Below are 144179 nucleotides of genomic sequence, written 5' to 3' on the forward strand. Positions count from 1 at the left end.
GCAGAAAACATTAGAAAAAATTGAGGAGTGTTAAGGTAGTATAATGTCTGCTGACTTCATTTGAAAATTTTGACAAAGTAGTAAGTTATTTATTTGTATGTAGGCACAAGGAAACATCAATTTAGTGAATCAAATGATCATAATGTATCAACTATTATTATTTTACTAGATTTAAACTAAGAATGACTGAGTAATGAATGTCTGATTGTACTGGTAAGTGTAACCTGGACTTCACAAAAAAAGAGCTTCTGCACACATGGCAGAAAAAAAGGAAGAAGAATAAATGATAAGGAGCACAAGAATGTATTTCTAAACACATAGTTTAGTTTCAAGTTTGTCTGCTTCCTAGCAGTTCCAGTTGTGAAATGGACTGGGCATATCAAGGTGACCAAATTTTTATTGTGTCTTATGGAGGGCAAGAGGCTGCTGAATTTTTATTTTTTTAAAGAAACAGGATAGACTGACACAGTTATGTAAGTATTACTACTGCAGCATGCAAGTAGAAATACACAAGACTTTGACCTTCACTCATCTGCATGAGTGATTTTAAAGAAGGTACAACACTTTTGTGCTGACAGAGCTAGCACACACAGAGACTAAAATGCCTGGAACTAAAATGAGTACAAAGAGCTTCATTTTTCATTTAGGTATTGTTTTGCATCATGTTTTTGTGTTTTATTATTTCGCTGCTAAATTAGGTGAAGGAAAGGTACCAGTAGATCTTGAATGGACTCATGGTCTTGAGAAATACTGGGGAAGATTTTTGACTATCTGGAACTTTGTAAGTTTATGAAATAGTTTCATTGTTACTTGGGTTTCTATTTTAACTTTTTCTCTTTATACTCTCAATAACAATAATTATTTGATTCTACTTAAATATTTATGATATTCTTGCATTTAAATGACTAGCAGAATTTTGTATTGCCTGTTATTTCTTCTCATTTTAATTGTTTCTGTTGGGGGGGACAAATGTCATTGCAGTCTGAGTCGAAACAACACAACACAAATTCGTTTGTGTATACTAGCCAATGATTTTTTAAAACTCATAAAGCTTATAAAATAATTATATTTATGAAAGACTACATCCTTTCTTTACACCATATGATTTTCTTAAACTTGTCATTGCACTGTAAAATGCGTCCTGTGCCTAGCAGAAATTGGACTTTTACAGACACTTTTTTTGTATTTTTTTCATTTCTGTTGTTCAGCAGACTCTGCAGTGAGTCTGAACTGGAAAATCTTCTATTAACTATACTCCTTTTTATGGAATTAATGTTTCAGTAAATTAAAATTTATGATGTGTGCATCTTAATTTGTCCTTATTTCTTTTGTTGTGAAGGTGGACACTTATTGACCTATTGTTTATTCATTCACACATTGTGCTTCATAAACACATTATCAAGGAGAATTCACAAATTCCGAACTGACTGAAAGTATAAATTAGCACATAGATGAAGCAATAGAAACAGCTTCCATAGATTATGTTAATAACAAACTATAATCTATAATAGATGTCTCATCTTATTTCTCAAATGCACTTGAGAGACTATTAATCCATTAAAAAGCTACAATTAGTGTTTATTTTTCAGAGTAGCTCCCACCATTTAAAGCTGCTTTTCTCTAATTATATTATTAACTGCTGTTCACCTACTGTTATATACTCAACAAGTGTGAGTCTAGAAATACCAAATGAGTGTGATTTATTTTAATAAACATTTGTTATATTAATGCTGATTCTGAATTGCAAACTAAAAATATCAGTGTTGATACATTTTGGCTTTAAGGTATAATTTTAATATAGTCATTAATTTATGAACATTCTCAATAACCTGTTCTATTTCTAGATTCTCCTCATTAATGTATTTTGCCTCAAATTGAAAAAAAACACCTTGTAATCTTGCATGGGAATGATTAATCTTTATACAGATTACTTCTGTTCATGCATCTAAAGTGCATATCAATTTTAAACTTTTTATTATATGCCACAAATAATATTAGTGGGTATATGTAGAGGTAAATAAGTGTAAGATTGGAAATGTCCTTGAATATTCATTCACAGATGTTCAGTTATTACATTTACATAATGTATTTAATGCATGGATGGAAATACAAAGAAGAAATAAGAATAACATTCACCAAACCAAAACTGTTTCATGAGAATTAGTAAATGTGAGGCAGAACTGCTGGTCAGTACTTGTTTTCAGGAGGACAAAATGTTTAATACTGCTGACAGACAAGCACAAAAGAAATAATGATATCGTTATCCTAGCATTTGGAACTGTCATTTGGAACTATTACTTCTTTCAGTTAGGTCTCTCTCATCTTTGAGTCTGAGTGACCTGCCTTTCCTTTTTAATGCTCTACATTCTATTTCTCTCTCTTCCCTGAGGAAGGAAGTAGCAGGTCTGAAACCTAAGATAATGTAATCACTCTAACATTCATGTGGGTGTGTTGGCAGTACTAAACATTTCACTTCCTGAATGTAGGTATTTGCCATCAATCCTGTCTCATAAGTGATGTATGCATATGATGACAGATTCCTTCACATGTAGAAGAGACATTGGGCAGTGTTGAGAGACTACAGTGACTACGTGTGTATGAGGGATGGGGGGGGGGGGGGGGGGGGGAGTGGTAGCTGTGAAGTTTAAGGAGATAAGGAGTCTACATCTTTTCTTTGTCACCGTCCAGTACACAGCATCTCTTCTATTTGGTAAACAACAACTTATCAGCATTTACATACAAAAGACTTGCTGATCATTTAGCATAATAAATGATTTATTGATCTTGCATCTTGTGCGCTGTATTGTTGTACATTCATTCCATAAGAGAAGACAAAGTATGTCCAAGAGTGGGTCCCTGAACTGCATCATGTGACTTTGCTCCATGAATAGGTATGATCTGTTGACTGTTTTCCAAAAGGGGCTTCTAAGCCATGGCAATATCAATGACATAATGTTTCAGACTGTTCAGTAAGACATTATACTGTCAAATGATTTACTCAGCTCACAGTGTTAATGCTATGGATTCCTTCTCTTTGTAGAAGTACTTATCTTTCTTATCAGATCAAACACTGTCATAGTTGTGCAGCTTTCTTACCAACAGCCAACTAACACATTGCAAATATTACTCTCAAAGTAACTTAAGAATCTCATTTTTTTCATTACAGTTTCCATAACGTTAGTTAGCACAGAAGGTTGGCTGTCTATCTTAGAGCCTCCACTGAATAAAATGCTTTGGAATAGCACATAGGATACTACAAGAAATTAGTTTCTCTGTGAACTTGTAAACTTTCACTATGTTTAAGATGCACTTCTTCTGCTCATTCAGTGTCTTCCGGCATGTGGACTGAGTTGAGGTATGCACTAACAAAAGACAGGCAGTGAGTAATTAGTTCACAAATTGTGTTCTGTAAACCCCGTTGTGAAGGAAACTCTTCAGGGATGTGGAAAAAGTCAAGCTGTATTCAGGATACAGTACTGCAGGCTACTTCTGCGAAATATTTCATCAACAAATTATGACAAATAATAATTTAATCACTATGACAGCTATGGCAATTACATCTAGATTAATTTATGTATTTGTATTGTGACCTTTACTTGAGTCCACAACTAGAATTAGCATGTTCTGTCAGGTTTGATGTGAGTTCAGATTTTTCAATTCATGTATCAGTCAAGAAAACAAGTAAGCACTTCCTACTTATCTTTCTTCTTGGGGGTCTTATAGGCATTGAAATTGTATAGTTGGTGTTTCCAGGTTCAGAACCTCAGCCTTTCACTACCTGTTATAAGAGAGTAGCTTGCCAGAAATAAAAGGCCAGCCATCAGTTTTGATGATCTTAATAGTTTATTTAAGCTTATTGTTCCTCATATAATTCAAAATTATGAACATTGCACCATAGGTGCACAATACAATGCGAAAGGAAGCTTTCTAGTGAATGATAAATTACCAAAAGTTAATGTCTATCATATGGGAATTTTAAAGACAGATTTTTTATCAGATTATGTATCAGTTTTGTTTTCTGTAATTGTTTGGATGGCTTTTTGGTTTATTACACAAGATTTGTTTGGTTATTATTGAAGTAAAGCAACTATTATCCACAGTTAAATTTCTTCTCAATATATTATTTTTAAATATATACACGTTGAAAACATGGACATAATTACAGTTCATCAGGAACTCTATTTGTCTTTAGTAACTGACCAGAATGTATAAATGGAGTGTGTGTGTGTGTGTGTGTGTGTGTGTGTGTGTGTGTGTGTGTGTGTGTGTATGTGTGGATGGAGAGGGAGTGGAGGGAAGGAGATAGACAAAGACAGGGGGAGGAGGAGATGGAAAGAGAGAAGAGGGTGTGAGGTGGAAAAGGGGGGAGGTGTGAAGAGGCAGGCGAATGAGCAAAAGGCTATGAGAAGGCAGTTGTATGAGGGACAGGGTGAGAGAAGGCAGATGGAAGAGGGATAGGTTGTGATGAAACAAGTGGAAGGCAAAGCTGTGTGTAGAAACAGTAATGGTGAAAGTATGCACAGTAGACTCATTGATGTCTAATTCAGGTACTTGTAAGTAATTTTGATTTGTTTCAAATTGCATAGTATGAGAATTAGTAACCTTAAACATTAAGCTGGTTGCTGAATTATATGTAGGTCTGTCCCCTTATTCTACTGGCTGTATCTCATATGGATATGTTGGAACCCTTTATCAGAATACTTATGCCATCAGCAAACATCACAGTTTTTGAAATGTCTTCCCAAGTCAATCAATTTGTAGGTCAAAAAACATGTGAGGGCTAAGAACTGAGCCTTGCAATACACAGTATTTAATATTTCCCCACTCTAAATTTAATGTTATTCCTCTTGTATTATTTGTTAAAGTGGCCTTCTTTTTTCTACTGTTAAGACACTGCCTATCCAAAAGGAATGCCTTTAATGCCATATCATTTTAGTTCCATTAGTAGAATACGACCGATTAATAGAAACATAATCTGTCCCTACATTACAATAAGCTATCACTGTACTGCTTAATCAATGTGTGATTATACAAGCTAAATGCACACAATTAAAGAAGGAAGGAAGCCTCTATTTTGAAACAAGCTGCTGATTCCTTAGTTGTAGTGAATAGTTACTGTTTATCGGCAGTCACATGCCTAACATGTACTTAAATGCATTAGTATTTTTCTAAGAAAATAGTCATCTGTATTTGTGACAACAGATACCTGTTTAAAATACACAAATACTTGTGACACAGCTTCACAACAATGACACTGGAGTCTATGTGTGATGTAGCTACTAAGAATTAACTTGAATGTAGATGATAAATAATTATTCGGAGTGTTTATTGAGGCACCTTTTAAATTTCTTTTGTGTTGGTCATGATTTCCAATCTGAACCCTGTGCAAGGAGGCAAAGGCTACAGGTAAATAACTTTTGTGTCTTGTATTGTACTGTGCGAATCATAGTTCACTCAAAAGTGATTTTTGCCATCAGCAACAAAGAGCTTTTGAAAACATACAAGACAGTACTTAACTAAGTAATCAGTGAGGTGAACAAAGTGGCAAACGGAAGTTATATTAGAATTGTCAATAACAAAGTAGAAATTGTACAGAAAATAGCAAAACAGCAGACAAGTAAAGCCCACAAATTTTTGTCATGCCGTTGACAATTATGGCATAACAATTATGTGTCCAAGAGAAATTGTGTGGACCAGAAATGTGGACAATAATAGAAGTGGATATAAAAAACCTAAGGGCATTTGAAGGGAAAATCCTGTATCAGATTTACAGCTTGAGAAAGAGCCAGAGGGCTGGAGAGTAAGAAACAACCAAAAATTACAACAGCTTATACATGGGAAAGATAAATCAAAACTTATTAAATCTTAGAGAATACACTGATTAGGCGATATGAAGAGGGTGACAGACAACAGGAGCAACAAAAACAAGATTCTGCTCCAAGGAAGGAAGGGTCAACCAGGTGCAAGATGGCTGGCCTTACCAAGATGGAAGACAAAAGCAGAGAACTGAGACACATGGTCACAGATTGTTGAGGAGGTGAAGGCCCATCATGGTCTCTAGTGCTGAAGAAGTGGAATAAGAAGAAGAATAAGAAGAAGAAGAGAAATTGTAATACTGCAATTTTCAAATTTAAGTGTGTGGTTGTCAGTAGACCCAAATCAAACAGTAATAATAGTCAAACAGTAGAAAGTCAAGGTTGGAATATCAACTATTATGATCTTCTTCTTCTGTAGTGGTCAATCCAAGGATTGGTTTGCAACAGCTACAATGACAGCTTGTCTCCATTCTGTGCGTCTTTCAGCTTTTCTCTTCATTTCTTTATAGGCGTTACATCCCACATCTTTCACGATTTGATCCATGTACCTCAGTGGTGGTCTTCCTCTTGGTCTTTTTCCCTCGACATATTCCTCTACGATTGTGTTCAGGAGTCCTGTATGTCTTAATAGATGGCCTGTAAATTGCACTCTTCTTTTAACAATGAAGCTCCAGAAGCTTCTCTTCTCACCTGCTCTTTCCAGAACCACTTCATTTGTGACCTTGTCGATTCATTTTATTTTTAGCATGTGTCTACAGCACCACATTTCAAAAGAATTTAGCTTCTGGTCTTCCTCTGTCCTGAGAGTCCACGTTTCACACCCATAGCATGCCACGCTCCACACATATGATTTCAAAAATCTTTTCCTGATTCCAAGGCTGATGCTCTTAGATGTTAATATGTTTTTCTTCTTGTTAAAAGCAGCCTTTGCTTGAGCTATTCTACTTCTCACGTCTGCCTTGCTCCTTCCATCCCTGGTAATATTACTGCCCAGATAAGTAAATTTATCAACTTGTCCAAGCAGTTCATAGCCTACATTATGTAATCTATCCTTTTCATAATTAGTAATAGTTACGTTTTACCTGAGTCCTCGAAAAACAAATCTACTTCTCTCTTTTCAATATCAGCAAATGAGAAACACATTTTAACAATAATTATAAATTAAAGTTTAAATATCATACAGGCGTGGAAAGCATCTCAGATTTCTATAGTAAGATCTGTGGTCACCTTATTGTTAAACAGCTCTACAATACTTGCAACCATTTGCTGTCAACTGGAGCTTTTCCATATTGTTTAAAAGCATCAAACTCAAGCCGCTATTCAGGAAAGGAAAGAAACAAGATGTAGCAAATTACCAGTCTGTTGCACTATTATTTGTTTTCTCAAAAAGGCTAGAAATTGTTTTGAAAGAGTTCTCAGGTTTCCTATGTAAACATTCAGTCCTTTCCACAGAACAATGTAGTGTCAGAAAAATCTGATCAAGATAATGCCATTTTCAATCTTTTATTTATTTATTTATTTATTCATCTGTAGGTAATGTAAATTGTATAGATGTTATCAACATGTAAAGACATACATAATTACACACATAATGCTCCACAAGTTAGACAGCGACAAATGTTCAACTGGTATGTTGTAAAAGTTCCCATTCTTCACCAACCACAAGTATTACACAGTTATTAAATTGCTCATAGTTCAACATATTTTGTCAAGACAGATTTACAACAAACCACTCACAAAGCCTTGAGACAATTAAAATGATTACAGGCATCATATGACTAACAGCATGTATTAAGGAGGTTGAAAAATGACAGTAGTTCAGTCTTGATGTAGTGGACCAATTGTAGCCAGCATTGATTACATTAAGTAATTTGATTTCATGAAGGTGTGCACTGTGCCCTCTAGCAGCAAGCTGGACCATCTGTGGACCTATAGGAACCACACCTTCTATAGGCAATGGCAATACTACCCTTCGACAGTTTTCATTTTTCAGCCTCCGGATTGTTTCTTTTTTAATGCACCTTATATTATGATGAATAGTAATTATTATCTACATTTACATAGTAAACTGTGAAATCATGCTCATACTTTATTATGCCCAATTTTATGTAATGTAAGCATATCTAAAAAAACTGAATTACTTTTTAGCAAAAGAAACTATACCCCTTAGTAATTATCTACATTATTTACAGGAAATACAGACATTTCACTTTGCTCTTTGTGTTGTCCAAGATGTACTACAGCTGCAGTCAAATAGCTACTTGAAACAGGTCAAACACTATGTAAGGATAGTGAACAATTACACTTTCAGGACGTTTGTATTTCCATTATCACTTGTAAGTACATAGAACTTCAAATACCATTTTAGCTATAATGTAGTAGGTATCACATACTTATTTAAATTACTTCCCCGTAGTGTGATAAAATATAGCTATGTTCTCTGTCCAAAACATTTTTTTGCATTGTTACTAGTAACATATCATCGAAATTTTTTTGTTTGCTACATATATGATGTCCAAGTGAACTTCTTTGTAAATGAAGAAACACTAAATTTTAAAAAATCTGCAAATCAATTGCTATTATGTGTCCCACCTCTTAGACTGATTGTTAATTTATCATGTAAAACACCAGGAATGAGGAATCTTTATTAGCCCTTGACTATTTTGCAGTGAAATAGGTTTTCTCATTCATTCATAGTAATGCAGTGGATATTAAATACAGTAGACGATAAAACAGCAAAGTTATAAAAGCTAATGCCACTGTCACACATATAGAAGAATTCCTTAATATTGTAAAGTGAGTAGTGAGGTAACCGGGCATTCAACTTTGTTTTGAAGTGGTTTTAGTAGCATGGACCAAGCACTGGACGCAATTTAATACTGATTATCTGTGACAATGACAGTTCATGGTAGCCCATTCACTGATTCTGTTAGCTTTAACTTTGTGATTTTGTTGATAAATGTCTTTCATAACAACAGGTTTGGAAATGAATCTTCTTGCTTCCATGGCATAAGGCTTGTTCTAACAAGTTTACAAAGTTCCAGGACTGCAGCTGTATCCAGTAAGTGTCCTCTGCTGATATTTTGGCTGAGAATTATCCAGTCATCTTCAGGGACATAATAATGATGCTGAAGCCCTCCCACCCACCTAATAAAGACAATGCTTGCAGAGACAGATCATCACAGCTGAAAAAATGTCACTCAACAGCGATGACCTGTACTACTGATACACTCTCTATAACGGAGATTGTGTCATGTATTCTATGGTAGTTTATAAACACTAGACATTAAGATCTCTGGTTCTGTGCTATTGTCTCTGAGAGGTGGCTATTCCAAATGATGATTTTCATATTTCAACCAAGGTAAAACAATAACTGGGATAAATAGAACCATTTGTCTATTGGATTTTGATGACTTTCCTAATCACCAATTCCCAGAAGGATGATGTAGAAGTTAGAAACTTCATATTTTCATACTCCGTGTAGTGGGCTGTCTCAGTGCCGTGTTCAGCCACTACTGACTTTTTTTGGGCTGTAGCAGATGAGTGTATTATCAATATCCCACGTAATGACTGATGTTGTTTGCCCAGCATATGAAAGTCCACACTGACATGTGTTATTTGTACACATAGCATTAAGCAGTCCTTCACAGAAATAATGAGAACCTTCAGTACATGCTTAGGTTCTAACATATTTTAGAAGAAAGACTCCTTACGTATAGTAGGGAGATCATGGATTTGAATCTTTCCTCCTCAGCCTTTTGACCTAGGATGCTCACATAGAGTGTGAAAGGCAGAGCCTTGCATATTTTGTGTGACATGTAGCCTACCTTGAGCCACATTTTTGAGACATTCTGGTTTCACACAGATAGTTGTCATCTGCAATAGTATGTGCCCTATAGAAATGTGTGTTTAGGACACCATCCATGTGCAGCAGGGATGGCTACTTGCAGATACAAATCTGTTTGTTGGCTTACAATAGACTTAATGTCCCAAGGTGCTGTCAGTTTAGAGATGAACTGAAATGTGCAGAAATGGAAGCATGTGTTCTTTTCTATTTCCATGATGATTTTTTTCTTCTTTTTCCATGGGTGGAATTAAGGTGGTCCAAGGCCTGATGATGTCTTTTATTACCATTGTAGAACCACTAACAATTTATGCAATAGTGGACTGGCATCAGGGACTGCACCTGCTTGTCTAAAAATTGCAAAATTGGAACCAATCTACAAAAAAGGAAACAAAGAAGTTCGCAATAACAGGTCAATTGCCCTATTGTCTGACTTTTCAAAAATTCTAGAGAAGGTCTTCCAGAAAAGACTTACTGCCTTTATGGAAAACTATCAAATCCTATCTACAGCACAACACAGGTTTAGGAAGAACCACTTAACCAGCAGTGGTATCTATGAATTCCTATGCAAAATTTACCAGAAAGTGGCCAGTGGTGAATATATGGCTGGTGTATGCCTTGACTAGTCAAAAGCAATTGATATTGTAGATCATGAAGCACTCCTATAGAAATTAAATCAACTAGGCATCAGAAGCACATCTAATGACTGGGTCAGGCTATACCTTCATGGACGCAAACAAACAGTGGAAATACATCACACTGACTGCAACAAAATAACAATCCATTTTTCAGATTACCAAGACATGAAATATGGTGTTCCACAAGCATCAGCACTGGAACAAGTGCTTTTCCTCTTATCTGTAAATGACCATTAAACAAACATACAGTATCAAAATGCTTAGCAATTTGTTGACAACACAAGCTTTCTCATTACTGCAAAATCAGAAAACGTACTACAAGATAACATAACAAAGACAATGGGTATCATAGCAAAATGGTTCACATACAATAAGTATAAATGAAGGAAAAACTGTAGCAATCAACTTCCATAATGTCAAGTAAAAGGTTCCACATACTATAAATATGTAGTTGTCAAACAAAGCTGTAAATGGAGTTGACCTGACAAAGTTTCTTGGGCTCTGGACCCTGTAAAATGTCAGGTGGGGAATTCATATTGAGAGTTTCACCAAAGACTGCCTAAAATGTGTAATATTCAAGTGTTCAGTCAGTCCTGAAGTATGGAGTCATTTTCTGGGGAGCTTCTCCAAACACCATCAAAGTATTTAGAATCGAAAAAAGAATCATGAGAATCATAGAAGGTGTGCCAAACACAGAAAATCTTGCAAGCCACTCTTCAGAAAACTGCAAATCCTCCCCCTACCATGCCTTCATATACTTGAAACCATAGTATTCATACAGCATTGTGCAATTGAAAATCCGCCACCCTTCCTCAAAAATGAAGATGTAATACTCACAACACAAGGCAAAAAATGGATATCTATATGCACCATACAAAAACTAAGCTCCACTAAAGTGTTCTGCACCTTGGAAAAAAATTTATTCAGGAAACTACCAAATAACATACAACCTGTAAACAACACAGCAGGGTTCAAAGCCACAGTATATCTAATTGATCACTGCTTCTACAGTCTGAAAGAGTATTTTGATAGATAATAATGTGCCAGTATGAATAACAATGTACCACTCTTATCTGCGGAAACCATAGTAACATTGCAACCACTGAACAAATACAAATAATGTACCAGTAATAAGTAGTGTAACCTTAAGAGGTTGATGATGTTAAAATGATGGGAACAGTGTTCTGTTAAATGACGTCCAACATCTCATATACAGTCTATGTAACAACAAGGTCTCATGGACAAATAAATGAATAAGTTCTACCATGGAAACAACCACAGATGTCTCACAAAATGTCTCCAAAAATCAGGATCAAAATTAGCAAAGTCCAGCTCCTTCTCTTACGTTGACCACTACTGGTGACAGAGGGCTTCTCATTGGCATCACCATCAATGTGTTCATAAAGATATTTGTCAAATAAAAAATATGTTGAGGTGAGCTGAGGAAACTAAAAACTTCCTCTAGGACTGTCCAGAATAGTTTTGGAGGTACAAATCTCCTTGCCTGGTTGAGCTCTCTGTTCTGATTTGTCATTTATTCTGGTGAAGTATGATAGAAACTGTAGCACTGACATATATTCTTGAGAGATCTAGTAAACATTTTATTGATACTTAGGCAAGCACATTTTTTCTCAAATCTATGAATCCCAGACAAAGAAGTAATTCATACACATTGCTTTATTCTATAGTTTTGTTCACGACTTGCAGGTGGTCTACTGTACTAGTACCACTTCTGAAGTAAGTTTGTTGATTAAAATCTTATGTTTTACATGATGACTGGCTCTTGTGTGGGTTGGATGCCATGGTGGTAGCAAAGCTGTCAGTTGTGATGCAGATGTATCCACAGGCTGGTGACGCAGGGTTGCTCAGGGTCTGGGAAATATGACCCCATGACAATAGGTTGTTTGTGGCATGAGATGTCACCAAGGTGTCTGGGACAGCTGAGGAAAAAACACATGCTTTTCAACATATGCAATGGAGACATTATACAGAATGTGTTACAACACCGAGAAAGGGCCAGAGTATGGTGGCTGGAGGGGCAAATCTTTTTGAGTCTATATATAGCACTGCATGCAAACAGCTGTGTAATTAAAGCTTCCTGGCAGATTAAAACTGTGTGCCCGACCGAGATTCGAACTCGGGACCTTTGCCTTTCGCGGGCAAGTGCTCTACCATCTGAGCTACCGAAGCACGACTCACACTCCATACTCACAGCTTTACTTCTGCCAGTATCTCGTCTCCTACCTTCCAAATTTTACAGAAGCTCTCCTGCGAACCTTGCAGAACTAGCACACCTGAAAGAAAGGATATTGCAGAGACATGTCTTAGCCACAGCCTGGGGGACGTTTCCAGAATGAGATTTTCACTCTGTAGCAGAGTGTGCACTGATATGAAACTTCCTGGCAGATTAAAACTGTGTGCCCGACCGAGACTCGAACTCGGGACCTTTGCCTTTGGCGGGCAAGTGCTCTACCATCTGAGCTACCGAAGCACGACTCACACTCGGTACTCACAGCTTTACTTCAGCCAGTATCTTGTCTCCTACCTTCCAAACCTTACAGAAGCTCTCCTGCGAACCTTACAGAACTAGCACTCCTGAAAGAAAGGATATTGCGGAGACATGGCTTAGCCACAGTCTGGGGGACGTTTCCAGAAAGAGATTTTCACTCTCCAGCGGAGTGTGAGCAGATATGAAACTTCCTCGCAGTAGGATAATTCTGCACCATCCTAGGAAATAAACGGCTACATAGCTGCCAGATGTATTCTACAAATGTTTCGAATTCTCCATTAGGCTCACCACAGCCAGAAAATGTTCATAAACTGAAGTATTTCTTAAGCTAGCTAGCAATGGGAATGCTCACACATCTAAAACATGGTGGCATTAATACTGGTATCTGAATTACCACATTATGTTGTTGTTGTTGTTGTGGTCTTCAGTCCTAAAACTGGTTTGATGCAGCTCTCCATGCTAATCTATCCTGTGCAAGCTCCTTCATCTCCCAGTACCTACTGTAACCTACATCCTTCTGAAACTGCTTAGTGTATTCATATCTTGGTCTCCCTCTACGATTTTTACCCTCCACGCTGCCCTCCAATCCTAAATTTGTGATCCCTTGATGCCTCAGGACATGTCCTACCAACAGATCCCTTCTTCTAGTCTAATTGTGCCACAAACTTCTCTTCTCCCCAATCCTATTCAAAACCTCCTCATTAGCTACGTGATCTACCCACCTAATCTTCAACAATCTTATGTAGCACCACATTTTGAAAACTCCTATTCTCTTCTTGTCCAAACTATTTATTGTCCATGTTTCACTTCCATACATGGCTACACTCCATACAAATACTTTCAGAAACGACTTCCTGACAGTTAAATCTATACCCGATGTTAACAAATTTCTCTTCTTCAGAAACGCTTTCCTTGCCATTGCCAGTCTACATTTTATATCCTCTCTACTTCGACCATCATCAGCTATTTTACTCCCCAAATAGCAAAACTCCCTTACTACTTTATCCTCCTATCAAGACACTGTCCATTCCATTCAACTGCTCTTCCAAGTCCTTTGCTGTCTCTGACAGAATTACAATGTCATCGGCGAACCTCAAAGTTTTTATTTCTTCTCCATCTATTTTACTACCAACATCAAATTTTTCTTTTCTTTCCTTTACTGCTTGCTCAATATACAGATTGAATAACATCGGGGAGAGGCTACAACCCTGTCTCACTCCCTTCCCAACCACTGCTTCCCTTTCATGCCCCTCGACTCTTGTAACTGCCATCTGGTTTCTGTACAAATTGTAAATAGCCTTTCGCTCCCTGTATTTTACCCCAGCCACCTTTAGAATTTGAAGGAGAGTATTCCAGTCAACATTGTCAAAAGCATTCTCTAAGTCAAATGCTAGAAACGTAGGTTTGTCTTTCCTTAATCTTTCTTCTAAGGTAAGTCGTAAGGTCAGTATTGCCTCACGTGTTCCAACATTTCTACAGAATCCAAACTAATCTTCCCCGAGGTCGGCTTTTACCAGTTTTTCCATTCGTCTGTAAATAATTCGTGTTAGTGTTTTGCAGCTGTGTCTTATTAAACTGATAGTTTGGTAATTTTCACATCTGTCAACACCTGCTTTCTTTGGGATTGGAATTATTATATTCTTCTTAAAGTCTGAGGGTACTTCGCCTGTCTCGTACATCTTGCTCACCAGATGGTAGAGTTTTGTCAGGACTGGCTCTCCCAAGGCCGTCAGTAGTTCTAATGGAATGTTGTCTACTCCCGGGGCCTTATTTCGACTCAGGTCTTTCAGTGCTCTGTCAAACTCTTCACGTAGTATCGTATCTCCCATTTCATCTTCATCTACATCCTCTTCCATTTCCATAATATTGTCCTCAAGTACATCGCCCTTGTATAGACCCTCTATATACTCCTTCCACCTTTCTGCTTTCCCCTCTTTGCTTAGAACTGGGTTTCCATCTGAGCTCTTGATATTCATACCACATTATAGGCAAATGGATTTTATTTGCATTCCTGTAAATGTGATTTGGATCAAAAGCTTAGCATACGCTGATGTATTGATTGTAACTAGAACATTTCAAATAAAGAGTAGGGGGGATTATTTATGCAGCCCTCATCTTCAGTAACTGTCATAACTATTTTCATTTTTAGGATTTTTTCACCTACATCAGTAAAAATGGAACCCTACTAGTCTCACTTTCTTGACCGCCTATCTGTCCACCCAACCCTTAAAACCTATTTACCTCGAATATGGGTAGACATAATAAGCGGAAATGTATTGCACTTCTTATGGTATATGGTTCCCTTGGTGGTGTAAAAAAGTGAGCTTCTATCTCAATACAATCTAAAGATATGGCTGTTTATGTAAAGAAAATTTACACAAAAGGTCAAAAAATGGCTCTAAGACTGTGCTACCAGACTGCTTAGGTCATCAGTCCCCTAGAAGTACTTAAACATACATAACCTAACACACATCCATGCCCAGGGAAGGATTCAAGCTGATGGCACAAGCAGCCGTGCTGTCCACAATATGACACCATTTAATGCACGGCTAACCTGTGTTGTCCAGCTGTTAATATCATCTGGTGTTGCTAAAAAGTTAGTCACTTCTGGTGAATGATTTTCTGTGCGGTTCATTTAAGATAGAATAACCAAAATGTATTTGATGTTACGGAAGAGGATGGATGCCTAATTCATTTCCCCTTGTCAATATTTATGACGTTAGATTCACAATCTGAGCATATGTACTATTCATAACCACATGTTAACACCAAGTCATAGTCACAGATATGCGAATAAAACACATTTTCTTATACTTGAGGTATGTTGTTTTCTACAAAGTGGTGGCAGACGATGCTGTGGCGTCTTTGAAGCGTGAGCTTCTCGCGTGCTCTTCAGCACATCAACTGAGCAAACGTTTTCTTCCTGCTGCTAGCCTAATGGACAATGGCAATACCATAGAATATGTTTGCAACTATGTGACCATCGATTTATGTTCATGAGTGATTCATAATTATGCTGGTAAATCCACTTGATATTTTTATGTCCTTTAAATTACATTTGCTACATGATTCAAACTGACGACATAGGAAATGTATGTTATTTGGTCCGGGAAGCACGTTCCAACAGAAATTGCTCCTTACATTGACATTTATGTTGCGAATTAGTCATCTTATCCATCACATGGACAATGAGGATGCCTTGTTTTGCTACAGTTGTTTCATAGATTACTGGTATTGTGTGTTGGTGACATTGCCAGTTTATATATTGTGTATGTAACACAAAATAAAAGTGTTGGATACCTACAGTGAACAGTCCATTTGCAAAATGTTTGTTGTCATTGTAATTTATGTAACTTGGTCTTCGACTTCCAATTTGACAATTTGTGGAAAAATGTTTTACCTTGCTAGTCCTAGATTCAAACATTGTCTGACAGAAAACGTAGGCATAAAGGGGGCAGTGAAAGCAGTTATTCATTATTATAGCAAACTTTTGAATCCACTGGACACTTGAATTCTCTATATTGAGTCTGAGTGTTATGTTATTCCTCTTGTTATTTACTGTCTCAATGTCATCTGTGAGAATGAAATTAAAGGCAGTGGGATTGTATTAATATTCTATGTAAATATTTAAGGTTATATTCTTTATGTAAAACAGAGTATTGGTTTCAATCCTAGAATCGATGATAAACTTCAGAAATACAATTACAGAATAATGGCATATCGATTATGGCTCCTCACCGTCAACAATAGTTGTTACCCATAATTTTGTATTTGGTATTTGACTGTTGTCACCCTTTAGAGACCAACTTGATCTTTCCCCAAAGCCATTTTTGACTTGCTTCTTAATATGTCCTATAACTACAGATTTGCTGAAAATATTAACTGTTTAATACGATATTCCACAAATTAAAAACTTCCATTTATTCTTTATATCTTGAAACTTACTACTGTTCACTTTCACTGAAGAAAATATACATAATAATAAAATGAAATCATAGATTATAATCTCAAAGCATACTGTGAATGGTTAAAATGAAATGAAATAAAAATCATCTTCTTATCTAAAACATATTACTGTTCAAGAGAACTTCAGCACCCCTCCACATGTGGACAAATAGTGGGTCTCATGAAACAGCACTGTTTAGCTGTTACAAAATAAAACCTCAAAAATCAGTAAATAAAACTCTTCTTCTACTGTTGCTTCAAATTGCATATACCAAGTGCCCTCTGCTGTGACAACGACTTGAAGTCTGTTGGGTATTTGATTTTTCTCTTCTTTTTTGTGCCTCCTTACCTCCCCTTCTAACCCAACCTTCGCTCTCCCGCTCTCCAATTATGCCTTCATCGGTGAACTTCTCCTCCATATTTTTCATTTTTGCTGATTTGCTTTTTACCCTTCTTGCATATACACATGTGTCATGTATTTTTTTAGAGAATGCATGAATATATAAAGTGAGTATTTCTTCTCTTAGCATGCCAGCCGGTGTGTTCGAGTGGTTCTAGGCACTTCAGTCTAGGACTGTGCGACCCCTAAGGCCGCAGGTTCGAATCCTGCCTCAGGCATAGACATGTGTGATGTCCTTAGGTTAGTTAGATTTAAGTAGTTCTAAGTTCTAGGGGACTGATGACCTCAGATGTTAAGACCCATAGTGCTCAGAGCCATTTGAACCATTTTGTCGAAGTCTGTTGGGCCACAACTCTAGCCACATAACTAGGAGATTCAAGTAACTCATTCCAAATGTCATGAATCACATCAGAAAGCTGTCAGCGAGTCAGTGGTGACTGTCCCTTTTCCCGTATTACTCTGACCATTTCTGCCCAAATATTCTCAATAGGATTAATATCAGCTCCTTTAGGTGGTGATTACATTACAGTAATATTACTATGGTCATCAAACCACCTCTTAACCCTATGTGCTGAATGAGTAGGTGAGCGATTTTGTTGGAACATGATCTGATCATCACCAAATCTAGCTGTCACTGAAGGCTACATCACGTTCTCCAGAATTGATATGTAATTGCATGCATCGAGTCTTCCTACCACTTCCTACAGGAGCCCTCACCCTTTGGCCAATATCCATGCCCATACCTTTACCAACTCCCTGCCAATCCTTTGGCAACTGTAAATATATTTTGGATTGTACCTAGCACCTTTTGGCCAGTAAACAAATACTTTTCCAGTTGATGCCGTAGAGAAAACTTTTTTGTTTGTGAAAATCACTCGCCTCCAAAACTGGGGAGGTTTGTCAACATTTTCAGCAGCAAAAGCAATGTGGGCTTCTCTGTGGGAAACTGACAATGTCTCTTTCACAGTCCACCTTACCTTAGATGACGATTGATGGTCTTATTGCTAACACTGAGACCCAAAGTGTGCTCAATTTGTCATGTGTTGACAAATAGATAGTTCTCACAGAAACGGCATATCTGCCAATCCTGAGCTGCAGCGGCCATGAGGCTTCCATTCACATTACCATCCTCTTCCTTTTGTCTAATCCACCTGGCTACCGTCAACTTGTGAAGACCCATAGTCCTTTCTATATATCTATTTGAATATCCCTCTGCATGGAGTGCTATTACAGTGCCCTTGTCTGCCTCAGCCAGATGGGCGACTTAGCATTGACTGAATGATTCATTGTGGTTAATATCTGCTGCAAAAACAGTAGGAAACAGACTGATTCCTCCAACGCTGCAGCCACAACACAATGGCCAAGTATGTGTAACACGGAAATCGATGGCATAAATGAGAGGTTGCAAGCCCGTACCCTTGTCATTACACAGTAGAGCACCTTAGAATCTGTAATTTTTCTCAGAAGGGACTGATCCACTCTTGTCATGTCTTATCCTGATAAATATTACATGAAATGAAATGTTTAAATTTTGCATATATGCTAGGCCTAATGCAAGAAACATTTCTGAAATATCTGAAGCAACCTGAAGAAGATTCCATGGATTTTAGCTGTAGAAGGTTGCCTTAAAAGAGGGAAAACTAGTTTATCCTCGCTTGCCCTGTTTCCAAGTGGCGCAGTTTACTCTGAGGCATACTTAGTTCTCGCCGGGCATAAGAAGCAACTTGACTAACGAAGGGAACTTGCCAGGTGCCTTACACTGATTGTCTGGAAACTTGGCTCAGTGAAGAAGAGGACAAAATAAGTGAACATGTGTTTCAGCTTATCTACAGACACTCAACCTTTTCTGAGAAAATGACGGTCAGAGTTATCAATGTGCTGTTGCTATAGTGTAGATACCTTTTGTGCCCAAAAATGAAATTGAAGCAGAGGCTCAATATCTACTGTCATTCTTTTTTAATTTTGATTCCCAAGTTCGAGACCATATTGGTTTTTTTATTATTATTTTTCCACCCTCTCTATCAGAATTATCTACAAATGTTTTTTACAATTTATGTTGAAATAATGTGGTCATTATTCATCAATTAACTTTCTATGTAATTAATGAATTAAAAAAATAATAAACGAATGAGAAAAAATGTGGAATATATTTTGAACCTCCTTACAATCTGTAAAGCTTCAAGGACATCCACAAATATTGCACATCATTTTTTCATTTGTTTATTTTTTAAATTCTTTCATTACACAGTAAATTAATTGATGAGTAATGATAACATTGTTTCAACATAAATTGGAACAAACATTCACAGATAATTCAGAGAGTGAGGGGGGAAAAAGGAACAACTGGGTTTCGAACTCACAGCACAAAGTTCTGAAGTTGTGATGGTAGCCGCTGAACCACCACTTCAATTGAATCCATACACGCTAGTGGGTATCTGCACTATAGCAACAGCGCGTTGAAAACTTTGACCATCATTTTCTCAGAAGTGATCAAGTGTGTGCAGATAAGCCGAGACATGTGTTTGCTTATTTTGGCCCCTCTTTCACTGAGCAAAGTTTCAGCAAGGTCAAGGTATGACACTTGGCGAGTCCCCTCGTAAGTGGTGTGCATTGCAATTCAATAGACAGAATGTGTCCACTTTCCTCAACTACTCATTGATGTGTTTGGAAACTTTTGTTCTTGTAGTGGCAGTTTGCATTATGAGGGCTGGTTTTCCTGATAACGATCTTCTAATGGACTCTGCTCCTAATTTATGTTACTGTGTAGTAGACCTACTGCAATGACTTAAACTGCAATGACTTCTTAGTTGCCATGTCACTAAAACTTGGTAACATCAGTAACAATTTAATACTTTGAAACAGTTATGTGTGGTGTACGAGAAGTGTACTCTGTTGAATGAGGAATACATTAAACATGAAAGCTGCATCCAGTAACAATAATTAACTTTTGGTTACATGACAAAACACAAGTCGAAATACTGTCAATTGATCTCAGTACCCAGTAAAACTTAAACTGGAATGATCGCCAACTTACTTTTGTGGGGAAGGCAAATGATAGACTGTGTTCTATTGGCTGCACACTAAGAATATGCAACAGGTCTACTGAAAACACTGCCTACACTACATTTGTCTGTTTACTGCTATAGTATTCCTGTGCAGTATGGGATCCTTGACAAATGTGATTGGCCGTACATGCCAAAAACGTCCAAGGAACAGTAGCAAGATCTGTAATGTCACCAAATAAGGAAGAGAGAGTCCCAGATTTGATAAGTGAGTTGGGGTGACATTCATGAAAACAAAAGCGTTTTTCATTGTCGTGAGATATTTTCATGAAATTTCGATCACCAACATCTGTTCTGAATGCCAAAACATTATTTCCTCAGGAACTTACACAGTAAGAAATGACCATAGTAATAATGTAATTCAGGGCTGGTAAGAAATTATTTAAGTGATCCTTTTTCCCACACGCTGTTAGAGAGTGGGACGGCAGAGTAGTCCAAAGGTGGTTCGATGAGCCTTCTGCCAACATGTAAGTCTGGATTGCAAAGAAATCCTGTAGATGTAGTCTTGTAGATGTAACAATGAAATTATGTTGTTATTGGGGCATGTGAGTTACATTTGATTTGAACATCAAAGTTGTTTGCTGTTTATTTATTTTTTGTTCATTATTTTCAGCCATAGACAAACACTTAGATGTGTTAAATTGATACTGAGATAAAATGTCAAGCATGGACCAATAACACTAAGTTCTTAACTACTTGTTATAGTACTGCAGTATCTGCCGCCATCTTCAGAAGTGGATATTGCATACGACGTTCCTAGGGTGTTTATAAGTGGATACTGTAGACGACTTCGAACAAAATTTGAATGCAGCTTCATAAAAGTTCCAGGATCAAACAATCTGAGTTGCTGGTGAATACAGTTTATCCTCACTAGAAAGTATATATTACCATTCCATTACACATGAGGTGAAAAGGATTTCGCCGGATGCGGTGGTCAAGCTGTTCTCGGTGCTTCAGTCACGAACCACGTGGCTGCTTCAGTTGCAGGTTGTAATCCTACCTCAGGCAGGGATGTGTGTGATGTCCTTAGGTTAGTAGGTTTAAGTAGTTCTATGTCTAGGGGACTGATGACCTAAGCAGTTTGGTCACATAGTTCTTAGATCCATCATTTTTTTACCTTTCGTGTAAATTTTCTTTACATAAAAATCCATATCTTTAGTTTGCGTTGACATAGAAACTCACTTTTTTACACCATCAAGGAAACCATATACCACAGGAAGTGCAATACATTTCTGCTTATTATGTCTATCCATATTGGAGGTAAATGGGTTTTAAGGGTTTGGTGGACAGATAGACGGTCAAGAAAGTGAGACTAGTAGGGTTCCATTTTTACTGAACTAGATGAAGAAAAAAATGAAAATAGTTATGACAGTTACTGAAGATGAGGGCTGCATAAATAATCCCCCCTACTCTTTATTTGAAATGTTCTAGTTGCAATCACTACATCAGCATATTACTCGTAGCTAAGCTTTTGATCCAAATCACATTTACAGGAATGCAAATAAAATCCATTTGCCTATAATGTGGTAATTCAGATACCAGTATTAATGCCACTGTGTTTTAGATGTGCGAATATTCCCATTGCTAGCTAGCTTAAGAAACACTTCAGCTAATGAACATTTTCTGGCTGTGGCGAGTCTAATGGAGAATTCAAAACATTTGTAGAATACGTTTGGCAGCTATGTAGCCATTTATTTCCTGGGGTGGTGCAGAATTATCCTACTACATTTACTCACTAATAATAGTCTTTTGTTATTTCAATAAACATCCCAAATGATTGTCACATAAGCGGAGACGTAAAGGTAGAAAATTCTTGGTTTTGAGTCCAGAAAGCTCTATGCAACAGAAACTGCAGATCATTTTGCCATTTTCAATGCGAAACTGCTGGCTTATTCATGTCTGGGGTAATAATAGAGGGCTGTTTGCCTGGGTTGTCTGCTAGCATAGTGAAAGGTGTTTGCTACAGCAAGGGAGGTCTGGTTTGTTTTCGGTTATAATCTTGATAGAGGCAGATAGATTATCAGTAAAGCAATTTTAAGAAATCTTCATGCCCCCAGTACATTTTATTGCTACCTTCATTCTGTACAGGTGTCCTGTGGTTGTAAATATGAAAATCTTGTAGAATTTCATACTTGTTATCGCCTACTTTTTCCACTTCTGTCAATAATTGAATTGACTTACGTGGGGCACTGAATGATTTTTAACTGAATTTTTTTATGAATCTTCACGTATTGCTAAATGTGCAAACTTCCATGGTAGGTCAGCAACGGTAATCCAGTATGGATGGACTGAACGTTGACAAGGGCCATTTTGCAGCCGAATGCACATAATATTTTGCTAATTCGTAATGATCTGGGGTACTTTGTCTTACTGAAACAGTTATGTTATCTCGATAAGCTGAAATTTGTTTTTATTAGTGCAGTTCATACTATTTGTGTTTCTTGTTTCATTTATATCTTATATTTATGTGTTGTGTTTAACACACTAATCAGCATTAATATAGTCTTATACATGATTGAAAACAGTCTGACAAAGTTTAGATAGTTTTTCAATTTCACACCTGTGCTAGTATGTTAGTAGCACTTTGTCACCTTGCGTGTTATGCTGTGTAGCAGACTTTAAAGCTGTGTGGATCAGCATAACAGAACAGTGAGGGTCTCACTCATTTTGTCCACGACTGTACACTCCACAAGCACTCTGCAACCCGAGTAGGTGTTTCCTTTGTGTGGTGTACCCCTGAACTATCAAGGGTAATTCTACAAATCCCAACATGATAATGCAGTTTTAGAAATCTGCAGCCTTTGGCCTGTCACAGAGTCAACAAAGCCTTTGCTTCAGAGCTTCCACTCTGCTCCAAAGCAAAGAAATTCAATCAACTTTGAGAACAATGATGCAAATTGTGATCTTTGCACTCCGTGTGTGAGGCCAGTAATCTTCACACCTCTGCTAGCCGCCTGAGTGAACTGAGGATGGCTCAGAACCCATGCGACAGGTGTTGTTGGCAACATGAGATGACTGCACACTGCTCAGCTCACTTGGTTTTTGATTCAGAAAGTGTAGTGATGTACAAAAATTTGCAATGGAATGCAGAGACACTGCAGCAGCGAAAATGAAGTTTTGTGTAAACTGCATGTACTGTATGCTAAATCTACATCTACATCTACATACATACTCCGCAATCCACCGTACGGTGTGTGGCGGAGGGCACCTCATACCACAACTACCATCTTCTCTCCCTGTCCCACTCCCAAACAGAAAGAGGGAGAAATGACTGCTTATGTGCCTCTGTACGAGCCCTAATCTCCCTTATCTTATCTTTGACGTCTTTCCACGAAATGCAAAATTGTACTGCAGTCAGCCTCAACTGCTGGTTCTCTAAAAATTTCCCCAGTAGTGATTCATGAAAAGAATGCCTCCTTTCCTCTAGAGACTCCCACCTGAGTTCCTGAAGCATTTCTGTAACACTTGTGTGATGATCAAACCTACCAGTAACAAATCTAGCAGCCCGCCTCTTAATTGCTTCTATGTCCTCTCTCAATCTGACCTGATAGGGATCCCAAATGCTCAAGCAGTACTCAAGAATTGGCCGTATTAGTGTTTTATAAGTGGTCTCCTTTACAGATGAACCACGTCTTCCCAAAATTCTACCAATGAACCAAAGACGACCATCCATCTTCCCCACAACTGCCATTACATGCTTGACCCACTTCATATCGCTCTGCAATATTATGCCCAAATATTTAATCGATGTTACTGTATCAAGTGCTACACTACTAATGGAGTATTCAAACTTTACAGGATTCTTTTTCCTATTCATCTGCATTAATTTACATTTATCTATATTTAGAGTTAGCTGCCATTTTTTACGCCAATCAGAAATCCTGTCCAAGTCATCTTGTATTCTCCTACAGTCACTCAATGATGACACCTTCCCATACACCACAGTATCATCAGCAAACAGCTGCACATTGCTATCCACCCTATCCAAAAAATCATTTATATAGATAGAAAACAACAGCGGCCCTACCACACTTCCCTGGGGCACTCCAGATGATACCCTCACCTCCGATGAACACTCACCATCGAGGACAACATACTTGGTTCTATTACTTAAGAAGTCTTTGAGCCACTCACATAGTTGGGAACCAATCCCATATGCTCATACCTTAGCTAGGAGTCTGCAGTGGGACGCCGAGTCAAACGCTTTCCGGAAGTCAAGGAATATGGCACCCGTCTGATAACCTTCATCCATGGTTCGCAAGATATCATGTGAAAAAAGGGCGAGTTGCATTTCACAGGAGCTATGCTTTCTAAAGCCAGGCCGATGTATGGACAGCAACTTCTCTGTCTCAAGGAAATTCATTATATTTGAACTGAGAATATGTTCGAGAATCCTGCAACAAACCGATGTTAAGGATATTGGTCTGTAATTTTGAGGATCTCTCCTTCTACCCTTCTTATATACAGGCATCACCTGCGCTTTTTTCTAGTCACTTGGGACTTTATGTTGGGCAAGAGATTTGCGACAAATGCAAACTAAGTTGGGAGCCAATGCAGTAGAGTACTCTCTGTAAAACTGAATTGGAATCCCATCAGGACCTGGCGATTTATTTATTTTCAACCCATTCGGCTGCTTCACAACTGCACTGATGTCTATCACTACGTCCTTCATAAGGGAAACTCTACGAGACTCAATCGGCGGTTTGTTTGTATGATCCTCCTCTGTGAAAGATTTCTCAAATTCTAAATTTAAAATTTCAGCTTTCATTTTGCTGTCTTCCATTGCCAGGCCAGACTGATCAATGAGTGACTGGATGGAAGCCTTCGAACTGCTTACTGATTTGACATAAGACCAGAATTTCCTTGGGTTTTCAGCAAGATCTTTTGCTAAGGTAAAATGGTGGTCATCGCCCTTTTAGCAGCAGCACAAATCTCTACTAACTTTTGCCTGTCCTCATTCTCCTGATCTTTCTTGAACCACAAGTGCAACTGCCTTTGCTTCCTGAACATTCTCTGAATTGCGCTGTTAGACCACAGTGGGTCTTTTCCATCCGTCTGCACCACCTGTAATGAATCCATAGACATCCTAGTCTATACTAGGTAGATTGAAGTCGCCTCCGACTAATATAGCATGATCCGGGTACTTCTGTGATACAGAATGTAGACTCCCTCTGAATGATTCTAGAACTGTCATGGTGAAACCTGGTGGCCAGTAATAACGCAGTTAACTTTATTTCCCCTAGCCCTGTTAAACGTATCCAGATAACTTCACAATCACACTCTACTTTGACCTCAGTAGACACAATATTTTTGTCAACTGCAATGAAGACACCACCTCCTACGGTGTCTAATCTGTCTTTCCGATACATGTTCCAACCCTCACTAAATATTTCAGAACTTCCCATCTCAGGGTTCAGCCAGGTCTCAGTCCCAAGAATAATTTGTGCACCACACGCTTCCTGGAGGGCACTAAGTTCAGGAACTTCATTCCGAACACTCTGAAAATTTACTGCTAATATCTTGATAGCTGAAGTGTCTTTACACTGAGCACATCCTCCCTGCCTGCACATTGACTGGTGAGTGTTCATCAGGACACCTCGCACTACTGCCTAGCCGAAAAAACCCCCATGTGCACGCCACAAGTAGTCTGCTACCCGAGTAGCCACTTCCTTTATGTAGTGCACTCCTGACCTATATAGGGGCATCCTACAATTCCCCACCAAATAGCACAAGTCTAGAAATCTGCAGCCAAGACCATCACAGAGTCGACGAAGCCTCTGGTTGAGACCCTCCACTCGGCTCCAAACCAAAGTACTCCAATTCACTCTGGGAACGATGCTGCAAATAGAGAGCTCTGCTTGCACACCGCATGTGAGGCCAGTGGTCTTCACCAAATCTGACAGCTGCCTGTACAAACTGAGGATCACCTCAGAACCCAAGTGACAGGCATCATTGGTACCAACGTGAGCAAACTACTTGTAGGCGACTGCACCCCGTACGCTCAACAACTGCAGGCAAGGCTGCCTCCATATCTTGGATTAGGCCCCCTGGCAGACAAACTGAGTGTACATTGGATTTCTTTCCAGCCGTGTACGCTATTTCCCTAAGGGGCACCATCACCTGCCTAACGTTGGAGAACCGAATAACTAGCAAGCCTTCGCCCCCATGTGCCTGCTCGGGCCCTGCTGAAGGAGCGGCCAACTGCCCACTGACAGGATGAACGGGCGAGGCCAGCCAGCCAGCCTCCACATTGGCCCACCACCTCAAGCGACCCAAATGTGTTGCAGTCTGCCACTCACCCTAAGGTGAGGGTGGCCCCAATGCACCGGGTGCACTAGAAGCGCTGAGTCAGTGGATGCAGCAAATGACACCTGGGGTGTCTCAAGCGACGCCCCAGACCCTCCACCGTCACTGCACCTCAAGGCAGCAGCCTGAAGGTGGCTGACCATGGCCAACAGCATGCTCAGCTGCTCGTGAACCATGGTCAGTTCCTCCTGCGCCCGCACACAGCACGCACACACCCTATCCGTCCTACTGCTAATATCTAACGACTCCGCGAATTTATACTCTATGACTATCAATAAGCAATATTACTCCTTTCAAATACGAGAATATGCAAGGATTTTATGTTACTAATTATGCAAGTGCACAAACACTCAGAAAGAAATTGAGAATCAAATTACAAAACAAATATGAAAGGTAAATATGCGACTTGCTACTGCACTGCTGCTGCACCGATACATCACTAGCAGCTGCGCAAGGCTCACTGTGGACAATAGTCTTGTAGTACACTTCAAAAAACTTGGGTTTTACAAAACCACATGCAAAAAGATAGTTTGCTCGACTTCACCTTAAATATTGGCCTCAAAGTACCTACAGTTGTTTTTGTATAGTGTATATACTGACAACATGGGTTCAGTGACAAAGGGTGTCAGTTATATTAAGGTGAGCAGTTGGAACTGAAATCCTGGCACTGGCACACAGGTACTTGCGAGCTGCTATGCGCAGAGCCTTTTTTTTTTTTTTTTTTTTTTATATGTGACACAATACAGTAATGATGTCCTAGTTATTACCAAAACTAATTTTCTAGTTTTCTTAACAATTTTCTCAAAAGGAAGTTTCAACAAGTTCCAACAGAACACCAGTTTGTCAGCAATGACATTTCTCATTACACAGTTTGAACAGTTTCACTCCTCCTACAGTATTTTATTTTTTATTCAGAACACTTTTATGTTGTCATGATAAAATATGTATCACATCCATGCATAAACTTTGAGAATGTTCATATCTTATTTTCAGCCCAAATATGTCTGTAGTCCTCTTTTTTTCCACAGGTTAAAGTAAAATAATACTTTTCTTCAGCATTTCTTGTAGTCCTTTCTTCATAGCAGCTGGCAAGAATTTTCTTTTGGGAAGTACTCTATCATATTCTAGTCTAAAAATAGACATTACTATCATTTGAAATTATCACTAACAGGCAATGTTGTAGGATGGTGAGGTGACCATGAGGTTCCTGTTTTCATAACGGCCGCTATAGTGAGGTGGTAGCTTGTTGCATGATGACATTGGAAGCCATACAAATTGGCTAACTCCTGGAACATGGTGCATTCAGACTGGCAGCCAGATTCAGCTTTAATGTGGAAAGGGTACCCGAAATCTACAATTCATGTGCAAATAATGTTTTTTTCAGTTCTTTCACCTGAGATATCAGTGAGTGGGGTTTACCTCTGCCCAGTGTGTATATCTGTCCACAGCTGGGACCAATTACCTCCATCAATCCAAGGATGGAAGTGGGCTGACAAAGTCAATTGAATGTGGCCAAATCTAGCTGATACATTCTGAAATTTATTGATGTCAGCATCAACATGATGGCTCACTTTACTCAGTTGGCATGGGATGCAGAAATGTGGCCATGTATGTGTGCCCTCCTTTATGGATGGACACACAAAGCAGCCTGTAACCAACTTATTTGTAAGGTTGGCCACCAGGATGGGATAGATTGTGAATCCTGTTGAAGACTGTCTTGCTGCAGAATTTCTATGAAACGTATGGGTATGGTTTGTTCTGGGAGATGTCGCTCCACAGTTTTAACTTTGAATCTGGTACAGAAATCTGATTGAGATATAGTCCTGTGGATGGGTTCTTCAACTGTTTTTGTAACTTTGGATCCATGGCCTGCTCTGTAGTGAGCTCTATGTAATCTATAGTCACACCATGCCACAAATTCAAGAGAAGTAGTCAGTCACTACATTCTCAGCACCTTTTACATTATGAATGTCTGTTGTGTAACTGTTGTGTACATAGTTCTGCGTAATCAGCATGTACACAACTTTCCCACTAGAACGCGCCCCGCTAAGCACAACACAGCAGATGCAGTCCTCGCCCATCTCCGCCCTACGATATGACGCTGTCGTAGAGACAGACCAAATTCTGCTTCCGCCGATGCGCGTATTAATATGTAACACAGCCAATGAGATTGCTGCTAACACAGAACCTTTACTCCTTGCGAATTACACTTGCACAGTGATACCTGAACGCTCGAGGTATTATAACGAGTGTACAGACCTCTGATTAGTTAGTCTGCATTAGTCTGTAGTCAAGTTTCAGTCTGCACCTAAGAAGATTATCATATTCCTGTACATAGCCATGAAGATAAATGAATAGACAGTTTGTCAAGTATCAGAGATATGTTAGAATATGATTAACGTACCTGGACCAAAGGAACTTCAGATTGTCAGTTGTAAACAGCATCCAGAATCAAGTTAAGTAATTTCTATGCTTTTTATTATTTTAATAAATGTGTGTGAAAATTTATCAAGCACTGTTTAAAGTTGGTCACCGTCAATCTAATACTCTAAGCATGCAAGTGGCATTTCTATTGTCTGACCTAACGGCAGAAGATAAACACGCCACGATAAGACCACGAGACATATTGCAGACGCTCGCCTACTTTGTTAGAGTGACAAGACAAATAATCTGATAGTGTGTATACCGAAGGTCTTACAGTATGCACACCACATTATCCCATCCTCATCGCCAGCAATCTCATTGGCTGTGTTACATATTAATACGCGGATCGGCGGAAGCAGAATTTGGTCCGTCTCTAAGACAGTGCCATCTCGTAGTGCGGAGACGGACAAGCGCTGCGCCTGCACTGTTGTGCTTAGTGGGGCGCGCTCATGGGGAAAAGTTGTGTACACATTGACTACGCGGAACTATGTACACAACAGTAACTATCTTATGAGCTCAATATGTTGGAATTGTCTGGGTGACCACTTGCAACTAAAGTTCTCAAAACTGAAAGTAATTGCCTTGTGGTCTGCAAAAATATCACTGGATGAGCCCCAATTTGATGTTGGAAATCTCTGACTGTCTCATACACTGTCAATAGCTCTCTATTGTATGCACTCCACTCTTTCTGGGCTGCCTACAATCTTTTCGAGAAAGAATTAAGTGGCTGTCAGTGTTTGTCTGCCTGTTGGTGGAGTGCCATGCTGATTGTTGACTAACTCATGTCCACAACTATAGCCAGGCTAGCACTAGACACAGGTTGAATGAGAAGTACTGCATGACTTAAGCATTCCTAGAGATTGCAGAGCACCTCATCCAGCTTAGGTCGCTGTCCTGTGATGTTACAGTTCGTGAGCACATCTGTGAGAGGTATCTGTGCACCTTTTGTTACAGTTTACCATACTAAAAAGGAATCTCAATTACTAGTAACCTTCTGGTTTCATCAGGGATTGTACTGTAGCAGTTTTTTCTCTCAGTGGGTAATGCCATCAGCCAAAATGGTATGGCTAAGGTAAATCACCTCAGTCTTTCCAATGAAACATTTTTCCTCATTTAAAACTATACCATTGTTAAACAAACTATGATGCACCTTGCACACATGCTGTTTGTTAGAGGAACACATCAAAATGTCTTACAAGTATGCAAAAAAGAAAAGTTGTCCTATGAATATCTCATCCACAAAACATTAGCATACCTGAGTAGCATTTTTGAGGCCAAAAGGCAAGAATGAAAATGCAAATAAACTGAATGGCATGATTACCACAGTCTGTGGGCTTCAAATGGTTCAAATGGCTCTGAGCACTATGGGACTTAACATCTATGGTCATCAGTCCCCTAGAACTTAGAACTACTTAAACCTAACTAACCTAAGGACATCACACACATCCTAGAACCGCTAGACCACCACCGCCGGCCAGTCTGTGGGATGCCACTAGTCACTATTAGTATTTGGTTATATGCTTTTTGCCACTCAAGGATGCTGAAGACCTTTGAGCTAGCTAGTGTACACGTGAAGTCCTGTATGTTGGGCACCGCGCAGCTGTCTGCAATCATTTGTGTAATTAATGCATGGTAGTCATCACATAGCCTCTATAAGACATCTTTCTTGCAGACAAGATGCAGGAGTGGAGACCATGTGCTGTTGGACTGATGAATGATCCCAGTCTGAAACATCTCCTCAAAAATTGTCTTTGCCTTCATTAGTACTTCAGGTGCAATTCTACCTTCATATAATGAGATAGGTAGTGTGAGCATGTGTGTATGAGATGTGCCTCATTGTGCTTGATGCCACTGCAGTGAGCCTGTATCTGTAATTCACTCGAAGGTTTTAATACACAGCACTCAGGCAGACACTGAGAAGAAGCATTTTCACATATCGAACATGTGATCTCAGCCTTGGCTGTCACTAATTCTCTATTCATGGTAGATAATTTTATTTTTTAGGTCCTGGGTTTTGCTGTAAATAAGTATTTTTTCCTTGCGTTACATGATCACACTTCATGATCATAAGGCCTAATTTAGCCTATAAATCATGGCATTTGATCATCTTGCATAAGGTCCACGTTGCCATGTATAAGTGTACAAAAACCCTGAAGGAACTAAGACATGTTTGTCAGAGGTGTTAATCTTCTCAATCCTCTCTAACGCACTATAAGCAGGCTGACCTCTGATCCTGAATATTTCAGTGTTGTCAACTGTGTTCAGTAAGTGTGTTCTCTGCAGGTCAAATGTTAGCAAAAAGTGTGTGGGAAAGTCAGCATTCAAAACAAATTCAGTGACATCAGCGATTATAAATGACCATGTGAAAGGGTTGGAGAAAACAATGTGGCTGTAGGTATTGAGTTCAGAGTTATTAACTGGTGTCATCTGTGCTTGAAGGCCCTGTATGTTGTCCTTTATGTAACTGCAGACTGCATCCTGATATCAGAACCATTTTGTATGAGATACACCATGCCTGTACACCTGTCTGATACATAAAATCTTTTTCATGCAATAGAACATTCATGTGGAGGTGGCTGTTGAGGATAGTGTGCAGCCACTAAACTGCTACCACCAACTACATTGCCTTTGAATGTTCATTGACATTCTGTGTACACGCTATTGTGCTGGGAGCACCGTGTATCTGATGTGTGATATGTCACGCATGACTCAGATTGTGTTTGCTGTTTGTGTAACTGCACAATGGGTACACTTAACAGTATGTTGGCAAATGCAGCTGTGGTACCAGCATATGCTGAGGGCATTGTTCCCTTATTGCTGTAGTTCTTGATGTTGTGATACTGTTGTTGAACTGGGCCCCATCATTGCTGCTGTGCATGCCACATGTGTAGCCAGCGTCTCCACTCTGGTACATAAGCTTCAGATGCTCAGCAGGCATTGTGGTGTGATGGCTGCACAACGCAACTCTGTAGCCACTGTTCAGGTTTGGCCAGATGGTCTACTGATACTGCCATGGCAACTGTTGCATGTAATTGAGTGTAATGTAGATCCTACTGGTGACCTCTGAACTGCAGCTGCGGTGTAGATGAGATTACCATTGCCATTAAATTTCCTGTGCCTGATATAAGCACACCTTCACTTTTAGCAGGAAAATTCACTGCATTGTAGTGTAGAACTGGTCATCTTGCCTGCATTTGCAGCTCTGTTATAGAGGTTCTCAGTACATGTTCTCACAATACAGAAGAATTTCAAATTACCAACAGGGGTTTTAAGTCTGGCTTAACATCACATTCCACTTCATCAGGAATATTCATGATACTGTGGACTCATTGCAAAATTATCACTGTTTTCAATGCACTGCACAGGGTTTACGTTCATAATTGACAGGAGAGCAAGTTCCAAAACCCAGATGTCATTGTCAAGTTTTTTGGTTTTGTTGATGGTGGTATAAAATAAACTGTTGTAGTCATCCATTGTCGCAGTACACATTTAACTATTTGTTGCAGATACTGTTTTGCAGGAAGGTACAAAGGTTCGTAATCTTGATCACCAGTTATGTGTTAGATAGGTAAGCTGCATAAATGATGATATGTCTTACTCACAAATTAAAGCATACAAGAATGTTCCATCAAGAAGGTATTGAAAATCAATGAACTTAAAAAGTTATAACAAAGAGAAAAAGAAAGGTCATATATATGTAGGGTGACCAACTATCCTGTATGTTCTGGGATCTCCTGTATTTGTACATATATTTTCATAATCTCCCGGCTCCCATATTTTCAAGCTCATTGGGCATTTTTCTCCAGTTTTTAATTTTTTTAAACGTATGTACAAATATTTTTAAGCATTTAAATTTTGCACACATGGTCATAATTCATTGAAACGTTGGACAGCAGAGACAACTGGTTCTGTATCAACATTATATCTATTGATATCTTAAAAATGGTCAACCAGCACTTGGTGGTTGGACATGACTTCATTTCAGTGCCAGTGCTGACTGTGAATCATTGTTCAAGATTTTGTGATGGGCAGTGATGATGAAGCTAAAACACCACCAAAAAAAAAAAAAAAAAAAAAAAAAAAGGTATATGTGTACATACCTTACAAAGTGGGAAACTTTATATTCCTAGATTGGACAAGCATGGTCAAATGCTTGTAAAGCAAACTGATCTATCAGAAAATGTGAGTGTAGCATTGCTCAAGGTGACAAGGTTGTGTACAACACATGAATACTTCAGGTAATAAATAATTACTGTGTATTCTACATAAAATATTTGCTACTGTTTAGCACATAGTAATTAGAAATTGACAATTTTCTGAGTTAACATCTTGTATATGCTTGTGGGTCACAACAGCAAAGCAAATGATATCTCTACTTCATCCAAAATAATTACTTTCTTCAACTCTCCTCACATGAGCAAATGTCTAACTAACGACAATGTGAAAACCATTGCTGGTGAATCTTAATTAGTCTACCACACAACACAATACAACCTAAGCCATAGGACATTGGACTGTGCGGTCAAACTTTCCAAAAATATGTGCAGCAAATGTAATGTGTCCAAAAGGAATAAATAAATTTTGGGCGAACTAAGGCTGAAATGATCACAATGAACGTATTGGTCCCAAGAAGTGTGAACAAATTTTTGGAAGTTTTAAATGACCCCAAAAAGTGTAGCACATTTTTTTTTCCTTAGCAGCAGATGCCACCTATCACAAACAGGAAAATGTTGCCAGTTGTAATATGATACTTTGGCCTCTTTAGTGTAATTCAAAACAAATTGTTGGATTTTATAGAATAGGCAGATGAAACTGCAATGGATGCCCACACGTTGTTATAAAACTCACAGAGATCAAATAATTTGAAGGTCAGTAATATATCATCATACTGTGCTGATGATGCCAATATAAGTTATGGTAATGATCATTCAGTTGTGAAACTATTAAGTAATGAGAATGAAAAATCCTCAAGACTCTTGTTTTAACCATGTACTTCATAATGCCATGAAACGTGCAAGCAGTTGTTCACAATATGTAGATGTTGATGTGTTAGTATAGAAAATATTTTTCCTGTTCAGTCAAATGAATCGAAATGTTAAAATCATTTTTTGAATTTGTTGATTTAAATGCACTGAAATCCTCCAACATGGTTATCTCTCACACCTGCTGTAGAAAGCCTTTTAAGAAATTGGAAGCCTATAAAAAGCTATTTTAAAAACAAAGAAGATTAAGACTGTCCTAAAGTTTTGAAAAAATATTTTTGCAATGAAAATACAGAAACAGACACAATGGTTCAGGTTCCTATAAAATCATTTGTGAATACAGGAAATGTTTTCATTCAAAAAGCAAAGTATTTGGAGAATTCTGATCATAATATTATGGAATCTTATGAAGCTGTACAGTTACTAACTAGTCAACTTAGACAGAGAAAGGAAGATAGATTTTTTGATAGTGGTACCCATAAATTGTTAGCTACTGTTTTTGATTCAAGTTTGACATCTACTAGTGAGAACAACTTCACTGAATTCTGTGAGTCTTTAAATTCACACTTAGTTAACAAATTTCATGTCAGTTTAAACTGTTTAAGAGTGCTATGTCTAAAAAGTGAATTCAATGACACACATAAAATTGTGGAATGTGTAAGACTGGAGTGTGTGAATGATGATGAATTATGTGAAGAATTTTCTAGTTCTAATGATGCAGTTAAATATGCTGCCTCTTTAGAGAGAAGCATTAGCCAGAAATGGATAAAAGTTTTAACAACTTTGAAATCAAATAATGTGAATTTAGAAAACTTGAATAATTTGGTAGATTATGAGTACACCAGCAACTTTGAAATCAAATAATGTGAATTTAGAAAACTTGAGTAAGTTGGTAGATTATGAGTACACCAGGAAGAAATTCTCACACTGAGAGAGTATTTTCTTTTATGAATAATAAGTGGACAGATGTAAGGAATAGAATTAGCAGAAACCTAATCAAATCTAAAAAGCAAGTTCCCATGAATTTTCCTTACTCATGCAGTGAATTCTTTGAATTTGCTAAAAATGATATAAAACTACTGACTGGGGCAAAATCTGTCACAAAATATGTGCATGTATTTGTGATGTATAATTATTTATCTTCTACAAGCACTGCTTTGACTTTTTGCGAAATTTTGTCATGCTCTTAATCTCCCTAATTTTTTGTCAAAGAGTTAAGTATCTCCCCTATTTTCTTTTATAAGTTGGTCACCCTAGGTGTATGTATCAGTAATTTCACTACACACAAACACAAAATACATCACTGCCACTCCATAAATAAGAAAGGAAGTCCACATAGTTTGCACTCATAAATTACAAATTATTCTTTCTAATGAATACCATTTTCTCTTCTGTTATTGCAGTTATGTACATCATTGTTCCTTTTGAACTGCAGTGGATAAGTTAAAGAAAACTTCATGAGAAAATAAATATATCAATAATATATCCTCCTTCACCATTTAAAACAGTCTGCCAATGCTGGCATAACGTTTTAGTTCTGTGAGTATAGAAATCACATGGTTTTGAGGCAAAGAACACATCAAGCCATGTTTGGAGTGCATTTTCATCTTGAAAGCAAGTTACTTGAACATCACGTGATAGAGAGCACAAAAGGTGAAAATCTGAGGGCAAAAAGTCAGGTGAATATGATGGGTGTGGAATGATTTCCCACCCAACTCCTGTACAGTGCTTTTTGTCAGTCTAGCCAAATGTGGGTCGGCATAATCGTGGACTAGCATCACTTCATGCAGCCTTCCTGGTCGCTGTTCTTGGATTGCATCTGCAAGACATCCCAGTTGTTGACAATAAATGTCAGCATTGAAGTTTACACCTCAGGGAAGCAATTCGTTGTACACCACACTGTCACTGTTCCACCAGATGCACTCTTCTAAGATAAGCTGTAGGGTCAGTATTGCCTCACGTGTTCCAATATTTCTACAGAGTTCGGTAATTTTCACGTCTGTCAACACCTGTTTTCTTCGTTGTTCACCAGATGGTAGAATTTTGTCAGGACTGGTTCTCCCAAATCCATCAGTAGTTCTAATGGAATGTTGTCTACTCCTGGGTCCTTGTTTTGACTCAGGTCTTTCAGTGCTCTGTCCAACTCTTCACGCAGTATCGTATCTCCCATTTCATCTTCATCTACATCCTCTTCCATTTCCATAATATTGTTCGCAAGTACATCCCCCTTGTATAGACCCTCTATATACTCCTTCCACCTTTCTGCTTTCCCTTCTTTGCTTAGAACTGGGTTTCCATGTGAGCTCTTGATATTCATAAAAGTGGTTCTCTTTTCTCCAAAGGTCGCTTTAATTTTCCTGTAGGCAGTATCTATCTTACCCCTAGCGAGATAAGCCACTACATTCTTACGTTTATCCTCTAGCCATCCCTGCTTAGCCATTTTGCACTTGCTGTCGATCTCATTTTTGAGATGTTTGTATTCCTTTTTGCCTGCTTCATTTACTGCATTTTTATATTTTCTCCATTCATCAATTAAATTCAATATTTCTTCTGTTACCCAAGGATTTCTACTAGCCCTTGTCTTTTTATCTACTTGATCCTCTGCTGCCTTCACTACTTCATCCCTCAAAGCTACCCATTCTTCTTCTTCTACTGTGTTTCTTTCCCACATTCCTGCCATTTGTTCCCTTATGCTCTCCCTGAAATTCTGTACAACCTCTGGTTTAGTCAGTTTATCCAGGTCCCATCTCCTTAAATTCCCAGCTTTTTGCAGTTTCTTCAGTTTTAATCTACAGTTCATAACCAATAGATTGTGGTCAGAGTCCACATCTGCCCCTGGAAATGTCTTGCAATTTAAAACCTGGTTCCTAAATCTTTGTCTTACCATTATATAATCTATCTGATACCTTCTAGTATCTCCAGGATTCTTCCATGTATACAAACTTCTTTTATGATTCTTGAACCAAGTGTTAGCTATGTGCTCTGTGCAAAATTCTACCCGGTGGCTTCCTCATTCATTTCTTACCCTCAATCCATATTCACCTACTATGTTTCCTTCTCTCCCTTTTCCTCCTACCGAATTCCAGTCACCCATGACTATTAAATTTTTGTCTCCCTTCACTATCCGAATAATTTCTTTTATTTCATCATACATTTCTTCAATTTCTTCTTCATCTGCAGAGCTAGTTGGCATATAAACTTGTACTACTGTCGTTGGCGTGGGCTTCACGTCTATCTTGGCCAGAATAATGTGTTCATTAAGGTGTTTGTAGTAACTTATGGGCATTCCTATTTTTTATTTCATTATTAAACCTACTCCTGCATTACCCCTATTTGACTTTGTATTTATGACCGTGTATTCACCTAGTTACCACTGTATCTAACTTTATTCTACACATTTTCCTTTTTAAATTTTCTAACCTACCTGCCCGATTAAGGGATCTGACATTCCACACTCCGATCCGTAGAACGCCAGTTTTCTTTCTCCTAATTATGACGTCCATTTGAGTAGTCCCTGCTCGGATATCTGAATGGGGGACTATTTTACCTCTGGAATATTTTACTCAAGAGGATGTCATCATCATTTAACCATACAGTAGAGCTGCATGCCCTCGGGAAAAACTATGGCTGTAGTTTCCCCTTGCTTTCAACCGTTCACAGTACCAGCACAGCAAGGCCATTTTGGTTAGTGTTACAAGGCCAGATCAGTCAATCATCCAGACTGTTGCCCCTTCAACTACTGAAAAGGCTGCTGCCCCTCTCCAGGAACCAAGTGTTTGTCTGGCCTCACAACAGATACCCCTCCATTGTGGTTGCACCTATGGTACGGCTATCTGTATCGCTGAGGCACACAAGCCTCCCCACCAATGGCAAGGTCCATGGTTCATGGGGGGGGGGGGGGAGGTGGGGGTTAAATGACTAGCAGACTTAAATGGGAAACTCAAGTCATAAAACTTTACGGTGCCATTATTCGCATACAATGATAATTTGAGCACGGTGAAAAGTAATATTAGGTTTTTTTCTGTAACGAAACTCTAACTACTACTGAAGTGTTTTTATTATTAGCATCAGTTGTCCACTTATGTTGAACTTCCACAACAAATTTTTTGACTTGTCTGCTGTAACTGAATCGAAGAGCTACAAGACAAATAAATCACAATTCAATCTCACCATATGTTTTGTTGGGATTGATTTGATAATACAGGACAATACTTAATTACACAACAACTTAATTTGTAACTCACTACACGGAAAATAATGTTGAATTACTAGGAACTGAGTTGCAAACAAGCATTTAGTGACATCTATAGATGTCAAAGATATTACATGGTAGTAAAATCTGAATCTCAGTGCACCTCTTCTATTTTTACGGACAGCTGTAAGTTAAGAATTGAGTCTTAAGTTTGTGGTTCTAGAACTGAAGTCCAAGTCCTTCAACACATTTCTCATATTTTGGTGCAGGAAGAACTTTCATCAGTACATCTGCCATCATATCTTCTTTCATCTGATATTCCAGTTTCAGTTGATGCTCTTGTAGAGTGTGACATATGAAATGATAGTTTATATATATGTGATTTATCGTTGACTGAAAAACTGGGTTAGGTGCTACTTTTCCAACTGACTAATTGTCATTGAACAGGGTGATGTCTGAGAGTTTTAGAAAACCCAATTTGTTCATGAATTTTTGTAGGTGAATTGCTTCTTTTACTAATTCAGTGAGGCTCATTTCCTCAGTTTCTGTTATGAAAGAGCAATGGCTATCTGCATGCACGAGCACAATTTGACTGCTCATCTGGATAAGGGAAGATGTAACCTGTGTATGGCTTCCTATCAGTATTGGAGCTTCCCAATCAGCGTGTGCAAAATTGAAGATTGCTTCCTTGTCCTTGATATAAATCAGTTTCTCATCTGTGGATCCTTTGAGGTATCTAAGGATTTGCTCAGTCACTTGCCAGTGAATGAAATTGTGGTTGTGTTATTGTACTGCCTTAGCTTACTAACTGCATAGTATATATTAGATTGAGTACCAATGGAAATGTACATCAGTGCTCCAAACAGTTTTCTCAATCGATAATGAGCACCATATTCTACACTCCTGGAAATGGAAAAAAGAACACATTGACACCGGTGTGTCAGACCCACCATATTTGCTCCGGACACTGCAAGAGGGCTGTACAAGCAATGATCACACGCACGGCACAGCGGACACACCAGGAACCGGGGTGTTGGCCGTCGAATGGCGCTAGCTGCGCAGCATTTGTGCACCGCCGCCGTCAGTGTCAGCCAGTTTGCCGTGGCATACGGAGCTCCATCGCAGTCTTTAACACTGGTAGCATGCCACGACAGCGTGGACGTGAACCGTATGTGCAGTTGACGGACTTTGAGCGAGGGCGTATAGTGGGCATGCGGGAGACCGGGTGGACGTACCGCCGAATCGCTCAACACGTGGGGCGTGAGGTCTCCACAGTACATCGATGTTGTTGCCAGTGGTCGGCGGAAGGTGCATGTGCCCATCGACCTGGGACCGGACCGCAGCGACGCACGGATGCATGCTAAGACCGTAGGATCCTACGCAGTGCCGTAGGGGACCACACAACCACTTCCAGCAAATTAGGGACACTGATGCTCCTGGGGTATCGGTGAGGACCATTCGCAACCGTCTCCATGAAGCTGGGCTAAGGTCCCGCACACCGTTAGGCCGTCTTGCGCTCATGCCCCAACATCGTGCAGCCCGCCTCCAGTGGTGTCGCGACAGGCGTGAATGGAGGGACGAATGGAGACGTGTCGTCTTCAGTGATGAGAGACGCTTCTGCCTTGGTGCCAATGATGGTCGTATGCGTGTTTGGCGCCGTGCAGGTGAGCGCCACAATCACGACTGCGTATGACCGCGGCACACAGGGCCAACACCCGGCATCATGCTGTGGGGAGCAATGTCCTACACTGGCCGTACACCTCTGGTGATCGTCGAGGGGACACTGAATAGTGCACGGTACATCCAAACCGTCATCAAACCCATCGTTCTACCATTCCTAGACCGGCAAGGGAACTTGCTGTTCCAACAGGACAATGCACGTCCGCATGTATCCCGTGCCACCCAACGTGCTCTAGAAGGTGTAAGTCAACTACCCTGGCCAGCAAGATCTCCGGATCTGTCCCCCATTGAGCATGTTTGGGACTGGATGAAGCGTCGTCTCACGCGATCTGCACGTCCAGCACAAACGCTGGTCCAACTGAGGTGCTAGGTGGAAATGGAATGGCAAGCCGTTCCACAGGACTACATCCAGCATCTCTACGATCGATTCCATGGGAGAATAGCAGCCTGCATTGCTGCGAAAGGTGGATATACACTGTACTAGTGCTGACATTGTGCATGCTCTGTTGCCTGTGTCTATGTGCCTGTGGTTCTGTCAGTGTGATCATGTGATGTATCTGACCCCAGGAATGTGTCAATAAGTTTCCCCTTCCTGGGACAATGAATTCACGGTGTTCTTATTTCAATTTCCAGGAGTGTATATTCATAGCTATTGTGTGCAACTTGATCCCTATGCCAATGGAATCCTTACTGGCTTGAAGTCCTCCATTTTGAATCAGTATAAAACTTCTCTGATATAGCCACTTTGACATAATGTAATTTTGAAAACAAACTGATTTATTTTGATGCACAGATGCATCTTATACCACCAAGATCCTTGACATAAAATCTGATAGATAACTTGATTTGTATTATCCTTTCCAGGTCTGTTGAAGCAATTATAATGTCATCTACATAAATAAGTATGTAGGCTGCATGTTTTCCTACACTGGCTACAAAGATACATGGAACTGAATCTGTGCATCACAATTCAATTGATTTTAGGGTTTCATTCAACTTAGCATAACTTTGTTGGCCAGCTTGTTGTAATCCACAAATGACTTTTCTAAGTTCACACACTTTGTAAAATTTGTCTGTCAGAGCCATGAGGAGTCTATGTTAGGTTAGGTTGGGTTGTTTGGGGAAGGAGACCAGACAGCAAGGTCGTCGGTCTCATCAGATTAGGGAAGGATGGGGAAGGAAGTTGGCCGTGCCCTTTCAAAGCAACCATCCCAGCATTTGCCTGGAGCGATTTAGGGAAATCACGGAAAACGTAAATCAGGATGGCCGGACACGGGATTGAACCGTCGTCCTCTTGAATGCGAGTCCAGTCTGCTAACCACTGCGCCACCTCGCTCGGTCGTGAGGAGTCTAAATGATTCAGTTCTTGCAACTGGAGAGAATGTTTCCACAAAGTCAACTCTGGGCCATTGTTTGAATCCTTGTGCAACTATTCTCCTTGTGCAACTATTCTTGCTTTTCTACTCAGCAGAGATCCATCACTTTTGTATTTATTTCTCAAAACAATCCTACAGTCAATTATCCTTAGTTACTTGGCCTGTTTACAATGTCCCAGGTATCATTTTCACTAGTTACCTGGTTTCATCATATGTAGCTCAAACCACTCTTGATGACCATGTATCATTGGCATTGACCTCTGTTGCATTCAAAATGAAGTTAGCAACACATATTGAAACATTTGATGGATCTATATCTGACACAGACTGTTGAGCAAGTCTGGCACTTGAAGAATTATTGTCTTCATCACTTGAAAGTCATCATCCAGATTGAATTCTTGGCCTATAGTGACTGGAAGCCTGTCTTCTTCAAAGCTGTAGAATGGTTTGTCAGCTGATAATGGCTCTGGTTCAGTGTTTGTATCACAACTGAAATCTCCTCTAGTAGAATTCATGTTGATTCCTACTCTTTGGTTATGATCTGGTTCATCTCAATAAAACTCTACATAGCTTTGTTTGGGCTCAAAACTTTCATGATCAAGGAACGACACATCTCTTGATATGTGAATGCTGGGATCTGTTGGTGCCCACGCAACAGGCTTTCAAACAGTTGTAATATCCTACAAAAATCCCTTCTCTGACTTTAGGATAAAACTTTGCTTTGTTTGGTGATTAATTCAGGATAACAACATTTTCACCAAATGTGCGAAGATGAGAAAGGTCAGGTTTCCCTTTTCACTCACTTCTCATATGAAGCTCCATCAGACTGTCCTTTAGTGAAGCTACTATTTCAGATGTACACTCCTGGAAATGGAAAAAAGAACACATTGACACCGGTGTGTCAGACCCACCATACTTGCTCTGGACACTGCGAGAGGGCTGTACAAGCAATGATCACACGAACGGCACAGCGGACACACCAGGAACCGCGGTGTTGGCCGTCGAATGGTGCTAGCTGCGCAGCATTTGTGCACCACCGCTGTCAGTGTCAGCCAGTTTGCCGTGGCATACGGAGCTCCATCGCAGTCTTAACACTGGTAGCATGCCGCGACAGTGTGGACGTGAACCGTATGTGCAGTTGACGGACTTTGAGCGAGGGCATATAGTGGGTATGCGGGAGGCCGGGTGGACGTACCGCCGAATTGTTCAACACGTGGGGCGTGAGGTCTCCACAGTACATCGATGTTGTCGCCAGTGGTCGGCGGAAGGTGCACGTGCCCATCGACCTGGGACCAGACCGCAGTGACGCACGGATGCACGCCAAGACCGTAGGATCCTACGCAGTGCTGTAGGGGACCACACCGCCACTTCCCAGCAAATTAGGGACACTGTTGCTCCTAGGGTCTCGGCGAGGTCCATTCGCAACCGTCTCCATGAAGCTGGGCTACGGTCCCGCACACCGTTAGGCCGTCTTCCGCTCATGCCCCAACATCGTGCAGCCCGCCTCCAGTGGTGTCGCGACAGACGTGAATGGAGGGACGAATGGAGACGTGTCGTCTTCAGCGATGAGAGTCGCTTCTGCCTTGGTGCCAATGATGGTCGTATGCGTGTTTGGCGCTGTGCAGGTGAGCGCCACAATCAGGACTGCATACAACCGAGGCACACAGGGCCAACACCCAGCATCATGGTGTGGGGAGCGATCTCCTACACTGGCCGTACACCTCTGGTGATCGTCGAGGGGACACTGAAAGTGCACGGTACATCCAAACCGTCATCGAACCCATCGTTCTACCATTCCTAGACCGGCAAGGGAACTTGCTGTTCCAACAGGACAATGCACGTCCGCATGTATCCCGTGCCACCCAACGTGCTCTAGAAGGTGTAAGTCAGCTACCCTGGCTAGCAAGATCTCCGGATCTGTCCCCCATTGAGCATGTTTGGGACTGGATGAAGCGTCGTCTCACGTGGTCTGCACGTCCAGCACGAACGCTGGTCCAACTGAGGCACCAGGTGGAAATGGCATGGCAAGCCGTTCCACAGGACTACATCCAGCATCTCTATGATCGTCTCCATGGGAGAATAGCAGCCTGCATTGCTGCGAAAGGTGGATATACACTGTACTAGTGCCGACATTGTGCATGCTGTGTTGCCTGTGTCTATGTGCCTGTGGTTCTGTCAGTGTGATCATGTGATGTATCTGACCCCAGGAATGTGTCAATAAAATTTGCCCTTCCTGGGACAATGAATTCACGGTGTTCTTATTTCAATTTCCAGGAGTGTAGTTAGCTGTGTTGATGGTTTTGGCTAAAAATGATGGCAGTAATCCTGACTTGAGCAGCATGCAATGAACCATTTTGACCAATGAAGGTTCTTTTGTTTGGGAATACCATTCTGATGTAGTGTGTATGGAACTGTCAGAAATAAATGAATTCCTGTTGCTTTGAGGATGGCGTCCATTCTTTCATTGCAACACTCCTGACCATTATCTTGCTGAGAGGATTTATGATTTAAATAATGCTTCCCAAAATCACTGGTGATGATGAATGAAATTTGGTAATAGGATTTAATTTTATAACCAGTCTGATTTTCAACTAGATTTTTGAATTCAACAAATTTGTTGGCAACTTCTCCTTTATGCCAAAGGAAATGATTTACATCATGTGCTATGGTTGTCTGTAAAGATCACATGCTCCACTTTGAGAAGTTTCTCTCAATGGCCCACAGACATCATAGAGGGTCAGTTCCAGTAGCGTGTTTGGTTTCCTTCTCATTTGGTGAACAGAGGACCAGTGATTTTTCCTTTAAGACACATAGTGCATTTATTGAGACTGAAATTACTGAATTTCAGACTATCACATACTCATTTTTGAGCATTTTGATTGTATCTCATGAGTTCTAGTATCCTAAATGAGCATGCCAAATTTGCATATCTTTTTTGTACCTTTTGGCTCTGCAATGATGCATGACTTTGGACCATTTTCTTGTTCATAAAACAAATTACCAGCTCTCTTTGTGATCACTCTGACCATAATGTTAGTATCTCACGTAACTGCATGAGTTTTCTCAAATGTTCCTATGTGATTTTTGTCCACTTCCTTTAATACTGAAAGTTTTGGCATGTATGAAATGTTTTTCAGGATTATGGAGCTGACACTACTGGCAGTGGTTACGAAGTGTATGTCAGTATTGACTGATACTAGTGTAGTGCTGCTGTCTGCAAGCATTAAATTCTCTTGCATTTCTGTCATATGTGTGAACGTTTTTAGATCATTGCACATGTGTCATGTGCAACCACTGTCTGTTGAACCAAAAAATACTAGAGTCACAACTCTCTGTACCAGTCTCATTCATAAGAAAGAGCAACAAGCTTTGTTGCATTGTGCACTTCTTTTTGAAACAGGACTCATCTTCTTTGTGACCCTTCTTGTTACAGAAGGTGCATTTATATGCTGATTTTCCCTGTTTTGTTTTTACGTTGATTTTTGTTCTGGTTTGTCACTTTCACTCACATCACATTTTGGCTTGCTCACTAAATGTTTATCCAGTTTAAGAAAGGCACTCCCTCTTCCACTGTCTTTTGAATCTTTGCATTGTTTTCTTCCAAGATTTGTTCTTTTACTTTTTTAACATGTGGTGTATTGTCACAGAATTCAGTAGCACATCTAATATTGTTGTAGCTATCAGAAAGACTGCAGAGCGGCAGTATTGACAAAAGATCACCTTTTTTGTCAACATTCATTGCTTGTACATAACTTGTCCACAGCACTGAACAATTCAGTTAGATGTTGTGTCACATCATCACTAGGTTGAAGTTTGTGAAGTGTAAAGCCTATGAGCACCATTGCTATGTAAGTAGCTCCTTTGATTGCATAGACTGATGTGAGTCTATGTCATACTTGTCATCATGCAGTTTTTTATTTGCTTCAGTTCAGTGGGACTCATGGATAAAAACAATTCTGCTTTTGCTTTCCTGTCTGCTGCTACTCTTGCTCTGTATGCAGCTTCCACAGTGGTGAGCACTTAATGTTCATCAAGTACTGCAATTTGCATTATACCCTCAGATATATATCTTCATCTACTTTTTAATGAGTAGTATTCTCTAGGTATCGGAACTATCACATTACAGTGTTTCTAGTTTAGCTCCACGTGCAATAGTAATATGCACCCTAGTTCATCTTGGTAATGAATTTGATTTTTACACTTTTAAGCTCACAAATTTAAGTTTGCATCTAATTGAGAAATGCCGTTTTTGCGATGACATAACCTGAACCATAAACTGGGCCGATAACCTGTTGGAATGTTGTTCAACAATACTGGCATGACATATAATTACAGAATAACTCTGTTCATAACTCACTGCACAGAGAATAACACAGAACTACTAACAACTGACATGAAGATGTCCACATAGTGGCATCTGTAGACACAAGAGGCATTACATGTTGAAGGATTGCACTGACTGCCAAGTCGCCCACATCCGCAGTTATTGATAATTGTGTGTAAGGGAGCAGATGCACCTGAGATGTCATCTGAGTAAGGCAGTCTTTTATTTTACAAAGGCTGTCTGGATGTCAGTAACCCATAGCAGCTTCTGTCTGCTTTTGGTGTTTTTGCCTTTGAGAGCTTCCATCAGTGGTGACTGCATGGTAGCTGCTTAGGTAGTTAATGCTGGTAAAAATTTATCATCCCCAGGAAGCAGTGTAATTCATAGTAGTCCTGGGGAGAAAGTAGTTGATGGATGAGTTTGGTTCATTGTGGCATTGGGCGGATGCCAGTGTTGTTTAGTGACTGGTTGTTTGTGTTGTCCTCATCATTTCATCATCATTCATGAAAGTGGTGGGATTGGACTGAGCAAAGATTAGACTTCTTGGGTGTCATTATCTTGTGAGAAAATGAGAATGTCATCCAGGTATCCATAGCGCAAGTGGAACACAAGGAGAATGCTATTTGAGAATCATTGCTATATCCAGGCTGTGTTTTTGAGGCTGTACAGTGTAAGCAGGGTGTATATGCCCCAGGACAACCTGGACATCTGGGAAAAACCCAAAATTTTTTTCATGTGGGAGAAACCTGGGGATTTTTGCCATTGTGGAAATTTTTCATTGTTTTAATTTTCATTAAATTTTTGTATTTTTATAGGACCTGATACACTAACAAAGAATTTTGCTTTAACCTACTATTGCAGAATAATTAGCTTTCCTAGCAGCTCTACTGTATGTGTATTAATTTAAACTATAAAACTTTTCTATTTGTGTGTTTGTGCTATGTAATGTTGCTATGTGATGTTGATATTGTCTGACTACATAACATGTCTTATGCTCTGAATATATGCTGTCATTGGCTGGTAGGATTATGTGACATGAGCTATGATTGGCAGACAAAAGCACAATGCAATCTTGATTTCAGTACTTCAGAAGCCATGGTCCATATTTTGTGGAATTCATATTTGTGCTTTTGTGATAAGTAAATATGCAGTGTGAAGGTTGCTGCACACTGAAGATCTTTGCAAAATGTGTTATTTCTTGCTGGGTTTCATTTCCTAAAGTGCTGAGAAGCTCTGTGCCCATGTATAAAATCTTAATCATTCAAAGGAATGATAAGATTTACTGCTCCGAGCAAAAGTATGTTGTAACTTAACATGAAAAAAAAACCTGCTTTCACCAGGGATATAGTGTATTTTCATCTGAGAAAAAGTTTATTTTTAATCAGGAAATCAAGGAAAAATCCGGGATTTTTTTTTTCCCCTGCATGTACACCCTGATAAAAAGACATTCAAACAGCCCAAACAGTGTAATCATTGCAATCTTCTCAATGTCATCTATGTGTATCAGTATTTGTTGATAAGCATGCTTATAGTCTAACATACTAAAGACAGACACATCTGCAGGATAGTGGTTAAAGTCCTGTACGTTAGGTACTGGGTAACTGTCAATGATATTGTGTGCATTAAGGGTTCTGTAATCACCACTTAAGCACAGAATACCATCTTTTGTCAGTGCTAACTTGATGACTGAAGGCTATAGCCTGTCCAAAGCTCTAACTATTCCAGCTTTAAAAGTTCATCAATCACTTTCTTCACTATGCAAAGTTTATCAGGTGTGATCTGACATGTTCTGTGCTGAACTGAGACCTTTGTATGATAAAGATTCAATGTAACATACTGTTTGTGACTCCACAGTGGGGGAAAGTCACACATGAATGGCCTGTGGGTGACTGCAGATGTAGAATGGATAGGATAGGGGAAAGATTGGATGTGCACACACAGTGAGCACGTTACTGACCTCATTGAAATGTGAAGGTAGCATAAGCAGTGGCATTCACAGTGAGGTGGGTGGAGGCGTGTCAGTGCTGTGTGGTGTCGGCATGATGGAATCATTGTCAATAGCTGAGGTGTGTTGCAGGTGGTGGAGATGAAGACACAATTTGGTGAGCTCATCAAACATTGTTTATATTAAGTATTGAAGCCTATTTTTGTCCATTTGGAGGTGAAGAGATTCTAAGCTTTTTTTGGTGTAATGGTTTTGTTGAATTTGTTCAAGTGTGGTGAAAAGGTCAGGAGCCAACGATATTGTTCATCTGTATTGGTACCTTGTCATTCTTCGGTAGGAAGGGATGTGGAGACATTGTGTTGCTTCTGAGGTACTGCATGGCTGATGACACTGGAGACTACATGGCCAATGTCATACTGGATGAGAATGCCTTTGGTTAAACCTGGTAGTAGTCTGTAATAATGGAGGAAATCAGCTCCAAAAACAGGTTTGGTAACTTCTGCAATTTGAAAATTCCATGTAAAAGTTGTTTCAAAGTTAAGGTTCAATGAGCATGTTTCAGAGCTGTGAACAGTAACGGTAGAATAGTTCACAACACCAAGTTGGACCACTGTTGTGGTCAGAGGTGCTGCACTAATGACTGAGCTGAAGTTGATCAAATAGTATTGCTGTCTGATTAGGTTGAGGATGTAGAGCTTGCTGGTATTCCTGGAAGGTGTAGTGTATGGTGAACCCTTGATTTGTGAAATAAGGTGACTTGAGTCGGTGTTGCAATTCAGTCTGCCTATTGCGAGCCACCCAAATCAGCTGGGCTGTGACAGGGCATATGACAGTGCAGGTAGCATTGCTGAATTGTGCATGATATCAGCAGCAGTGCAGATTAGCAGCCAGTGCAGCATGATTATCACTTGTTTGTTTTGTTGTCTCAGATGGATGGAGGTTGCTGTTCTGGGTGGGGGCTGTGATGTCACTGTTAGCAGTCATTGTGTGCTGCTGGATCAGTTTGGCAGGTGCTGGAAGCAGTGTGCAGTGGGACTTGTGCTGCTGGCTGCAAGCAGTGGTCTGCAGCTCATTGTCTAGTGGCTAGCATTCCTGCCTCTGGATCATGGGGTGTCAATTTCGATTCACAGCTGGGTCAGGGATTTTCGCTACTGGGGGACTTGGTATTTGCATTTTCTCGTCATTCAGGAAAGTGGAAAGACTGGACAGCAAAAAGGTTGGGAATTTGCATGGGTGCCAATAACCATGCCCCCCACAAACCAAATACCATCACCATCATGGCAACTTGAAACTGGGGTGGGAGATTGGCTACACATGATGTCGACAATGTATGATCAGATAGTAGGTGAAGGCCAACTGAAGTTCATAACTAGGGCCACAGTTGAAACGGCATATTGTTCATTAATGTTCATTCTAGTTATATGTGTAATTGTTCTTCCAGCATTCTGGAGCAATGTTGCAGGATGGTTGATCTCACTGTCAAATATTCATTATCTGTGGTGGTGCCAAGATGATGTCACTAATCACATCTCCCATGTTGGTTAGAAGCATGATGGGGCTGCATCACTTGTGATGTTATGGGCAGCAAGGATGCTATCAACAATGGCGAATCATGTGAAGGCTAGATCTGAGCAAAATGGTGCAAGCTTTGGTTGAACACCAAATCATGAAGGGTTGAAATCAGTGTTTTATTGCATCAGTTGCCATGAAAGCATGTGGGGTGATAAGGTAGTCGAAGATCCCACTGGCCGGCTGCAGTGGCCGAGCGGTTCTAGGAGCTACAGTGTGGAACTGTGCGACCGCTACGGTTGCAGGTTTGAATTCTGCCTCAGGCATGGATGTGTGTGATGTCCTTAGGTTGATTAGGTTTAAGTAGTTCTAAGTTCTAGGGGACTGATGACCTCAGATGTTAAGTCCCATAGTGCTCAGAGCCATTTGAACCATTTTTGAAAGTCCCATTGCTGCACATAGTGTGGTTGGTACCTGTCAGTGAACCATGTGATTGCTTGGTGGCTCTGGTGGTACCAATACGAAATTTGTACCACAAAGAGTGGTAGACACAAAGTTCATGGAAAGTGGTCGTATACATGAGAGATGATGAGATAAATGCTTTAATATGTACCACATGAGAAGGGATGATGTTGTCAAAGTTGCACAGTAAGTCCATGGTAGGACTCCATTGCTTGGCATTGATACTGTTTGTTCATTTGCTGCACTGATGAGTGTCACTGCCACTTCTCATTAAAACAATTCATTGGAAGGTTGGGTGTGAAGTACTGTATGATGTAGCATTGCACTCCTTGGTGAAATTGAGAATTGTGATGCACAATGGTTGCATGTTGATTGCATTGTTGTTGCACAATATGTAGTTGAGGACATATTTGCCATAATTCGCAGTCTCACTGACCAGTCATGCCCACCTGATGTCATATCACTTCCACTCCACACACATCAGAGGCACTGCAAGCAACATGATTGCTTTTTGACCACTCTCAATCAAGCAGTTCATATTCAGCCACTACTGGCGATGTCAGCGCATCTTCCTGACATGAGTTAAGCATGACAATACTGGGCTCTGCAATTGCATTTCCATCTCAACTGACTTCAACTACAATTTGAAACGTGTTGGTACCCTGCCTTCTTGCCTCATGGATGGCTTCTGCATAGATCACAACCATAGAAGTTCCCCCTTGCAAATAAATTACCACCTCATGTCAGTCACTCTTCCCCTCAGTATATGCTGTTTCTTTGACCAGACCAAAGTGTCTCTGGCATGTGTGGATACCAAATCCTGACATCTTATACATTGATACCACACCATTGTGTCTGTGCTCTCACCACCACCATCCCGTGTGGACACATTGAACACTCCTCATGGCAGCTACAACTGTACTACCACATGTTCAGCACTCATATGATGCCCACCATGACTTCGAGAAACAGCTCAGTCATGTTCTGTGAAAGTACCAGCCAAGGCACAACTTGTCATGGACATCTGTGCTGCATACTTTGTGAAATGGCCTGGTTGTGTCAAGTGCCAGCCAAAAAAAAAAAACAGAATTATGTTTTAAAAGCTATATATTTTCATATTGCTTGCAAAACAACCTTATCCCCTTCAAAATAATCTTGATTACAGGTAATACATTTGTCACACCGCTGCTTCCACTGTTCAAAACATTTCTTGTAGTCATGTTTAGAAATGGCTGACAGCTCATCCTCATTTTTTTCTTGGCTTCTTCAATGTTGTCAAACTAGTGTCCTCTCATGCCCTTTTTCATGTGTGGAAATAAGAAAATGTCTCATGGTGCCAGGCAAGGCGAATGAGGTGCAGGGGCAACGGAACCATGCCACTTTTAGGAAAAACTGTCTAACAGAGATGGCTGTTTGCAGGTGCATTATTGTGGTGGAAAAACCAGTTTTGGGTCTGCCACAAATTGGATTTTTTTTATGAACACTGTTTTGCAAACTTCTTAAAATGCTCTGTGAGCATAAGCCCTCAAATTCATGGATTTGGGCAGTTGGTGGATGTCGAGAACAAGGTTTGCCATCAGTCGACATGTCACCATTTTTAAATTGAGCAAACCACTCATACACTTGAGTTTTTCCCATAGTGTCATCTTGGTAAGCTGTTTTCAAGATTAAAATAGTTTCAGTAATATTTTTACTGAGTAGGAAGCAAAGTTTCACAGCTGCATGTTGTTCCTTTAAACTTGCCATCATAAAAAATGAGACGAGAACAAAACAGTGCTAGCAAAAATAATCACTGCAGATGAACAGAACAAGCCAGGCCAACAACACAGATGTCTGCTGGCAATGAGTTGTGCTATACACACCTAGCACCAGAAACGCATACTACACAAACTCTGCACACAGCAATGTTATTCCAGCCTTTTTTGGGTATCCCCTCATACACATCTGTACCCACCATTTCAGCAGTTGCGAACCCCACTCTCATCTTCCATTCAGTGCTCTGCCTCCAGGGGGATGGGTGTGTCTCTGTGGGGACACGCAGTGTGATGCACATAGCTGACTTTACTGTAACTGAACTATCTGTGACTTCACCAAAGACTGCAGTTTGCTCTGATCATGTTCAGTGTAAGTCACATCCCTGTATGTCATGATTCAATAAAATATAATTAGCTGTAACTACCTCATGTCTCTTGTTGGGACACTCCCTAATATCTATGTAAGAATGTTGTCCTCATTTTTCACCTACTTTTGTGTTAAAATTTTCTTTTTCGTGGAGGCTGTTGTCATTTGTAAATCAGTTTCTATAATTCTTAGTACAGGTCTTCTAACTCCTTGTCAAAATGTGGGCACATGTTAATATGATATAAATTTGATGTTGATAGAATATTCAAAATATTAGTTGCACATTGCTAATCCTTGCTTACAATTTCTGTACTGAAATCATCATGCACAGACTCTTGTTTTAAATTTTTTTATTTCTACTCCAAATTTTAAATAAATACATTCACTATCTGTGATTGCAACTTTGCCATTTTGTCATTTCCACACATACACATTAGGTGTCAAGGCAAACATTAGCAATATAATGACCCAAGATCTTTTTAATAGTGTCAGAAATAGTTGTTGCAGTTGAAAGAAAATATATTTTGCTTATATTGCAGGTCTTGCATTATGTACCAAGCTTTGGTGGGGAATAAAATGTCTGAGAAACCTGTGAAGGACTGTAAAAGGCACAATACATTTATTATAATGAAACAATTATTAAGATGAATGAATGGAAAATGAATAAGGAAACAAATTACAATGTATCAACCTGCTTTTTTATGTGTTTCTGTCTTAATGCCAGTCAGTTCTGATTGTTATACTGTGGAAATTTTGTTCTATAGTTTTCAGATATTTTTAGGAGACAAGCAGGGACATTATTTGCAGACATAATGAACTTTATTGTGTAACACACTTAATTAAATTTATTAAGTGTAATCATATATTGGAATATAATGTTTCAGAGGATAAGATTTTATATAGTGATGCAAAACAATATAGGAACTACACTATAGTGAAGATAAGTGTACATACAGCCAGTATCATCTTGTAATCCCCAAAATTAGTGTCCTCCAGCTAAAGACTGTACCCAATAACTGGCCAACTGCTTCACAAAAACTAACTATTTCGCTGAGAGATTCTTAAGGCAACCATGATGTTGATATCCAATGAAAGTGTCTAGAAATTCTTACAGATTAATTAACTGTGGGTGTATTTTTGAGTAATGTGGTCATTCTTCAGTGTTAAAAGTATTATTGTTGACCGTAAGATATTTATGTTAACTGTCAGAGCTGATTTGCACAGTGTGGAGCTTCAGTTTTTCAATTTTATAAAAAACAGTATCTGCTAAATACACTCCTGGAAATTGAAATAAGAACACCGTGAATTCATTGCCCCAGGAAGGGGAAACTTTATTGACACATTCCTGGGGTCAGATACATCACATGTTCACACTGACAGAACCACAGGCACATAGACACAGGCAACACAGCATGCACAATGTCGGCACTAGTACAGTGTATATCCACCTTTCACAGCAATGCAGGCTGCTATTCTCCCATGGAGACGATCATAGAGATGCTGGATGTAGTCCTGTGGAACGGCTTGCCATTCCATTTCCACCTGGCGCCTCAGTTGGACCAGCGTTCATGCTGGACGTGCAGACCACATGAGACGACGCTTCATCCAGTCCCAAACATGCTCAATGGGGGACAGATCCGGAGATCTTGCTGGCCAGGGTAGTTGACTTACACCTTCTAGAGCACGTTGGGTGGCACGGGATACATGCGGACGTGCATTGTCCTGTTGGAACAGCAAGTTCCCTTGCCGGTCAAGGAATGGTAGAACGATGGGTTCGATGACGGTTTGGATGTACTGTGCACTATTCAGTGTCCCCTCGACGATCACCAGAGGTGTACGGCCAGTGTAGGAGATCGCTCCCCACACCATGATGCCGGGTGTTGGCCCTGTGTGCCTCGGTCGTATGCAGTCCTGATTGTGGCGCTCACCTGCACGGCGCCAAACACGCATACGACAATCATTGGCACCAAGGCAGAAGCGACTCTCATTGCTGAAGACGACACGTCTCCATTCGTCCCTCCATTCACGCCTGTCGCGACACCACTGGAGGTGGGTTGCACGATGTTGGGGCATGAGTGGAAGACGGCCTAATGGTGTGAGGGACCGTAGCCCAGCTTCATGGAGACGGTTGCGAATGGTCCTCGCCGATACCCCAGGAGCATCAGTGTCTCTAATTTGCTGGGAAGTGGCGGTGCGGTCCCCTATGGCACTGCGTAGGATCCTACGGTCTTGGCGTGCATCCGTGCGTCGCTGCGGTCTGGTCCCAGGTCGATGGGCACGTGCACCTTCCACTGACCACTGGCGACAACATCGATGTACTGTGGAGACCTCACACCCCACGTGTTGAGCAATTCGGCGGTACGTCCACCCGGCCTCCCGCATGCCCACTATACGCCCTCGCTCAAAGTCCGTCAACTGCACATACGGTTCACGTTCACGCTGTCGCGGGATGCTACCAGTGTTAAAGACTGCGATGGAGCTCCATATGCCACGGCAAACTGGCTGACACTGACGGCGGCGGTGCACAAATGCTGCGCAGCTAGCGCCATTCGACGGCCAACACCGCGGTTCCTGGTGTGTCCGCTGTGCCGTGCGTGTGATCATTGCTTGTACAGCCCTCTCGCAGTGTCCGGAGCAAGTATGGTGGGTCTGACACACCGGTGTCAATGTGTTCTTTTTTCCATTTCCAGGAGTGTATTTTAGTACCAGGAGTGTATTTTAGTATGGCAGTGAAAAGAAAACAGTAATGAATGTTTCACATTTTAATTTCTTCTTTTACAGATTGTGACATTGGCATTCTGGACTATATATTCAATAGATCGTGAACTCATAATGCCTAAAGCACTGGACGCCTTTTTGCCTCTTTGGTTAAATCATGCACTGCACACAAATGTTACTGTTGCTGCATTTACTGAGATGTTAATAACATTTCACTGGTATCCTGCTTCACGACGGAATACTGTGTATGGTATTGCAGCAATTACGGTGGCCTATGCTGTATGGTATGTAACTGAATTATAATGAGTTTCCCTACAGTAATGAGTCATACTTCATGAGATTGTTCCTGTCAACCACTTGTTTCTTTATATTATGTGAGTGATTTCCCATGTTTTCTAGATAATAAGCATGTGATCACTGTTTGTATCTGATCACTCACCTAATTGACAGTACGCTAAACAACTGACTATTCCATGTGGTCATGGTATCCAATATCCACTCCCCAAGAAAATTAAAAATCTGTTTGCCACAGGGATAGTTCTTGCTCCACTTTTCTTCAACTTATACAATGCAGGCACGCCAAAAAAACCAAATCAAGGAAGTTTGGTTACGCTGATGACAGAGATTTGCAACAAGGTGTTCCTCAATTCACCAGTCAGAAGAAATCCCAATGGAGGACCTAGATGTAGTGGGAAAAATGTTGACCCCCAAGCAAATGCCACAAAAATGAAGGTTTCCTGCTTCCTTCTAAGTAATAAACTTCCCAGAAGAAAGCAAAAACTACACTAACTCATAATAAACCACTAAAGCACCTGGGGTAGCTCATGATAGAACTCTGCATTTCAGAGAGCATCTAACAAAAACAGCCGAAAAACTGAAAATGAGAAAGAACATAATTCAAAAGTTATGTGGTACAACCTGAGGAACATCAGCATCCAAATTATGTTCTTCTCAGCTGCTGAATATTGTGCCCATATGCATAAAACATAAATGTCCAACTAAATAACTCCATTCTAATGATTGCTGGTAGTATTAAATGAACACCTACAGAATGACTGCCAGTACTAGGCCACATTCCACTCCTTCACCTTTTAGATATAAATGCTCTCATGAATGGATACTAGAAGATCATTGATTATAAAAATCTAACAGTACATCAAGATGCCAATGATGGAGGCCATACCTGACTGTGCTCTGGAGGATCATCAACAGTAACAGCAAGGCTCGCTGTAGAGTTCAACATTAGTAATGTATGGATTGGGCTGGACTAAATAATATGCCATATATCACGCATGCCATGCAAACTGAGGTCAGTACTAAATAGAATTAGAATCAAACAATACAGATATGCATACTTTTTGCACAAGTGGGGTAAGCAGCCATTACCACTTAATATTGTGGAGAACCAGAGGCCATCGGACACATCACAGAAGAATGCCTTACAAGATTATGTGATGGTAGACCTGAAGACTCCTGGTATGCTGGTAGACAAATAACCATGGGGCAGATTTGCTTGTATACTGAGATCCCTAACTGGTAAGCCACTGAACCTTTATTTACAAAATTTTATTTGCACTGCAAATAACTAGAATATAAGTTTTGCACACATTAGTACTTCAGCAGATACTTAATTTATAACAAAATTAATCACTACATAATTATAAAGCCACAACTAATTTTATAACTCTGTAGACTTTTTTCCCCAAACGTTTTACAAACACACGCACAGACACACACACACACACACACACACACACACACACACACACACACACACACACACACACACATCCGCACATACACAGACACAAGCAGACATTTGTAAAGGCAAATTTGCCTTTGCAAATGTCTGCTTGTGTCTGTGTATGTGCGGATGGATATGTGTGTGTGTGTGTGTGTGTGTGCAAGTGTATACCTGTCCTTTTTTCCCCTTAAGGTAAGTCTTTCCACTCCCGGGATTGGAATGACTCCTTACCCTCTCCCTTAAAACCCACATCCTTTCATCTTTCCCTCTCCTTCCCTCTTTCCTGAAGAAGCAACCTTTGGTTGCAAAAGCTTGAGTTTTGTGTGTATGTTTGTGTTTGTTTGTGTATCTATCGGCCTGCGAGCGCTCTTGTTTGGTAAGTCAAATCAACTTTGTTTTTATATTAAAAACAAAGATTCCAAGACTTACCAAGCGGGAAAGCGCCGGTAGATAGGCACAATGAATAAAACACACAAACACACACATAGAATTTCGAGCTTTCGCAACTGGCGGCTGCTTCGTCAGGAAAGAGGGAAGGAAAAGAGAAGATGAAAGGATGTGGGTTTTAAGGGAGAGGATAAGGAGTCATCCCAATCCTGGGAGCGGAAAAAAGGATAGGGAGGTGGAAAAAAGGATAGGTATATACTCGCGCACATACACATACACGCATATCCATCCATACATACACAGGGTCTGTGTAACAGAAGAAGATCTAGGAGACAACAAGCCATCTATTTTCCTCAGGGAGACGTGGGCTCCTGCAGGAATGCAACCAACTTATGATTTTTTTTTAAGAAATATATTTCTTCAGTAGCTATCACCTGCTGTGCATCATATACCTGTGGTCTGTCGAGGTGAAAATCAGACTTTTATAGCTGACAGCATTGTAGGCATCACAATGCCCAGTCAGTGTGTATATAATCAAAATGACAGATGTTTACAACTGGAGGAACAGCTTTCGGAACCAATGACACAGATTTAGGAACTACAAACTGGGACATGATCAGGAAACATATCAAAGCAAAATCACTGTAATTTGCCCAGAAACATTCTATGTGCTGGTATCATTATAATTTCAAACAGACTGCAAAGAAGTGCACATTGCCATGTTCATTTATTTCTCAACAGTCTGCTAACACTCAGAAGGAAATCTAATATGTGACTTGCTATGTGACATGCTCAGTGTGGCACAGAGTGAGGAGGCTGAATCATCTCTCTGTCTGCTCATTATGGATTGCAACACACATAATTGATTTTTGGTCATCTCAGGGGTAGACATTTCTGTACTTCCAGCAACAGCATTGGATCAGAAAAACATTCAGAGGTGGTAGCTTTGCACTGCAAACTGTTGTGCAGTACACACATATGGTGAACACCTACTGAACCTGGAAGCAGGTCTTTGACACAGATTTACAACATTATTTCTTCTTGTGAATGTTTACTAGCAAATTAGTAGTGCCAGTTTTTTGAACTATTTATTTATTTATTGCATATCTAGTGTAACCAGATTAAGAGTCTTAAGGCCTCTCTTACAAGTGATGAGGAATTACAAAACCTTCCCAATAACAAAAAGAATAATAGTAATGATAGTAATGGGCATTTAGAGTGATATAAATTAGATTAGCATTGAAGCCATATTTAGAATTATCAGAAGCAGAATGGGTAAAGGAAGAGGGGAAGAATGAAATGATGATGACAATGGCTGTTATGAAAAAGAAAATGTAAATAGAAGAACTCTGCCAACAAGGGGTAGGGAAAAGTTCTGGGCAAAGGGGACTTATGAGAATGAACTGCACAGACTGTAGGAGATATGTCTATTGTGACAGAAGGTGGACTGTTAGCAGTTTTGAAGTTTGGAAAGTGATTAAATTCTCTGATATTTTGAGGATGAGAGTTCCAAAGTCAGGTTACTGATACAGAAAATAATTTAGAAAATATGGCAGTGCTATGTGGCAGTACAGGGTGAATTTTAGTTTGTTGAGACCGAGTGTCTCTGCTGTGTTGTTCAGATAGTAGATTAATATTTGAGGAAAAATAAGAGTGAGTGCAATGATGTAGAAGTTGATACAGCAAACATAGAGAACAATAGTCTCTATGTTTAATGGCACAGGTATTATAACTGTTCATAGGCTGGTATGATATAGTAAAAAAAGCATATGGTGCAACTTATCACACACAAGCATTCATCAACAGTTCAAGCCTGTGTGAGCTTATATGAAAGTCCTTGGAAAATGACATCACTATAGTCAAATAAGGGGAGTACTACTGACTCAATGAACTTCTTTTTAATACTGAAAGGAAATGCTTTTTTCTGTTTCTGTAGTGAGTGAAGTCCAGTCCAGTCCAGGATAAATGATGCTCCAGAATTATTCCCAAGATATTTGCACAAGAAGAAAAGTTTATTTCTGTGGCAAATTCTTTGAACTGAGGGATAATAAGTCTTTCGTCAGTGACTAATTTTGCATGAATTTTAGATAGGTTAATTTTCAAACCTAAACTATGTGTCCTCACTGTAGGGCAAGTAAATCAGCATTTACATCCTGGACTTGCATTTTGATGTATCCGAATGTCATCAGTGTACAGGTGGTATTTGCAATGGGAAAGAATAGTTGACACATCATTAACATATAATGAGAAGAGTAATGGACCTAGTACTGATCCTTGTGGGACCCTTGATCCTACATATCTCCATTGTCACCTTTTTGTTCCAATCATTACACACTGTTGGCAACATGTAGGGTATGAGTGGACCCACTGCACAACACTTGAGAAAAATTTTGGCTTGGAAGTTTGTCAAGTAGAATGTCCAAGTTGAGAGTGTCAAAAGCTTTGTTGAAATCCAAAAAGCACTCAGTAGTCACCTGTTATTTATCCATAGCTTGTTTCAGTTTGTCAGTCACTTTTATGAGAGCAATTGTTGTGCTGTGATTTTGGCAAAAATTGGACTGGCATTCCATGAAAAGTTCATTTGATGTTAAATAGTTTGTAAGCTGTTTGTAAACTATGTATTCTGAAGCCTTGGATAGTGCTGATAAAATGAAAATGGGCCTGTAGTTGGATGGCTGTTTGGCAGATCCCATCTTGGGTAATGTTTTTTATGAATCTCTGCTTGGAAAGAAGCTGGAGGTCAGAGATCACTTAAAAACATCCTTTATTTTGGGCAGTATAGTACCAAAAAGAAAACTGATCATTTGTGCTGTACATTATTGTGCCCTGCAGCTGATAAATGAATTTGCACGATTGACCTCCAGACAATGTTAGGGCATACTGGCTGCAGAAAAAAAAAAATTTCATTTATACCACCCAGTGATACGTTAAAGGAAGTGATGGTTTATACACTAGTGCAGTGGTCAAGTATAGAAACTGATGTTGCAAAGTACTCTTTTAGATCCTCAATAGGAACTAGAAGTTGAGCTGAAGATTTGGGTTTGCCTGTTCCTAAACCTCAATGATTTTTCTATAGGATGGCAGGTCTGTAAAAGTCCTCCGTTAGCTAGTGGGAATTTCTGAGCTTTGCATTCCTCACAGATTGACTGACTCATTTGTGTATTTACTTGTCTGTGACATAATTATGAGACATTGGATGTCCTTAGTATGTCCCGTGTGCTGCATCCCTGACACTCATAAGGTGTTTGAAATATGGGTGCATATTTGTCATCTAAATTATTGAGGCTCTTAATGAATTTGGGTAGCTCATTATTTGTGTTGAAGTTAGCTTCTGCTATTGTATGACAAGAAATATTACAGGCATCACACCATACATCAAACATGATATTCTTCCCTCTTGCTTGTGCCATGTGGCCATCTGAGGCTCAGGCTTCTTGTAACCATACATTCTTGTGACCACTGCTGCCAGCAATCATGTACAGTGGCTACATTTCTGCTAAGTCTTTCTGTAGTACCACAGTAGGAACATCCAGCTTCTCATAGCCTTATTACATGACCTTGTTCAAATTCAGTGAGGTGTTAATAATGACATCTTTCTCACCTTAAAGCCATTCCTGACTAATGTCAACTCACCACACCCAATCTCAAAAGTAACTGAAGCTCACGACTGTTACAGTGTGTATTTAAAGAAAATCTGGTTTGCATCCTCATAGTGGCTCTACTAGCACCATTCTTTATGTGACTGAAGTGAAATTTTAATAAACATAATCATTTAGATGATTACCTACTTTCATTTACATTGCACAGCTCCTTCACGGTGTTGCAATATTTTATTTTATTTTATTTTCAATGTAGATGATATTGTCATTGCTTCAGCATCAGATGAAGAACATATAATCCATTTGCAAAAGCTTCTTCAATGGCTGGATAAATATCACCTTAAGATAAAGGTGGGAAAATGGCTTTTTGAAGAGAAAGATATATGATTTGTGGGTTATCCTGTATCACAACAAGGAGTTTCACCATTAGAAGACGAAGTGAAAATAATCAAAGATGCCCACATTCTAAAACAGTAGCAGAACTACACCATTTTTGAGGACTGGTAAAGTTCTACATGTGTCTGTTGCCACAGATTGCAGAAATCAAAAGTCCTTTGTTTAACTTGTGCAAAAACTCCAAGAAGAATTAGCTAATGCAACCCAGCTTACTCATCCCTCAACAGATCTTCCCTTAATTTTTATTTTTGATGCTTTGGACTGTGTTATAGGTGCTTCTCTACACCAACTACAAAAAAGGACATCTGAACCACTTGCATCCACAGTCTGTTTTTCCAATATTCATCCACCTGGATGAAATACGGATGTTCCAAGAACTAGAATATAGCAGTACAGTTTTCAAAAATACTATCTATGATAAATTTGTGTGTCAGGGCCCCAAGCATGTAGTCTGACATGAATGTATTTTTGAGTCTGAGCAGGGCTATGTTCACAGCACTCTCAGTACAGAACTGAGATCTTTTAAACCCATGAGTCTGAGGTCAACAAGATCATTTCACTTGTAGACCATGTGGCAGCAAAGACCTCAAGTCAATATTGTGATTTAGCAGTCAGTCAGTTTTTATGTGAGTTCTATTTGATTTAAGTCTTGAAAGTTGCAAGCTTTTACTCACTGTACTGTTTGCAATGCATGTTGGTAAGCAGCTCTCATGGTATGAATGCCTGAATTAATAGCTGGGATCTACTCTGATCCTGTTAAACATCACCAAACTTTGATTAAGGGCTGTCGTCTCCTACACCCCCACCCCCCTCCACCCCCCACACTTTCCCCAGTTCTTAGTATAGTTGCCTTTTGCGGACTGTTAGTCACATATGAGGTCTGTTCAAAAAATTCTGGAACTTTGCCACAAATTTTTTTACACCTACCTTTTGGTTATTGTGCATGGTCTCCTTCAAATACTCACCTCCACAATTGATACACTGCTCCCAGTGGCATTTCCACTTCCAGAAGCAGTCTTGGCATGCCTCTTGCTGGATAGTAATAAGCACCGTCTATGAATTTTCTTTTATCTTGTCTAGCAAATCTTTGTCCTTTCAATAGGGTTTCCAATTTTGGAAATAAAAAAAAAGTCTACAGGAGCCAGATCTGGAGAGTATAGGTGATGATACAGTAGAGCGATTTTGTTTCTTGTGTAATAGTCATGCATCAACAGGGATGAATCTGTGGGTCCATTATCATGATGACAGAGCCATAAATTGTCTCACCACATTTCAGACTGTTTCCTTCTCAGATTTTCTCACAGACATTGCAACACATCCAGATAGGCGATCAATTAACAGTTTGTCTCTATGGCATGAATTCATGATGAACTAATCCTTCAGTGTCAAAGAAAACTATCAGCATGGCTTTGCCATTTACCTGACACAATGAGCTATAATTGGTCTTGGAGAATCTTTCGTGACCCATTGTGAAGACTGAACATTAGCCTCAACATCATAACTGTAGACCCATGTCTTATCACAAGTTATGACTCTCTTAAGGAAGGTCTTGTTCTCATTTTCATGATCCAAAAGGTCTTCACTGATTGTGAGGTGAAGATCTCATAAGCTGTGGAACGAACTTGGCGTCAACACAATGCATTCCATTATTCTGTGTCAGGATCTCATGATGTGATCCAACTGAAATATTCTTCTGCAATCTCTTAGACAGTTAGTCTTTGATTGGCCTGCACAATTCTGTTAGTGTTCCTGGCATGAGCATCATCAGCAGATGTCGAAGGGTGTCATGAATGGAATTCATCTTTAACTTCTGTCCTGCCATTTTTAAACCATGTGAGCCATTCATAACACCAAGTACAGTTTAAGCACTCATCACCATATGCTTCCTGCATCATTTGGTGTGTCTCTGTAAAGGTTTTGTTGAGTTTCATGCAAAATTTAATGCAGATGCATTGCTCCTCTAACTCCGCCATCTCGAAATTTGCAATCTATGTGACACAACATTCTACTGAATAGTACTGAACAGTAACTAACAGATATACAACAATGAAACTTCCAGCAGTTACACATTAAATACAGGCATGTGCAGGGATGCCAAATGAATTTCACTCCAACACACCATTGGCGTGAAACTATGAATGTTCCAGAATTTTTGAACAGCCTTTGTACTTGCAAATTACAAAGTTGTTTGTCATATATGCTTGGCATGGATCCCACAAGTTCTTGATAAGTTTCCAGAAGTATATGGCACCAGATGTCTACTCACAGGGAACTAAATTCGTGCAAATTACAGGAGAGTGGTTTGTTGGCATGCAGTTGGCACCCGATATGTGTTCAAACGGTTACAGATCAGGAGCGTTTTCTGTCTAAGATATCACTGTGAATACACTGCGATGCTCCTCTAACCACTGCAGTATCATACTGGCCTTGTGTCACACAGAGTTATCCTGCAGGAAGATGTCATGCCATTAGAGAAGACTTCAACAATGAAGGGATTCATGTGGCCCACAATAATGTTCTTATAATTCACTGCTGTCATGGCATTATCGAGTACTACCATAGGTACCATAGAAGCCCAATGCAGTGCACCCCATAGTATAATTTTGCTCTCAGCAGCCTGCATCTGTAGTGTGGTTTACATTGCAGCATTGTACTCTGTTGTCAGATCTGCCCCAGACCACTGTCTATGCTGGATTACACAATTGTGGACCTCCAACCTCTATGTTTTGTGATGAGACGTGGATGTCCAGCATCATACAGCCTATGCATTATACCACCACCCTCCAACCACTTTCCATAGGTGCTCATGACGTAGTATACAAACAGTGGACAAGCTTTCAATTTCAGAGGTTCTAATATCCAGCTGCAAAGCCACAACAATGTGCCCTTTGTCAAAAGCAGTTATATCAGTGAATTTATGCATTTTGGCCCATATATTCACTATAAAGACTGCCCATTCATCTCTCTGCCACTTAAATTCTTTCCTTACTAGGTCATGTGCCCAGAACACCACCAGGAGCTATTTAACATCATGGTGTGCAGTGATCATAATGTTTCGGCTCATCAGTGTATATTGTAGTATGATGCAGTGTGCTGAAGTGAAACCTTTAACAAATTCATCACTTTTTTTAATGAAATTCTTTTTATGATCACTGAATGCTCCAACATCCTTTGTGCTTAGGTGTGAATGATGAAACCTATAGTAAAAGCTAAACTGGGTGCTATCTTTACCAGTGGTGTGTTCTTATTTGAATCATTTTGTAGGTTTGCCACAAATATTTAAATTCAGTAAGACATATTTGTGACTTATCAGCCATTTGCATTTTGTTTCATGCTTATGGTGTTTCAGTTTGTATGAGAACATGGCTATGCAATATTCTCAGGAAAAATTATCTCTAATAAATAATTACTTATGCAGGGACAATATACATATCTCTTTCAAAATTTCAGCTTTTACTCTACATACTACTATTATGGGACATGGCTCTATCCAATATATGGAGTTTTGGACTGGACCCAGCGTATTTCTTTATCAGCTGTAACATTTATAGCATGCATACTGATGTCTTTGTTTGGTGAATATCTGAATTCGCAAATATGGGGTAACTATCCAGCTTGTTAAACATAACTATGCTAATAATGTCTACATTTTCTTTATATAAGTAACCTATGAACTATGTTGAGAATAACTTGCGTGTTCTTTGCAGGCCATGAAATACAGAAGATGAAAGCAAAGGATTTGTCAAAACAAAATAAACACAGATAGAGTTTCAAACACAATTTTACTATTGACACATCTTTAAAAATGACACAAAATTGTAGCAGAAATTGACCAATTCCATTTCTGATATTTCAAATTTAACATGTGATTAGATTGTTAATTCTTAAGGTATCCTTGCTGTTACTGTTGTGGATTTTATTGGATTTAAGAAGCAACTTATGTTATGAATGTACAAATGTGGAGTTGTGGAAAAAGTGATACAACAGTTTTCTTTCATAGACTTGTTTGTATAGTGTTTTTATTCTATCCAACAAATATTGCACATACAACTGAAATAGTTAGATATTGGACACATGTCTTTCAGGACACACTACTTCTCCATACAAAAAGATGGAAATATTTACAAGTCAAGTAAATTTTCATTTTACATTTTCTTGTAAAGTCTTCTCAGTGAATCCTTAGTCAAATATTCAAATGCTATTTTAAGTGACACTCAATGTATTACAAATTATTCATTTTTCATTACATACACAGAAACATTTACTTTTATCTTGCTGAAGTAAGTATGTAAAAGATGTGTTCAATGCAGTATGCCTTTACATTAATATTTAAATTGTTAAATTAATTGCATTTCCTTGAGTTGTGTTTTATAGACATTTTTTTACCAAATGCAACATTTCTCTCTAACACTGTCTACCTTTCAATATTACAATATTCACACTTGCTCTTTACGTTATGCAGGATATCCATAAAAGAATGTCCCAGTTATAAAATTTAATACTATCAAATGTAAGTATTGTCGATTGTTGGTCCATGGCCAGAATTGAAGAGTAGCTAAAATAGTTTAAATCTTATATCCCTTTGTTGTTTTCTCACTTGCAGTACTACACATGCAAAATGGTGACTTCTGAGCATGTTCCCCTTTAGAATAAGAGAAAGAGAACAAATTTCTATTTTTTCACAATTCTCTTTTTTGTTCTACCTGTAAATGCTACAGTGAACAGAATCAGTCTTGTACATCCACTTACACCCCTTAACCCATCATGGCAAGTACGAGTGGTGTCCTGTAATGGGATGACCACCATTAGGTCTACTCAACCTTTTCCTGTCCAGTCACATGTGCTGGTAGACACATATGTGCCCAGCCATACCTTGCCATGGGTTACATGTCTGCTGGCACTGGAAACATGCCTGGTGTGCTCACACATAAGTTTGCTTGCCAACTGCAACTGTCACAGCAATCAGCTGGGATGGCTAAGTAATGCTGCTGACCATGGTGTAATCCACGTGCCACCACTGTCCAAGCCAAGCAGAGTTTTAGCTACTGGCAGTTGCTGGACTGCTGTAAGCACAGCGAGCTTCCTCAGGCCACCTCTAATGCTGTCTCTGCCTCTCATACCACTGCTGCAAATGCTACCAGCAACACTGCTCCCATGTCACTGCTGGGGTCGCTGCCACCACCGCCTCTTCTGCTCCCACCACCACCACCACCACTTCTGTGTGATGTAAGTGTTGCTGCAGCATATTCTGCTAGTTGACAACTCTGGTGACCTTCTTCCAAGGAATCTTTTTGTCACTTAGAATAGAGTGAGGCCTCTTTTTGTGTACAACTATTTGGTCTCAATCCCAGTTTTGTAACATGCCTGATTTACAATCTTGCCAACCAGGGGAGAGGAGCAAATCAGCTCCTGATGCTGCAACTGTGGCCACAGAAGAGCTTGATTGAATTACTTTTCTGTAACAGCAGATAAGCACCCTTCACTTAAAAAAAATATAGTTATGGGAATGTCTTAATGTGATAACTTGTGAACGTCAAAAAAGAGCTGCCAAAAATGTGGCAACTCCAGGCCCTTCAAGGGCCCCTAAGGCTGAACCTGAAAAACTAATACTAGATATAGCTGTAACTTTTGTTCCTCCTATTGCTTGAAAGCCAGGCAAAAATGTAACAACATTTTTCCAAAACATCAGTGACGTGGGATGTACATGTGCATGGCCAGATAATTTTTTGTTAAATGTCACCAAGCTGAAGCTTCCAGGTGATGAGTGAACTTATATTGGTTCAGTAGATGTGTTTGGGAAGCACCCACTTTCGAATTCTTGGCAAAGGTTTAGCAGAGCACTACTCTGTAATGCATGGATGGGGTTAGCTATTAACTGATTGGTTGTCCACCCTTAGACAGAAAAGCAGGGAGGGCGTTGTAGACAGAATTAGGAGAGTATCTTTTTACACCTACACCCTGAGAAGAGACAATATACCTAACAAAGTGTTAATTGAGGAAGCTGAAGTAAGAGCTATTGATGTATTCATACATGGAATCAATCCACAAATAGGGAGTGAGGTAAAGATAGCATCCCCCACCTCCTCGTATGAGGCAGTTAGACTTTCTCTATTACACAAGGAAGTGGGAATGTTTGTATCCATCCTCACGCATACCAGTGAAGTGTGACATGTGTTCATTAATGACACAAATTACCAGAGATATGGGAAGGCCAACCATACTGTTTGGTTTTAGAGGGCAAGCTCATGCTAAAACTGCCTCACTACAATATAAATGGACTTGGAGACAAGATAATCATACCTGCAGGCACCTGTACAATAGATCTGCAGATTGTAGGTAAAAAGTATGTACTTTTGTATGGAAGTAGTAAGGAAATGCAGATAGGACTTTGATGTTGTATTAAGAAATGATTTCCTAAAATGCTAACAGGCTGTGATAGATTATAAAACATGCACTGTTCAATTAAGTGATTCCATACATTATTTGAGCAGTGGATGTGCATCACAATCGTGAGGAACTTGTGAAGGGGAACCCACATCACAAGATTAAGGGGAATATGTTTCAAATACCTGTGTGTGTTGGCAATTTTGTCAAAGGGTATAGAAACCATGTGATACAATTTTGGCCAGTGCTGAGGAGGTTATAGAAACCAAAGTAGGAAAGCTAAAACATGTTAAAAGAAAGAAAATGAAGCAATTACCTGTGAGGAAGGTTTGCATGATAGGACCTTCATTAAGGGATCAGTTGAAGAAGAAGTTGACCTGTTTTTGGGAGTCAGAGCAAAGTGTTTTACACCCAGCTTTAGAGGAATATGGGTGGTTGTTCGAGTAAAGACAGTGTTTACCAGCTACCAGCATCATACAGCACAAAATTTGCATGGGAGATGGAACACCAATCCATGGGAGATGGAACACCCACCATGCAGAAAAGATATTGACTACCATACCACCTACAGTCTGTTGCTGGAGATACTATTCAACAGCAGCTGGCTGTGGGGATAATTCCACTCTCTGCAAATCCATGGTCGAGTCCTATCAACATTGTGCCTAAAAATAATCAATCAACGGGAAGAAAACCTATTGTATATGTGTCGATATGAAGGTGGTAAACTAGGTTACCACACCTGATACCTAGCCCTTGCTATGTATTGATGAGACCTTAGACAGATTAGGGAACAGCAAATACTTTACCACCCTGAATATGTGTTCTGGGTATTGCACCACAAGATAGACAAAAATCTGCTTTTGTGGTTCCGTCTGGGCTGAATGAATTCTCGGACATGCCATTTGTCTAAGAAATCCACCTGCCACTTTACAAAGATATTCCAACTTCTTATTATGACTTTTAAACCTACTATATGTCTTGTGTATCTGGATGACATCGTAATTTCTGCAAAAAACAATTAAAGAGCATGCTGAGAGATTAAAAAATGTAATATCTTGATTTCAAAATGCAAAATTAAGTTTAAAGCTACAAAAATGTGCTTTTTCACTGTCACAGGTTCAGTACCTCAGACATGTCATTAATTCAGAAGGAGTTAAGCAAGATTATAGCCTAACTGAGGCAGCGGATAATTTCCCAGCGTCAAAACATGTAAAAGAGTTAAAATCTATTCTTGACTTACACTTCGTAGCTTGTGCGCTGAAATGCTGGTGGAACCAGCAAGATTGTGCTCTATTGGCCACTTGCAGCAACTCGCTTAATGGCCGGCCCTTGTAAGCAATTAAGGTTAAGCACACCTGCAGATGTAACTGCTGTTGCCAGATGTGCACAAGTAATGTGTCCGAGAACACGGAAGTGTCCACCATAACATGTAAATGCCAGTAAAAGTCTGAAGGCGACCTGTCACTGAGTTTCTTGTGGTACAGGTGCTGTGTTATCCACTGGTCCACATGTTTTTTCCAACGCAAAATTAACGCTGTCTTGAGGGTGGTGTAGGCTTGTTGTTGTGAAGGTTGCATAATTATATCTGATACCACTGATAACGAACGTTGGTCCAGGTTGCGTATCACTAGGCTGAACTGTTCAAACTCATCAACTATTTCTTGCTGCACGAAAATGTTCTCCATAATAGCGAACCAAATTTGCGAACATTCGGTAATGAAAGGGGGGGGGGGGGGAGGGGGGAATTTGTAACCACAATGTGGGTGGGGCACTAGAGCTGGCGAATGGAATGTTTGAAACTCGTGGGAGTGGCACCAATGCGGGTGATGAAAACACGAGCACATTTGGTCTGATATCGGCTTGTCCTGCGGGCTGATTGTGCAAGGCAAATGAGAAGAACTGGAGCCAACTCTACATGACAAACTAAGTAAACTAGAAAGTTTATTGTAATCTTCAATTCTCTCAATTCTTCATAAAAGATGAATGTGGACAACAGATGGACATAGGAAGGAGGATAACAGACTGCATTGGGTAATAGACTAGTAATACGTAAAGAATTGCAACTAATAATGGTACAGTGTCATGACAGTTTACAGGCCTGACATAATGGGTGACAGGCCACAAATGCAAGAATAGCTTCAAATTACTGGTGGAGAGGTCAACAAACTGATGTTTGGAAGTATATACAAAATTGTCTGCCTTATGTATGAAGTCCACTAAGGACTAAAGTCCCTTTACAAACATTACCAGAAGCATCAAAATGATTTAATATTGTGGCCCTGCATATCTGTGGCCAATTTTGACAAAGCACCAAGAATAGTAAATATATGTTGTCAGTTATTTATCACTGTTCATGGTACTTGATTTTGATAACACTTGCAGATATGACTGCTAAAACTGTTGCTTGCACTTTTGTCATTCACTTTGTATTGTCATTTGGAAGTCACCAAGCAATATTCACTACTCAAGGCTCAAATTTCATGTCAGAATTGTTGCACAAGTTTTCAAAACACTATGAATCAAAAAATTATGAACTATACCATTTTACCATAAAGCCAACAGGTGCCCGGAGCTTGTGCACATAACTATTCCACAAATGTTGTCATATTATTCATCAAAAACACACTTCGATTGTGTCAGACATGTAGGATTCATTGCGTCAGCATACAACAGGCATGTCCACAAGGCAACAGGATATTCCTCACATGAAGCCATTTCAGGGAGACCCTTGAATTCACCTTCTGAAATTAACAAATTGCACCATGGTATCAACATAGGTAACACAAAAAGTCTAACCCAATGCCTCAAAGCCATTTTGAAACAGGATAAACATAGTAATTCCAAAGCCACACAGAAACAGTAGGAAGACAGCAACAAAGGCACTATACTTCCTTAGTACAAGCCCAGCGATAACAGTATTGCTCCGAAATCCCATGGTGAAGAAAAGGTGCACCAAGAAGTTCACTCCTCCTTATGACTGGGAGAATGAAGACAACTGCCAAGGAGATGCATAGCTGCCACCTGTTCACAGTAATAATTTTCTTGTGTTGTTCATGTTTACAATCATATGTGTTCGCACTTGTGTTGTGTTGTATACAGGGTATTCAAAAGAAAGTATGAAATACTTTGTGAAGCCATAGTACTTACCCAAAAAAGAAAAATAAGTCCAATAAGCATGGGCCAGGAAGTGCATAATTTCTGAGATAAACAATTATTTATAGGAAGGGCTTTGCAATGCTTGGTTGCAAATATTAGCACAGTCATTGCTTTGGCACTCCATCAGATGTATTGGTAGGGTATTATGATGTCTTAATCACAGTACTTTACCTACCATTATGTGCCATATAGTCAGTTGTGTGATTCGAGTCATATTGTAGGCTATATTAGTAGACCGTGACATTGCAGCAACAAAGAAAAATGTAATTCATGTATGATGGCGCACGCTTCATCACAATGTGCACTAACACCTGACACAGACATTTTAGGTCTACTGGGTTTGTCGAGGGCCATACACTTTGACCTGCTGATTCATCAGACCTCATTCCCTAGCCACTTGATTATGGGTACACTTGAAGGTTGCCATGACAATCAACGATGTGCAAATGCTACAGGGTCATTTCTTCAATGTGCACCAGCAGGTATGACAACAACTGGATGTACTTCAAAGGGTGTGTCATTCCTTACACCAGAGGGCAGAAGAGAGCACTGTCAAAAATGGATGCAACATTGAACACCTCCTGTAAACACATCTTTATAGCAGAAAATATGCATTTCTCGACCCACATTTACTGGCCTTATCTCAGAAAGTATGTGTTTCACGATCTACATTTAATAGACTTATTTTCTTGTATCAATGAGTACCATCACCTGTCAAAGTATTCAACACTTTTTTTGAACACCAGTGTAAGTCATAGTTTTGTGAATTAGCACCCAGAGAAGAGAGAAATAATTTTGTAATTAACAATAGATACATGTTAAATGGAAGTCATAATAACTGTTTTTGTAGTCATGAAAAAATCATGCCAATCACAGAAAAATATGAAAGTACAACTGAGCTTTTGAAACAGTAATCTCTAAGTTGAACAGACTTGTATTTGTCAACCAATTGTTCCTGGTCATGGAAAGGAATACTTCATGTAGAAAAGACTATATAATAACAAGGTCATTGCTTTCAGAAGTCATGTAAGATGGCCTCTGTGAGGCATGTAGGAAGTATTTAGTTCACACAATATTATTGCCACTACAAACAGGTGTAACATGTTGTAAAAGGTCTCTCAAATGCTTACAAAGAACCATCTCAGGAGTACATACTTGCTAGTCGCATCTGAACATTAAATGCATTCAAAGACTACAAATTACACTCTATTAAATGGTTTATCACAAAGTACTTCTAGTGCTACATCTTGAACACTTTTGCAGAATAACTGCCGAATTTTGTCAAGGTGGCCTTCCTACAGGAGGACCCAACATTCAACTTACATATTTGCCATTGTACTACATTGAGTCTAAAGTTCATTCTCAGTTAACTGCTGTGTAACAATACGCTGAAGCTGCCTGAGCACAGAAATCACACCATTTTACTGTAATCACACTTATGAGTGCTAGTAACAAATAACCTGCAACAAATACTTCATTGTATCATGATATTATGAATGAGCCAAGAGCTACACACTTAAATGAAACATATGTACATCATTATCCCAGTATTTTATACTTTGTTTGAGTACTTTATGTACACCACAGTTCAATCTGATAGTCAACTACAAATGTTTTCAGTAATTGATTTATATCGTACCAAGCAAGCTTTTAACGATACTTATGTATGATATAATACAGCCAAGTTCAACAGTTATAACCGCTGATTACACAATTATTCAGATTACTTGATAAAGTATGGAAATCATTAATAAGAACTACTTAAGTTCTTTGTCATGTTAATGCTGTTATCATCCATGTATGGTACCAACTTACAAAAAACAAATATAACAATGAGAAGTCTGTCAATGTAAGTTTACTTATGCCAGCCTGGAGACAGCAGAACAAGGAATATGTCACTACAAGTATCAAACTGTAGCATCACATATAGGTTAATCATTAAATGCTTTTTCCACCTTCTCCCTAAGAATTATGGGAGAAAATACGAGTCAAGAAGTTCCATCGCCACTATGCATGATGTTGCGAACAGCACCAGATTGTAAAAGCATACAACATACGACATCACAGAGCCTTTAGCCTCAAGCTCCACCTCTTGCTTCACAAGTCAGCAACCTGCCTGTACAAGGTTACATGCACATGTGTCAAGCTAACTTTTCAAACATCAGAATATGAATTCTTCTCAACAAGTCTGTAGGTTGTATTATCGTAATTTAATAATGAAATTTTAAAACATGAGACTGAAAATTAAACCTACTTGTTGTGTGAGTAGTTACACATTTGCCTAATGGCTTAATAAAACCAGTTTTGGAAGGTACAGCTCTTACCCAGATAATTTGCTGGATCCTTGCATAGCAAGCAAGTATTTGAGTCCCTCTCGGAGGAAAAAGTAGGCATACTGGAGACCTGTCATGTAACATAACTTTGTTGTATGACTGGAAAAACTGGATATTAATGCTAATTACCTTGCATACATGGAATTATTCCAGCCCTGTTAAGGTACTGATTGCCGGCATATTTGGCTGTCCTATCTGTTGCTGTAGCCGAGGTGAATAGCTCAGTATGCAGTTTCATGAAAGTTATCACTGCAAGAGAGAGGAAATACAATGCACTACAGTATAGTCAGATTTTTCCATGAGATCAATGTATAACTCAGTCTTTAGTCCAAGCATAGATTTCTAATGGTAATGCAAAATCGTGAAATCTTACTTTGTACCACAATGTGAGGGATACTTACTATTGACAATATGCAGTAATGTTTCACCCAGACAGGACAAAGTTTGTCATTTGTTAATAGCTGTATTTGAAATGGGAGAGCCTGAACCTCTAAAGCAACTATGCAAGACCAATTATTAAAATATAATTTTTTACTTGCATTTCATTTCCCTTGAGGAACTTATGTGAAAGTAATTACACTTGCTTTGCATGCACAATTAAAAAGAAAACTGCATGTACCATAGATCAATACTTAACTTGCTACTGCATAAATAAGTAACAGACTACTGAATGTATTTTGCTTGTGTGATATTTGCTGCTAGCTGCCTGCACTCCAGAAGTGTCACTCAAGTCACAGGAAAGACACCCGACCTGGTGAGTCTTGGATAGCACAGCTGATAATTACTGAGCAGCAGACCAGCTGCACACAGTGTAGCCTCATTGCAGTCCTCAACAGTGTACATGATTCTCTTGAAAACTTTTGAATAAAAATGACATTGCGTGTCTCTAAATTTGCAAATCACAATAACATCATTGTATGTAACTATTTACACACATACAAACAATCCATTTGATATGAACAACCAATTTAGCTTGAATTATTTTCATTTCATCTATCAGGTGCTACACGCAATGTTCTGAAACAAATACCTTACACTATACGCAATTTATTTACACTATACTGCACTGACAGGCAAACTACATGCTTCAAGGTAAGTATATCGCTGGAGAATCTTGAGCATGGAGGCAAAAAAAGAGGAGAGATGGCGTTACATCACAAACTTGAAGCCATTGTCCACTATCTTAACTAGTCATTAAAGGAGACGTTCCTAGACTCCCAAAACACCAAATTTTTCATTTAGGTACAGTTTTTCATCATGCTTTGGTAATTTATTTTCTAGCTGATGCTGTAATCTGTGTGAGAAAGATAAATAATCCCTGGTTTCAATGCCTTGATGATTTCAAGGAAGATTTTTAACAATGTTGAATTTTGTAAGTTCCTTTGTTAATTCTGTTTCATTGCTCATGGCCTTTCTTAGCTTTTTTGTATCAAAAGGAAAATTTGCTTGAGAAACCTACAAAAAGAGACAGACTGGCTGGCAAGCACACACCTTCAGGGGTACTGCCAGTAGATAGCCTACATTTCAAAGTGATGAACTATTCCTAGCTTTCAGATCTATTAGCACCTCTCTGTCTCTGTAATTTTTTGACTTGAGCTTATTATTCCCATTCTTTTCTTGAAATTACAGCTATGGTAACACTTTTGTTCAATGTGAGTGTCTTCTTTTACTTTCTATAACACGAGAACTAACTGTGCTGTTTACACAAGTCTTACATTAAGATAATTATGAGGTATATATATTACTAAATAAAATAAAACAGAAAGAAACTTCCACATGGGAAAAATATATTAAAAACAAAGATTCCAAGACTTACCAAGCGGGAAAGCGCCGGCAGACAGGCACATGAACAAAACACACAAACACACACACAGAATTACGAGCTTTCGCAACTGGCAGTTGCTTCGTCAGGAAAGAGGGAAGGAGAGGGAAAAATGAAAGGATGTGGGTTTTAAGGGAGAGGGTAAGGAGTCATTCCAATCCCGGGAGCGGAAAGACTTCCCTTAGGGGAAAAAAAGGACAGGTGTACACTCGCACACACACACACACATATCCATCCGCACATACACAGGCACAAAGGTTGGGCTCAACAAAATATTTTCGCATTCGGAAGAGAAAGTTGGTGACTGAAATTTCGTAAAAAGGTCTCGCCGCGACGAAAAACGTCTATGCTGTAACGACTTCCATCCCAACTCGTGTATCATATCTGCCACACTCTCTCCCCTATAACGCGATAATACAAAATGAGCTGCCCTTTTTTGCACCCTTTCGATGTCCTCCGTCAATCCCACCTGGTAAGGATCCCACACCGCGCAGCAATATTCTAACAGAGGACGAACGAGTGTAGTGTAAGCTGTCTCTTTAGTGGACTTGTTGCATCTTCTAAGTGTCCTGCCAATGAAACACAACCTTTGGCTCACCTTTCCGACAATATTATCTATGTGGTCCTTCCAACTGAAGTTGTTCGTAATTTTAACACCCAGGTACTTAGTTGAATTGACAGCCTTGAGAATTGTACTATTTATCGAGTAATCGAATTCCAACGGATTTCTTTTGGAACTCATGTGGATCACACCTCACGTTCAATTTTTTCAGATTTTCTCTGGCATATACATATTTGGCACTGTCATTACACCAAGAGGTTTAAAATAATTTCTGCAGGACTCTCTGGGTGCTAACCCTCCATGCACCTGATTGTTTTCTTCTGCCATCTGAAAATACATTCAGCCCCTGGGGAGTTACCCCAAAGCAATATTCCATATTGCAGTTGGGAATGAAAAAAAACATAGTATGAGTGGAGTAGCAATTGCTTGCTCACACTGTTTCTTAATTTATACGATAAGAAAAGTACTTGTGCTAGTTTACTACATAGATAATTGGTGTGTCCTTCCCATGAGAGCTTTTGGTCTATGATTAGTTCAAGTAATTTCACTGTTTTGTTTTCATTTTTAGTTACTTTGAGACTGAATATTATTTCTTCTGTTTTTGTTTGATTTATGCACAGTTGGTTAGCCTGACACAAGTAATTAGCCATTTGCATCATTTCTTTATTTTTGTCCAGTACACTCTGTCAGTTATCTCCTGTACTTATTAATGTCATATCGTCAGCATATAGTTTGTTCTTACACGGTATGTAATTCGAGAAGTCATTAACATAGCCAATGAACAGAAAAGATCCAAGAACAGAGCCTTGGGGTATTCCTCTTTCTATAGGGAGTATTTCTGAGCTCTGTTTATTTGCATATACAAGTTGTAACCTATTGCTTAGATAAGATCTAAATAGTCAGAGTGTGTCATCTTCAATGCCATACTACTTTAACTTTTTGATGAGTATGTCATGTGATACTGAGTCAAAAGTTTACTTAGGTCAATAAGTGTTCCAGACATTGATACCCTTTTTTCATACCCTTCATAAACATTGCTTACCAAAGGTTCTACTGCTTTTACACTTGACAGGTGTGACCTGTTGTTCATTTAAAATTTTGTTGGTTTCAAAATACCTGTATATCTGCTTATTCACACAATTTTCTATTAACTTGGATGTGATTGATAATATTGAAATGGGTCTGTAGTTATTTGGGAAGTTTCTTTCACCTTTTTTATACACAGGCAATGTAACTATGAGCTTAAGACAGTCAGGGAATATTCCTTTATCAAGTACTCTGTTTGATAGTGAAAGAAGTGGCATTTCAATTTCTTTTGCTATACATTTAATGATGAGATTACTGAGTCCATAATAATCTTCTGTTTTGGAATTACTTAATTTGTTTATTGACTTATGAATATCATTTAATGTGATTTGGGTCCAAATAAACTTCTCACTTCTTGTCTGTTTTGCACAAGTGAGCAATGCTGCTGCATCAGAGGCAGAATTGATGGGTGGGGTGGTGACACTATTTACAAAATATTCATTGAGAATATTGCAGTCAATAGGGATACTCCTTTCTTTATTGGTATTATTAATTTCCCTTTTAATGACAGTCCAGGCAGCTTTACATTTATTTTTAGAATTTAAAATATATTCATCATTTGCACAGCACTTAGCATTTTTTATTTCTAATCTGTAAAGGTTTCTCATTTTAGTGTAATTTTCCTTGCCCCTATCACTGTTACGAGATTTGTCTTTCATAATCATCAGTAGTATTCTGAGTTTGTTAAGTTGTGGGGTGTACCACTTGTTAGTATTTTGTTGCTTATGAGTAATATTACTCTGGTACCTTTTGGTAACCAAGGGGCATGTCATTTTTACTATATGCTTGATCTCTGTCAGGAAAATTGAAAAACATTTATTAATCTTTTTCTTGTCATCCATTTCTTTTAACTGGTTTATCTTTTGTTTACATTGGATTCACCTAGAATTCTATATGTCACTTCTCTCTCTGTAGAACTGAAGGCTGACTTTTCTATTTGAAGCCATAGCCCTGCATGATCTGATATACCTAATTCTATTACATCACATTGTATGGAGTCTCTTTGTACATTGCTAATTATGTTATCAAGGCATGCATTCAGTCTAGTGGGTTTTCCATTGAGAGAGTAATAGTTTAATGACTTCAGAGTGTTAATCATATGAATTACATTTTTTTTCTCTTTGCCCTTATATCTACGTTAATATCACCTACAATTAGAATTCTATGCTGTTTATATTTTGACAACAATAATATTAAAGTATTAATTTTTTCTATAAATACCATCTCACCAGAGCCTGGGATTCGATAGATTGAGACAATTACAGTTTTCTGTTCATGCATTACCACACCAGCTACTTCTACTATAGCTTCAAGGCATATTCTACTAACATCTATAACTGAGTAATGCAATTCAAGGTTACTTTTGACATATATTGAAACCCAACCATGTGTAATACTTTTTTCTGCAGTAGCTTGTAACTAACAAATATCCAAGAGGAACACACAAGTCTATTTCAGTGTCTTTCATCCAGTGTTCATTGATGCATAGAACACTGCAGTTGATTTTATCAAGCCAGTGTTGTAATTCATTGATTTTACACCTAAGAGATTGTACATTTATATGAAGGAGGAGGAAACTGTCACTGCTACATAATGGTATTCTACTTTCACAGAACTTTCTGTATTCATTTATTTTCGCTACATGATCTAGGGTTACACAATTATCTGAGTGAATCAGACTGCTGCAGTTTCCACTTAATGTGGTTCCTAACTTTCCTTCGTCTGCGATGTCGTTTTCTCTAAAATAGGAGGTGTACAGTCATGTTCTGTGGGACTGTCTTTTAAGACAAGGCTGCTGCGTGCTTGTATTTCATTTACAACTTTGTTTATCTCCTGACACAAAAATGTTTTCCCATGGTAATTTAGATGCTCACCATGTTCAGTGTGCAAATTTCTTTCAAGTCTGCTAATATCCACTACATAGCATTTAGCATAAATGGAACATAGTTGTTTGATTTTAATATTTGTTTTACAAATCTCTTTGTTAACACATGAATTATAGATCAAGTCATGTCTATGAGGTATCGTCACAACAATAGTGTTTTACACCTTACTTACATTAAAAAAATTCATACCTGCTATGCACTTTTTGGCTTCATTATGCACTACATCATTTGCATCAGTCACACAAACAACAAAGTCACTGCCCTTGTTGTATTTGCAACAAATGAATCACTATATAAGGAAACTGAACAGTTATATCTTCCAGGCTTTTGTGTTTCTATTATCTCCTGTAAGTATAAATTTAGAAAAATGTAGTTTAGTTTGTATTAATGTGATCTACTGGTGATGAAAAGCTGTCAAGTTTCCATCAGTCAGGAAATGCAAGAGCATTTAATCACTATTTCAGTTCTTAGTATCTCTCTGTTCTTTATACATTTCAATAGATGGGTAAGTGAACTAGAATTCTCCTTTATAAAATTACTCCATTTCTGTTATGACTATTAAACAAAATGAAATAAAAGGTAAAGAACTGTCAATATTACATTTTGAAGAAAAGCACATATTTATTTTTATTCCATAAATCAAGCACATATTACAGTGTAAGCCAATGAATTAAATTGAAATGAGTTTCATTTGATACTGAGGTAGAAGTGAACATATAATATAGGACATGTCCAAAACAGAAGATATTCATTATCACATATTCATTATCATGTATTGCCTAACAACTCTGCTTATTTTCTATCATACAAGTAACAATATACACAAATTTAATGTGACAAGTACTCTTCAACACCATAAAACTCCTTTTCCATTAGATGGTCTTCTTTGGGAGGTAAGTGCCATATACACTATCATACAGGTTACTGGGCACACTTCTTAGTAATCTGATACCTAAGTAGTGAGGTTCTTCATCAAACATTGTTAATCGGTGGGATGTACTTCATATATAAGTCTTCTTCCATGTGTTGTGCGTGTGTACACTAGCAGTTTAACCCACTCTGTATTATCTTTTGTGAGATGTATTGTTGTTTTACTTATGTACAAAAAGTGAAAATTAAGATGTCTAGATTTTTAAAGCAGTTTTTGCATGTTTGAGGACTCTTTCTTCTTAAAATGAAGCTAATGAGTTCTTTCTGTAGTGTGGACACTTTTTTGTTTCTTGAATGTTTGAATTTCACTCCACTCTCATTCCACATTGCAGACATGGTTCAAAGAGTCTGTGTTGTAATGTGCATAGAAACTGTTGTCTGAATACTGCTTCATTTGAGTATGATGTAGCTGAGTTTTTTGCAGATAGAATTAATATGTTGTTTCCACTTCAGCTCATTACCCACAGTAATACCAAAGAAGCTAGTGGATTCTGTTTCTTCCAGCCATGTTTCATTCACCTTTAAATCCACTTGCACAGCCTTCTCTTTGTTTCTGAACACTGCACATGTCGTCCTTTTTATGTTTATAACCTGTCCATTTTGCAACGTCAATTGAGCTGTGAGGTTTACAGAAATATTTTTCTCTCAAGCTGTTCCAATTTTTGACCCTGTTCAGTATTGTCACATCAACTGCATACAGTATTTTCTCCTCTTTCTCTTTCTCTTCATCACCTATATCATTAATGAACAGATGAAATAGCAATCACTCCATTATTGATCCCTGCAATCCTTGCGCCACTGGCTTTAGTTTCTGACTGGTGTACATTTCCTACTGATACATACCACTTCCTGCTGCATCAGTATGATTGTATCTGGTGCCCTGCTTGCCCTCAAATGCCATAGTTTTCCAGTTTTTGTATCAGTACTTCATGGTTAGTGGTGTTGAATACTTTAGAGGCAGACAATTTTTTTTCTGTCTAAGGACAATGTAATGCATTCTGTCAAAATAGCAGTTGCTGACTCTTTACATTTACCTTTTATGTAACTATGCTGTTCTACTTGCCCACATAATCAACTAATCTACAGTATTATACATAAGTGTTTCTAGGAGTCTTGAGAAATCGATATCAATGAAACTGCTGTGTAGTCCTTGGTGACATCCTTATCCCCTGTCTTATACACTGGAATCACACTGCATGTCTTCATGGAAACAGACCACCTCTCAAGAGATGTTTGCTACTTCCTGCATTGGTGTGATAATATTATTCATCTTTGTTGTTTCTTTTAACATTGATTACATTCCAAGCTGCATTTATTTTACTTTATGTTAATTATGGTGGTGTTTATTTCTCTTGCATTTGCCTCTGTTATTATTTTTCTGTATTTCTTTTGTAATATTTTATAGTTTTCAAATTTGCCTATTTGTCTCAGAGCCTGTGGCTTCCCATACAGTTCTATTATTCCACTGGTAATTCACTGTGTGTGATCCTGCAGCTTTCCTTGTCTCTTTGCTTTGGACAATGCTACATTAAAATGATATTTAATTGTTGCAATAAATGCATCAAATTTTTCATTTATGTTGTGCACCTGTAGCATTTCGTTCCAGGTTTCCTTATTTAATATTGTTCTAAAGATTTTAACATTTTGTTCACTTATGATTCTGATTTTTTTGTTTCTTTGGTTTCATTCTGATACTATGTCATTACTTCTCCAGAAGCAGATCAGTTGTGCATGATGATCAAATAATTGTTTTTGAACTAGATGTTACTCGTAATTACACCTACTAATACCAGTAAAGATGTTTTCAATAACTGTCTTCCTTTGAGAAGTCACTCTTGTTGGTTTCATGTTATACTTTACTGACAATTCTTCAAAATCTTTTCTTGTTTTTTTTTTTCCTTTTTCCATGTCAATATTGAAATCTCTAAATATAACAATGTTTTCTTCATATTAATTCTTAATAAGTTAACATTTTTTTATTATTTTCTTTTTATTTTATTTTTTTAAATGCTTTTTAGAAAGCTGCCAATCTTGCCTCCTGCTAATCTGTACACATAAAACACTATTAAGTCATCTATTATGACGCCAGTAGTTTCACAGTCTTTTTCTCTAGCTTTGGGTAATGATGAAGGAAAGTCTTAAGAGATACCTAAAGATTTTGAGTAAAAACACACACAGGTTGCTTATTGTAATACCAGGGCCAGTTTGAGAATATTTTTCCAAATAAGCAACTTGCCATTTCACGCCCCTCTCCTACTTTTCCTTTGTACATTCTCACCTATGTTGGTTTTAGCTATTAATTGTGATACACACTGTATAGAAATCTTGCCTTTGGGTGACCCTTTCAGCTTGGCACAGAAGCAGCTGCTACTAATTGTGATACATCCTGTGTAGAAATCTTAGAACTGTGGCGCCTCTAGTGCCCCTCTCAGTTTGGCCCCCAAGCAGTGGCTTGTGTGACTTGGACCTTTATCAGACCCTGCATAATACAAAAATATAATTACTTATCTCTTACTGCCAACGAAAATTCAATTTTTGCAACAAAATTAAATAGTCTGTTTTATTTATCAAAGTACAGTAGAGTCCCATTAATCCGAATTAATTTGGACCGGACTTTGTTTCTATAATGAAGTATACCAAGCAGATATGTAGGTACACCATGGCAACAAATGGAAACAAGTGTGGGAACAATGGCTCACTCTCACTCCCTGCCCTTGTTGTTGTACATTGTTGAAACCTTTGTAGTGTCTGAGGTTAGCACGCTGCCAGTTGGCTTGCAAAGTGCTTGGTTATGTTAGCTATCAATCGCTAGCATGCGTAACAGTTGTATTGCATTCGTTCAGATGTAGTGGTGTACGTATTTCCGTCATGAGTAAATGGAAACATACAACTTTAGCCCTCAACGAAAAACTGAATGCTTTGAAGCAGATAGACAGTGGTGAGGATGTATCTAAACTGGCAATGGAATTGGGTGCTGGTGAAGCAAACATTTGTGATTGGAAGTAATACCAAGTGAAGCTTGAACAATAATGTGTAACGTCTTTGGGTAAAACACTCGAAATTCAACAGACTTTGAAACAGTCCCAGTATGATGAAATGTATGAAGCTCTTTTCCTTTGGTTTATACAGGGAAGAGACAGGGGAACTCCTTTGAGTGGAACACTGGTTCAGGAGAAGACAGTTTACCTGAAAAAGTTTATGAATGGTGATGAGTCTTTTAGAGCAAGTACAGGATGGTTGGACAGATTCAAAAAACATCATGGAATCCTTCAGCTAACAATTACTGGAGAGAATCTTTCTTCTGACCATGATGCAGTGAAGAATTACTTCGGTGAGTTTGAAAAAATGACAAGAGAGGGAAAGTATTCTCCCCAACAAATTTATAATGCTCTCAAGATTGGCCTTCATTTGAGGGCATTGCCAACAAAAAGCCTGGCATCCAAAGCAGAAGACCATGCTCCTGGTTTTAAAATGTGCAAAGATCATGTGACTTCATTACCATGGAGCAACACTACTGATAATCACGAGCTGCCTTTAATACTGATTGGCAAATCTACTAGGCCCAGAGCTTCTAAAACCTGCAACATGAAGTGTCTGCGTGTATTATTGCAACCAGAAAAAAGCATGGATGGATGGTAAGCTGTTCAAGGAATAGTTTCATGGCTAGTTTGTTCCCTCTGTCTGATGGTTTTCTAAGGAATATCATTTGTCTTCCCGTGCAATCCGTTTGATTGATAATGTGCCATCTCACCCCAGAACTAAGGAATTATGTGATGGAGAAATTGTGGCAGATTTTTTGCTGCCAAATGTTACACCACCTCTACATTCAATGGACCAGCACATACTGCAAACATTAAAACTGATTTACAGAAAACACTTTTTAAAAATGGGCTGATCCAATATGATATCATTCGATTAGTTGACAAGATAAAAAAGTACCAATGTGGAGGATGTTGTTTATTGGGCCGCTGAGGCATGGCAGAATATTTCAGAAAATGCTCTGAGAAAACTATAGAGAAAACTGTGGTCATCTCTTGAATTTCAGGACAACCTAGTTGAAAATGAAGAGGAAAATTTATTACAAGTGATACAGACAATTGCTGGACGTGAAGAATCTAGTGAAGGAGACGTGGTAAGATCTTACGGGACCAAACTGCTTAGGTCATTGATTTATAAGCTTACACACTATTTAATCTAACTTAAACTAACTTACGCTATGGGCAACACACACACCCATGTTTGAGAGAGAACTTGAACCTCTGCGGGGGGATCTGTGCGGACTGTGACAAGACGTCTCAGACTGTGATACTATCCCGCGCGGCCAAAGGAGACATAAATGAGTGGATGGCAGTGGATGATGCATGTGTTGAGAACCTTATTGATGCTGATTTAGTTACTGCTGTGACTCAAGACCAGGAAGAAGTGGACTGCTGTAATGGGAGTGATAATGAGCCTGAAAGCAAAAGAGGGCTGGTGCCACACAGTGACGCAGCAGAAGTACTTGACCTTGCACTACATTATTTGGAGCAACAGCCCACTGCTACACTTGCTGATTTGATGTTTATGAGATGATGGCATAACTATACTTCATATAACAGACTGCCTTTATTACACCAAAAAACAGTGACTGAGTATTTGTCATCTAAAAAGTAGCGATAAAATATCCACTGTATTTTAGTAAGTTTGACAGATTTCTTTCATTGTTAAGCATTGTTTAAAACTAATGTTTTCTTACCATTTTCCTAATACATGTTTACTGTACTGTGTAAATTAAAATAGTGTGTATGTACAGCAGTTTACTGCACTGTTTTCCATACTTAGAATAACATTTTTCATGTTTGGATTGACTGGATGTTCGGATTACCAGGGTTCAGATTAGTAGGACTCTGCTGCATGTAAGGATTTAAAGTACAGAAAACATGTGTCACTACTCTTGTAACTTAATTGTTCTACAAGTTTTTTTTAAAAATATACATGGCTTCCATACTGGCACTATTGATATAACTTGTAGTTAAGCAGGACTTATTGGTGAGTTTAGTTCAATGTTTGTACCTTTATTTGTTCCACATCCCTGAAAAACATCCATATTGATGGAACCTATGAAACATGATGAATGACTCAACCTAAGTTGAGTTTCCTAGAGAAGTGATTCTGTAGCTTACTAGCAACTGAAAACTTGGTGAAAATATTGTTTTATTAAAGTGTTTAAAGTAGACAACCACATATCTTTCAGAGGTTTTTTTTTTTAAGGAACTTGGAATTTTTACACTCACATCCCAGTACATTTACCCATCAATATTTTTTGTTACATGTAATGAAAACTACCATGCTACAAGACACAAGAGTAACACAGCAGACTCAGGTTTATAAAAATCTGTCTTGTTGTTGTTGTTGTTGTCTTCAGTCCTGAGACTGGTTTGATGCAGCTCTCCATGCTACTCTATCCTGTGCAAGCTTCTTAGTCTCCCAGAACTTAGTGCAACCTACATCCTTCTGAGTCTGCTTAGTGTATTCATCTACTGGTCTCCCTCTATGATTTTTACCCTCTATGCTGCCCTCCAATGCTAAATTTGTGATCCCTTGATGCCTCAGAACATGTCCTACCAACCGGTCCCTTCTTCTTGCCAAGTTGTACCACAAGCTCCTCTTCTCCCCAATTCTATTCAATACCTCCTCATTAGTTATGTGATCTACCCATCTAATCTTCAGCATTCTTCTGTAGCACCACATTTCAAAAGCTTCTATTCTCTTCTTGTCTAAACTATTTATTGTCCATGTTTCACTTCCATACATGGCTACACTCCATACAAATACTTTCAGAAATGACTTCCTGACACTTATATCTCATCATATATTTCTTCAATTTCTTCATCATCTGCAGAGCTAGTTGGCATATAAACTTGTACTACTGTCTTTGTGTTATCATTATGGTATGTAACCTACCTGAAATCTTCTGATGTATCCCAGTCTCTTACCTGTGTTCAACCTCCTTCCATGATCCTTAATTCAAGCGTTTATAATCATTAAATTGTGTTCAGATGAAACTTTTATCTGATGGCTTACTCTTTCACTGCTTTTCCCAGTCCATGCTCTCCTTCTACTTTTTTTCACCATCTTTCCCTAAATTACTGGATATGAGGTCGGCCTGTTCTGTAAGCAACTGTTTTTTATACAAAATCAAAGACCTTTGTACCAGCATCAGTATGTCTTGTTTATTCAGTTCTGTAAAATGCAAACAGTTTTTAAGTAATAATTATTATATTCAAAACAGTTTTTGTTTGTTGTCATTATCTCTATTTTTTCCACATTATTTGGCTACATAGGACCCTTTATACGGAATTGGATACTGGTAACTTGGCATATACAGTTAAATGGTGTTACTCTGAGTGTGGCTGGTGAGTTGAGAAATCATTTTATCTGTAAATGTAATTTTGTTTTATACAAAGGTGCTGAATATGTTGGGGTTTATGTATATGTGTAAACAGTTGTTTGAGTAACAGGTGGGCCTGATATTGAGCAATTCTGTCTGCAGCATGGCTACTGGAAGAGCTATAAAGGCAAATAATGAATAGTTTATTTTCTTACTACTTAATTAAAGTCCTACATCAAATTTCAATTGACAGATTTCTTTTATCTCATCATGCGTTATTTCAACCTCCTCATCAGCTGCTGTGACAGTGGGCATATCTACTTGTACTAATTTAGTGGGCCTTGGCTTTTTATCTATCTTAGATATGACAGTGTCTTCACATTTCCTTTCACAGTAGTTCACCTTCAGTCCTATTTTCTTATTCATGAGTAGTCCTACTTATGCATTACCCATGTTTGATTATACATTGAAACCAATGTACTCAATGGAACAGAAGTTCTATTTCCTGCCACTGCACTACAGTAATTGTCACTACATCTAACATCAGCTTATCCTTTTCCCTTTTTTTACAGTCTCTAACATATCTAAATGGTTAAGAATCTAACAGTCCATATAGCATCAGATTTTTTCCTAATGACAAGATCCTCCCAGAGCTTCGAATTGGGGAGTGTTTTACCCCTACAACATTTTACTCAAGAAGATTCCATCCATATAGTTACACTGAATGTCTCTGGGAATACAACAGCTGTTATTTCCCCTTTCTTCCAGCAGTTCACACTACAATTTAAAAAGTCATGTTGACTAATGTTATTGGGAAAGATAAGTCAGTCAAACAGATGATTGTCCCTGCAACTACTGGAATAGATGCTACTTCTCTTAAGGAACCATAGGTTAGTTTGGTCTTCATGTGTCACTGTGTCGTGTTAAGTCACCCCACTATGGCAAGATCCATGGTTTACGGAGGGAATAAATCAGGTACCAAAGCAGAAATTGTGATATTAAGCCATGAGTTTTATTTAGGTATTGTGTTACTTGAGTTGTATTATTAGCCTTGTGCAGGAGAGGAGTGAAGATAAATTTGGCTAACTTTGCTTTTGAAAATGGTGCAGACCAGTTGCTATAAATCATATCTCTTTAAATTTAACAACTGAATACGTTCTTACTTAATTATTATGTATTGAAAACATTGATACTTTGGTTTCAAATAATTTCTTTGATCATCTTGAGCAGGAACTACATGACTTTTGATTATACAGTTGCTAACCTCAGCTTTTGTTTACCCTCTTATCTACTGTAGGATCTTCTTTCTGGAGAACTTTACACTGTCCTATGAGATAAGTAACTGACATAAAAATGTGTAATTCAATGAACATTTTAAGGTTAAAAAACAATGATGGGAAAACGATGTCCCTTTTGAGAGATATAGTAGTCCTATAAACAACTGCAAATACACACATCAAAAAAAGTTTTGCATCACCTCAATTCCGAGAGTTCTGGAACCTGTACAGAGAATTGGAATAGAGATCAACATAAACATCATTTCCACCCTATTTATTATTCATTAAAACCACATACAGCGAGGCCTTCAGAGGTGGTGGTCCAAACTGCTGTGTATCCCCTTCCTGGTGGAACGACTGGAACTGATTGGCTGTCAGAACCCCTCCATCTAATAGGTGCTGCTCATGCATGGTTGTTTACATCTTCAGGAGGTTTAGTGATATCTCTGAACAGTAAAAGGGACTGCGTCTGTGATACAATATACACAGTCAATGTCTATTTTCAGGAGTTCTGGGAACTGCGGTGATGAAAAAATTTTTTTTTGATGTGTATAGATAGAAGTGAGAGGCACTTTTATACAATCATTTCCTTATACTCAGGCTATATCATTGGTATTCTGGAGTATATATTTAATAGACTGCGAGCTCATATTTCCTAAAATTTTGGATCAATGTTTTTCTGTTTGGTTAAACCATGGCCTCCATACAGTGATCAGTGTGAGTGTACTTACTGAAATGCTTATAACACCTAACTGGTATACTATTTCATGACTAAAAGCTGTGTGGGGTATCACAGCAAGTCAAGTTCCTTATGCTATATGGTAAATACTACACGAAAACTTCTGTTTCTCAATAACAAACATTTTTCGTAATTATTTCTGGCTTTTAATTGCTAAGTTCTGATCATGCTACACTTTTAATTACTCTGTTCTTTAATAATATTTTGATAGCTTAACTGTACAGAAATTTAAAATAACAGTGATATTAATATTTTGGAGCAGCCACAAGCTTTATACAGCATTCCATTATTGACTTGTTTCACTCATCACATGTAAGCATCTTCAGAACTGTGGGAAATTACAGCGTGTTATACAAGCACAAAATGAAATACAGCTTCAGATTCAACTTACAACCCAATAACTCACATTTAGTAGCCAACAGCCACACATATATCTGAACATGTACATCTCTGACATTAGACATACACTGGACTAGCCTGACTGTTTTACAACTATTGTAACCTCTATAATCAGGTTCATTCAAACATTGGCGGCTTGTGAATATGCAGTTTGGGTGTTCACTAATTTATAATAATAATAATATGCACAACTTGTCGGGAAAAAGAAAGAATTGTTTTGGTGGAATTTTGTTATTTTGTACATAATTAAATACAGTTTATGGCAACAACAAAATAATGCATAAGTTTAAGCTACTCTCTGTTTCACGTTTTTGCATAAGTGGGAGTTTTTGTGCTTTTTTATTTTTTCAGACAAATGTACAAGATCCTTAACATACATATTAGTTAATGAATTAGCTTCCAGGCCAAAATCAAACATTACATCCTTACATTGCAACAACTTATACCTATTATACAGTTCTTTGTTAAATAATCACTTGCAGTTGTGCTTATTTGATTTTATCAATTTCCCAGTCAACAGATCTGGTACAGGAGGCCATAATTGCTTTGCAGCTAATGTTTTCTGGTAATTTTTTTCCCATTAGCTCTTAAAACAGATTCAGCAGGGTTCAGGTTGACACAGTACATGAAAGCTGATTCCTGCACTGTGAGCAACGAACTCCAAACACAAACTGCCATTTGTGGAAATGATTAAATTCAAGTAATACTGTCTACCAACATGACTATTTAATTGGATAGATAAAAAATCAACTCACCAAGCAGGGCAGAACACATACACATAAAAGACTGTTGTGATTGGCAAGCTTTCAGACCCAGTGGTTCCTTCTTCAGGCATAGTTGTTGAAGGGGAAGGAAAAGGACTGGAGAGATCTAGGAAAAGGGGGGGGGGGGTGCTGGGAAAGTCACCTAGAACACGGAGTCAGGGGAGATTTACCATGGGGGATGAGAAGGAAAGACTGATTGTTGAGGACTGCAGTGGATCAGATTTGAAAACCTGAGAGCTTAAAGGTGGAAGACAGGATAATAAGCAAGACAGAGATTACTACCAAAACATCATGCACAAGTTAATAAGACTGAGAAGCTAAGTAAGTGCATTGTATGTAACAGGGGCGGGAGAGGGCAGCAAAAAACATATGGAAAAGACAATGCAAGATTTAGGAAATTAAAACTGAGTGAAGCAAAAAGTAGTTACAGTGGAGAAAAGCTGAGATGGAAGAAATTAACGTAAATTAAGGCCAGGTGTGTGGTGAGAATCAAGGACATGAGGAGTTGTGAGAAACTATTGTCTGGGGGAAGAATCCAGATGATGTGTGTGGTGAGAAAGGCACCGAGGTCACAAATATGGTGTAGAGTATGATCTGCAACAGGATATTGTGAGTTGCTAGTATATACCCTCTGCCTATATCCATTCATTCTAATTGACAATTTTATGGTAGTCATGCCGATGTAGAAGGCTGAGCAGTGTTTACGTAATAGCTGGTATATGATGTGTCATTTTGCAGGTGGCTCTCCCTTTGATAATATATGTTTCGCCAGTGTAGGAGGATGCGCAGGGCGAGTCTCGCAATGGGGACAGTCACAGGGGCAGGATCCATAGGGTAGGGAGATGGATGCTGAAGGATCATAGGGTCTGACGAGAATATTGTGGAGATTGGGAGGGCAATGGAAAGCTATTCTAGATGTGGTGGGCAAAATTTCAGACAGACATTACAGGGCATGGTTTTTGGAAATCATGGCACTATTGACGTAGCTGATTAACACGTTCCAGATCAGGATAATGATGAGTCACCAATGGTGTGTTCCGAAACTGTTTTGTGGAGGGATCAGCAGCAACAGGATTGGACGTGATGCCCTGGGAAATCTGCTTTTTAACTAGATTGTTAACTATGTTTGCCTCAGATGGCAAGGCTGTATGGGAGAGAATGTTTGACATGGATAGGATGCCACTGTCAAAATGTAACTACTGTTGTTTGTTGGTAGGTTTAATGTGGATGGAAGAGTGTAACTGGCCTTAGGTGAAAACAAGATTAACATCAAGGGAAGTAGCATGGGATTTGGAATAGAAACAAGTGAAATTTAATTGGGAGAAGGTATTCAGAGATTTCAGGAATCTTAGCAGATCAGCCTCACTTGTAGATCCCAGGAAAGCCCCTTCCAAGCAACCCATGAAAAGTTCCCATGACCATACCCTTGATTTGTTTGTATGTCTGTCTCTCAAAGAGGAAGTAGTTGTTGGTAAGTATGATGTTGATTAAGGTGAGTAGAAAGAATGTCATAGGTTTGGAATTAGGTAGAGGATGAGTGAGGAAATGTTCAGCAGCAGTCGGATCATGCACATGGGGGATGTTGGTATAGAGGAAGGTGGCATCAACAATGACAAGCAAGGTGTGTGGTGGGAGTGAGATGGTCACATATTTCAGACGATCCAGGAAATGTTTGGTATCTTTGATGGAGGAGGGGAGTTATTACACTATGGGTTCCAGGTGTTGATCAGCTAAGGCAGATATGCATTCAGTGGGTGCTTTGAAGGCAACAAGTGTGGGATGACCAGATGATTGGATTTGCGGATCTTAGGGAGAAGGTAAAAGGTGGGGGTGCGTGGTTTGGGTGGGGTGAGAAGTTCTATGCATTGAGGTGTTAGTCCTTGTGAGGGGCTGAGGTTTTAAGGAGGGACTACAGGTCACTTTGAATCACAGGGCTGTGAACTTGATGGCTGATGCCTTATGTAGAGGTGTCAGACAACTGGCGTAGACCTTCACTGACATACTCCATTCGGTTAAGTACTACAGTGGTAGACCCTGTGTGTGCTGGGCTGGATGTGAGGAATTCTTGGAAGGTTTGTAAGGGATAATTCTGAGGTAGTTGTGGTGGATCAAGTTGGGATTGTGGTCTGAACTGTTCAAGGGAGGTTTCAATGTCAGGGAAAGGTTTTGGGGTTGGATTGCAAAGTGATATTTCCAACGGATATTATGTATGAAGGTCCTTCACCAAAGCAGTATGATCAAATGCAGGTTTAGGGCTGGAAATGAAGCCCTTAGATAATACAGATAATTCAGGAGCGGAGAGTGCTTTAGATGAAACGTTAAGGACACTGTACTGTTGTGACTGGTTCTTGGTATTATGGGTTATTCTTGGTCTGGGAGGCAGTGGTGAAAGCTGTGGAATGTTAAGAAGGTTGGCCAAACTCGATTTGTAGGAGAAGAGTGGTGGTTGATGGTATGGCTGTTTAGGGAGCTGCAGAAGGACAGGATGGGAAATACCACTGTTCAGGTAGTTAAGGAGAAGGTGGGATAGCTTTTTGAGGTGAAGTCTGGCATTTTGTTGCAGTTTGAAGTTGGCTTGGTGGATGATACCATTGTAGGAAACATAAGGGGCAGATAACTGCAGGATTTTGTAGGATAGAAGTCTGGTTGAGTGGAAATTTGATGATGAGGCACATAGGCTGCTTAAGGGCAAGAGGTTGCTGTACTGGAAAATGTAGAAGAGTTTGGTGTAGGATAGGATTGCATCCAGAAATGGGGACTTTCAGTGTTAGGCCTTTTGGAGTAATTCCAAGTAACAAGTGGGCTCCAAGAAACAGAATGTGAGACCTTAGTTTTGATAGTGCAAAGGCATTTTTTGGGAACGAACGGATGTAATATGAGATGGGGATTCATCATGGCAAGACAGGACAGTTTGGAGAGTTAAAAATCATGACAGTGGAAAAAAAAGTAAATAGGCAGAGGGTTGAAAGGATAGAAAAACAGAAGAAAAGCAATGAAAATGTCGGAAAAATTGGAAAAAATTCATACTGGATGTGTTAGTAAGTCTTAATGAGTGGGCAATCTACTTTGATATAGAAAATGATAAAAAGAAAAAAAAGGGAATAATTGATCAGGGAAGTTGTGAAAAAAGTAGAATTTTAGAAACTGGGAAAACAGAAAGCGAAAGTCATAGGAGAAAATGTGAACAACTTATCTTGGCAATTAAAGTGACATAAAGATGGCAATAAAAGTCGATCAGAGCGATTTGCCAAAAAACAAACCACAAAGACTTGAAACAATTACGTATAGACAAGATAAGTGAGTGGTGGAAAAGAAAATGCCTGTCAAATTTGCAAATGAATTGGTGACAGACGATCGGGAGAAGGCCAAGCAGTGTAGTTAACTGTAAACTGTTGTATGCAAATTTGTAAATAACAATGGAATTGTTAAATAGAAATAAAAATGAAAATGGAAATCGGTATTAGAAAAGATGTAGGGTTAAAGTGCTGATTAATCTTAGTGGTACAGACAAATAAATCAATGGATTAGCACATAAGATAGAAAACAGATGAGGTGACCATGGCGCCTTTTCACAAGTGGCATCTGGATTCTTCCCCCAAACTCCAGTTTTCAGAACTCCACAGGTGGTAACTAGCACTAAATGTCCATGGTTCTCTCCACCCACTTGTCCTTAATTTATGTTAAATTCTTCTGTCTCAGCTTTTCTTGACTATAACTACTCTTTGCTTCACTGTGTTTTAATTTCCTACATCTTGAATTGTCTTTCCCATCTCTTTTTCGCTGCCCCCTCCCACCTCTGTTACATACAATGCACTTAGCTTCTCACTCTTGTTAACTCGTGCATGATGTTTTAGTAGTAATCTCTGTCTTGCTTATTACTCTGCCGTCCACCTTTAAGTTCTCAGATTTTCGAATATAGTTCACTGCAGTCCCCAACAACTGGTTTTTCCTTCTCGTCCTGTATGCTTAATCTCCCTTGGCCCAGTTCTGGGTGACTTTCATAAAATTTACACCTTTTTTTAGACCTCTCCAGTCGTTTTCCTTCACCTTTCTTCCTTCCCCTTCAACCCTTCAGCCAGAAGAAGGAGTCACTGGCTCCGAAAACTTGCCAATAACAACAGTCTTTTATGTGTGTGATCCACTGTCACTTGGTGAGTAGATTTTTTATATATCCAATTAAATCATTTTATCAATAGTTGATTGTTTTCATTGTTATGTCTACCAGCATGCTTAGACTACAATATAAATGAGGTGCTGAGAACCTCAAGGGCCAGCATGCTGTCTTTGATGCCACATTTAAATTAATATCAGGGGAACCAGTGACACAGATTTTTGTGAATATTGGCAAATACAATGTGGACCTCATCCACTATAAGATCAACAGATATTAGAAGAATGAATAAATGCTACAGTCAGATATCAGAAGCATGAATAAATGCTACTGTCTCACAGTTGATAATGATGTGCTTTATGGTTCTTGGTGCCTCAAATGGATTACTGTATGATGAAATCCAAAACTTAGTGTATTACATCTCATTCAGAATCCCACAAAATAGGGTTTTCTATAAGTATAACTATAACATATACGGACATCCAATCTATCTTTACTACACAGTGAGTGAATTGGCATATCTGAAGAGTGTGCTGCTGCCTAGAGGGATTTATGCCAACCTAATGGGGATAAAGGTCTGCTGCAGGGTGCTGACGTCTGGTGGCATTAATGTAAACTTGTAGTTGAGTGGTAAGGGCTAGCTGTGAACTGTGTGCATTGTTTAATAAATCAGTATGTATTTGGTCAGTAAGGTGATTACATCACACCACTGGCACATGCGCAAAAGTTCCTTAAAATATGCACAACCAAAGGTGTGCTCATGACCCTGGTGCCAAGTTTCATGGAGTCTAGCAGAGTAGCAGTGTAGTATAGTGCACTACATTTAATGTTATATATTTCAGATTACAGCATCTACATTACGTTTAACAGCATTCAAAGAAAAATAACCAATAAATCTACAAGGAGTCAAAAGTTAGGATGCTCACATGCATCACATGCTCTTATTCAACAACCATCACTGCATTCAAAGATATATGAGTGAGACATTTCATTTCTTGTTGGGTGGTCCAGAGACCTATTAATACACAACTTGTTGAAAACTATCTCATTAAGCCAAATGCAATTATATTCAAAAAAGTATTGAACAAATAACCAGCACTTTTCCATCCATCAACATACGTGTGACAAAAATTCATAATGAGTTATTAAGAGACATTTAATGTGACATAGTGGAATTACAAACTGAAACTATAAACAGTTCCTTTTGTGCAATAATATCAATATTTCATGACTGCTATATAATAATACCATTAGAATAAACCTAAACTGTGGATTAAGCATACCAGACAGGCACAGTAGCACAATTTCTCTTAATTCTATGGCTCGTTATGATGTAACAATATTATGAAAAGGAAAGTAGCTACTCATCATATAGCGGAGATGCTGAGTCACAGATTGGCACAAACATCAACTGCAGTTGTGTGTGTGTGTGTGTGTGTGTGTGTGTGTGTGTGTGTGTGTGTGTGTGTGTGTCATCTATTGTTGGTGAAGGCTTTTTGGCTGAAAGCTTTATTTGTGACAGTCTTTTTGTTGTGCCTATCTGTGACTCAGCATTTACACTACATGGCAAATAGCAACTTTCTTTTTCATAAAATTGCTACATTCTATTCTGCATTTTCCATTGTTTGCTCATTATGGTGTAATACATGGAAAGTTAGGTATTTACATCATACTTATTTGATACAACAAATCTTTTAACAAATCTGATACACATCCTAGTATTTTCTCGAAATATTGCTTATTGATTAACAATAACCTTGTTTGATTGAATCGTTAGTCACTTCTAGACAAACATTTATAATTATTTTACTGTGAATCACATGATGGAATGAATGTTGCCTGTAATCTGGGCTCTGGGGTCACATTTGGATCATTATAGCGATTGTCACAGAAGACCAGCCTAGCTCACAGAATTTCAGCATAGTTCAAAATTTGCAGCATTGTCCTCAGAGTCAAATGGAAAGCATGAAACAAAGACTTCAGAGGTTATATGACATGGTAGGCTGTGACTTCCTGTAAGATTGGGAACTGTAGTGTCCCTGTAAATGGATCAGGCATGTACTGCACATCAGAGGCTGTTAAACAGGTAGCTGACTGTTTGTGGTGGAGCACACATAGCGATTTTAGATTAAGTGAGTCTCCATCCAGTCATCTAATCAGAGAAGAAAAAGTAGCTGTAAAAGGTCAAAAGAAATGTGTTTGCCCCCCCCCCCCCCCCAACTCATGAGGAAGAGACAGTTAAAATTGTAGCAATCAACTGTTGAAGCATTTGCAACAAAGCACTATTATTTGAAGCATCCCTTTAGTGGAGCTCAGGTGATACTAAATTAAACTCCATCCAAACAGGCCATGAAGGCCCAAAGCTACTGTCCGGCTACCATGTCATCCTCGGCCCACAGGTGTCACTGGATGCAGATAAGGAGGTCAGCAAACTGCTCTCCTGGCCGTTTGTTGGTTTACAAGACCAGAGCCGCTACTTCTCAATCAATTAGCACCTCAGTTTGCCTCACAAGGGCTGAGTGTATCCTGCTTGCCAACAGCACTCGGTATACTGGATGGTCATCCATCCAAGTGCTAGCCCAACTTGACAGTGCTTAAATTCAGTGATATGATGGGAAATGGTGTGACCACAGCAGCAACGCCATTGGCTCCATGTGATACTAGGTACTGAAATATAGTTAAAACCCAAAACTGATAGTAGTGAGAGTTTGGGATAAATCTAAGAGTATGTCAAATGACAGGGTAGCAGGAATGGAGGTGGTGTGTCACAGTAGACAGAAATTGAAGCTGTGTGGGAGATTGTGTGGGGAAGACTCAGTATCAAGAGTATGCATAAAACTTATCTTTGGATCTTTCTATCAGTCATTAAACTAACCCCAGACATAATCAGAAAGTTTAAGAGAAAACCTCAGTTCACTAGCACAGATGTTCTGCAAATTATGCTGACATTGCTTGACTTAGCATTGGATAGTGTTTTATACACTGTACAATATTTCCATGAAAAAGTTGCTCATCATTTTCAGGACCTACTGGTGCATTGCTATTGGGGATTGGCAGTTAATATGCTGACCTATGAGAAAAGTACAGGCAACAGGGGCACAGCTACATTGCCATCATAGTTGAGTTGTAGATGGCCCCAACATCCAGAGTCTACTGCTGAAGAAATGGGCCATGGTCTTTACATGCATGGAATTGAAAAAGGGTGACTTGTACAAGCAAGGGCCAGGTATGGTGCCTGGCTTATGGTCCTGGCTTTAATTCGCCATAGGTTTTAACTCATTTTATTTATTTTTCATTGCCAATGATACTTTAGTGCTGGTTTCCATGTTTTTCTGAGTTGAAATCCCATGTTTATGTTAATTAAGTCATTAGTTATACTAAACTTGAACAATTCTTTAACAGTCAAGTCCCAGCACATGGAGATGAGTATTTTATATGTTCCTCATCTCCACAGACCTAGATCATCTCCAATGGAACTCTGCGTCATTTGCATTCACTTCGGTGAAGTGAAGCATTGCCCAAATATTTACTGAACAGATAATTGATGAGTGGCATGAAAAAAGTTTATTTGCATATTGAATTGGTAGAGTGTGTTGTTTGGATGTGTGTTTCACTTTCATGCATGTATTCTGGAACAGATGGACACAGCATATCTGCAAGCGGAGACCGTGATATAAATCTTACTATGTTCTCGTTACCTGAAGGTTGGCTGGTTTATTCCATGTCATCAGAGCATGACTTGGAGATACAATATGAACCTTGGAAGCAGAACATCCTTGACAATGCCAATGGTGTCACAGGCAAATGAGCCAACTTTGTTATGCATCATCGTTGTATATGAGAAGCATCACATTTACGTAAAGAATTTGTATGTTGGATTGTACTGTTAACTTACAGTAGTAATTGCAGGGCTTTGAGAAGTGAAGTCTGATCACGAGATATTGGTAGGTGAGAAGAAATAATAAGTTGAGAAAAAGTGGGTAATAGGAAGTCCTAGCTCCCAAGCAGACTTTATCTCACTAGTCAATATAATGATAAAGAAGCAGCAGAATGCCTTATGTGGTGATCAGTGACAACAACACACAACAAATACAGCACTGAGTAAAAAAGATAGTAAAAAATAAGGATGTTGTTGATGTTGTGGTCTTCAGTCCTGAGACTGGTTTGATTCAGCTCTCCATGGTACTCTATCGTATGCAAGCTTCTTCATCTCCCAGTACTTACTGCAACTTACATCCTTCTGTATCTGTTTAGTGTATTCATCCCTTGAACTCACTCTATGATTTTTACCCAACCTGTTGCCCACCAATACTAAATTGGTAATCCCTTGATGCCTCAGAACAAGACCTACTAAATGATCCCTTCTTCTAGTCAAGATGTGCCACAAACTTCACTTCTCCCCAATCCCATTCAATACCTCCTCATTAGTTATATGATCTACCCTTCTAATCTTCAGCATTCTTCTGTAGCACCACATTTCGACAGCTTCTATTCTCTTCTGGCCAAACTAGTTATCATCCATGTTTCACTTCCATACATGGCTACACTCCATACAAATACTTTCAGAAACTACTTCTGACACTTAAATCTATACTCGACGTTATCAAATTTCTCTTCTTCAGAAACACTTTCCTTGCCATTACCAGTCTACATTTTATATCCTCAATACTTTGACCAGCATCAGTTATTTTGCTCCCCAAATAGCAAAACTCCTTTGCTACTTTAAGTGTCTCATTTCCTAATCTAATTCCCTCAGCATCACTCGACTTAATTCAACTACATTCCACAATCCTCGTTTTGCTCTTGTTGATGTTCATCATATATCTTGCTTTCAAGGCACTATCCATTCCGTTTGACTGCTCTTCTAAGTCCTTTGCTGTCTCTGACAGAATTACAATGGCATCGGCAAACCTCAAAGTTTTTATTTCTTCCCCATGGATTTTAATACCTACTCTGAATTTTTCTTTTGTGTCCTTCACTGCTTGCTCAATATACAGATTGAATAACATCGGAGAGTGGCTACAACCCTGTCTCAGTCCCTTCCCAACCACTGCTTCCCTTTCATGTCCCTCGACTCTTATAACAGCCATCTGGTTTCTGTACAAATTGTAAATAGCCTTTCACTCCCTGTATTTTGCCGATGCCACCTTCAGAATTTGAAAGAGAGTATTCCAGTCAACATTGTCAAAAGCTTTCTCTAAGTCTACAAATGCTAGAAACGTAGGTTTGCTTTCCTTAATCTAGCTTCTAAGATAAGTTGTAGGGTCAGTATTGCCTCACGTGTTCCAATATTTCTACGGAATCCAAACTGATCTTCCTCGAGGCTGGCTTCTACCAGTTTTTCCATTCGTCTGTATAGAACTTGCATAAGTATTTTGCATCCGTGACATATTAAACTGATTGTCCGGTAATTTTCACATCTGTCAGCACCTGCTTTCTTTGGGATTGGAATTATTATATTCTTCTTGAAGTCTGAGGGTATTTCGCCTGTCTCATACATCTTACTCACCAGATGGTAGAGTTTTGTTAGGCCTGGCTCTCCCAAGGCTGTCAGTAGTTCTTGTGCAATGTTGTCTACTCTGGGGGACTTGTTTCGACTTAGGTCTTTCAGCGCTCTGTCAAGCTCTTCACGCAGTATCGTATCTCCCATTTCATCTTCATCTACATCCTCTTCTATTTCCATAATATTGTCCTCAACTACATCGCCCTTGTATAGACCCTCTACATACTCCTTGCACCTTTCTGCTTTCCCTCCTTTGCTTAGAATTGGGTTTCCATCTGAGCTGTTGATATTCATACAAGTGGTTCTCTTTTCTCCAAAGGTCTCTTTAATTTTCCTGAAGGCAGTATCTATCTTACCCCTAGTGACATAAGCCTTTACATCCTTACATTTGTCCTCTAGCCATCCTTGCTTAGCCATTTTGCACTTCCTGTTGATCCTATTTTTGAGACGTTTGTATTCCTTTTTGCCTGCTTCATTTGCTGCATTTTTAATTTTTCTCTTTCATCAATTAAATTCAATATTTCTTCTGTTACCCAAGGATTTCTACTAGCCCTCATCTTTTTAACTACTTGTTTCTTTGCGGCATTCACTACTTCATCTCTCAAAGCTACCCATTGTTCTTCTACTGTATTTCTTTCCCCCTTTCCCGTCAATTGTTCCCTTATGCTCTCTCTGAAAGTCTGTACAACGTCTGGTTTAGTCAGTTTATCCAGGTCCCATCTCCTTAAATTCCCATGTTTTTGCAGGTTCTTCAGTTTTAAACTACAGTTCATAACCAATAGATTGTGGTCAGAGTCCACATCTGCCCCTGGAAATGTCTTAAAATTTAAAAACTGGTTGCTAAATCTCTGTCTTACCATTATATAATCTACATGAAACCTGTCAGTATCTCCATCCTTCTTCCATACATGCAACCTTCTTTTATGGTTCTTGAACCAAGTGTTAGCCAAAATCCATATACACCTACTTTGTTTCCTTCTCTCCCTTTTACTACTCTCAAATTCCAGTCACTCATGACTATTAAATTTTTGTCTCCCTTCACTATCTGAATAATTTCTTTTATTTTGTCATACATTTCTTCAATTTTTTCAGCATCTGCAGAGCTAGTTGGCATATAAACTTGTATTACTGTAATAGGCATGAGCTTCACGTCTATCTTGGCCACATTAATTTGTTCGCTTTGGTGTTGGTAGTAGCTTACCCCCCCACTCCTATTTTTTATTCAGTATTGAAGTTATTCATGTATTACACCTAATTGAGTTTGTATTTATAACCCTGTATTCGCCTGACCAAAAGTCTTGTTCCTCCTGACACCAAACATCACTAATTCCTAATATACCTAACTTTAACCTAACCATTTCCCTTTTAAATTTTCTGACCTAACTGCTCGATCAAGGAATCTGACATCCCATGCTCTGATCTGTAGAATGCCAGTTTTCTTTCTTCTGATAATGACATCCTCCTGAGTAGTCCCCACCCGGAGATCTAAATGAGGGACTATTCACCCCTGGAATATTTTACCCAAGAGGATGCCATCATCATTTAACCATACAGTAAAGCTGCATGCCCTCAGGAAAAATTATAGCTGTAGTTTCTCATTGCTTTCAGCCGTTCACAGTACCAGCACAGCAAGGTCGTTTTGGTTAGTGTTACAAGGCCAGATCAGTCAATCATCCAGACTGTTGCCCCCGCAACTACTGAAAAGGCTGCTGGCCCTTTTCAGGAACTGCAGGTTTATCTGGCCCCTCAACAGATACCCCTCCATTGTGGTTGCACCTACGGTACGGCTATCTGTATCGCTGAGGCATGCAAGCCTCCCCACCAACACCAAGGTGCATGGTTGTTGTGGGGGAACTTAAGAATATTAACCACAAATTTGAATAACTGAAGAATATTAGTAATTTTTGTACAGGATTTACTGGAGTGGGCAGCTGTTGCCCTTAACAACACAGGTCAACAGCCAAGATTACACTGCAGTGCAAAAGCAACTGTCAGCACAGCGACTTAAGAAGTTTGAAAAGTTTTTAGTAGTCAATGAACAATTATTAAATCCTTCAACTGCAAATACAATAGTGAAGAAACTAAATAGTCCATGAGTTGGATGAATTTCACCTACTGCTACAGAGGGCTTCAGTTGTATTAATCCCACAACAAGTCTACAGGAGCCATAAAAGATCACAGCTGTGGCTTGTGTACATACAGCAATGGCAGTGTGGGGATTGAGATGTTAAGTGCGGTAATATTGAACCCAACATTAAGTATTCACTCATCTATAATGAATTAACTTTATTTTTATCATGTCGGTACAAACACATCCGCACAAATACAGAATTCGGAACACTTTGAGACCAACAGTTTTCAAAGGAGTTCAGTCTCGAAGATGAGGCGGTCGACTCTTGCAGTCAATAATTGCCACAGAGCCACCACCGGTAGTGCGGAGCATGGTAAGGATGATGAGAGGTGTGTGTGCACCCAGCTGGCTGCTGGCGCAGGTGCGCATGACCGATCGTTTTGTGGCAGGCGCTAGTCCAAGGCATGATCGGACCATTTCTTGATGTCTTGGTAGGCATGACCAGTGGAGGGAAGGAGGAATGGAAGGCTTCCACAGGTTGACCGTGCCATGCTGCTGATGGAAGTGGCGGCGTGTCGGTGGGTGGAACATCATCGTGCCGAAGCCATGCGGAGCAGCGGGGTTTTGATCCGGTCAAAGGCGCGGAGTGTGTTGAAGATGCAATGCGATATATTGCCAGTGAGCACCGTGGTAAGTGCAACGTGTCCAGTAACAGTTTGTTATTGGCCGTATGACATAAAGGAGCAAGCATTCTGTGGCTTAACAGGTTGCGTAAGAGATGCTGGAAGAGCAAGCTGCACATGACTGACCTTGGCAGCAGATAACTTCAGTGTAGATGGAAGCGTCATCTGAGAGTCCATGGATGGTGAGTGTGTTACAGCAGTAGATGGCAGGATGTTCCAAGTGGAGTTGACAGTGTCGGTGTTTTTATGTGCGAAAGAGCCATGATCGAAGATTGGGGGGTGTGGCCGTGAGCTGTGTGCATGAGGCATGGCGACGGCGAGAGTTGGTGGAAGGCGGATGTGGTCGGCGAAACCATGGTCAGAGCAGGAAGGGAATGAGAAGTAACGTGAATGTGAAGACGTTGAATTGGCGGATGAACTACTGGTCCGTAGCGGAGAGGCAACAGAGTTTGATGGAACTGGAGCTGCTTGTGTGCTGTCACTGTTGGCGCTGCGGTCGAGTCATAAGGCTGCAAGCTGCTCACATGAAACTGCTGCACGGTCATGTCGGAGCGGAAAGATGCTCACTCATTGAAGCAGAAACAGCTGATGTGTTGGTCGTACATTGTGGAGGTAATGAAGAGGGCGGCAAAGCAAGTGGCACTGGAATGTGGCTGGTTATCGGGCAGCACAGAAACGAAGTGTCTGGAACTACCAAGGAAAGGTGGCAGCAGCATAAATAAGTTGCTTGTATCACATCAGTAACGTAGAATTTCCACTTGAGGCAGAGTGATGATGACAGTTGTGACGTCTTGGTCATAGATCCATGTAGCGTGATCATCAGGGTACTATTTGCAGCTGGTAGTAACGGCAAAGGATCACAAGCAGTTGGAGGTGGAACAATGGCAGGAGCATCTTGTTGCATGTCGTGCTCAGTCAGTGTCGGCTGCAGCACTTGTAACTGATCTTGTACCAACAAGTTGTATGTTGCAATTTGCTCACGTAGCTGTCACAGTTGTTCAGGCGAAAATGTATGTTGTAAATCAGTCTGCTGTGTATCACTGAGTAAGATGGGGTCAAAATCAGGATCTGTCTCTATCAAAGGGTAACCTGACGTACAAGACAAGGTCGGCGGCACAGTGTTGATGTAACAGTTCGAGTAGAAAAGATCATGTGTGCGATCACGAATGTGAAACTCAGTACTCAGTGGCAACAGAGTGAAAATACGCTCACTGCCGTATGAAGCATTGATACAGCTGAAACCGTCTTCTGGGGTGGGTGACGAAGTTGCGCGCGTGATCAAGTAGTGAACGGCCGGGCCGTAAGCGTGCATAGTGTCAGTGAGTTGTAGACAAGATGCGGGTGTGGTAGCCATGGCGGGATTGTATGTCATGCAGCTGTTTGTTTTTACTGGGTCGAGGTCACTGAGCCAGCAGGCGACAGCCGTGATGTCGCTGTCGGTAGTGGTTGAGCAGAGTGGATGCGGCTTGGGTGCTGTGTAGAGGGAGGTGTGGCACATCCACTGTTGCACTGAGAAACAGATGGCATTGTTGTTGAAGTAATTGGTGCATTGTTCTTGATCGGTAGGGTGTCCTTGATGAAACTGTTCCTGTGAATTCGACTATGCATGTGATTTAGCTGTAGCTCGGTGTTCATACCGACTGGGATTTGCAACATAGTCCCCGTTTGTTGCAGTCCATTGTTTGGCATGATTGTCCAATGTCGAAGCACTGCACAATGTTAATGCATTACACAAAAGCAAGTCAAAATTGTCCTAAAACTGTCCAGAAGTGAAATTAACAACACATTGAATGGGTTTTGATGGACAACGTGTGCACCTCGGTTGCATTGTCGATGTGTGAGAAGGTGACAAAAGTTACCAAAAAGCACGACTAACACAAGAGTCAGGAATTTACACACTAAGTACAGTTCCTGTACATTGCATCCAGATACAGCGCGATGCAAAGTTGATGGACATAGAAATCTGACAAAGGGTTGCTGCATTGTTTGTCCAAGGCGATGTTCCAGTACACATTTCTGGTATCGTAAGCAGTGTTTGTAAGCGTCGGCGCCACCAGTGTGGGGATCGTGAGGTTACATATGGTAATATCAAACCCAACAGTAAGTATTCACTTGTTTATAATGAATTAATTTTATTTTGATCATGTCGGTACAAACACATTAACTCGAATATAGAGTTTGGAACACACTGCTATCAACAGTTTTCAAAGAAGTTCTTTCTCAAAGATGAGGCGGTCGACTCTTGCAGTCGATAATCGCCACAGCAGTATCAGTGGCACACTCACCACTCAGTCCAACCAACACACTACTCTGGCTCCAGCTTCCTGCAGGTGTCTTATCATGGTGAGTTTCTGGTGAACTGTGTAAAATCTGAGTTGATTAGTTTCAATTTTTTTTTGGTCATGGCATTTGTGTATGAGGTTTGTGCATGTGGATTCATAGCCAGAGTTTGTGGGTGTACAACAGCATCGTGGCAAGTATTGTTACAGTGTGAAGCTGAGTTTAATTAAAAACATATTATTGTATATATTGTGTGCCCTTGGTGACAAGAATTTTGGAGGCAGAAGTGTCACAATCATTTAAGACATTTGGTGCACAGTTACTGACTAGTGTGTAGTACAGAGGATACTACATCAGAATTAAAAAATAAAATAAAAAGAGCAAACAACACATTCGAGCAAACAAATACCACACTCAAGCAGCATGTCAACAAGTCACATAAAGAAAAATAAGAAAATCAAAATAAAATATACACTTACTTCAAAATACCACTCACAATCCAAATCATCTAAAATAATAATGAAAAAGATAAGAATATTACGTCATACTTTTGTTCCATGAAGCACATGACCTGGGATCATTTGGTTCTGGCATTTCACATTATCCACAATGAGCTGCTGCATTTGTCACTTGGATCTTCCCCAGTAGAAGTGTTGAACAAAAAATTCATTGGATACTGTTGTTAAAATTCTTTTCTTGGCCGAAAATAAAAGAGGTAACAAATAGTAATTTACAAGGGGTGGTAAGAGGAATTTTAAACAAGTGCAATTTTCAGTGCAAGATGATAATTTCAAAGCAAATGCCCCAAATTTTAAATGGACTGACATCGTGCTAGTAAAAGTTTTCCATCCCAGCTCACAACTAAACAAAGAAACAAGCAAATTTTTCCTTCATTATGGAAGTCCATATAGAACTATAAGGACTCAACATCTGAAGGCTGTCTTCTTAATAGACCTTCGAGTGATAAAGAAAAAGTTCTATATCACATAGAAATGATCAAAATATAAGTGTCCTAAGAATCAGACAAATTCCCCTTCTGTGTGAATTCAGAGGACTGGCACCTGCTATGACCAGGTTGTCTGTTATATTCCTTCAGCTTTAGATTTTCATGTAGCAGTCTCTTACCCTGTTCCCTAACTTGTTTAAAACTGAAGTTACTTGTAACTATCTATACTGGAGCAACATGATAGAATAACTAATGCATACACAATGAAATAATTATATGTAACTAATGACATAGGGTTACATTTGTATTTTTAAATTGTTCAAAATGTGTGATTCCTCTGGTTTGGTGTCTGTCACATAAATGCTGAAAGCGTCTGATGAGGAAACTGGCCTCATAACAGTGAATGTCGTTTTCCCTATAACAACTGACACAGATCAATATCCCAGCTTTGTAAATTTAGTAAAGTTTCATATACTCTTCCTAGTGGATGCATGAATTTAGTTTGGCAAAAGTTTGTGTCAGAGGCATTTCCAGATTTTGTTATTGAAGATGATAAGTGACACGGTTGAGTTTATAGGATTTTTTATGGGAGGTTTGGGTAATTTATTCCATTGAATTGGTTTAACATGAATGTTGAGTTTATGGCAGAGAAGGGGATTACTATGTCATGTTGCTACCCTTTTGACTACGTGTCGACAGTAAGGTCCTAAAACAATTTTCTGGGGCCCAGTGAGGAGAAGCTGATGGAGCTTATTCTGCAGAATTGGCAAATATCTTCATTCTCCAACACATTAGTGAAGAACTCCAAGAATGGGATCCCTGGAAGGATGGGGGGGGGGGGGGGGGATTGGAGATGAGGGAGGGGGGATGAGTATCAGTCTTTTGGGTCTATTTTCTTTCTTTTTTAGGTTCTTACATCCTTAGTATTTTTTCCTTTATTTCTGCACCAACTGGTGTATCCTGGCTATTTTTCCCTTTTTTCCATATTCAGTAGTCTCCACTGCATTACCCTTCTAAGATCGTTTATTAAAACCTGTATTCACAGGTTTGCCAGAGATGCAGCACACATCCAGTGATTTCCAAAAGTGTAATGAATATGGCTAGTAAAGCCTGAGATCTGCAAGAATATGACTGGCTAAATGAAAAATTGGTGAGATTAGACTAAAAAGTGTATAAAATAAAGACATATTGTAAAACTGTTCAATGATCCATATAGATAACAAATATTTGTTACCCAAGGATTCATATACATAGTAAAAGAACGGCTGTCTGGCAGAGGTGTAAAAGGCCTTAATCAAAGTGACATTAGGGAAAAATATGCAGGTTATTAATGTTTTGTAAGTCTTTGTGGGCCATTCAATGTGTAATAAACATGAACAAGTATATTTATTACAAAGGAAATGCAATTACAACTGTGATCATGCATCAAGTAGACACAAGCTGTTGATACATTTAATTATGAAGATTAATACTTGTTTTGAACTTTAAATGATTATTGTTATTTGTGTTTCTCAATAGTGATGACATCATTTGTCTAAAGGGAAGAATGTGTAGTGTAATATACCACTTTTGTGATGTGATGTGTTGCACAAGCATTTCCCGAACCAATGAATGATGAGCGGCACTATAAAAAGTTATTTTTGTGTGCATGTGTTCTGGTGTGAATGGATGCATTGTATCTGAAAGCTGGGATGGCAGTAGAAATCTTCCTATGTTTGGGGTACCTGGTAGTTAAGCATGCTGATCTTAAATGATATGCCATCAACATAAGATTGAAAAATCATCCTTGTGGAGCTCCCCATTTCTTTTGACTACTCTTGAGGTTTAGAGCTTGGCTAGTCAAAATATATTTCAAATGTGCTTATTGGAGTGTAAGTTTCCAACAAACAGAGATTAGAGATAGCTAAGCTCTGCTGATACGCTCTCTGGATCTGAGATAGCTCAATCCCTATGAACAAGAGTTCATAGTACACCATTGCATAGGGATACTCGATGACAGTTTGTAGCTCATAGATATACAGGGTGGTCCATTGATCATGAATGGGCCAAATACACTCCTGGAAATTGAAATAAGAACACCGTGAATTCATTGTCCCAGGAAGGGGAAACTTTATTGACACATTCCTGGGGTCAGATACATCACATGATCACACTGACAGACCCACAGGAATTGAAATAAGAACACCGTGAATTCATTGTCCCAGGAAGGGGAAACTTTATTGACACATTCCTGGGGTCAGATACATCACATGATCACACTGACAGACCCACAGGCACATAGACACAGGCAACAGAGCATGCACAATGTCGGCACTAGTACAGTGTATATCCACCTTTCGCAGCAATGGAGGCTGTTATTCTCCCATGGAGATGATCGTAGAGATGCTGGATGTAGTCCTGTGGAATGGCTTGCCATGCCATTTCCACCTGGCGCCTCAGTTGGACCAGCGTTTGTGCTGGACGTGCAGACCACGTGAGACGACGCTTCATCCAGTCCCAAACATGCTCAATGGGGGACAGATCCGGAGATCTTGCTGGCCAGGGTAGTTGACTTACGCCTTCTAGAGCATGTTGGGTGGCACAGGATACATGCGGATGTGCATTGTCCTGTTGGAACAGCAAGTTCCCTTGCCAGTCTAGGAATGGTAGAACGATGGGTTTGATGATGGTTTGGATGTACCGTGCACTATTCAGTGTCCCCTCGACGATCACCAGAGGTGTACGACCAGTGTAGGAGATCTCTCCACACACCATGATGCTGGGTGTTGGCCCTGTGTGCCTCGGTCGTACGCAGTCCTGATTGTGGCGCTCACCTGCACGGCGCCAAACACGCATACGACCATCATTGGCACCAAGGCAGAAGCGACTCTCGTCGCTGAAGACAACACGTCTCCATTCGTCCCTCCATTCACGCCTGTCGCGACACCACTGGAGGCGGGCTGCACGATGTTGGGGCGTGAGCGGAAGACGGCCTAACAGTGTGCGGGACCATAGCCCAGCTTCATGGAGACGGTTGTGAATGGTCCTCGCCGATACCCCAGGAGCAACAGTGTCCCTAATTTGCTGAGAAGTGGCGGTGCGGTCCCCTACGGCACTGCGTAGGATCCTACGGTCTTGGCGTGCATCCGTGCGTCGCTTTGGTCCGGTCCCAGGTCGACGGGCACATGCACCTTCTGCCGACCACTGGCGACAACATCGACAAACTGTGGAGACCTCACGCCCCATGTGTTGAGCAATTCGGCCTCCCGCATGCCCACTATACGCCCTCGCTCAAAGTCCGTCAACTGCACATACGTTTCACGTCCACGCTGTTGCGGCATGCTACCAGTGTTAAAGACTGCGATGGAGCTCCGTATGCCACGGCAAACTGACTGACACTGACAGCGGCGGTGCACAAATGCTGCGCATCTAGCGCCATTGCCAACACCGCGGTTCCTGGTATGCCCGCTGAGCTGTGCGTGTGATCATTGCTTGTACAGCCCTCTTGCAGTGTCCGGAGCAAGTATGGTGGGTCTGACACACTGGTGTCAATGTGTTCTTTTTTCCATTTCCAGGAGTGTAGATCATGAAATAAATGTCAAACGAAAAAACTACAAAGAATGAAACTTGTCTAACATAAAGGGGGAAACCAGATGGCGCTATGGTTGGCCTGCTAGGTAGCGCTGCCATAGGTCAAATGGATATCAACTGCATTTGTTTAAATAGGAACCCCCATTTTTATTACATATTCATGTAGTACATAAAGAAACATGAATGTTTTAGTTGGACCACTTTTTTTCATGCTATAATAGTCACAAACATATGGCTCACAATTTTAGATGAACAGTTGGAAACAGGTTGGTTATTTAAATTAAAATACAAAATGTAGGTACATTTGAACATTTTATTTCAGTTGTCCCAATGGGATACATGTACCTTTGTGAACTTATCATTTCTGAGAATGCATGCCTTTACAGCATGATTACCTGTAAATACCACATTAATGCAATAAATGCTCAAAATGATGTGACTTCTGAAATTTTCCCGGCGTATTTGTTCTTCTAATAATTTCAGGAAACCAACTCACACAGATCTGTATCTCCAGGCATCAAGCTGCCACCACCCATCACAAACAGCCAGTGTTCTCAGTACCTTAATACATCGAGCGCATGTAATATCGGACGATGAAAACCTCCACGCAGAATTAGAACACTTGGAGAAGGTTTTTAAAGAGAATGGCTACACTTCACGCCAAATAAGAAAGGCCATGCGCAACTGTCATAACAAGAAGCAGCGCACTGAGGACGCTGATGACGACTTTAAATCAACTGCGTTTCTTCCATACACTGGGAATGTGTCGTCGAAAACAGGCCGATTACTGAAGAAAAATAAAATCAAGATTATCTTCCGTCCACCAGCAAAGAACCGGGCCCTGGTTGGATCCGTTAAAGACGATTTACAACTGAAGAAAGCAGGTGTCTACAAAATTCCCTGTGAATGTGGCTCTGCATATATTGTCCAGACGACAAGAACTGTCCATGAACGATGTACAGAACATGAAAGATACACCCGTCTGCGGCAACCGTCAAAATCGGCAGTAGCAGAGCACTGTATTTCATTGGGACATTCAATGGAATACAATGGAACAAAAATTTTAGCTCCGGTTTCTGGATTTTGGGGTTCCGTAATCAAGGAATCAGTAAAAATACATCTTGCCGATAATCTTATAAATCGTGACAACAGCTTTCAACTGGATAAAACTTGGAATCCTGTTATTAAAATTATACATTCACAGCGAAATACACAGCATCATTCGATACTCAATGACTAGATGATCTTTTACTTTCACCACCGAGGGCAGTACGTACAACTCAGCTATGCCGCGCATGTCAACACGTGCGCGAGAATCGGTATAAATACCGCGACTGCACCTGGGCTCTTCAGTAGTTGTGTACTCACCTGATGATGGCCGGACATCTCTGGGCCGAAATATCATGGCAGAATGTCGACGGGATCCGGCTGCATACCCGGAAATTATTAAAAAAAAAAAAAAAAGGCTCAAAATGATGTTCGTCATCCTCAATGCATTTGTCAATACGTGTAACGACATTACTCTCAACAGCAATTGGTTCACCTTAAGTAATGTTCGCACATACATTGACAATGCACTGATGCATGTTGTCAGGTGTTGTCGGTGGATCGAGATAGCAAATATCCTTCAACTTTCCTCACAGAAAGAAATCCGAGGACGTCAGATCCGGTGAACGTGCAGGCCATGGTATGGTGCTTCGACAACCAATCCACTTGTCATGAAATATGCTATTCAATACCGCTTCAACAACATGTGAGCTATGTGCCAGACATCCATGATGCTGGAAGTACATCGCCATTCTATCATGCAGTGAAACATCTTGTAGTAACATTGATAGAACATTAGTAGGAAATCAGCATCATTTAAATTGTCATTGATACAATGGGACCCAATTATCCTTCTTCCCATAATGCTGCACCATACATTAACCCGCCAGGGTCACTGATGTTCTGCTTGCCACAGTCATCATGAATTTTCCATTGCTGGTTTATATTGCCGCTGTTGGCGAATGATGATTTGTTAGTGAATAGATCACATGTAGAAAATCTGTCATCATCTCATAATTTCTCTTGTGCCCAGTGGCAGAACTGTACACGACGTTCAAAGTCATCACCATGCAGTTCATGGTGCACAGAAATATGGTACGGGTGCAATTGATGATGACGTAGCATTCTCAAAAATGGTTCAAAAAGCTCTAAGCACTATGGGACTTAACATCTGATGTCATCAGTCCCCTAGACTTAGAACTCCTTACACCTAACTAACCTAAGGACATCACACACATCCATGCCCAAGATAGGATTCGAACCTGTAACCGTAGCAGCTGCGCAGTTCCAGACTGAAGCGACTAGAACTGCTCAGCCACAACAGCCAGCTAGCATTCTCAACACCAACGTTTTTGAGATTCCCAATCGTCGTACAATTAGTCTGATACTGATGTGCAGATTAGTTACGACAGCATCTAAAACACATACTTGGACATCATCATTTGTTGATGTTACACATGTGGCTGAACACTTCGTGTTTCCTTAAATAATGTAACTATCTGGTGAACGGTCCAGACACTTGGATGACATCATCCAGGATACCGAGCAGCATACATACGAGGGCTATCCACAAAGTACATTACGTTATGGAATTAAAAATAAATAAAGTATTGTACATTTTTTTATTATATACAGATGAAAGCCACACTTCAATACTACTTTTCTACATAGTTGCTATTTAAATTAATGCACTTATCATAGCAATGGACGAGCTTGGAAATTCCTTTGCCGTAAAATTCGGCCACCTGCGCCTTCAACCACGTGGTTAATCAGTAACCCTGTTGAAATATGATTTTTGAGGATTTCCTGGAAAGAGGCACTACAATAAACTCTCAAAGGTATTGTCAAACTCTGCACAACCTCAGAAGAGCAATACAAAACAAGTTGGGCTCAAAGATCTTGCTGATTCATGACAACACCCGGGCCCACACGGCAAATGCCACTCCTGAAGTTCTCGAATCTTTTAAGTGGGAGTTGTTTCTTCATCTGCTGTACAGTCGCGACCTGGCACCAAGCGACTTCCATTGGGCATTTTGATGACAACAGCCGTACATCAACACGATATCAACCTTTTCATCGATTGGTAAACAGTCCATTTTATCACGGGTAATGTATCATGAAGCAAATACTGTCTGCACTGGCGGAATGTTACATGATACCACATACTTATACCTTTGTGACTATTACAGCACCATCTATCACAAAGTGAAAAAAGTGGTCCAACTAAAACAGTCATATTTCTTTATGTACTATACAAATATGTAATAAAAATGGGGGTTCCTATTGAAAAAAAAAGAAAAGAAAAACACAGTTGATATCCATTTGACCTATGGCAGCGACATCTTGCAGGCCAACCATAGTGCCATCTGGTTTTCCCTTACAAACTAGACAAGTTTCGTTCTTTGTAGTTTTCTTGTTTGATGCTTATTTCATGAGATATTTGGCCCGGTCACTAACAATGGACCACCCTCTATATGTCAGTGTTTGTTGTTTCTCAAAACACACTGTGATCCAAGGAGCCATCTTCTTTCCTACAAAACATGACGTCTAGATAGGGGTCTCCATTTTTATCCATTTTCATGGTGAAGCAGAAAGTTGTATGAAGGGAGCTATATTCAAAAAAATGAAGGAACAATTGCTGCTGATCCTAAAGCAGATGCCATCAACATAAGGCAGAAAAACAGAAAAACCATCTTTGTGGAGTTTTCCATTTCTTCTGGCTGCTCTTGAGGTTTAGTGCATGCTGGTCAAAATGCAGTTTGAATCTGCTTATCAGTGTATCCATTTTAAAAAAAGTACAGAGTCGAGATGGCTAAGCTCTGCTGATAAGCTCTCTGGAGCTGAGACATGTGGCATTTGTTGTCCTCAGTGTCAACATACTGTGTTGCTATACTGGCTGGAAAATGGAGTTTGTGGATTCTGACACCGACTACTGCAAATTATGTAGCCTAAAGGTGCACAGTTGTGTTTCATAGTACTTTAATTTTCACTGTTAGCAACCCCTAATACTACACAGTTATATGGCCAGTGCACTATTGTTTAAGCTTCAATAATGGATAAGCACAGGAGAAACTCCACATACTGCTACAATAGTTTCTTGTTGAAGATCTACAAGCAGTAAAACCTAACCATGAAGTTCACAGTTCTTGAAGAATTATCAGGTATGTACGGAGCAGACACTGTCACTATTTTTACACACAGATTAATTGTTTAACAATTGTTTCACAGTTAATTTGAAGCATTGTTGTTGTTCTAACCAGAACAGGTTACTTGTCTGAAACATGGCTGTGGACTGACTGTCTCGGCATCAAAATTTTGGCCTTTATATATCATCACAATAATACATACTGCAACTATGCATAATTTAAAGTTAAGTTTACAAAAATTACAAGTGAAAGTTAACTCATTAAGTTAACTGAATACATCAAAAAATTGGTTCTTTTTAACAGTTTCTTCTAGTACCAAGATTAAGCCAAATTATTTGTTTAAGTCATGAAATTAGCAAATATAGGTATGCAAACAATACTTCTGACAAAACTGTTAATTTCTCTGGAATTAATGAAGTGTTGCTTTTACTAATGTGTTTCTGACTAGAGCCAAATAAGTGCTTTAAGATTACTAATATTTTGTCTCCCAAATGTTAATAATTATTGTAGAATTTATATTTGTTTATAAGTCAACAATAGAATTTAAATTACGAAACAATTACTGATTTCACCCTATAATGAAAGATACCAACTAGGAATAGTCTAAATTAATTAGAAAATAATGTACCTACATAAAACTAAGCACAAAATGAGATCTGGCGTTATATTCTTTAAAACTGAGGGCCAACCTTTCTCTTTTATGAAAATGCAGACTTTACTCATGTATGTTAATGGTAATTAGTACAAATTTAAAAAATGAATTTAAGGATGCACATAGCAAAACACAAGGGGAAGTAGAATTATCCCAGCTTGCTTCATCACAAATGTAGGAAATGACAGATTTCTACTCATTGAAAAGAAGACACTTAAAGTTGCACACAGGCACAAGTAAAAAAGACACTCACACAAAGCTTTCAGCCACAGCCTTCCTCAGCAAAAAAGAAGTCTGTGGCTAAAAGCCTTAGGTGAGTGTCTTTTTATTGTGCCTGACTGGAACTTAATGTGTCTTCTTTACAGTAAGTAGCAATCTATCTTCTCCTGCATTGTTAATACACACATACATGTATACATAATACAAACATATTGTCTGCATATCTCCAAAAACATATAGGTTTAAAAACTGCTGACTTGAAGTACTTTGTCCTTGAAGTCTTCCATAAAGAGTTTAACTACTATGGTAGACAGAGATCTACCCACAGGAAAACCATCAGTTTACTCAAAATACTGGCTCTTAAATACAAAATAAGTCAAATGAGGCACATGTTTAAAAAGATGTAAGATGTCTTGTTTCAGATTTGCTCCTATGAGATGACCAAGTGAGATGGCAAAGTGTTTAGCACACTGGACTCGCATTGGGGAGATGACACTTCAAACCCACATCTGACCTTCCTGATCTAAGTTTTTCATGATTTCCCTGAATTACTTCATGCAAATGTCAGGATGGTTCCTTTGAAAGGGCATACTCAATTTTCTTCTTCGTCCCTCCGTGATCTGAGTTTATGCTCCATCTCTACTGACCTTGTGGTCAACAGGATATTAAACACTAATATACTCCTCCTCCTCTTAATGAGTTGTACTGAATCCATCAGCAGCACTTGTGTGAATATAGACAGTACACTGAAACTCAGTAACATGTTGGTGGTCTGAGATGAACGTTCTTCAGTTAAGATGTAAAATCTTCTGGATTTTGAATATGGTGTTCATATTTCCCTACTAAAAGGCTCAAAAGAGAAGCGAAATGTTTTGCTGGATTGTGTATTGCGGCTCCTATATTTCTCACCAATGGAAGAAGTGGAAGGTCTTCTTTATGTTTCTTTGGCAGGCCATAAAAGTAACAGTGGAACTGGAACTTGTACTCTTAAGCTTTTTTTTCAGATGCTCAGAAAACTGACTGGGTCTGAGGAGGGCACATGTCTTCTACTGTACTGAACACAATAAATGCTTCAGGACATAATGATACTCTGTCAAGGGATGGTCCAATAAGAAATGTGGAAAACCACCCTGAAATTTTATACACAGGAAGAAGACAATGAAAGAAATGCACTGCCAATATTTTAGCTGCTAAGAGGCACTGCAAGTATTTTGTAAAAAATATTGAAGTTACACATTTTTGCTGCTTGAAGAACAGCTTATAACAGCATTTGTAGAGTTCTGCTCAACTAGCATGCAACTCAGTAAATCACTCAAGCAATGCTGCATAGTAGATTTATCCAAAATTCACAGACACCAATTTTAAGCAACTAAAGCCTGATTAACAATGATGTGAATGGAAGCAAACAACATGAAAATCAACATTTTCAGAAAATTCACTACCATTTGCTTGTATATGGGTTGTTGTTGTTGTGGTCTTCAGTCCTGAGACTGGTTTGATGCAGCTCTCCATTCTACTCTATCCTGTGCAAGCTTCTTCATCTCCCAGTACCTACTGCAACCTACATCCTTCTGAATCTGCTTAGTGTATTCATCTCTTGGTCTCCCTCTACGATTTTTACCCTCCACGCTGCCGTCCAATGCTAAATTCGTGATCGCTTGATGCCTCAGAAGATGTCCTACCAACCGATCCCTTCTTCTGGTCAAGTTGTGCCACAAAATTCTCTTCCCCCCAATCCTATTCAATACTTCCTCATTAGTTATGTGATCTACCCATCTAATCTTCAGCATTCTTCTGTAGCACTACATTTCAAAAGCTTCTATTCTCTTCTTGTCCAAACTATTTATCATCCATGTTTCACTTCCATACATGGCTACACTCCATACAAATACTTTCAGATATGAAACTTCCTGGCAGATTAAAACTGTGTGCCCGACTGAGACTCGAACTCGGGACCTTAGCCTTTCGCGGGCAAGTGCTCTACCATCTGAGCTACTGAAGCACGACTCACGCCCGGTACTCACAGCTTTAATTCTGCCAGTATCCGTCTCCTACCTTCCAAACTTTACAGAAGCTCTCCTGCAAAACTTGCAGAACTAGCACTCCTGAAAGAAAGGATATTGCGGAGACATGGCTTAGCCACAGCCTGGGGGATGTTTCCAGAATGAGATTTTCAATCTGCAGCAGAGTGTGTGCTGGAAACATCCCCAAGGCTGTGGCTAAGCCATGTCTCCGCAATATCCTTTCTTTCAGGAGTGCTAGTTCTGCAAGTTTCGCAGGAGAGCTTCTGTAAAGTTTGGAAGGTAGGAGACGGATACTGGCAGAAGTAAAGCTGTGAGTACCGGGCATGAGTCGTGCTTCGGTAGCTCAGATGGTAGAGCACTTGCCCGTGAAAGGCAAAGGTCCCGAGTTCGAGTCTCGGTCGGGCACACAGTTTTAATCTGCCAGGAAGTTTCATATCAGCGCACACTCTGCTGCAGAGTGAAAATCTTATTCTGGAGACTTTCAGAAATGACTTCCTGACACTTAAATCTATACTCGATGTTAACAAATTTCTCTTCTTCAAAAACGCTTTCCTTGCCATTGCCAGTCTACATTTTATATTCTCTCTACTTCTACCGTCATCAGTTATTTTGCTCCCCAAATAGCAATACTATTTTACTATTTTAAGTGTCTCATTTTCTAATCTAATTTCCTCAGTATCACCCAATTTAATTCGACTACATTCCATTATCTTTGTTTTGCTTTTTTTGATGTTAATCTTTTAGCCTCCTTGATAGACACTGTCTATTCTGATCAACTGATCTTCCAGGTCCTTTGCTGTCTCTGACAGAATTAAATTGTCATTGGTAAACCTCAAAGTGTTTATTTCTTCTCCGTGGATTTTAATTCCTAATCTGAATTTTTCTTTTGTTTCCTTTACTGCTTGCTCAATACACAGACTGGATAACATCAGGGATAGGCTGCAACCCTGTCTCACTCGCTTCCCAACCACTGCTTCCCTTTCATGCCTCTTGACTCTTATGACTGCCATCTGGTTTCTGTACAAATTGTATATAGCCTTTCAGTAACTGTATTTCACCCCTGCCATCTTCAGAATGTGAAGGAGAGTATTCCAGTCAACATTGTCAAAAGCTTTTTCTGAGTTTACAGATGCTAGAAATGTAGGTTTGCCTTTTCTTAATCTGTTTTCTAAGGTAAGTCATAGGGTCAGTATTGCCTCAAGTGTTCCAACATTTCTATAGAATCCAAACTGATTTTCCCCGAAGTCAGCTTCTACCAGTTTTTTGATTCATCTGTAAAGAATTTATGTAATTGCTACTGTGACTTATTAAACTGATAGTTCGGTAATTTTCACATCTGTCGACACCTGCTTTCTTTGGGATTGGAATTATTATGTTCTTCTTGAAGTCTGAGGGTATTTCGCCTGTCTCATACGTCTTGCTCACCAGATGGAAGAGTTTTGTCAGGGCTGGCTCTCCCAAGGCTATCAGTAGTTCTAATGGAGTGTTGTCCACTCCTGGGGCTTTGTTTCGACTTAGGCCTTTCAGTGTTCTATCGAACTCTTCATGCAGTGTCATATCTCCCATTTCATCTTCATCTACATTCTCTTCCATTTCCATAATATTGTCCTCATGTACATCGCACTTGTATAGACTCTCTATATACTCCTTCCACCTTTCTGCTTTCCCTTCTTTGCTTAGAAATGGGTTTCCATCTGAGCTCCTGATATCCATGCAAGTGGTTCTCTTTTCTCCAAAGGTCTCTTTAATTTTCCTGTAGGCAGTATCTATCTTACCCCTAGTGAGATAAGCCTCTACATCCTTACATTTGTCCTCTATTCATCCCTGCTTAGCCATTTTGCACTTCCTATCGATCTCATTTTTGAGACGTTTGTATTCCTTTTTGCCTGCTTCATTTACTGTATTTTTATATTGGCATGTAAACTTGTACTACTGTGGTAGGCATGGGCTTTGTGTCTATTTTGGCCACAATAATGCGTTCACTATACTGTTTGTAATAACTTACCCTCACTTTTATTATTTTATTTATGATTTAACCTACTCCTGCATTATCCGTATTTATTACCCTGCAGTCACCTGACCAGAAATCTTTTTGCCCCTTTCCACCGAACTTCACAAATTCCCGCTATATCTAACTTTAACCTATCCATTTCCCTTTTTAAATTTTCTAATCTACCTGCCTGATTAAGGGATCTAACATTCCATGCTCTGACCCATAGAACGCCTGTTTTCTTTCTCCTGATAACGAAGTCTTCCAGAGTAGTCCTCACTCAGAGACGTGAATGGGGGACTATTTTACCTCTGGAATATTTTACTCAAGAGGATGCCATCATGATTTAACCATACAGTTCAGCTGCATGCCCTCAGGAAAAATTACACCTGTAGGTTCCCCTTGCTTGCAGCCGTTCGCAGTACCAGCACAGCAAGGCTGTTTTGGTTAATGTTACAAGGCCAGATAAGTCAGTCATGCAGACTGTTGCCCCTCTTCAGGAATCATACATTTGTCTATCCTCTCAACAGATACCTCTCCATTGTGGTTGCACATACAGCACAGCTATCTCTATCGATGAGCCACACAAGCCTCCCCACCAATGACAAGGTCTATGGTTCATGGGGAGGGGGAGGGAGGACCCCACAATATATTAATCCAGTATTTGTGACAGACAGCATTTAGTGACCTCCAGTGAACAAATAATTTTATACCTCTATAAAACTTTTCCTCACTGACATTCCCACAAAATAATAAAAGGAAGACAGCTTATCACCTACAATATTTCTAATCACCATATAGTGGAGATGCTGAATTGCTTTTTGTTGTGCCTTCAGCATCTCTACTATGTGATGAGTAGCAACTATCCTTTTCATTATGTTGGTACATTCCATCCTGGATTTTCCATTGTTTGATTTTACAATATTTCTGACATTTTTGCAGTACAATTTCAGTATCTAGTATGACATTTTAATTTATAACTTCTTTTATCAACTCTATGTGCAACACATTTTGCTAACGATAACTTATGTATCACTGAATGTATCTACAAAATTATATCATTATACAACACAGAGTTCGGTAGGTATGACAACATTGAGATATGTGAAAAATTATCTTTAACTTAAACCAGAGTGCAAATTAAACAGACTATAGTCATCCAGTGTATTAATAATGGGAGGGGAGAGAGGCAGTCGACTGGTTTAAAACTAACAATAAACTTCAAACATAATTTAAACCTGTTCCAAACTTTTTCTCACTTATTTACTTAATATCAAATATTTAACACATTAACTCATTTGCAAAGTAGTCAGATGATTCAAGCTGTTTTATATGTGAGAGTTCAATTCTTTAAAGAATCGAGGGGCACTCAACTGGTTTAAAACTAATAAACATAGTGTTTACCTTACCTTATATCACATCACAACTGGAAAACAAGAATAAGGCTTCTAGCAACAACTCACCAGCATTGTATTATATGTGGTGACTGTGTTTTTTCTTGGAGTCTGAGCTATGAAACAGAGATGAATATCTCAAACGAATTGCACATTTACAACAAGAACTACAGTTATAAAGTTTTCTAAGTAATAACTTCTGATTGATTAAAAATTTAACAGGTTTAAAATCAAACAATGGAAAATCCTGGATGGAATGTAACAATATGATGAAAAGAATAGTTTGCTATTCACCAAATAGCGGAGATGCTGAGACACAGATAGCTACAACCAAAAGACTATCACAAAATAAACTTGTTGACCTTAGTCAAAAATAAACAACAAACACACACACACACACATACACACACACAAACACACACACACACACACACACACACACAAGCAAGGCCTTTTCTACACACACACGCAAATGCAACAACTCATTTGCATTTATGTGTGTATATGTGTATGCAACTTTGCATTTGTAAATAAAACAGAAAGAAACTTCCACATGGGAAAAATATATTAAAAACAAAGATTCCAAGACTTACCAAGCGGGAAAGCGCCGGCAGACAGGCACATGAACAAAACACACAAACACACACACAGAATTACGAGCTTTCGCAACTGGCAGTTGCTTCGTCAGGAAAGAGGGAGGGAGAGGGAAAAATGAAAGGATGTGGGTTTTAAGGGAGAGGGTAAGGAGTCATTCCAATCCCGGGAGCGGAAAGACTTCCCTTAGGGGAAAAAAAGGACAGGTGTGCACTCGCACACACACACACATATCCATCCGCACATACACAGACACAAGCAGACATATTTAAAGGCAAAGAGTTAAGGGCAGAGATGTCAGTCGAGGCGGAAGTACAGAGGCAAAGAAGTTGTTGAAAGACAGTTGAGGTATGAGCGGCGGCAACTTGAAATTAGCGGAGGTTGAGGCCTGGCGGATATCGAGAAGAGAGGATATACTGAAGGGCGAGTTCCCATCTCCGGAGTTCGGATAGGTTGGTGTTGGTGGGAAGTATCCAGATAACTCGGACGGTGTAACACTGTGCCAAGATGTGCTGGCCGTGCATCAAGGCATGTTTAGCCACAGGGTGATCCTCATTACCAACTTTGCATTTGCATTTGTGTGTGTATATGCATGTGCCCTCCCATTAACCATGGACCTTGCCGTTTGTGTGGAGGCTTGCGTGCCTCAGCGATACAGATAGCCGTACCATAGGTGCAACTACAAGGGAGGGGTGTCTGGTGAGAGACCAGACAAACACATGGTTCCTGAAGATTGCAGCAGCCTTTTCAGTAGTTGCAGGGGCAACAGTCTGGATGATTGACTCATCTGGCCTTGTAACATTAACCAAAACAGCCTTGTTGTTTTGGTACTGCGAACGGTTGAAAGCAAGGGGAAACCACAGCCGTAAATTTTCCCGAGAGCATGCAGCTCTACTGTATGGTTAATGATGATGGCATCCACTTGGCTAAAATATTCTGGAGGTAAAATAGTCCCCCCTTTGGATCTCCGAGCGGGGACTACTCAAGAGGACGCCATTATCAGGAGAAAGAAAAGTGGCGTTCTATGGATCGGAGCTTGGAATGTCAGATCCCTTAATCGGGCAGATAGGTTAGAAAATTTAAAAAAAGGGAAATGGATAGGTTAAAGTTAGATATAGTGGGAATTAGTGAAGTTCAGTGGCAGGAGGAACAAGACTTTTGGTCAGGTGAATACAGGGTAATAAACACAAATAAAAAAATAGCAGTGCGGGTAAGCTACTACAAACAGCATAGTGAATGCATTATTGTGGTCAAGGTACACACGAAGCCCACGCCTACTACAGAAGGACAGGTTTATATGCCAACTAGCTCTGCAGATGACGAAGAAATTGAAGAAATGTATGACAAATAAAAGAAATTATTCTACCATCTAAGCTACCCAAGCATGACTCACAACCTGTACTCACAGCTTCAATTCTGCCAGTACCTCGTCTCCTACCTTCCAAACTTCACAGAAGCTCTTCTGCTTGGGTAGCTCAGATGGTAGAGCACTTGCCCATGAAAGGCAATGCTCCGAAGTTTGAGTCTCAGTTTTAATCTGCCAGGAAGTTTCATATCAGTGCACACTCCACTGCAGCATGAAGATCTCATTCTGGAGACATCCCCCAGACTGTGGCTAAGCCATGTCTCCACAATATCCTTTCTTCCAGGAGTGCTAGTTTTGCTATGTTCACAGAAGAGCTTCTGTGAAGTTTGGAATGTGGGAGATGAGGTTCTGGCAGAAATGAAGCTGTGAGGACAGGTTGTGAGTCATGCTTGAGTAGCTTAGAGGGTAAAGCAATTGCCTGTGAAAGGCAAAGGTCTCGAGTTCGAGTGTTGGTCTGGCACACAGTTTTAATCTGCTAGGAAGTATTACAATCAGGGACTTGTATACAGATTTAATGTCTTCAATTGATTATAGAAAGTGGTGGTGAACACTTTCCTAAAACAAATTCAGCAGGGGCTTAACATTCCAGCTGTCAGTCACAATATGTATTTGGAGTCACTCATGTGGGTACAACTGAGTAAACTGGAGAGTTTCTATTGACATTATTTCACATCTTGTGACGATGTGATGGATTAAATCATCTATAATTGCATAACCTTCACACAGACTTTATCTTTAAGTAACAGAGAAACAGGCTGAATGGCACCAGATTAACTGAACATGCTGACATGCTTTACAGTGATCAGGACATATGAGACATCTAAATCTTTCCCAGCATAGTAATTGCTCCAAAATATTTGTGAAAACTACCAGAACCCAAAGAATACCATCTGGTATTTTGGTCCACCCATCAGGTCATCTTTAGGTGTAAAATCATGAAAGTACACTGAGCTTCTGTAATTAAGCTCCAACCAGCAAATGGATGGTTTTCTCATGGGTTATTTGAGGACATGCACTTCTATTGTAAGTAAGGAGGTTGATTCAACACAACCCTTGGTGAAGGCTCACAGTTTCAGTAACAAATTGATAATTCTTATTCACTGAACTAATAAATAAATTCAAATTACACAGAGAATGGAGTTGTCTACTGGCAAAATTTCAGGTAGTGTCCACTATGAAACAACCATTGCGATGATAAGATCTTAAGGACCCATCAAAATGCAATGATCTGTAATAGCAGATTTGCTCGTTTGAAGGAGATAAATACACAGTTGGTGCTCTAGAGCATGCTCCCAAATCGTGTGTTTTGTTTGTTCTTTTCTAATTAAAAAAAAAATGCATTTTGTAATTATAATAATATAGTTACAAACTAGCCAACTTCATTCTTATGTTTCATTTATAATCAAAGAATCCAATTGAAAACTGATTCACAACAATTCTGAAATTGGATATCACAATAATTATCTTTCCTCTGTATTAACCTAACCTTTCGGGTTGTTGGATTTTCCAACTCTATTATCATCTAATGATGCATACTAATTATTCCTGTGGAAAGAATTTTGCTCCTACCTTTCACTTTAAACACTTGTTTTATGAAATTATACTCACTAAAGCACTGCATTATACATAAAAGATCATTGAGTATCTATTTTATAGTTGTTTTTAAATCCTGTCATTAACTGTTCTTGAATTTCATACTCCATTACATTTCTAAACCCTCATATTCCTTTTATCCCTTAGATTTCTTGGAATGTTCGAGAGTTGCACACTGAATATTCTGGCCTCCGAGGTTGATAAGAACAAGTGCAACATTGACTGATGTGTAGTATAGCTCAGTTTCAACTTTTGAAGAGTTGTTGTTCTTATTGTATTCAGTCCTGCGACTGGTTTGATGCAGCTCTCCATGCTAATCTATCCTGTGCAAGCTCCTTCATCTCCCAGTACCTACTGCAACCTACATCCTTCTGAATCTGCTTAGTGTATTCATCTCTTGGTCTCCCTCTATGATTTTTACACTACACGCTGCCCTCCAGTACCAAATTGGTGATCCCTTGATGCCTCAGAAGATGTCCTACCAACCGATCCCTTCTTTTAGTCAAGTTGTGCCACAAACTTCTCTTCTCCCCAATCCTATTCAACACCTCCTCATTAGTTACGTGATCTACCTATCTAATCTTCGGCATTCTTCTGTAGCACCACATTTCGAAAGCTTCTATTCTCTTCTTGTCCAAACTATTTATCATCCATGTTTCACTTCCATACATGGCTACACTCCATACAAATCCTTTCAGAAACGACTTCCTGACACTTAAATCTATACTCGATGTTAACAAATTTCTCTTCTTCGGAAAAGCTTTCCTTGCCATTGTCAGTCTACATTTTATATCCTCTCTACTTTGAACATTGTCAGTTATTTTGCTCCCCAAATAGCAAAACTCCTTTACTACCTTAAGTGTCTCATTTCCTAATCTAATTCCCTCAGCATCACCCGACTTAATTCGACTACATTCCATTATCCTCGTTTTGCTTTTGTTGATGTTCATCTTATATCCTCCTTTCAAGACACTGTCCATTCCGTTCAACTGCTCTTCCAAGTCCTTTGCTGTCTCTGACAGAATTACAATGTCATCGGTGAACCTCAAAGTTTTTATTTCTTCTCCATGAATTTTAACACCTACTCCAAATTTTTCTTTTGTTTCCTTTACTGCTTGCTCAATATACAGATTGAATAACATCGGTGAGAGGCTACAACCCTGTCTCACTCAATTCCCAACCACTGCTTCCCTTTCATGTCCCTCGACTCTTATATCTGCCATCTGCTTTCTGTACAAATTGTAAATACCCTTTCACTCCCTGTATTTTACTCCTGCCACCTTTAGAATTTGAAAGAGAGTATTCCAATGAACATTGTCAAAAGCTTGCTACAATACTTAATTCCATTCTACACTTTACACTGGGTTAAAACCCTCCAAAAAGGCTACTGAGAGAATCTAATTCATGTGGCTGGATCCTGAATGTCTAATCAACATATCTTCGAAAGTATATCAGTGTTAAAGCTGCCATACTCGCTGCCCTCTCCTCAAAGTCTATCAACAGATTATCAACTACAGCAGTAGAAAAATCTGCTTCAAATATTATTTCCTTAAATTTATCCAGTACAGTTTTGTGAACAAAATGTTGCCTATTGTATGATGAATCCCATGATCCTCTGAGTATATCTTACACTTTTCTAGAAGGTGGAGAGATCTGTTATGGTCTTGGAAATGTCTCTCCTGTTTCTTCTACTGTCTACTGTCAGTCTGATTTGTTAATGTTTCTTAGTGGTTTGTCCAATGTGTATACAAAGAATGGTGTACCATTCATAGCCTTGTAATGTGGTGTAAGAACAGTGGCCATTAAAAAGATCCTAACTGACTGGGGCAAGAGGCAAGTGCGATGCCTTGTCAATGACAGTTGGTTTCAAACTTGACAGGAGTTGCTACTGTCAGTGAGTTCAGGTTTAGCTCAACAGTTTCTGAACAAAATTTTGAAGGGAACTGTATCCAGTAGACATCTGGAATCAGGTATTCTGCAAAAGGATATCATTCACAGCAGCACAGAAAGCTGCTCATCTTCATTGGGTTAAACAATACAGATATTGTATAGAGGTGTGTAGTGTGCCTAACAATTCAAGATTTTGTCTCGTTTCAAATAACACAAAGTGTTGAGAGCTGTGACAGCCCTTGAAATATTTAATCCACAGTGTGTGGACAGTATTGTTCAGGGTGGAGGTGGTTCTTTGATGGTTTGGGGGTGTTTTTATACTATGACTTGGGGCCATTCATTTACCATGAATATGGACCAAGATGTTTATTTCAGCATTCCCAGTGTTGAAATATTGCCGTTTGCTATGAATACTCTCATCTTTCAAATTGACAAAAGCCATTTTCATAGGGCTGCACATTTCTTTTTTCGTGAATAGTGGGTCATCCTGTCACTTGCCATCTGCCTCAATCTTAATTACAATGAAAATTTCTGGGGCTATTTGGAACTGCTAGAGGAAACATAGCAGTCATCGTGCCTTGTAACAGAATTCTAACAACTGTGAATGTGTGCACTTATATCAGTGAGTTTGCAAAAGATGACTCTACTAAGGGATGAAATAAGAGCACATAGTTACAGGTTATAGAGGGATTTTTACAAGCAAACATAATTTACATGTACAGTCCTGTTTATGGTTCAAAGAGGAGTGCAAAGATGTATAACAATTTCCCAGCAGAGATGCAGCAAGAAACTGGGTATTCAAAACTAAAGTAAAAGAGTACTTTATTAGCCACTACCCCTTCAATTTATCAGACTGTCTTGACTTTAGGATAAAAATTGGGAGTGACATCAACAATCACATAAAACAGCCAAAGCAAGCAGATGGAACAAAACATTAGTCATCCCCAAGAGACATCACACAAAATTACATAACAGCATATTTACTCCTGAGAGTGGCCACCATTTAGGAAGTAAGAATTTCTTCAGGAATGCCATATCCAGCTGAAGCCACTCATTGACAATTAGTTCCTATAACTCTACCAGATCACAGGCATTATGACTGCTATGTTTCCTCTAGCAGTTCCAAATAGCCCCAGAAATTTTCATTGTAATTAAGATTGAGTGAATTAGTTAGCCAGATGGCAAGTGACAGGATGACCCACTATTCACGAAATAAGAAATGTGCAGCCCTATGAAGATGGCTTTTGTCAATTTGAAAGATGTGGATTAAATATTTCAAGGGCTGCCACAGCTCTCAACACTTTGTGTTATTTGAAACGAGACAAAATCTTGAATTGTTAGGCACACTACACACCTCTATACAATATCTGTATTGTTTAACCCAATGAAGATGAGCAGCTTTCTGTGCTGCTGTGAATGATATCCTTTTGCAGAATACCTGATTTCAGATGTCTACTGGATACAGTTCCCTTCAAAATTTTGTTCAGAAACTGTTGAGCTAAACCTGAACTCACTGACAGTAGCAACTCCTGTCAAGTTTGAAACCAACTGTCATTGACAAGGCATCGCACTTGCCTCTTGCCCCAGGCAGTTAGGATCTTTTTTATGGCCACTGTTCTTACACCACTTTACAAGGCTATGAATGGTATACCATTCTTTGTATACACATTGGAGAAACCACTAAGAAACACTAACAAATCAGACAACTTCATACACAAAGGGGTCATGGGTACAACTAACACAATAACTCATTTCTGTTAATCTGTCACATCCCCAAAGTTGACCCATTTTACTGCACTGTTTCCATACAAATAATGCACATACACTACACTTCACTGCCATGACTTACATCAGTGCTTCTACCAGTTCTACATCATTTAAGTGCTCCAACTTGACCAGTGTGCTCTTTTGAGAGGGTGATCAATAGTTTTTATTTAAAGTGTATTCCATATTTTGACAGGTAGAAGTATGGACAATACCAAGAAAAAAAGTCCAGTAAACATGGGCTGTAAAATGCATACGTAAAGAGTTCTGAGGATTTGTTCATCTTCACTACTGTGAAACACATCTCTTTTACATCTAACTCTTTGCTACTATGAATGTTCTATAGTATGCAGTAAAAAAATAAGTAAACAAATGTGAACACTTTACTTTGTAATGGTGAACCAGCAGAGCTTTTCAGCATACAGCACAGAAGTTTGACAGTTGCTTCCATCTGCCAGACAATAACAGAAGATTGTGTCAGTCATTTGCCATGTAAAATAGTAAGCTTCAATGTAAAAACATTTCACAAACTTATCAAACACCTGCTAGTTGCGTTACAGTTAATGCATGTGTTACACTTAACCCAGAATTGTGAATATAGTTAACAGTAACAACCAATGCTAACAGGTGTTTACTGCATGCTGTATCTGTGGACAACAACAGAGGAATGTGCCCTCATTTAGCAATTTCATTCTGTGGGTTATTTGTTGTAGCAAAGAGCTTGCAATATAAGAGATGTTTTTCACTAGCAAAGATGAACAAGTGCTCATATCTCTTAATGTATGCATTTTAGAGTCCATCCTTACTGGACACTTTGCTCTTGATTTTGCCCATACTGCCACCTCTCAGAGTATGAAATACTTTTGTTAACACCCTGTACGTATTTAAAGACATAATATGTGAATTTTGGTGCTGACCCATGTAGCAGGTAATGACATATTGTAGTATTAATCATATTAATTCCAAGGTGCAAATCCCTCAAACACAATATTAGACTATTCATGGGAAATATCTATTCCTCAATGTTTTCTGCATAAATGTGCTTTCAATTGGTTGTACGTCAGGTAACATCCACCCAGAAGAAATCATATTGGAAATTTTTTAAAAGTGCTAAAAAAGATATTACGTGAGCAAACAAAGTTGACACGTAGAGCGGTAGCTGATGGGAGTGGTCGTAAAGGCATTTCCCATTTACAGTTGCTCCAATCAGCCACTGCACCAAGTGTCAACTTGGTTTGCATGAGTAATATGAGCTCTCTGAAAAGTGCTGGGCGCAATCACTGGTGCACTCTTTTAACCACCACAATAAAAAATTAGATCTATCCCATCTTTTTCTTTCCAACAGTCAAATGAAAGTGACCACCATATGAATAAAACTCTCCTGGCCATGATAACTTTCATGTTTAATATCATAACTTCAACATAAACAGATTGATCTCTCTTAAAATCAGATTCAAATGTATCTTCAGTTGATATGTAGTTTGCAATTCTGGTGTACAAAATGTAAGGAAGGCAACATTACTTGAAACAAAAAGAGAAAAGTAATGCACAGTAAATTTCACATATGTTATTCAAAATAACTGAAGCTACCATTAAATAAACTTTCAGCTCCTGCCCAAAAAAATATTGAAAATGGCAGACTGGATGTCTTTATATAGGTCAGCAGTCATAATCATGCAAAATCACACAAAAGTGTTTCTGTCTTGGGCACACTTTGTTATTCTTATTTTGATTATGTGTTTCAACTAACTTCCATCATCAGATCTATCATAAGACAAAAAGTAAAAACATTGCACGTACAATTCTTTGCACTCATTACAAAAATAGTTTTCATAAGATGATAAATATATCAAGGGGCTGCATGTAATTTCAATAAATCACAAAATGACAAGTGCGCATAATAAATAGGATACAAACACAGTAATATACATGAGCAATATGTTCCAAATACTCTAAAACATCAATACAATGTATATCGTCAAATAATACATACTCATACAAGGCGTAAGTGCATACTGGTAGTGATACAATCATGGTTAAGAAGCCTAAATTATTTGACTGCCATTAGGTGGGATTCATGGCACAATAACAGCAGACACTTTAATTGATGACTGATAATTGCAAACATGAGTAAAATTTAAACTAGTTTAAAAGTATACTTTCAATTTTTCTTAATATGTTACATAAACATTAAAATGACAAATCCATATGGATTCATACATATACATCTATATGACACTCATGAAATTTTAACAGACTTTACCTAACATAAGAATTGTACAAGATATGACAGCTTACAGTAACATATTGCAGCACCAAATGCACGACTGTACGCCATAATCAGAGAAATTATGAAGCCCAATAACAGCAGAAAATGAACAGTCAACAACAGAATATAGTAAAAAGCAATGACAAAATGGTAGGAAAATGACTCATAGACAACTAATGCACTATCCATATGGAGCCAATAAAAAATAAGAACACTGGTCTGTCAAAGCACTCAAACATTGTAACCGATCGTAAAAGATGTCAAAAAACAATTTTTGCTAAAATCATCTGTTTGTTTAAAAATAGAACTGTACCAATATACAATGAAGTTATACACTGAATCGCCACATGAAAATAGGCAAAATATGGCGTTGTGGTTGGCATTGTCTATATAAGACAAGTATCTGGTGCAATTGTTAGACTGGTTGCTGCTGCTAGAATGGTGGGTTATCAGGATTTAAGCAAGTTTGAATGTGGTGTTACAGTTAGTGCATGAGTGATGGAACACAGCATATCTGAGGTTGCAATGAAGTGGAGATTTTACCGTACGATCATTTCACAAGTGTACCGTGAATATCAGAAATCGTGTGAAACATCATATATCTGACATCACGTGGCCGGAAAAAGATCCTGCAAGAATGGGGCCAATGATGGCTGAAGCGAATCATTCAACATTACAGAAGAGCAACCCTTCCACAAATTACTGCAGATTTCAATGCTGGGCCATTAACAAGTGTCAGCATGTGAAACATTCAATGAAACCTCATCGATGTAGGATTTTGGAGCTGACAGCCCAGTTATGTACCCTTGATGACTGCACAACACAAGCTTTATGCCTTGCCTGGGCACATCAATATTGACACTGGACTGTTGATGACTGGAAACGTGTTGCCTAGTTGGATGAGTCTTGTTTCAAATTGTACTGATGGATTTGTACTGATATGGAGACAACCTCATGGATCCTTGGACCCTGCATGTCAGCAAGGGACTGTTCAAGCTGGTGAGGCTCTGTAATGGTGTGGGGTGTTTTCAGTTGGAGTAATATGGGACCTCTATTACATCTGACAGGTGACACATATGTAAGCATCCTGTCTGAACACATGCATCCATTCATGTCCATTGTGCATTCCAACGGAATTGGGCAATTCCAGTAGGACAATGCGACACCCCACACATCCAGAATTGCTACGAAGTGGCTCCAGGAACACTCTTCTGTGTTTAAACACTTCTGCTGGCCACCAAACTCTCCAGACATGAACATTATTGAGCATATCTGGGATGCCTTGCGAAGTGCTGTTCAGAAGAGATCTCCAGCCCCTCGTACTCTTACAGATTTATGGTCAGCCCTGTAGGATTCGTGGTGTCAGTTCCCTCCAGCACTACTTCAGACATTAGTCAAGTCTATGCCAACTGTGTTGCAGCACTTCTACGTGCTCGTGGGAGCCCTGCATGATATTAGGGAGGTGTACTAGTTTCTTTGGATCTTCAGAGCACAAACAGTAATGATTCTTTGTATTTATGGCAGTGAAGGAGAACTGGTTGAAGAACAGCATAGGGAATAATCCAAAGAGTACAAATGGGCTGGAGTTGTTTTGTTAAACTACTCGCAGTTTTGAAACTACTCTTACAATGCACATGAGATGGAAAGCCTATAGTACCTGTTTTGACTGATGGGAGTAACACATGGAGTTTCGAAACAAAAACTGAAGGTTGCTTAGTGAGTTACAGCAAAATGCAAGTTGTGAATTACTAGATAAGAAATGAAGACAAACAACGGGATCAGGGAATGGGTTGAAGTTGTTGTTGTTGTTGTGGTCTTCAGTCCTGAGGCTGGTTTGATGCAGCTCTCCATGCTAATCTATCCTGTGCAAGCTCCTTCATCTCCCAGTACCTACTGCAACCTACATCCTTCTGAATCTGCTTAGTGTATTCGTCTCTTGGTCTCCCTCTATGATTTTTACCCTCCAATGCTAAACTTGTGATCCCTTGATGCCTCAGGACATGTCCTACCAACTGACCCCTTCTTCTAGTCAAGTTGTGCCACAAACTTCTCTTCTCCCCAATCCTATTCAATACCTCCTCATTAGTTACGTGATCTACCCACCTAATCTTCAACATTCTTCTGTAGCACCACATTTCAAAAGCTTCTATTCTCTTCTTGTCCAAACTATTTATTGTCCATGTTTCACTTCCATATATGGCTACACTCCATACAAATACTTTCAGAAACGACTTCCTGACACTTAAATCTATATTCGATGTTAACAAATTTCTCTTCTTCAGAAATGCTTTCCTTGCCATTGCCAGTCTACATTTTATATCCTCTCTACTTTGAACATTGTCAGTTATTTTGCTCCCCAAATAGCATAACTCCTTTACTACTTTAAGTGTCTCATTTCCTAATCTAATTCCTTCAGCATCACCCAACTTAATTCAAGTACATTCCATTATCCTCATTTTACTTTTGTTGATGTTCATCTTATACCCTCCTTTCAAGACACTGTCCATTCCGCTCAACTGCTCTTCCAAGTTCTTTGCCGTCTCTGACAGAATTACAATGTCATCAGCGAACCTCAAAGTTTTTATACGGGTTGAAGTAAAATATTTTAGTATGACTGCACTTAAAATGAAACTGGGATGTGTAGGACATGCAGGCAGGTTAATAGACAGTATATCAACCAAAGAAATTCTTTGCTTTATGCAAATACATGACAAAAGAGCAAAACAATAACCTAATAACAGGTAAGTAGATGTCATTAGGAAACATGCAGGAATAATGTGAATTTATGTTGCCGGTGGCCATAGTACACATAGAATAGATAGGCCTTCATACAGAAGTAGATGTCAAATAGCCTGTAAAAGTTTTTAAAAATTTTGTGATCCTCTGTTCTGAGTCAGTAAAGTAAAATGTCTTGTGGGAAACTAATCATGTCAACTTGTAGCTAATTCTGGGGCAAGACAACAACAGTGAGAGCATTGTTGAGGAATGTTTATGATAAGAGGATATAAATCTAGAGCTGATTTTGGCACTAGACAACTTACACAAGGTGTGCTCAAAAAGTAATGGAAATTTTTGTTTTTCTTATAGAATCTTTATTATTCACTGACACCAACATTGTCACCTTCAAAGTAATCCTACTTAGACATAATACATAAGTGCCAGCACTTTTTCCAACTTTGGAATCCTCCCTTAACTCACTTTTTATTATGGTGTTCAACTCCTTTAGTGATTCTGTGTTTACCTAATCAATGGTGCCAAAATGACATCCTTTACATCCTTTCATCATTCTCTTCGGCCTCAGGAATATTAAGAAATCACAGGGGCCCATGTCCAGTGAATATGGTGGCTGAGGCAACATAACAATTTTGTTTTTTGTCATTGAGATGTGAGTGGTAGCATTATCATGATGCAATTTGCATGCTTGATTTTGCCACAATTCTGGTCATTTTCTTCAGATGGCTTCACATGAGCAGAACAGCACATAACTTGCAGGTAGTATTCCTTCTTAACCCTACAACAATAAGGCAGGAAACCATAATGCACTATCCCAACATAATCAAAGAAAACAGTGAGGTGAAATATCGCGTGGCAAGGGCCTCTCGTTGGGTATACCAGTCACCTGGTGTAAGTCTTTCCTGGTGACATCACTTCAGCAACTTGTGTGTCGATGTGAAGATGTGATCATGAAGACAGCACAACATCCAGTCCCCAAGTGGAGAAAATCTCTGAACCAGCCAGGAATCAAATCTGAGCCCCTTGCACGGCATTCTGCCATGCTGGCCACCCATCTGTCAAGATGGACAGTAAACACTGAGAGGAAACTTCATATGTGATCATACTTACCCAAAGTTTTTTCAGCCTTGGCTCTTCAGGTAGTTTCCAGTGGAACACATATACCCACATTTCATCACCAGTTATAGTCTTCTTTAGAACTTCTGGATCATTGGTGACTTCATTCAGCAATCTCATTTTTCTCAACATTCAACTACACATTTCAAGCCAAGAACATTTAAAAAAATTGGTTGGCATGAGCTAAAAGTTATGCTGACATCATCAGCAACCTCTCTGATGGTGATTTGGCAATTTCCCAGAAACATTTTCTTCGCTTCTTCTGCATTGTCATTAGTAATTGGTGTACTGGGGCAACTAGGGAAGTCGTCTTTAAAGTTTTCTCAACCCACTTTGAAATTTTATGCCAGTTGTAAACTCTTGTCTTACTCATAATATATTTGTCAAAAGCCACAGTTAAATTTAGATTCAGTTTTTGTTCAATAGACCAAAAAAATGAGTTGATTCTCATGGGTGTGGAACATGTCAGAAACTACAACATAAAAGCATAAAACATTTGAATACAATACTTACTACCCTGATCATTTGTCAGGAGAGTGTCAAAATAGGTGAATACATTACAGTAAACTGGAACTGCTAATATTTACTGAATTAATACACTGTCAGAATGAAACATTGTTATTCACTTTCAATAAATTCATCACACACAAAATCCCTAATCTTGACTGTAGTGACCAAGTGCTGTCAAAACTGAAATCTAAAAGACATTTTTACTTAAGCTGGCTTAACAGTCTCTATTAAGATATTCATCTGTAGAGTAGAAGGAGTTGCCTCTAAAAAAGTCTTTCAGACTCTGTTTAAACTTTGCCGTTTCTGAAACCAGGTTTTTAATGGTTACACACAATTTATTGAAAATGTGTGTTCCTGAATATTGGACCCCTTTCTGGACCAAGGTAAGTGATTTTAGGTTTTGTGTAGATTGTTCTTATTTGTAGTCTTGATACTATGTATTGAGCTGTTGGTTGGAAATAGAGATATATTACTTGAAACAAATTTCATTAAGGAATAAATATACTAGAAGCAATGGTTAGAATACAAAGTTTCTTGAAAAGGTTTCTACATGATGTTCCACATGACGTTCAGTCATGATATTCAGTCAACATCTTGAATGCAGTACTACACTTTATTCCATTTTTGAAGCAAAATTTAATGCAGATTCTGTGATCCACCTTTTTCTAAATTAAATAATTGCTGAGTGCTCAGAAGCACATACAACCTTTTTAACTGTCAACAATAAACTAAATACTCAAAACAGCTGAAATTGCCAACATATATCAGTAACATGTGCACCATCAAGATAAAAGAAATTTGAAAATCGGATGTTTAAAGCCTGCAGATTTAAAAAAACTCCCATTTCTTTTTGATCTCAGTTCATATGTTAGGCGGCTATCACTCCTACATGGCCACAAATAAGCACAGCCATAAGGAGCTGACGTGATGGAATGTTCTATGTTGCTGGTTTTCAAGCTATATTATCAAGTAGCATGATTATGCTTGTATTTGAACCTGGGCTCAAATAACACCAGATGTCTTTTTTGTTTCATAAGTTCATAGTGAGGAGATCCTCAAGGAAGTTGTGCAGAAAGAGAGATATTCTTATGTCCTTTTGCCAGCTCCCAAGTGAAGTGATCCTCATGAATGTGGAATAACTCAAAAAATCTTATACCTATTTTAATTTTAGAGTAATAAAAAACTTTCCAAAAAACATGAAACTATACAATACAATGAAGTGCATAAATAAATCTTTGGCTATTGTAATCATACACCATTGAAGACCAAACCAATTTACAACAGTTATTTAAAATAATTTTAAAACATAACTAAACTGGAAATTTGCAGATGTTAATTTTACATAATACTCATGTTATTTGATATTGTTAATAGTATACACACAAAAAGGAAAATGGATAGGTTAATGTTAGATATGGTGGGAATTAGTGACGTTTGGTGGCAGGAGGAACAGGACTTCTGGTCAGGTGAACACAGGGTGATAAATACAAAATCAAATAATGGTAATGCAGGAGTAGGTTTAATAATGAATAAAAAAAATAAGAACACAAATAAGCTACTATGAACGGCATAGTGAACGCATTATTGTAGCCAGGACAGACACGAAGGCCACGCCTACTACAGTAGTACAAGTTTATACGCCAACCAGCTCTGCAGATGATGAAGAATTTGAAGAAATATATAATGCAATAAAAGAAATTATTCAGATAGTTAAGTGAGATGAAAATTTAATAGTAATGGGGACTGGAATCTGACTGTAGGAAAAGAAAGCGAAGAAAACGTAGTTTTTGAATATGGAATGGGGGCAAGGAATGAAAGAGGAAGCCACCTGGTAGGATTTTGAATGGAGCATAACTTAATCATAGCTAACACTTGGTATAAGAATCATGAAAGAAGGTTGTAAATGTGGAAGAGGCCTGAAGACATTGTAAGGTTCCAGATAGATTATATAATGATAACACAGAGATTTAGGAACCTTTTAAATAGTAAGACATTTTCAGGGCAGATGCAGACTCTTACCACAATCTATTGGTTATGAACTGTAGATTAAAACTGAGGAAACTGCAAAAAAGGTAGGAATTTAAGGGGATGGGACTTGGATAAAGTGAAAGAACCAGAGGTTGCAGACAATTTCAGAGTGAGCATTAGGGAATGGTTGACAAGAACAGGGTAAAGAAATACAGTAGAAGAAGAATGGGTAGCTTTGAGAGATGAAATAGTAAAGGCAGTAGAGGATCAACTAGGTAAAAAGAGGAGAACTAGTAGAAATCCTTGGGTAACAGAAGAGATATTGAATTTAGTTGATGAAAAGAGGGAAATATAAAAACACAGTAAATGAAGCAGCTGAAAAGGAATATAACCATCTCAAAAATGAAATAGACAGAAAGTGCAAACTAGCTAACCAGGGATGGCTAGAGGACAAATGTAAGGATGTAGAGACTTATCTCACTAGGGGTAAGATAGATACTGCCTACAGGAAAATTAAAGAGACCTTTTGACAAAAGAGAACCACTTGCATAAATATAAAGAGCTCAGATGGAAACCCAGTTCTAAGCACAGAAGAAAAATCAGAAAGGTGGAAGGAGTATATAGAGGATTGATACAAGTGCAATCTACTTGAGGGCAATATTATGGAAATGGAAGAGGACATAGATGAAGATGAAATGGGAGATATAATACTGCAAGAAGAATTTGACAAAGCACTGAAAGATCTAAGTTGAAACAAGGTCCCAGAAGTAGACAACATTCCATTAGATCTACTGAAAGCCAGCCATGACAAAACTCTTCAATCTGGTGAGCAAGACATATGAGACAGGCAAAATACGTTCAGACTTCAAGAAGAGTATAATAATTACAATCCCAAAGAAAGCAGGTGTTTACAGATGTGAAAACTACCAAACAATCAGTTTAATAAGTCATGATTGCAAAATACTAACACAAATTCTTTACTAATGAATGGAAAAACTGGTACAAGCTGACCTCAGAGATGATCAGTTTGGATTCTATAGAAATGCTGGAACATGTGAGGAGACACTGACTCTACAACTTATCTTAGAAGATATGTTAAGGAAAGGCAAACTTACATTTCTAGCATTTGTAAACTCAGAAAAAGCTTTTGACAATGCTGACTGGAATAATCTTTCTCACATTCTGAAGGTGGCAGAGGTAAAATACAGGGAGTGAAAGGCTATTTACAATTTGCACAGAAACCAGATGGCAGTTACAAGAGTCGAGAGGCATGAAAGGGAAACAGTGGTTGAGAAGGGAGTGAGACAGGGTTGTAGACTACCCTCAATGTTATTCAACATGTATACAGAACAAGCAGTAAAGGAAACAAAAGAAAAATTTGCAGTAGGACTTAAAATCTATGGAGAAAACTGGCTGTGGAAAGGGAAGTGTTTCTGAAGAAGAGAAATTTGTTAATATTGAGTATAGGTTTAAGTGTCAGGAGGACATTTATGAAAGTGTTTATAAGGAGTGTAGCTATGTACAGAAGTGAAACATGAAAGATAAACAGCGTAGACAAGAAGAGAATAGAAGCTTTTGACATGTGGCACTACAGAACATTGCTGAAAATTAAATGGGTAGATCACATAACTAATGAGTAGGTACTGAATAGAATTAGGAAGAAGAAGACTTTGTGGCACAATTTCTCTATGAGGGGGGGTCAAGGGATTATCAAATTAGTATTAGAGGAAAGCATGTAAAAATCGTAGAGGAGGGCCAAGAGATGAATACATTAAGCAAATTCAGAAGGATGTAGGTTGCAGTAATTATTCAGAGATGAAGAGGCTTGCACAGGAGAGAGCTGAATGGAGAGTTGCATCAAACCTGTCTCTGGACTGAAGACCACAACAACAACAACTCAAACCAGTCAGTTCTATTAAGGAAGTGATCTGTGGAGCAGCGGGAATAGACCACCAACAAATCCTTTTATTTTTATTTATTTTGGCTCTTCTGAAACTGAATTTTATTTGTAGTTAAACTTTTTGTAGCTATTAAGGAGGTTATTGAAAATGTGTGTTCCTGAATAATGGGCACTTTCTGAACCAAAGTAACTGATTTGAAATCTTTGTGCTGTTTATTATTATTCCTGGTATTGATTCCTTTAGAAGAGCTGTTGTTTTGGAAAGAGAACTAATTATTTATGAGAGTTTTGACTAAGGAATAAATTTATTGGGAAGCAGTAGTTAGCATCCCCAGGTCCTTGAACAGGCCTTTGCACGGCATTCTTGAGTCCACATCACAAATGATTCATATTATACTCTTTTTGAGATGAGAAAACTTTTCACTTGGCTTGATGATTTACTCTAAAAATGTGATCCCACATGACACGGAATGAAGCAAATTGTGCTACATTTTTCTACTTAAATTGCCTGTACCTGACAACATCAACATCGCAAGTAAAGATCTGTTTAGCACCTCAGCAGTTCTGTGGTATTATCATCCCAATTTAATCTGTTGTCATGTTGAAACAACAATACTTTAACACTACCAATCTCTTCTATCTGCCTGCCATCATATTTTAGGCACATACTGCAGAGAAGCATCTTACAAGTAATGAAATGCATGTATTGAGTCTTTTCAAAATTTAGTGTCAAATAATTTGCTGGAAGCCATTTACAGTATTAATATTTATGAAAATTCAATTATCAAGAGTTTTAAACTATACTTGATTTACTATTTATTACAGTGTTTGTGTAATCTACAAACAAAATAAACTTGGCATTTAGTAATGTTCCTTATGAAAGGTCATTAACATACACGTGAAAGAGATACAGTAGCCATAACTAGAAAATTCACAACGAATTCAACAGACTTCAAGTATGAATAAAAGATTTCTTAAGTTTTTACAGCAGAAATAAGAGCTTTAAAGATTATTTTGTGTCCAGACAAATCACAACAATTCTAGTTCAAAATTACTGGTTTTGACTACAATGTCATTTTTTCCAAAAGAAATAACAGCACAATAAGATACTGGAACAACATCAGAAGCAGGTAGAACAACATCAGAAGCAAGATGCAACATAATGATGTAAAGGTACATCCCCCTCTAGCAGAAGTTGCTCAACAGAAGTAGTCAATACCAGAAATATTTTCAAATTTGAACAGGGTAATATTATCTCAGTTGTTTTTCTAAAACTTTCATTGATTTTCTAAACAATGTGTTATATTTCAAACTAAAATCTATAAAAAGAAATTACTTTATTTTCTTCTTTACAATCAATAAATGCTAGCTCTGAATGTACAGTTTTTTTATTTTATTTTTTGTATATAAACATTTGAAATTACAAAATATTTTTCACACTTAATATTTCTGTTATTAGTTATGCAATTTGGTGCTATTTATTATGTTTATTTCTGGATTCATGTATAATATAATAATATAAATTAATAGAAATTCATTTGCCAAGAAAATTTGTAAATTCTTTGGAAGTTGTATTACTGCAGAGTGAGGAACTAGTGGTGGGTATTCCCCTGATGTGACCAGGTTAGAGTGTCCATTCATCTCATTTTCCCGGGACAGTCAAGTTTTTTACCAAAATGTCCTGCTCTCCCGAAAGTTTTTTTTGTGGATGCTCAAATGTCCCATTTTTTTTTTTTATGATTCTGCTTGGCTAGAGTATGTTACATTACTGGTTGTTTGACTTGCTATTAACTGTGCAATTATTTATGCTAGGAAGCATGTGATGACTTTCAGCATACCCCAAACATGTACCAAACTGTCAAAAATCCCAAGTAATTTTAAATGCACTATAGGTTACGAATAACAACGAAGATTCTTCTCTTCTAGATCGATCCACTGAATCCGTCCTTTCGGTCTAGAGATACTCTACACCACTTATACTTGCTCTCTGGCTTTTGTTACCACACTGTTAATGTTTTGCACTGTGCAATCACTGTTTCACTATGCCAAAACAAAAGTGTAATTTCAACAGAAATATGAAAAGCGAGTTTCCTTATATCACTGGTAATGGAGAAACTGTAGAATGTACGCTGTGCAGATCAAAATTTGCTATTGGTCATGGTGGAATGTCTGACATTGTGAATCACATTAAGACGAAGAAACATTGCATGAGCGGTCAAACGAAAAGAGCAAATAAATGCGTGAGTGACTACTATGTAAACTTAAATCAGTAACAGAAATGGATAGGCAGTTGGCAGCACAAGAAACTACATTTGCTTACCACAGTGCAATGCATAACCATAGTTTTAAGTCAATGGACTGTACTACAGCAGTTGTTAAAAACTTTTCAATCCTAAATTCACATGTGTACACACAAAATGTAATGCAATCATTTCAAATGTCATCGTACTGAATACAGCTCAGTAGGTTTTAAATGAACTGAAAAGTGCTTGATCCATTTCTGTAATGATTGATACATTGAATCATCTGGATCTGAAGTTGGTTCCTCTCCTTATCACGCATTTTCACCCTGAAAATGGCATCATGGTGAAAGTGCTCGTATTGGTTAACTTAGCTGGAGAAACTTCAGATTTACTTCAGAATTATGAGCTTGAGGTTTTAAAGAAATATGATCTTGAGGGAAAGGTGATTGCAGTTTCTGCAGACAACACTAACACCAATTTTGGTGGTAAGCACAGGAAAGCAAAAAACTATTTGTTCTATAAACTGCAACAGAATACAGTGAATAATATAGTAGGTTTTGGCTGTCCAGCACATGTGGTGCACAATTCCTTACAAACTGCCTCAGATTGACTATCCATCGACTGCCAATTAATTGTAAACAAAATCTACCAGCATTTCCACATATATACAGTGAGCGTTGAATCTCTGAAGTCATTCTGTAACTTTACTGAAACTGAATACAAAATTGTACTTGGGCACAGCAAGACAAGGTGGCTATCTCTGCTACCAGCATTAAAAAGAATTGTAGAGATATTTCCTGCTTTGAAATCATATTTCATTTCCCTTGATAAGTGTCCTGTTACCCTTAAACAATTCTTTGATAACCCTGTGTATCTTGATCATCTACCTTTTCTTGTTAGCCAGCTAAAACCTTTCTCCACAACAATTAAATGTATTGAGAAACAAGAAATCACAATAGTGGAAGTTTATCAAGAAATAAACAAATTATTGGGCAAATTACAATGTAGAAAATCTGAAAGATTTCTCACATCCTTTGTATATGAGACTCTAAGAAAGCTGGAAGAAGAGGGTGAAATTACTGTAGAACAATTTCATATTTATGATGACATCTTCTATGACTCTTGCATTGAGTATATTAAAGAATGCTGTTTACCATTTCTCACACCTTTTAAAGCATTTGACTGGGTTAATACTGAAAAGGAGCAGCTACAGTGGAAGAATATTCAGGACTGTTGTATTTTTGTTAAAAGTATTGTACCAGATTTTCCTGTTGATGAAGACAAACTGTTCGATGAATTTTCATGTGCACAGAAATTCATAAAAAGTGAAGGAGACAAAGAAAGTGTTAGTGCAATGTGTTGTAGAATATTTGCTTATTTCAGAAGTAAAAACATTAACATGAAAACTGTGATTCATTTGGTGGAGTTCTGTCTGGCAATTCCTGGGTCAAATGCTGCTGTAGAATGTGTGTTTTAGTTAGTGAACTCTTTGTGGTTGGATGAAAAAAAAAATAAACAGAATTACAGTTGAAACAGTGAGGGACTTGCTCATTGTCAAAACACACTTTAATGGTGTATCTTGTACTGACTTTTATGATACAATTTCAAACAAAAATGTGCTGCTTGATAAAGTACATAAAAGTGAAAAGTACAGTGATAGTGTGGCAGAATAATTGTAAAAAGTGATTTGGGATCTTACGAGTGCATGTTGTAAAAGTAAACTTATATGAGTATTAAATTTAGTCAATACAATATTTATATCCCGTTTTTTTTCTTCATTGTCCCAGGTTTCTCTCCAATTTATTTTAAATGCCCCTTTTTCAATGAAAATGAAATGGACACCCTAGACCAGATGTATTTTTGTATTTTGGAAGAACAATGTAATTTCAGTTTTGTTAATGTGAAAATTCAAATGACACTGTGATACAGAAAAATGTGAGAGAATAAAATATAGTGAAAACAAAACAATTTGCACAGGCTCACTTCTAAGTTAATTATGTCAATTGGAACCATGAGATCCTAAAACATGAACATTTCAATTTCAAGAATAACCCCTTAGACATGAAGAACTGTATCCAACTATGATAAAAGAAGATAAATAAAAAGTTTATTGTAAATCTTATTCCTCTTGTATTTTTTTATTAAAAAGGTGACTTTACCATAAAAAAAGGTAGTGAAAACAACAACAAATTTTGGGAGGGGGAGATTACAAGGAACAAATGGTTTTACTATGTCAGTAGCCCAGGCTGCCATGTTAAGTAAGATGACCCCACCAATTGTGTCCTGTCCAGCTGAAACCATATCAAACGTTCCTCCCTCGTGAGGGTCCATAACAGGATTAGAACACATTTCATCATCACCTAAGGCAACCCTTTATGGCATTTCATTTTGCAGAAATCAATCTCTAATTATCATTATTATTGTTGTGTGACTACCTTCCAAATTGAGGTCTGTAACCTGTGGCCAAGTGAGCAGAAAGCTGTCATCACATTTCACCACAAGATGCTGAAAAGGGTCTGGCATAAAAGCAAGTGTGGCTGCCATATGACTCTCCCTACTGCCTGCTTCCAAGGATGGAATATTGTTAATGCATCACAGTATGAGGGCCAGACTGTCACAGTGGTGACACAGATTACACTACATTCAAAACTGGTGCTGTACCAGTTCTGTGGTCTGTGCAATCGAAAATGATGCCATTCCATAACAGGGTAGTTTGAGAAACCATAATACTACCCACCACAACCACGCAGTATCTCTCATCAGCTGCAGCCAACACAGAGAAGTACTCTGTGCCAGTTGTCGACTTGCCTAACTACTATTAGTCGGCACCTCCGCCTGCTGTGGGCCTATGGGCTGTGTCTAATCTTGATGCTGCCAGGAGCTGCTGGGGTCCATCTCCTGGCTGACTTCAGCTGACTTCAGGGTGCCTACCTTGTGTTCCATAGTTCACAGACTTCCTCAGTCACCACCCACACCTGACTTATTGCCAAGCTGCTGGCTGCCAGGCATGTGCATACCCTCCTACTGCAGGTTTGACTCTGTGCGCTACTGATGATGCACCTTGCATTGAGGATCCTAAGTGATTCACTGTCACGCTTGGGTGCCTCCTGCACCAGGCTCACCACAGGCTAGCTGCTCATGCATCTGTGTCAAATGGTATGACCAGCTTACATCGGAGTTTGCTGCCACGGCTAGCCTACCACCTGCCTAGGCTTGATGCAGCTCTACTCTTGCCAGGGTGTTAGCATCACTTCTTCACTGCAACATGCCAGTCCAGCTTCGTAAGTCTGTGCTGCCAGTACAAAGCATTTGACTGCTGTATTAATTATGATAAATAAACTTGTTATTACTCTTCTGCAGCTTCTATTACTTTGTGACAGATGACCAGCTGGTTCTACATACCTGCTGCTCTATCAATAATCCTGCAATGTCAATGCAATCTGCTGTGATGTCAATAAACATTTGAGCAAACCTGACCACACTATAAATGGCATCAGAAATGAACAGTGGCTTTGAGCAATGTTGTGGAACAACACACAAAATTATCAGCACAGTAGGGTGAGTGAAGAAACAATTTTTCCTGCAATGGCAAGCTGATTGGACTAGTCAGTTCATTTAAAAGTGAAGTTTATTAGAACCAATGAAGGTGTAGGTGTGAATCATTTCAAATGTGAAGGAAAACTCTGCCAGTATGTGTATGGTTGGGTGCATACAAAGTACTTTATTAGGTCATAGAGCATATTGTAGATTATAGACAGTGTGAAGAATCAACCTGGCTAATAATTAGGCAGAAAAATTAAATTATACAAGGCATGTTTTTTTAAGTAAGTACCATCTTGAAATAACAATAAAGAAGCAGATTTTATAACAATTTTATTTTTACAAGAAAACCTATACTTTAATGTACATTTTTGCATAATTCTCAACAATGGTATGGCACATATCATACCGTACAACCAGCTTTGAAATCTTAGCTTAGAAATCTGTCATCTGACTGTAGCTTTTGACAATTTAAGCTTTCTGTAACAACTGCATAAAGCACACTTATTGACATTTATGAGTGATGGGCTGGTACAGAAATGGGTGAGTACTTTTAAAGATGGCTGTATTAATACGTATGATGCGGAATGAAGTGGATGACCTTCAGTCATTACTGATGATCTGCTGCAGAAAGGTGATGAAAAAGCGAGAGAGAACAAATACCTTATGATTTCATCATTACGTGATGAGTTTCCTTGAGTGTCAGGATGTGTGCTTTATGAAGTTGTTACAGAAAATTTAAATTATTGAAGGTTATGCAGAGTTAGTAGATTTCTATAAGCGTGGTATTCAAAATTGATTGTACAACACAATAAATGCATTAATATTGGTGGGAATTCTGTAGAAAAGTAGATTAAAGTACAGACTTTTGTGTAGAAGTAATATAGCTTCAAAATGTTTATCTGCTTTCTTTTTACTTCAAAATGGTACTTACTTAAAAAACATAACTGGTACTATGGTGATGTGTCTTTCTCATAATCACATTTTGTTCCTATTGTTTTTGTTATCAATATTTTTCAATATTATTATTATTATTAGACACAGGTTTAATAATGTCCGTGTCAAAAGCACAGTTGGTTAACACTCAGAAAGAGTTGCAATCTTCAGTAAATCGGGTAACTCAACTGAGAGAGGATAATGCAGACCTGCATAGGCAGTGACAAGGTGTGAGAGAGGACAGAGCCTAATTTAGTTTAACTTTTCCCACCCTAGATTCAACTATGGATAGCTTAGTTCATCCTTTTTGACACTTGTGCACCATGAGGGAGTAAGGAATTTCGTCATGCACTGATTCATGATTGGCTTCGTCCCAACTGTTACAGTCCACTGACATTTTATGTGCTGACCGGCAGACCTTAGCTTGGTGTCCTATCTTGCCTCACTTGTTACACTTCACCTGCATGAATCAGCATTGTTGCCGCATATGGTATATGGAACAATGGATCATTGACTACAAGAGGAAAGTTTCTTTGAGCGTCGACGATGTGAATGATTGGGGTTAGGAGGCTGTCCCTAGGGTGGACCTTGTTTCTGACTCAGTGGATGTTGCGACTTCGTCACTAACACTGTCGGGCAGTCTTGAACAGGTGCTGTGGAACGGAGAAATTGTTTGAATGCTCGGATGATAGGGACGCATCTTTCCAGAGGAGTATCCTTCAATTGTACGAAGATTGTCATCCAGTGCATGGACAGGAGCATGTCTCTGACGAAACATGCAGCACATAACTGTTTGCAGTAGGGGTTAGTGCACTGGAAACAGTAGTCTCTGGACGGACCCTGCCGTTGGGCAATCCTTTTTTTATATGGATGATTGGATTGTTTGGGACAACCGAAAAATTTTTGCCTTGTGGTGGCAACATGGACTTATGTGTTGAAGTCTTCTAGAGGATCTGACTTCAGTTGATCATAGGGGAGCGAATGTGACTCTGCTTCAGGGTTTAGCTGCTTAAGGAGTTGCAAAATCTCTGGTCCATCATATGCCAAGAAATAAATGGCCCTACTATTTTGTGGCCAATGAAATACTGCTCTAGCTGGCCCATGTAGTTTGTCCATGGTTCCATCTTCTTGTCAAATTGTTGGAATGCTGGAGACTGGATGAGAGATCTGTCAGGTGATTGGAGACTTCCAGCCGGGTGGGGATACCCTCAGTTACATGACAAATAATAATTCCACATTTTGTTGTAACTGTTGAAAGACAAGTAGCAAATTTTGTGGTAAGTCTACCTGTTCTGCCATAATAATGCTGAGGAGAGAGATAGTTGAAATGTAATAGAATGTAATTGGAAGACACGCATCACTAAAGTTTTACCTCATCACCAAACTGATGTGGAGCTCACAATGACCCAAGGAAAACAGTGATCAAAGTTGACTGAGGAAAGAAACATCTGCTTCGACAAAAATAACAAAATCACAATTACAGTGTCACACAGGCATGAAGACTTGACAGTATGGTAATTCCAGAGTCTGACAAAGTAACACAATTAGGATCATCATACAAAGATACAGTTGTATGGAATATATTCTAAGTCTGATGAAACTGGCCTGAATAACACTAACATAGGAACAGAGAAGCCTATCCTGGATATAGTCTGGTTGAACTGAGGGAAACAACGACGAATGTTGAATATAGTAGCGTCAGCCCCTGCGGGGGGCATCGAAAGCGTACTAAGACGGTGGGGTGTGTTGCACCCTCCCAGAGACTAGGGGAAATGAAAGAACTGTCCTGGGCAGCTCTGGCGCCGATGTTTACAACAGCCAGTGGAGGTACATTTGTGGCACTATTTCCTGGTCATGTGTGTGGCAGATTCGAATAGGTCCCTTGGAAATGGCGGCCTCTGCTAGTGCTGGTACCGCCACTTGGTGTCTGCCCGTTGCAGCGACAGCTGAGTTCGTGATGCTGAGGTATGCAGTGGCCATGTAGGCTGCACGCACAGCGGAAGTGCCGAAAGGGTTGCCAATCACTTTTGCGAA

General features: G+C 39.1%; 1 protein-coding gene across 2 annotated transcripts; it reads left to right on the top strand.

Moving 5' to 3' along the window:
* Positions 1–490: 490 nt before the first annotated feature.
* LOC126336901 (androgen-dependent TFPI-regulating protein-like) lies at positions 491–64380 on the top strand. Of its 2 annotated transcripts, XM_050001027.1 has the most exons (5): positions 493–781; positions 8009–8152; positions 54317–54537; positions 63830–63981; positions 64087–64380. In XM_050001027.1, exons 1-5 carry the CDS (start codon positions 602–604, stop codon positions 64143–64145), a joined length of 756 nt encoding a protein of 251 aa, XP_049856984.1. In that variant the 5' UTR covers positions 493–601; the 3' UTR covers positions 64146–64380. The 2 variants fall into 2 exon arrangements, with proteins under 2 accessions (XP_049856985.1, XP_049856984.1); XM_050001028.1 differs by lacking the exon at positions 8009–8152 and having other exon boundaries at positions 491–781.
* The last annotated feature ends 79799 nt before the right edge of the window (positions 64381–144179 follow it).

This window comes from Schistocerca gregaria, chromosome 2, assembly GCF_023897955.1.
Source record: "Schistocerca gregaria isolate iqSchGreg1 chromosome 2, iqSchGreg1.2, whole genome shotgun sequence".
NCBI classification, from domain to species: Eukaryota; Metazoa; Arthropoda; class Insecta; order Orthoptera; family Acrididae; genus Schistocerca; species Schistocerca gregaria.

Coding starts and splice junctions, on each gene's coding strand:
- LOC126336901 (XM_050001027.1), top strand. CDS start 602: ATGCCTGGAACTAAAATGAGTACAAAGAGCTTCATTTTTCATTTAGGT. Junction 782..8,008: donor TTTTGACTATCTGGAACTTT/GTAAGTTTATGA, acceptor CATTATTTACAG/GAAATACAGACATTTCACTT. Junction 8,153..54,316: donor TTGTATTTCCATTATCACTT/GTAAGTACATAG, acceptor CTTCTTTTACAG/ATTGTGACATTGGCATTCTG.